At 37.4% G+C, this 144,179-nt stretch overlaps 1 non-coding gene across 1 annotated transcript; it reads right to left on the minus strand.

Annotated features, from left to right (window-relative positions):
• Window positions 1-24,057: 24,057 nt before the first annotated feature.
• Window positions 24,058-24,115, minus strand: LOC128627912 (U7 small nuclear RNA). The gene has a single exon (XR_008392208.1). It is a non-coding gene; the product is annotated as a U7 small nuclear RNA (small nuclear RNA).
• Window positions 24,116-144,179: the final 120,064 nt, after the last annotated feature.

Below are 144,179 nucleotides of genomic sequence, written 5' to 3' on the forward strand. Positions count from 1 at the left end.
CAAACAGTTCATATAAAAAGCTGCAACACAAACTTAGTAACAATACCAAAATTTTTAAAAAGCCACAAACAACCCACAAATGGTAAACAGGATTCTTTGTCTATTTTTAACATTTGTTTTAATATCAATAGCAACACATTTTTTAAACAAATACTATTCATTTTTTCCAAAGTTATTTTCAAATGCAAATCTCTAAAAACACTGTGAGACAAGCCTTTGGAATCTTTTAATCAACTCCAGGACCTTTAAAAAAGTGATTTAATCTTACACTACTTGCCTGAACCTCCTCACAATTTAGATGTAATTGAATTGATCCAGAGTTACATTACAAAAGAGAAGCTCTAAGATTTTTGAAACAGTGAGATGTTACATATTTTTTAGTGAAGACAGCCAGGTAGACTTTGAAACTCTGAACAAGTAATCTCAGAGAATATTTTCAAACTTGAAAAAAATTCCTACTATAATCCATGTTCAGTTTTGGAAGAAACAGTAAAGAAATACATTCATTCCCTGGCTGGTGTAGCTCTGGATTGAGTACCTGCCCAAAAGGGTCGCTGGTTCAATTCCCCATCAGGGCACTTGCCTGGGTCATAGGCCAGGTCCTGGGTTGGGGGCGTGTAAGAGGCAACCTCACACTGATATTTCTCTCCTTTTCTTTCTCCCTCCCTTCCCCTCTGTCTAAAAATAAATAAATAAAAGTATTTTTAAAAACTTTTTAAAAATATGCTTCTTGATCATTTATCCACAAAACTATTTTTAAAATACCTTAACTAAAGATAACAAATATTGTATTCTTATATGCTCTGTGCCAAGATCTTATCTCTTATAGTAAAGAATATGCTAAGTATCTAAATAGAGAAATTTTAACCAGCACTTGATTAGATAGAAATATATTATTCACTGATTGATTACAAGGCCCTTTTGTCATCTTTCTTGAACATATTGCATTTTTCAAACCTTTTTATTTAAAAATAATTTTAGTATTACACAAACGTTGCCAACATACCAAGAGAAGATCCTGTATAACTCTTAACCTTCTTCACCTAATTTAATTTCTTATATAACCATAGTACTATTATCAAGAAAAGGAAATTAACATTTATAAAGCATTATTAACTAAATTGCAAATCTTATTTAAATTTCACCATTTTTCTACTAATGTCCTTTTACTGTCCCAGTATCCCATGTTCTATTTAGTTGTAAACATCATTAGCAGTATAGGTAGGCATCTTTTAGCCCTTGGTATGGTATACTGTGAAAGGCATGATACTATTTTTGTGCTAATTTTGGCAAAAATGTACAAACTCTATGCAATCATAAGAAAACACCCATCTAACCCAAACTGAGGAACATGTAATAAAAATAATTCCTCAGTACTTTCCACAGCACCAGCATCATGAAACACTGAGCCATTGCCAGTACTAAAGAAGTAGAGATCAGCATTAGCACAACAAAGCCATGGAGAGAAACAAGGATGGGAGCTCCTCATAGCAGCAGCACTGAGGTCTCCAAGAATTTGTGCATGGTTTGCAGAAGTTGTGCCTTTTCTAGAACCCAGAAAAGGATGCTCTTCAGAGATGACATAGGCCTCCTAACACTCATTTCACCATTCAGAGCTGGGCCAATCATGTCAGTTGAGTGCCTGCATGAGGTTGAAGGACATAGATTCCATGGGTGGCAGTGGTCTGTGAAGGAAAATTAAATGGCCATGTAGTTTTTGTGTGGGAATTCTGAAAAGGGAGAAGGAAGCTTGACAGTGAGCTTTAGAATCTGGTATTTAGTTTGTTTAAAAGGATGTTAGTGAAATACTCTGGATCTTGTCAGAATAAAAGCCAAAATCAGAGATTCTGGAGAGACAAAGGCAGAATCCATAGGCATCAGTGGTCTGGGTGGGTTAGAGACCAGGATACCAGAGAAAACTTCACCCACTTGCATGCAATTTAATTGGTGATATGTGTTCTTGTCTGGCCCTTGTGGTGTCTAACACAGAATCTCCCAGGATTCTTCCTAAATCTATGACACCATCCTCAGAACACACTGAGATAGAAGGCCCTAAAACTAAGAGTTTATGGGTATATTTGGGAGTGGGTTTTGAAATATCAGGTACTTTATACACAATTTTGTATCTGAGAATATGTCCATGTTTCTGGATTTTGAATTATAGAATCCCCAGATTTTCAGTGAACCAGAAAAAAGAAAAACAAATGAAGAGCCATGTGAACCATCCCTTTATTTGAAAAGGAACAAAACTTGTTGGAATCGTCTCATATATTTTGTCACTAATAGCAATGACTCACAGTTAATTCCTCCACAACCATGGGCCAGATAATGCTTTATGACATTATCTCACCCAACTCTCACAGTAGCCTATGAGTTATTACTATCTTTCTGTTATAGTTTGAAAACATGAGTTTGAAAGAGGTTTATTTCCTTCTGGGATTACAAAACTAAAAAGAGATAAAGCTAGAATTAGCATTCAGTTCTACAGCATTTCTAAGCCATTGACTATTAAATTATATCAAGCTATTCTTTGAGGTTTAATATTTTATTGCAAATCTACTTAAATTAAAACAAAAAACACACTCAAGTTAATACTATAAAAGTTTTATTTTTTCAGCTATCCCACTAACTTTGGGGAAGTTGTCTATTTGTTTGGTAGCCATGAATAAAACAAATCAATTTCAGCAGCCAGTTTTTCAAAAAGATTTTATTTATTTATTTTTAGTGAAAGGGGAAGGGAGGAAGAAAGAGAGGGAGAGAAATATCAAAGTATGGTTGCCTCTTGCATGTACCCTACTGGGGACCTGGCCCACAACCCAGGTATGTGCCCTGACTGAGAATCTAACCAGCGACCCTTTGGTTTGCAGCCCACACTCAATTCACTGAACTATACCAGCCCTGGCTCAGCAGCCAGTTTTGAAGGAAATTTACCAGTGTTTATGATCATAAAATTTCCAGCTTCCTCATCTCCAATGATGATACAATCCTTTGCTACACAAATCTTTCTGTTGTACAACTTCCACAAAGTTAAGTAACTAATTGAGATTGGCTGTCAATACTGTTTGGGGCCAGGTGGATAATTGCCAATGCTACCAAAACTCCAGACAGTCTTTTGCCTAAAAAAGTGTTGTGAATTAAAATAAATCATCTCACTGCATCATTAAAAAGTCTTATTTAAAGTAAACTCACTTAAAATTTACATATGAATTTTAAAAATCAGTGAGATGGTAGGTGCAAGAAGAAACTAGAAACTAGAGTATTTTACAATCAGTTCTTTTTCTTACATGAAACCACAATTTATTTACCCAAATCCAGTGTTAGACCATGATCATATGAGTTTTGATTAATAAACTTTATTTCTTAGAGTAGTTTAAAGTTTATGGCAAAACTGAGTGGAAAGCATAGTGATTACTTACAATCTCTCTACCCCCACATGTGCTCAGCCTGCCCCACTGTTGACACGTGGCACCACGGGGGTACATTTGTTATAGTCGGCTAGCCTATGGCAGCATGTCACTGTCACCCAAAGTCAGCAGTTGACATCTTGGTGTTGCACATTCTATGAGTTTGGACAGATATGTAATGGAATGTACCCACCACTGTAGTAGAGAACAGAATAGCTTCGCTACCCTAAAAATCATCTTTGCTATGTCTACTTAACCACTAATCTTCTTACTGTCTCCATAGTTTTGCCTTTTTCATAATATCATCATCATACAGTATGTAGTCTTCTCAGATTGACTTCTTTCACTTACTAATATGCATTTAAAGTCCCTCCATTAGTTCCACGGCTGAACAGTTCATTTATTTTAGCATTGAATAATAACATTCCATTATCTGGGTATAACACAGTTTATTCATTCACCTACTAAAGGGCATCTTGATTGCATCCTAGTTCTGGCAGTTATAAATAAAGCTGCTCTAAACATTCATGTGTGGGTTTTTATGTGGATATAAGTTTTCAGTTCATTTGGGTAAACACCAAGGAGCACTATTCCTGGATCATATGGTAACAATATATTTAGTTGTGTAAGAAACTGCCAAACTGTCTTCCAAAGTGGCTGAACCACCCATGATCATATTTTAAAAGATCTAAGAGCTCTCTATATATTCTCATTCTTAAAATGATCTAAAAACTCACCATACTTTTACAGGTGCTTTTCATTTAAAATCTGTGAGTTCAAAACATATGAATACACAGATCTTTTCAAAATCAACTGGATCAGAATCTGCAAAGGGTGACATCTGGAGGTCTCTGATTCTCTTAGGCAGCTGGAACTGAGAATTCTTGATCACAGTGATTTGGGCTGATCTGGGCAGCCATCTAATAATACCAATAATACCGCACCAGGAGAGGAATGCAGTGTGCCGTTGCATTTGTATTCATACTTATATTTGTGAAAATAATCTACTAACATGATGGTACTTAACTTTTCATGTGTCCGTAAGTGCAACTGGCTGTCATTGAGCTTCCTTGTTCTATTAGCAAAAGGACAATTTTACAAAGGCAGCCATTTATTCACACTGAATTACTTTTCTGGTTGTAAAAACAAATCTGTGCTGGTCTTTTGAAACTAAAATATGTTTTCATAGCAACAACACTGTAGTTTAACAAATGACTTTTTTAAAAAATAGACTTTTGTAATCACAAGAACAGCATAAAGTAAAAATATATTGCTCTTTGATTGTTTTTGGCAACTGAGAGAGGAACAGAGAAAGATTTAATGTGAAAATGAAGAAATTTTGGCAAGGGAAGGCCAAATGACTTTTGAACGTGTTGTATCGGTCATATTTCACAATGCATGAAAGTGGTGGAAGAATTGAATCATCAAACATCACATGGTCGCCATTTCCATTTCAAAAGATCCCGTTTGTTAGGGCTTAGTACAAACTTGAACATGTCCTGTCTGTGTACTAATTTGTAATAATGTTACTGGTAAGTGCAATAGTATATAAGATACTAGCTGGGATACTAAAGCAGGTTCATTCCTGAGATATCAGGAATTCTCTGGTGACAGACTTTAGCTCAACAGCTCTCTGATGGACAAAACTTCCTTAGGCAGCCCACCAGCCCAGAAGACTTGCAGCCAATCTTTGTTCTGCCTTCCCTCTCAAGAGATGTAACTTCTATTAGACTTCCTACCTCCCTTACTGTTCTTTCTCACAGGTGTTTGTCTTAATGAAATTCTCGCATGTCCATCTTGGCATCTGCTTTTCAGAGGATCCAGAATAACACGTGGGTCAGTGAAACATTACATTTGGTGGTTGAAAATGAGATACTTCTTTTGTCCTTTAGCAGACACCATTTACATTAAATTGATAAGTTTAATGTTGTATGGCTGATAAATAGCATTTTTAAAACTATATTATGCCACTACTGAGAATAATGAAAACTTTGGTTTTTCCTTTAAAACTGGAGTATATGTCATTGAAGTTGGAAAAGGTACCCTAAGTAAACATTTACCTGCTACAATTCTCTGTAACTGAAGGAACCTGGGGAAAATTATTTCTATGATTTATAATCAATACACTCTGAGTAAATTGTTTTTCAGTTTAGCTACATAACCACCAGAGATGAAGCCACGTATTTTTATGTAGAATTCCCTCTCAAGCTTTACTCTCAGTTGTGCACGCCCACCCCTACTATGAAACAAAACCATCATCAACTGCTAACAGTGTGTTTTACTAAATGCATTAACTCCACCCAGCCTTGCTCATTCACCACAACCCAGCTTTTAAACACAGCTCAGATTCCTGCTTCAACCACTTGTGCCCTTTTGGATTGGCTTCTCCAATAATTTAGGGAAGCCTAGAGGCCAATAAACAAGTAAACTTGGACAGCCACAAACCACAGTGCCCCAAGTCTAAACTACTGAGTTTGCTTAGTTGGCATACCTCAAGCTGGGGCAAATCCATTGCTAGTCTTGGCAGGGGGCCTCCGGTGAACCTCCTGAGAAGGCTGGCTATGTCTCACAATAACATATGAAAAATCATTGTTTGCCCTGTTCAGGGATCCTGCCGTGAACATAAGGCAAAGATTCTTCTATTGCTTCATAGCTATATTATCATTGCTATCATACTTAAAAGTGCCTCAGCACCTTTGGGATCTAACCCACTTTTTATTTTTTAGGACAACTGAGTGTGGGGAGACAGATAGCAGGAAACACTCAAGATTCTTGGCATTGGTCTCTTTGTTACTTACTTTTAAAGTGAGAACTTCAACTAATAAGGGAACAGAAGCAGAAATGCAGAAACTATTCAGTCTTTTTCCATCACTGAGTAACTCTGCAAAGCATGGAATGTGCCATTTGGGCACCAGGGTCTTTCAACCTTTACGCACTAGGGAATCACCTGGGAAACAAGAGGGTGACATCTTTCCTAATAAAGTGCAGTATTACAACCAGAAGTTGGCATTAGTCAACCCACATGCCAGGCCAATTAAATGAGGCTCTCCGGGGGTAATACCCAAGCATTCATCACCCCAGGCAACTCCAATTTTCAGCCACATTTAAGAACCATTACTGTAGGTCTAAGACATTAGTTCTCAAACTTTATTGTACATCAGAATCATTTATTAATATGAAGATTGTTGGGTCTTAACCCCAGTTTCCAGTTAAGTAGTCTTTGTAAAGGGCTTGCATGTCTAACAAGGACCCAGAATACATTGATGTTGCTAGTCCAGGGAGTTTGAGACCCAACATTCCAGGAAACTCTGGTTTCCCAGAAGGTGCACCTGAGCAACTTCTGCTTACATTTGATTGGCAGTGATTGTATCACTTGAACATCACTATCCACAGAGAACTAGAATATTAAATATTTTCACTGAGCACAGTACTGCCTCCCTCCAACAATCGGAATTTTCTTAAGGAAAAAAAGGGAGAATATGTATGTGGAAAGTCAATACTTCCTAAAAGTTTTAATGTCCTGTGGACAGAAAAATGGTATGGGGAGCCCGGATGGCAGTAGTGTCTGCTGACCTGGACCATCCAGCCACCCAGGCTCTGTCCATCCATGAGCAGGTCTGAGCTCTGACCAGGAATGGTCAGAACAGGAGTGGCTCTGAATTGCCAGCTGAGAGTATCTGCTTGGCAGATACTTGTATCTGCTACCAAATACACCTAAGAGGCCTCCTATTAACATACTTGTTTGATTATTCTGTTCTTTAAAGAAAAGAAAAAGCTCACAGGCTCACAAGCTCACAAGGCAACTTTGGCAAGTGTCAGTTATATGGACGTAGGTCTGATGAAAAGTTAACTCCTAAAGGCAGGACTCCATCCTCCCTCAGCAAACGTCATTCAGAGGGGCACTAGTGAACTGCCGTACCACTAGGAGTATATGGGACATGTTAGCATTTTCCCATGATCTGGCTTCTATCATTTGTCCACAAATACCACTTTTTTCTATGAAGATATCCCACACAATTCTTGGCTTACACAATGTACCTTCGGAGCTTTGGAATCACTGTCAGTAGATTAGCTGAGTGAGTGAGAGAGCACAGACCAGAAAGTGCTCTAATACCCCTAATTCTGCTCTTACCTTCTACACACCATGCCCGTTTCACATGATTGCAATGCTTCCATTTTCGTAATGGTTGAATCTGAAAGAGAAGTGGTCCCTGAAATGCCTTCGTGCAGAGCAATTTTTAAAGATTTGAAAGCTTTTTCCTTCAAGTCACAAAATGTTCTGAAAGCTTCTGATCGTTGACTCTATTCTATCTCACACAAATCTGACTAAGCCCCTATTCCATCAGCCCCCCTACACACTGGAAAATATTGGTCTTTAATCATTAAGATGTCCCTAATGCTTAAAATGACTCTATTGCTCCTATAAAAGCTAAAATTATTTTCACTTGAGAAGGTTCAGGCCTATAATTTCCTTTGCCGAAAGAACAGGGCTCATCAGTAAAAATTACATAAAAATAGTGGTTTGCATCAAAATGTCTTGTTGTATATAAATAAAATGTAAATGCCTCCAATGTGTATTGGTCACCTTTGTTTGGGGAAAAAAAGAGCTATAGGAGTTGCTACAATGTTGATGGTGTTATTGCCGTTTCTCTCTGGGTGACAGAAGAAAGCTTATTGCTGGGACGATGGACAGCCACACACACACACACACACACACACACACACACACACCCTTTGGTCTTTGGCTCCCACTGCGGTTTCCGAGGCCTGTCACTGGGTAAAGTGCTGGCTCTTTGTTTCTCAGGCTACTTACATTTTTGGTCAGAATTGGCCTGGCTCTTACTGCTGTCCTCTGAGAGGGCTCCCCCCGGCTACTCTGAGCTTTTATAGGGTAGCAGGGGCTTTTGCAGAAATGTAGTCACACACAGGTTTTAGCAGATTCTTTATTAAATTGGATTGTTGGAACTCCATGGACACACAAAGTGCTTACTTCTTTCTTCTCCAACTACTAATTTTTAGTATTAAAATTCCTTATAAGTATGCACTCAGCTCACCATTTTCTTCCTAATTTCATGAGGGTGAAATGGTAATGTTCTGTTGTTCATCAATCAGCCTAATTCCTTTGCTACTCTATTAAAATGTATAAAGAAAACATCACGCCCCTTCAATTAGAATTAAATTAACCCATCCAGTTTATTGAGTGTCCACTACATGGATACTCTGTGCTAATTGGAGGGATGCAGCAGGGAACACACAGTTAGAGTTCCAGTACTCAAGGAGCTCACATTTATCCCACAAATTAATTTATAAAGTACGTACTTAACCATCTACATTTCTTAGTTAGGCAATGATGGGGTGAATTTCTTTTGGGTAGTTTTCCATCTGTGGTGAGGAAAAATAAACAACTAAAAAGAATCTTCCCCCTGCATCCCAAGTGCTCTCTCCTTTGAGTCTCCTCCACCATAGCTTCGCTACACTCCTTCACTTTCTGATCCTTGGCCCCAAATCCACAAAGCAAATTAGTAAATTAATCATTTGCGTCTGTTCCTTTACAAGACAGTGAGCTTAACTCCTGGGCACAAAAAAACTGTCCTTGACATTCCTCCCTTCTCAGAGAGCCAGTACAGGAGCCCCCATGACTGTAAATGCTCAAACCATGTTGCACTAGTAGTTGGGTAGATGGGTGGATGGGTGGATGGGTGGATGGGTGGTTGCTCATTACACCCAGAGAGAGGGTATAATTTAAACTAGTAATTTACTTTAGTCACTACCACAGCTTATTTAGTCCACATGGCTTTCTTATAAGTTCAAAGTTACTCCTTCAAATTTTATAAAATTCTGGCAAAGCACAGGACTTAGGTCCTGCATCATTGCAAAGGGAAGGGAGATTACATTTTGCCTCATGAAAAATCTCTTCACAGAATCTGGAAAGCATCTCAGATAATATTCAGTCAGTTCCATGATTGGCAAATGGGAAAAGGAGCCATCAAGGATGAAATGTTCTACCCGAATTTACACTGCTGGTTAGACAAAAGAATGCATAGAACCCAGTTTTCTCTATTTCCAGCCCTGGACTCTTTTCAGTGCAATATATTCACCACATTAGCAAACAAGACAAAACAAGGCAACATCATGGATGTCTTCAACAATTCAGTATAAACGTGAATGGACAGATGGTTTGCCAGGCATCCTGGATCCCAGCCAGAGGTCCGGACAGAAGCACAGGGCACCTTGAATTTATATTTGTTTAAGAGGCTACAGAATGTTTACCCAGAATGTGTAGCAGATGCTGCATCTTTCCATCTGCCTTGGTTATGCAGCTGAGACTAAAATTCTGTGTGGCCATGTTCTATGCAGCAATTCAGTTGCGTCCAGATTCTACAAAAAAGAAAAAATTAGAGAGAAAACAAAATAACAATGCTGACAAAAACTTGAAGTTTGGGAGCATGAAAGTTTTGCTGAAACTTCATTAAATGTTCCTTAATTATAAAATAAACACAAGTTTTAATATTAGAGTGCTTGGGAAAAAAGAGGAATGGTACAGAAGAGAATTAAAAATTGTGGCATAAATTAAAGAAATAGTATTCTCTTTTTTATTCAAATTCATAGTAAGGCCATATTATTTTTCTTCACTCAACCTGTATCACACACAAATGAAATGGTTTTTATAATTTGAGAGACAAATAGAAACTCCAATGGCCCCCAAACTAACTTAATACAAATTGCAGCAGAAGAAAATCTCTCCCTCAGGTTTAAAAAGCTGGCCTTAAAACGTGAAAATGATTTGGAAGAGTTATATTGTCATATTACATAATTATACAGTCAGTAGTTTATTACTTAGCACACACACCTTTAATGAGGTGGCATAAAACAAAATTCTTCTACTGTTATACTGGGCTTCCTGTTGACTTGGACCAACATCCTCAGTAAGTTTCACGTTGCCTAGTACATTGTAACTCCGTGATTTGTCCCAGTTAACTCCTAAGATGCTTTCAGTTACAAGTAAAAAGTTAACTAACTCAAACTAGCTTCTTTCCTCTATCTTCAGCTCAGATTTTGGCCTTTGTAACTGAAAGGCAAGGAGGACAAGCAAGTTTCAGGTGTGATTTGATCACTGCGTTGTTCGTACATGACTCTCACATCTTCCCTGTTTGCTGAGTTAGCTGCATTTTTCAGAATGGCTTCTTTTATCAGAACAGAATGTCTTCCTCCTCAGAACAGAATGGCCTGGAAAAATCCAGGTCTCATATCTCCATATCACACCCTTCACAGCAACAGACATCATCTTGTCCCCTGCTCTTTATCTGAATAGAGTCATGAGATTCACTTTTATTGGACCCAATTCCTGCACTTGCCCTTCCCTAAACCAGTCATTGTGGCTAGTAGGATGGACCGTTCTGCTTGGCTAGGTCTCACTGTACCCGGCCCCTAGCACTGAGGAATTATAACTGGGAGGAGGCCTAGATGACAGTGGCAGGTGTGACCACCACGGAATGCACTGCACTAGATATTGTAGAGACATAGGAATCGTCATGATGACAGGGAAAGAGGAGAAAAGATAACAGCCAGAATTTTGCACAGTGCCTGAAGAGGATAGCTATAACTGGATTCTAAGATGGGACTTCTCTAATGCGGATAATACATCTTCCTGTGGCAGAAGAAGGGGTAAATGGTGGCTTTTAGTTGAGGGCATTTCAGAAAGACCAGGGCGTGCATTCTTTTAATCACACAAATGCAATAATTTATAGATGCTTTCTGCAAATATCTTAATTAAAACTATCAGGAGTGGATAGCAAGTACCAAAACATCAACATAATTGATGTTTCCTACTTACTTCTATCTTTCTTCATGAACACAGCTCAAATTGGACAAGAGTTGAAACTTACTTGTTATGCATAGCATTCTGGATGGGGAAAGGGTAAAGGGAAAGAATTATAACTTCTTTCCAACTACTGACATTACCCTGACCCTTATTTTACTCTTCAAGTATGATTATTTGAAACCATAATTATAATTTTCTTTAAAATTAGTGGTTTATTTTCTTGTTCTCTGTCTAAAATCTTTAGCGTGTAATGATTGAGCCTGAATATGCACTGTTCTTTTTTTTATTTAGTTCTACAAGTTCTTCAAGCGCCCTCCCTCCTAGATTCCCACTAGAGTGGGCCTCTAACTACACCGGGACAAAACAGCATTTTATGAAGTTGGCTCACTGTAGTGACCGCTGCAGGTGAACATTAGGAGTACAGTATAGTAACGAGTACAGTGCATTTAGAAGATGTGAAACCCAGAATTTCACCCCTTACTATCGGTAAACTTTGGTCACATCATTCAAAGTGGTTTCTTTCTAAGATGAGAATATTAACACCTTGCCTGCCTGTCTAAGAGCAGAGAACTGGACCAGACGATCTCTTGGTTGCCCCTTAGGAGGAAGTATCTATGATTCTTGGGAAGAAGTCAGCAAATGACACCTGCAGATGACATGGTAATAATCCTATGATATTTTGAAATGTTAGTATTAACATAAATGGGCAACTGGTGTAATCATTGAAGGTAAACAAATTACTACCGCAATGTAAGTTAGCAAAAGGGCAGCTTTAATTCTGAGATTTTGTATCCTGTCTCTCAGTCAATCATTCAATTTTGAGAACAGCTTTAGTTTTAAGTCTTTTTGTGCTATGTCAGTATAGAAAGTAAAAAATGCAGCAGTTACCAGGGCCAAAATATAACACCAAACTGATGGCTTTTCTACCACTCTATAATTGCACTGAATATTTAAAATTAATATATTAAAAAGCATTGTTATTATCTTGATTGATCCTTCTAGAAAACTACTTTTGTACTTAGCTGTTTCCTTCATTACCCTAAAATAGCATTGGTGAGCATCAGTGATATCTGGGGACAGCTTCCACAAAGTGGCTATTTTATCGAGTGCTATTCTGGGCAGATCTCTGACAAAGAGGCCACATTAAGTCACCAAAACATTTGCAAAAATTGCAGTGCTCAGTCTTTCCTTTCCACCAGTTGATCCTGTCGGCCTTTCTGTGTCACTGGCAGCTTGCACTATGTAGTAAAACAATATCTATAATACATGGTATCTTTCTTTTGGCCTCTCAAATCAACTCTTTGTTTTCCTTAGGAAGTATGGAGGGACACTCACATGCTATACAAGGCCTGCCTGAGAGTCTTCTCATCTTCTACAGAAAGGAAACAGATAGTACCAATCTACCTATTTATTTCATGATAGGCTTGTGGTCGGTAACTTGTAATCTTCCTTCTCTGGTTTTCACCAGTCTGTAAGAAGACAATTAAAAATATTGGTCACAATGATAACAAAGATAGTTTTGTTCCTCATCTGCTAAGGAGAATCGCTAGCACCCCACATCTATTTATAAGAAACTGAGACTGGGCTGGAGGACAATTTAGTGTGACAACAGTACCCAGGTACTGGTTTGAGCATCTCAGATCTCTTTTGCCTACCAATTCAGCCTCTCCTTGACCCCTAATGATCTTTCTCCTTCATTTTTAAATAGGAGTCTTCATCTTGGGTCCTAGGTTTGACATTTGTTTCTGAGTTTATTTTCTCCTCTGAAACCAATCAAGTCTTCAGAAAAATAGGAGGCATTCTATTTTGCCTCCATGAAATTTTCATGACCCGTGTTGTTCTAATTTTAATGAAACTATATTAATTAAAATTGAGATTATTCCTAACTATATTATGAAAGGTTTTATTGGAACCAACTTTAGATTCTCCAATAAGTATGCATCATGTAATTTGTCCTATTAAAACGTGAAATATAAACCAATGATATTATTTTCTGACAGTTCCTTTCCTCTCTTGTCTTATACTTCTATTTTGATAGCAAGGTTTTTCTGGGTTTATTGTGTTAGGAAAGGTTTGTGTAATGATGAAAGAGAGGAAAAAGAAAGAAAGACATTTTTCCCTGATTGAATTTCAAAATACCCAGCTCATAGGATAATTAAAAAGACTCATGGCCTAAACATACATTTGGGGCAACAAAAGGAGTCAGGTTTCTCTTCTTCCAGTGTAGCCTTCCAAGAATAGAAAATAATTTCTTGGACTAAGAAGAGGAAAAACACTCAGAATAGAAAAAAGTAGGAGAGAGAGAAAGAGAGATTGAAGAAGTTGGTGGGTACCCAAGAAAGGGAACTGGTGTTTTATCACTTCCCATGCTGAGAAAGGGGGAGGCACCCCAATTCTAACAGAGGATTTGGTGCATGAGGGTGGAAAAAAGCAAGGTCTTGCTTCCTGGGTAGAGGTCTAAAAGGCAGTAAATGCCCAGTGAGACAAAATGTTCTCCATATGCCTATGTGAAATGGTTCTTACACAGCATTGCTGGGATTTCCAGTGTTTCATGTATGTAAGGATGACATAGACAGGATGTCAAAAATCACACCTGCATAGACAGTTGACAGAAGGCCAGATGCAAGAATGGATGGCTCAGTGGATGCCACATGAAGGCTATGCATGGAATAAAGCTGACAAGAGGCACTCAGTACTGCCCCCTCAATCAGCCTGGGAAGATTAATCCCAAAGCCACAAAGAGCACAAAAGGGCTGGGATGTGTGGTCCCCAGCTGGGAAGTTATGTGCCAGCTACAATTCAATTCTATCACTAGGTAAGAAGAGGGGAAAAGATGAGGTGTTTGTTTGTTTGTTTGTTTGTTTTGATAATAGATAGCAGTCATCACCACAGGCTCATGTTGTCACCAAATCTGTATACAAAATCCTTCTCATACATAAAACACTATCGACCTCAATCAAGGGAAATAAATAAAAATTCCACCTGGTTACTTTATCTTACCTGAATTTTATATTCCTGGAATGATTTTCTATCCTCTCTTAGGTTTGGACGTGAATCCCAGTGTACAAAAATTAATTCATTGAACACTGTTATTCTGATAATTGAAGTATGGAATAAACACAGTAGACTAGTAATACATTCCTAATCCCAAGGAGCAGGTATTACAAAAAAAGAATCTTTGGCCTGAAGAAATGGCTTACTTTCTTGGAGAAAGATTTTGAATAATAATAGTTGTATCCAGTTGTTTAGTAAGATAAACAACTGGTGGGATCCCTGATTTTTACATGGTCTCTGGTGGTTTTTTTAGATTTTTTTTTCTTGCAAACCAGCTAATTATTACCTGAGTTTATGATTCTTATAATTCATTAATGCAATCAACAAGGAATATATAACACACACTTATAATATGAATCACTTTACTTAAAGCCAAGGGTATTTATGCACATTGTTTATTTTCCAAGTTATTAAATTTACTGGGGTTACATTGCCTAATAAGATTATATAGGTCTCATGTATACAATTCCATAATGCATCATCTGATATTGCATTCTGGTCTTACTGGAGAAACATGCAAGATTAATGAGTAATTATAAATAGTCTGTTAAGGGCTATGGCAGCTGTAAACACAGCATGATGTTAAGAACAAAATAATGATTCTAACCTTTAGGCACATATAAAAGAAGTCCCAAAGCTTGAATAGTAATTTCTCTAATTGGGGGAAGGAATGGGATGGGGTCAAGGGTCTAAATAAAAAACTCAGCCTTCATGACTGTTTGTAATCAAAGCAGGGTACGACACTATGGGAAAACCACAGAATACCACATGACCGATACGTGAAATTGTATTTTAAAAAAAATTGTTGGACTATAGAGCAAATGGAGAAAGTGGTATGAAATGAGATCGAGGAGGTAGATTTGAGGGATCTTTTAATATCCATAATATTACCACCATGCAGTCAAGATTTAACTCAAAGGCTGCGGGGAGACATGTAGAAACCAGACAGCTCTTCATCCCAGAAGGAAACACAGTTTTCTTCCCTTGCCCCCAGACTACAATATGTTCTTCCAGTGTCCTAGCCCTCATTAGCCTCAGGTCATACGCCACACAGGGAAATCGTCTTACTCTCACGTGGCCTATGCGAGGGGAAATCTGCATATTTTCTCATGTGCAGCTAGCGCTATACTGTACCTGTTGAAGAAGAGCCTGTATAGTTGTATTCCAGGTGGAGGCAGGATTAAATCCAGTGCCATTGGAGCTCTACTTTAAATGTAATAATTCTATAATATCTCAGTACAGTTTTGTTACATAAATGTAAAGTTAATGTTCATAATCAGACCAATGGTGGCCTGTATAAACGCCCTTACTTCCAGTTGCGCTCTCATAAAACCCATTTCATTGCATCTCCTCAGGGCTATAGGCAAATAATACAGCCACTACTTCTGATAAGACATTTAAAGTGGAAATCAATTTATGCTGTATGAAAACAGAGGACAAAGTGAAAAGAAGTAGAATTAAAATAAACACTAGTCACATAACCATCGAGGTGTTTTCATTTTGTTGTGCTATGTCTTAACCTTTTACTTGTCTATTTAGAGAAGAGATCGGCTATATTACCTTGGTTTATTTTCTCTTAATATTTTTGTTAAAGCAAAATATAATTTTTATTCTTCTTTGCATGTACCATCACAGAGAAAGTCAAATGTAAGCTTGAATTTCTGTGGCGGTTTTGTGAGGGAGAATAACACAGTTCACTTGGCTGCCTGGTCAGTCTTAACCAATCTATGTTCACAATGCTGAATCTCACTAGACCTAACTCCCACAAGCCTCTACCACATCTCCACACTCAGAACACGCCTCATTCCCCTCTGCCTGCCAGTGGGTTTACTTCCTTCATAACGGCCAGGAACCTCGTGAGTTGTAAGTCACCCCTTTGAGCTTCCTGACCTTGTGTTATTCTTACTCATACCTGAACTTATTTTGGGTCCAGAGTGAGGTTTTATACTTTGGTCTCCCAGGTTCCCTAAACTCAACATCTGCAGAGCTGAGCACATCCTTCCACAAACTTCTCCCAGCACAAAACCAGTTCTGCTCCTCACCCACTAGCATATTTCATCAGGTCTAAGATATGAAATATTCTCATTTTAAAATCTCTGAAATCAGAATCTGACTTACAATGGACAGCATCTTTGAACTGATGCTGCCTGGCAGAGTTCCTAATAAAATTGACATTTGAATAAAGAATGTAGCCTGAACTGTCCGTATTGTTGCAGAGTCTTCACTGGCATAATAACTCTGTAGAGGAAGTAGATATATTTCTCAGAAACTGAGTGTAAACTTTACATAATACACCTATTCCTGTTCATTTACTTGAAAAACTAAAGTCACATTCAATAATATGTCAAAGTCATTCTAAGTATATTTCTAATGCAAAACCAATTTTTAAATTAAATCTTAACATATAAAAAGTCAGACGATAAAAATACTAAAACTAAAAATAAGACGACCAACAGATGAGGAAGTATAAGTAAATCATCCTAAGCTTTCATGATTTTCTTTAGTCTTTCACCTGCTACAAACCACATTTACACTTCCAGTTTTAGCAATTATTTTACATTCTTATTTTGTACCGTCTGCTATCATTGGCATTTGGTTTTCCTCAGACTATTTTGATCCTAGTCAGTCAATCAATCAATCAATTAGTAAATGTCTTAAAAGTGAGATGACTCAATCAGTAAATATCTTCAAAAATCATCTGAACAGGGCATTATTTAAGAGGTCCAGATAGGTTCTATCATCTCCTACACTCAAGATGTATTTTAGGTTCTTTAAGAGAGAATTTATAAACACATCTACATCTAGTCTCCTAGCCTGCACATTCCAGATACTCAATAAATGTCTCTTACATAATAAAAGTTTTACTGACAGATGACAGCAATAAATTAATACTAACAATAAAATGCATTATATGAGGATGTCTCATGTGCAATGTGGGTCTTAAAAACAGTAGTCTTTTCTAGGAGGGAGAGATGTGGATAGTCTGACCTCTTCTGAGGTTACCTGGGCTGGAAGGTGGAGTGCTGCAGATACACAATACAGTGTCTTGGTGCTCATTGGCAAATGACATCTCTTCTCTAGGGAGATGCAGCCCTGTACTGTGTATTTTGCCATACAAACCATGGACTGGATTGCAGCTCCTTTTCCGTACACTTGTCCAGATCCTCTTGTTCAGTAAGCATTTTGAACAACTATATACAAGAGAACTATATAGAAGGAAAGAAGAAAGCTTATACCTAAAATGTCACTTAATGCTTCTTCTTAGGTATAATTTGTTCTTCCAAATTATCCTTCCCTCCCCACAAGGGGCATGACCTTTATTTACCTATGAATTTTAGTCTTTTCATTAGTAAATCTTTCTCACTTGTTATCTAACAATATGTTTTAAGTGTTATTCTCACTTTTAAGTTATTTTTTTGCCCTCATTTTTGCCTCAATTTAAAAGTCATTGTTGTTTCTTAAATGCACTTGGTACCTAATAACTCACTATCTGCTCTTTATATTCATTATTAGCTTTTTTAACCTTACTGCCACCTGTGAGGTAGGTATGACTCAGAGTCCATTTTACAAATGAAGTTGAGGACCTGAGAGAGTCTGTGATCTATTCCAGCTCTTGCAGGAGGTAATGAAGTCTGGATTTTAATCCTAAATTTCTGAATACAAATTTTTAAAGGTAAAGTCCCTGAGAATAAACCCTTTGTCTATCTCCAAAGATAGACAAAGCCAAAGATAATTCCTAACCTTCATGCAGCTTTTATTCTAATAGAGATGATAATAAATCAACAAGACAATAATATAGTATGTTAGATATTGACAATATTATGGACATAGAGGAAGGAAGAGAAAAGAGAGTGCATAATGGGATAGGAGACTTGCTATTTAAATAAAGTGGTCAAGAAGTGATGCGATCATTACTGATACTTGAATGAAGACCTGAAGGAGGACAGGGGTGAGCCACATTGGGACGAAGCTTGCCAAGCAGAGGAGAGTACAGACAGCGCTGAAGTCTTGATGGAGATTCCTCATTAAAGATTGCAATTTGCATGTTCGAATAACAGCAAGGGAATTAATTGTGCTGGAAAGAAGTGGGCAGCAAGAAGGAGAGACAGGACACAAGGTCAAGAAGCTCAAAGCAGTGGGCAATATGTACCTTAGACTATTGTTGAGACTTTGCCTTCTACTCCAAGTGCATTGAGAAGCCACTGGAGGTTTTACACAAAGCAGTGACAGAATCTCATGTCCAGTGAAACATGATGAATCTGAATGCATGTTTAGAATGGGCTTTGAAGAGAAAGAATGAAAGCAGAAAGATCATTAATAGAAAGGTAATAATGAAAATGACGACACAATTGAAGCTAGAGCTGGTAGAGTTTGCTGATGAATTAGATGGGGAAAAAGAAAGAGAGAAAGAGGTTGAGGATGACTGTTGAATGAATGTTTGAATAAATGAACATACTCTTTACAATAGTTTGACTCCAAATAATTACATTTCAGTAGTGTTGTGTTAACACAGTAATGTGCTGCACATTATTTTATTGAACAATGGACCGGCATTGTCAGTATGTGTCATCTCCTTTTTTTAAAAAACGCTACTCTTTTTTTTAACATTTTATTTATTTATTTATTTTTTAGAAAGGGAGAAAGAGAGGGAGAGAAACATCAATGTGTGGTTGCCCCTCACACGCCCCCTACTGGGGACCTGGCCTGCAACCCAGGCATGTGCCCTGAATGGAAACTGAACTGGTGACCCTTTGGTTCACAGGCCAGTGCTCAATCCACTGAGCCACACAAGCCAGGCCTCATCTCCTCCTAAGTGAGATTTATAACTTTGTTATATTGGGTAGTTTGGTTTCCTTACTAATACATTTTAAGTAAACAAAAGAATAAAAAATATTATAGCAAAATCTGAGGGGTTTGATTATAATTCAGTTTATTCAGATATTTGAATTATATTATTATAATTCAACATATAATTCAAATATTTTCCAAAGTTGAACTGAAGAATCAAAATTTTAGATACAAAATTGCCTAATGTTTTATTAATTAGTTTCCTGCTTTAAATGTTTCCAAAAGTTGTTTTTAATAATAAAGAATGTACTTTAAATATATTTTAATTTTCTTTCTACAGAAGGACTGAGGAGTGTTTTTTGAGGATTGTGATCAAATACACTCTTATTTATTCAACAAGTTGGCATGGTTGAGTTTGACATCTTAGAGTTTTTAGCTTACATTTATTTTTTATACTGTTTACTTAGCTTATTTATTTCAATCAATACTTATCAGGAAGATCTATTGCATTTTTACATTACTACTGAATTTATGTCCATGAAATTTTGAAAATAGAATGGTTGACTTAGAACATTAATGAGTACTTCATATTGTGTGTCAGCTATTTCTAAATTATTTTTAATCTACAATATTTAACCTTATGATAATCTTTAATATCACAAGATTGCTTGAGTCATAATCATATGACCTTGTATATCCAGAATTTTTAGGAGGATGCCTAATAAGAATATATTTTAAAAGTCTGGAAAACTGGAAAAGAGTTGCTATAAAAATTAAATGCATTGGTAAAGTATTTGCTATCGTTACAGTGATAATCTGTATATTTCCTTTAATCAAAAAGATTTCTTTGATCACTATTTTCTAAGATTCATATAATGCAAACGATATGTTTCTGAATCAGCTTTTTGTAACCATACAGGCTCCTTCTTTGTACTGAACATCTTCCCATAGTACTTTAAAGGAGTGATCCACTCATACCTGTTTTCCTGAGTTTTTTCCCAGTTCTAGTATTGAAAGTTCCAGTCCTGGGAACCCCTTCAGTGCCAAGCAAACTAGGACACTTGGTCACCCTGTTTCTTGGTCTCTTCCCACCACTACCACAATCCCTGATTTAATTAAACTTTTTTGCTTTTCTCAGAGTCACAGAGTTTGAGCCAGATGCCATACTAGATCCTGGATCTTATTTGTATATTCAAAACCACCACAGACTATCAGAGTTAGAGGCAAGGAACATTCATTGAATAAACACTGTGTGTTATGAACCCCTGTTCTTACACTGTGGACCTATGTGTGGTTTGTATGCTCATGAGCATGTACAGAGAATTTCTATCAAATGTATGCTCACAAATAAAATAAACTTAAATTGTCGTATATCACAGTTCATAATGTAAGGAAAAAGTGCTTAAAAATTCTGAAAGAACACTCAGACTGTTACATGTGTATCTATTTTGTATAGCTGTACATTCATGTTTCCAGATAAACATATATGAGTAAACTCCTGAAAATTATAACAAACTATAGTATATCCACACACTGGAATAATACTCAGCAATACAAAGGAGCTATTAATTATGCAGTAACCTGAATGAATCTCAAAGGCATCATGCTGAGTGGAAGAAGCCATTGCCAAAAGGTTACCTGTCTGATAGAAACAGGTATAATTTTGATCCATTCACACTACTTAGCTACCGTTGTGCTGGCTGTTGTCATTTTTTTATTTGACAATTCAAGGGAAAAGAGGTCAGTGCCCCTGACTAGATAGTCAGGTATCGATTGCATGTGTTAAAAATTCTTGCAGAACACCAGTTGAAAATTGCTGCTCTGTGCCAATTAAATATAAAATCAAAAACAAGCTTAATATGTAAAAATGTGACTGAAAGTTCAGAACAAGTTCAGATTTTTTTAAATGAAGAAAAGAACGATGCTATTAGACTTTCAGAGAAAGAAGTTCTGACCTTTCCCTCCTAAATGGAGTATTATGAAAAGTTACCCATGACTGTGTATTTTCAATGACATCTTAATGGTGACGTCAAAGGATGTGCTTATGGAATATCCACATGCTCTTCTACATTTTGATGTCCCTGAACATTTATGTAGGCTCTTGTAGTTCACTATTTTCAATGGTGACTGAGTCAAAATTATAAATGGCTTCGGGCCCAAGGCAGTTAGGGGATGAATTAGGGAATATTCTATCTTTCTTTCTCTCTTGTGTCTCTGCATCTGTCTCCTTCCGAGTCTCCATTTGTCTTTTAACCTGTGTCTCTCTGTCTGTTTTTCTCCTCTCCCTTACTCTCTCTCTCTCCCTCCCCCCTGTCCTTGCCCCTCGCTCCCCTCTCTCTGAAGCTGAAAGTTAGCAAGCAAATTTTGGATGTTTCCAGCTATAGGCACTTGTATCATAGAACTGCTACAAACAGTGTGTATAGTTTTTGGTGCCAGCATAAGTTTTCATTTCTCTAAGGTTCCAGTTCATTTCCGAAAGTGGAACTGATGGATTGTACAGCAATATATGTTTAAGCTTATAAGAAACTGCCAAACCATTTTCCAGAATGTCTGTACCATTTGCATTTCCACAGGAACGTATGAGAGTCCCAGTTTCTCTGTATCCTCTATAGAATTCATATTTTCTGTATTCATTTTATTTTTAATTTGGTTACCAGTAGATATGTAGTGTCATCTCATCTTGACTTTATTTTGAATTTCTCTACTGGTTAATGATGTTGAAAATCTTTCCCAAGTGCATATTTGTCATTTATTCCCTTACAAGTTTTTTGCCCATTTATATTTATGTTGTGCGTGTGTGTGTGGAAAATATTTTATTATCCATTTTTAATTGGATTGTTTATTTTTATATTACCATATATTGAGAGTTACTTATATATTCTGAATATTAGTCCTCTCTCAGAAATATAATTTGCAAGTATTTTCTCCTCACAAGTGGCTTGTTTTTTAAAAATTCTCTTAAGAGGGTCTTTCGCAAATAATTTTTCAAATTTTAATAAAGTCCAATTTATCACATTTTATGGATCATTGTTTTGTTGCCTCATCCCAGGTCAAAAAGCTTTTCTTCTATGTTTTTACCTAGGAGCAGTATAGTGTTACAGTTTACATTTAGATCTATGAATAATTTTCTTCTTTTAATAAAGTATAATGTCAATTCGAGGTAATTTTGTATATGAATCTCCAATTATTCCAATATCATTTGTTAAAATAACTATCTTCCTCTATTTGAATTCTTCTGCATTCTCCAAAAAAAGCCCTATTTGTGCAGGTTTATTTCCGGATTCCAGTCTTTGACATTGATCTGTGTTTATCCTTCGATGATATCATACTGTCTTCACTACGATAGTCCCATAGTCAGTGTTAAAATTGGGTGATATGATTCCACCAACTAGATTCTCTTTTTTCATATTATTTACCTTTTTCTATGAATATTAGAGTGAGATTATCTATAACTATGCAAAACCTTTCTGTATTTAACTTGCTATTTTTTCTCTTGTTTCTTAAGTTGGAAGCTTAGGGTGTTGACTAAAGGCCTCTCTTCTTTTGTAATATAAACATTTAATGCTCTAAGTCACCTCTTTGGCACTGCTTTAGCTGCATCCTATAATTTTACTACTTTTATTTTAATTGTTTGCAACATTTTGTAATTTCCCTTGATACTTACTCTCAGACTACTCATAAGCATATTATTTAATTTTCATGTTTCTGGAGATTTCCCTCTTACCTTGATGTTATTGCTTTTCTCATTGTAATTCCATTGAGTCTGGGAACAGAGTTGGTATGATTTAAACATCTTAAGTATTATTTTATGACCTGAGCTGTGGTCTACGTTGGTATATGCTGTGTATATGAGTTTAAAATTTTGTATTCTATTATTTTTTAAAGTTTCTCCGAATTGCAATTAGATCCACTGGGTTAATGGTGTTGTTTGGTTCTCTGTCCCCGTGGGTTTTCTGTCTCCCAGTTCTGTTACCAGGAAAGGAATGGAAGTCTCCAGCTGAAATTGTGGATTTGTCTATTTCTCCTTTCAGTTGTGTCAGTTTTGCTGCACACATTTTGAATGTCTCTTAGGTACATATACATTTAGAATTGCATGTCTTCTTAGCGAGTTGACTCTAATTGTTATGTAACCTCTCCCTTTCTCTCTAGTAACAAGGAACAGAGTGAGACCAGTGACCACATTACCCTCTTAAAACCACAACTTTACCGAAGAAAGAGGAAGGGTCACTTTCCTTGGGGTTTTGACTCCTGGTGTTTCCCAGAACTGTCACAGCCATTTCTGCACACACAGTGGAGAAAGGGAAAAAAGGAAGCAGATTTCTACACACTCTTGAAATGAATCTTCTCTCCCATTTCTTAAGCCACAGTGAGAGGGATTCTCCCTGCGTTCTGTCTGCACCAGCATTAACTTCTGGTTGTCTAGTATATAGCTCACCTTTAGGCCAGAGGGCGACAACTTGGTGAACTCACCAGTTTTGTGGTCCTTCAAATTCTGGTGTTCTTCCCAATCTGCCTACTGCTATTTACTTTTCACGGTCCTTAAATTGCTTTTCCATGCATTTTGTCCAAGTGTTACAGTTGTACTCTGTGGTTAGACAAGAAAAACTATGCTTTCTCCACCTTACCTGTCAGGGGAGCCCTGCATTCTGGCTTTTATACAATGTGTAGCTGCTATCTGGAACAGCACCTTGAGTTGCATAGAGTTCCCTGTAATATTTATTGAATAAAAACATATAACATTTTATAAATGGCATAGGATCTATCCCATATCAAGCAAATACCAACTCAAATTAAATTTTCATAACATTATGATTTATTTGAAATGTCCTCAAACTAGATTATATATACCTTTATTTATTCAAAATGTAAAAATAACTCCTGCTACCTAATAAGAAAAAAAGTGCAGACCTCATAGTCTTAGAAGGTTACATATAATTCTAAATATGGAAAGTTCAATCTAGGAACTAACATGACAAAATTCATAGAGCAATGGTTTTTTCGGAAAGAAAAAACATACTAGACAAAAAAAGAAAGAGATATACCACTAGTTATAACAGGAAAGTCATGTTAAACCATGTTGCCATAAAGTCAAACATCTGTTCTGGCAAAGTGTTATAAAAGAGTGTATCGTTCTAAATGTGGGTTAACTATTGCCTAGTTAATTCAATGAAGTTGGAACATTTTTATAGCCTAAGAAGTAACATCATGAACAGATGACCAATCCTCTATGACTATTTTTATTAAGGTATAGCCCTGAAAGTTTTTAGATTGGACCATTTAGAAGTCAACTAAAGTTTACTCAGTATGATAGTCATATATGACATACACAGAGATGGGCAAAAGTAGTTTACCATTGTGAGTATACAAGACAGAGTTTATTCTTGTATTCTTATTAATTAATCATTGCCTTGTTTTCTATATGAACATTTGTAAACTACTTTTACACACCTTTGTATTTTAAAATGTCTAAAACTAAACTCCCGACAGACCTCATTGATTCCTATTTAGATGGTACACAATATTATTGTGTATCAGTGATGACATTTTTATTTATCTGAATATAAATACTGAGCTTACAGAATAATTCAGAATTTTTTAATTAAAAATAAAACTCAACGATTATTCATTGCATGCTACTTGGAAGTTCCAGATTGCACTATGAAAAATTGTTAATAATTAAATAAGTTAGACTACGCCTGAAATCATCTCTTCATTTATTCACATATTCAAAAAATCTAAGTATTACACATTTACCAAGAGAAGCATGAAGTATATTCCTCCCTTGGGATAAAAATAAATGAAAACAAAATATACATTCTCAAACTCATGGTTGAAAGTGTATCACCTCCGCGCACACGCAGAACGCAGAACAGCCCCCACCGCTCTCCTTAAGGGCGACCACCTTGTAAGGAAGGCAAGAACAACATCCACAGCAGCACATTAAACAGGGCTTCTGCTCTTCACTCTTCCTCAGACTAAATAAAAAAAGAAGATCTATTGATGTACGCATGTGTGTATGTGTCTACACATACTCATATGTGCACTATTCAACTCTTCAGTTTAGTAATAGGTGCCATTTTAGAGATCTCATTACCAGGCAGTTCCTTTTCTTCTTATTTATTATTTATTTATTTTTGTCAAGACAAAAATCAAGGATGATTGTATGAGAGGAAAATTAGATTAGGTTTGGTGGTTTTGGAAAACAGGTTTTTTTTAATTTTTTCATGCTTGCTGGGTCAGAGAATTGAATATGATTTCAAGTTCAAATTTCAAGTAAAATGAAATAAATTATATAACAGAGGTTTGGTATGTTAAATGAAACACAAAGAGGAAGATATTGTTATTGCTCAAACTCCTTAATTATTTTATGTGACAAAAATAATAATAAAACAACTCATTGAGAGATTAAGAGATCATCCCCTTAGGATAACCTAACGAAATTATATTTAGGAGAAAAAAGTGCCGAATCTAAATGGATTCACTGAAAATAGAAGAGCAAAACAGGTTGAATTTAAATTTCTACTTTGCTACTTCCCTAGCATATTTTCAGTTTCTTCATAGATAAATTGAGAAAAATTATAATTTCATCAGCTGTCCTTCAGTCACTACAGGGTTTAAATTAGTCAGATAAAGATATTTTAATAGCACATGTCTCATAAATTCATTCACAATGCTAATTGCCATGACAGTCTCTAAGGAAAGATAGAAAGGGGAGGAAAGAAAGATACTAGCAAAAAAAAAACAGAATTAAAGCATCCCCACTTACAAGAGGGTGGAACATTAGCCATGCCCACCTCTGACAAGGTTTGGGCTTGGGTTTCTATAAAGAGAAATTCCTTTCTCTTTATAGATAAATGTGGGTTTGGGCTTTATGAAATGCGCTGAAAAGCCAAAAGAACAAAAGTCCTGACCTCACAAATATTTTTCCCCTTAAAGTTAGGGAAATAGGTGAGCAGGCACATAAACATTTTTTAAATTCCGCTTTAAATTTTAGGTGTAGGATTAGCCTTCCTTTTTGGTGACAAATTCATATAAGAAAATAATAGCACAAATCTTTGTAGTTGGGATGAGTGACAGTGATAGTCCCATTTTTCAATCTATAAACAGAAGTATGAAATACTTCTAAATTATTCCACTTTAAAGGACCAATTTTAGTGTTCAAGTCATCAAACTAAAATTTGAAATAGATTCATACACACCTCAAGACAGAGATTTCCATTTCAAAAGGACTGTCTCTATAACCCGATGCCCTGGGAAGCTTCCTTTCCCCGAAATGTCTACGCTCATCTTTCACAACCACAAATTACTAGGCAAGTTGACAATTTATTCTCTGCAAGATTTTTGGAAGAGTTTTCTCGCGCATTGTGTCCTTCTTGAGGTTTTCAGGAGGGAGAGGACAGTCTGACACAGGCATGTCAGGGAAATGCTGTTCCACCCACAAGCCAAAGGTCAGGCTGTGATTTAAGCAGCGGTTGGTCTGTCAAGGGTAGGGACTCTGTCTGGTTTCATCTTGCAAGCAGAGAGCACACCAATCAATCCCTTAGCAATCTTCAAATGGAAAGTTTAAGTCAAGGACTAAAAAAAGTAAACTTGTTTTGCCTTTTTATTTTCTGATTGGTCAGCAGACAGGTTTGTAATCGTCCTCTTGATAGCACAAGTATTTTTTAAATGTCAGAGGGGGGTTTTTTGGTAGTGACATTAGACATTTCATGCTTTTTTGATGTTCTTTTTTCTCTCCCTGATATCAAAATATGTGGGAAACTGGGACATGGAGTGTGCACTTGGACCCTAGGAGATGCACTAGCCAGAAGCTGATTTTAAGGACTCCAAAGTTTAATCACCCCAAATGATTTGCATGCAAAAACAAAGCCTGCAACTGTGTGCATAAAAATAACTTTATAGCTAACCAGTTGATTTGAATAAGAATCCATGTTTCTTAATGTAGGCACTTTGGAAATCACAGCCGTGATTTCAATGTGACACTTTGCAAGAGTTAGGGGAAAAGGGCTCAGTTCTTTGAGACTCACCTCTGGTCCCTGGAATTGGAATCAACTTAACTTTCAACTTTAACCTCTCTGCAGAAAGTTGTATTTTTGCCTATCATTTTATTATTAAAATGCTGTTTTGGTTTCCATGATTTTGTTGTTGTGGCTGCTGTTATTTTAATATGTTATTAATCTGACTTTGCTGATCATCTTGGTATTTAAATAGCAATGCTGTAATACTGCTGAAGGTGTTTGACCCAAATTATAAAAATAATTCCCACTGCAAAGAAAATAATCTAACCATAAAGAAAAGTCAAATCCCAGTCAGTAAGTCTAGTTATGTTGAATTCCATTTCATGTTAACCTTTCCACCACTAGGCTTTTCACCTCCCCTTGACCTGCAGCCTCCTACCCCTCTCCCTGGCTCCGCTACCACCCCGGGCTTTCTATTCTTCACACAGCAGCCAGACTGATCCTGTTCGAATCTGTGTCAGGTCGTGCCACTGTCATGTTCAAAACACTCCCATGGCTTCCTGCTGCTGCATGGAGATGGAATCTACAGCTCTTCCTACTACCAACTAATCTTTCTGCAAACAGCTCCCCGCCCTTTTCTCTCCTTTCCCACTCCAGCCACACTCACGTCCTGCATTTTCCTGAGTGCATTTCCCTGAGCTCAAACCCCCTCCCCACCCACCTCCGCTGCTGCAGCCCCCACCCAGTCTTGGCCCAGACTCTGCTCTGGCTCACTCAGCCCTTGTGTGAAAGATGTTCCCCCAGATATTTGCTTGCCCTCTCACTGAATTCAGGCCCCTGCTCAAAGAGGCCTGCTTCTCTGAAATACCAGCCCCTGTCACTCCTTCTTTTGTCACCTTGCTTTGTGTTTTTGTTACGGCATTCATTAGGGATACTGCATTTTATACCTGTTTGTTATTTTGCCTCCTTCCTAGAACTTGAATCCTTCAAGGGCCAGGACTTGTCTGTAATCACAGTTGACACTTGAACAGCATGACTTAGAACTGCACTGTCCACTTATACACAGATTTTTTTCAGTAAGTACATGTACTCTTTAGATCCACAGTTAGTAGTCCTCAGATGCAGAGAGCTGACTATTTTGTCATCTGTGGGCTATCTGAACATCCATGGATTTTGGTATCTAGGGTGGGCAGGAGCGGGATCCAGGAATCAATCCCCTGTGGATACTGAGGAACAACTTGAACATCCGGGAAGTCAAAGTGTGCCTACAAGGATTTTAGACTGTGCAGGGTGGGCTCCCTTACCTCCGAATTGCTCAAAAGTCAACTGCATATTCCCAGCACTTGATGAGACAGCATCTGACAAGAGAGGTATTGAAGATTTTACAGAATGAAATTCATTCTACAAAACTAACTTGTATTAACTATTTAGTGTATATCCTTCAAGAATATCCTTCAGATATTATCTATATACACACAAACTATTTTTCAGAAGCAAATACTTTTCAGTGATACTGCTTTCACCATCTCACATGTATGTAAGTGCAGTGTCAACCACTGTCTTCACCTAAAAGCCTTGGAGCAGATGTCTTCAGGTATCATTATGACCACCTCAGACTAAGCCTGCCATCTCCACCCATGATCCTACCTCCCCCCACCCACCTTGGACATGCTCCATGTCCTTTAATACTCAATTTCATCAGCATCCCTTGTTTCTCTTCTATGTTCCTGTTAATATGCTTAGATCTTTTTTTTTCTTAAGAATTTTTTTCCTGTCAAATCACCTCTTCTATCTTCTATTTTATCACTTTTATTCCTGTAAGTACAAGAACTTGAAAGAGTGCAGCTTACATTTTAGGTCCCCTCTTTCCTGCAGCTCCACTGCTTCATATGCTTCCCTAAAGTCAGTTTTCTGCCCATTGGATTTCTGATAAAACTATCGTCCAAGCTCACCAATTAGTTTCTAAGTGCTAACCCCAAAAGCCTGTCCCAGTACCATTTTCCATATGCCTGATGAGCACCGGAAACAGTTACCGTGAAGATCCTTCTCCGGCCACACGGCGCTGTCCTGTGGGACTGCCACGATGACCACAGCCCACTGCTTTGAAATGAACGTTCAGTTACTGCCAGGTCCTCTAACCTTTTCCTGGAAGAGTAGGAGAATCGTGCTATCATCAAAACTATTGTCCCACCATTTCTTGTAATTGGAAATAGTTCTCTTTTGTATACTTAAAAACAAAACATGTATCAGGAACTGGCATGAAACTAAATAAACAGTACCTTTCCCACTTCTAATTAAATAGCCCTGTTCCCTCCAGTCACTCTTTATGGTCCTGGGAGTTTTTCTCCCCATCCTGTATACATCACTGTCTAGTCGTAAGCCCTGTCTCATATCCTAGCCACGGGCTCTGCTTTCTGCTTTGTTCCTATTAGCTGCATTCACTGTGGAAATGGGTTCTACTCGGCCTCCTGCTTTTTCATTTTAAGTGGGTTCTACCATTACATGCAGCGCACGACTGATTGGTACACTGAATCTGAATCTATGTACACTAAGTGTTTCCGCAGATTGGGTCCCTTTGATCTTAGGTGACCGTACACATCCGAATCTCCAGCTGCACGTTTCTCAAGTTCATGGAACTTATCCATCTGATTTAGTGCTGTATCCCATGTGCATCCCCACTGTCTGACTTTCAGTAGATACTAAAAATGTAGTTCTAAATGCACAAATAAAGGAATGAATCGACTAAAGAGAAACTGCAGTATTTTTTTTTTGAGTTTTGTTACTGTTTTTCGGCCTGCTCCTAAGAAACAGCACAGCATTCTCCTTTTTACTAAGCTTCTGTTAGTTTCTGGCTTATTTTCTTTCCCTTGTTCTATTTCTACTTTTGTTCCCAATGTTCGGCATGGAGAGCTTCACCCTACAAAGTCCTTTAATCCATTTTAAATGCTGCTCCTCTGTCAATAAGACTGGAAACAACTAGAATAGCACCTATTGCTACTGGGGACGTTAGGAAAGGGAGGTTTTCTGGCATTGCTGGTGGAAGTATGCAGTGCTACAGCCATGGAGAACAATCTGACCACATCAGTTAAAATGATACACATACTCTCAGACCAGAGGTTCAAATGTGGGAAATCTCTGCCACAGAAATAAAAGTGACAATATAAGAAGTCTATATAAAAGGATGTTTATTGCATCATTGTTTATATAGCTTAGAAAACTGGTAATGCATGTTTGTCAGAGAATAAATGATTTAATAAATTATTGTCTATCTGCATCATGGTATAACTATGAATTCATGCTACACCAGATTCCCTGATGGAATTTTTTAAAATATTTTATTTATTTATTTTTAGAGAAAGAGGAAGAGAGAGAGAAAGAGAGGGAGAGAAACATTAATGTGTGGTTTCTTCTCAAACCCCTACTGGGGGCCTGGCCTGCAACCCAGGCATATGCCTTGACTGTGAATCGAACTGGCAACCCTTTGGTTTGCAGGCCCACATTCAATCCACTGAGCCACACCAGCCAGGGCCTTTGATGGGATTCTTGAATAAAAGAAGCAAGCTGTAAAAGAAAGCTTTCATATGATGATGTAACATCTGTAAACTCAAACAATGACCAACATACATATTGTATAGAGAATTATATAAGTACAGAGAAAAATACAGGCAAACTCTTAACAGACATGAACATCAAAACTCATGGGTTACCTGAGGTGTGAATGGGATTAAGAATGGTGGCATTGTTGCGAGTGGAGGAGGAAAGAGAGAGGAAAAAGGAAAACCCAATCCCCCCAGAGAACTGCCTTCTAAAAACCGCATAAATATACAAATTCATTCATTACTATAAAAATAATAACAACCTTGGCTGGTGTGGCTTAGTGGATTGAGTGCCAGCCTGTGAACCAAAAGGTCAATCCCCAGTTCAATCCCCAGTCAGAGCACAGACATGCCTGGGTTGCAGGCCAGGTCCCCAGTTTGGTGCATGCAAGAGCCAGCTGACAGATGTTTGTCTTGCACATTGGTGTTTCTCTCCCTCCCTCCCCCTATCTCTAAAAATAATATATAAATTATTTTTAAAATAATAATAATAATAACTTAGACGGTTGTTATTCTATACCAGGTGTGAGGGAGGAACAAAGTTTCTTCTATCCTCAAAGTTTTTCTGGCTGGCATAATAATCAAATATACATGAGACAGACTAGCAAGACAAAACAAGCCAACACATATGGATGGGAACCCCACATACGTGAGAGAGTCAGAGCACTCACTGCAGGGAAGATTCAGATACAGAAAGGGGGGTTGAAGTACATGAGACATCCTAAGCTAGGCATGAGGTAATGTTCCTTGGAAGATTTAAAGGGTCATTATAACATGATAAAAACAGACATATAGTAAACAGAAGTTGGCCCTGCCCTGTGGATAGTAGTTAAAGGGAGAGGCAGAAGTTTGTCTTGAGCCTGAAGCTAAAATTGCCTTTAGCTCAAAGAAATCTGCAGACCCCAGAGGCCCATCTTGGGGTGGCTCGTTCTGAACATCTACACAGGTATCATTTTACTGATGACTATATTAAAGTGTTTAATCTCCCACCAACTCCATGAGCTCAATTCTGCTATAAATCCCATTTTCACAGATGATAAAACAGAGGTACATGGTACTTCAGGGAAAACCTAAAGTCACACAACTGGAAAGTGATGGTTTGAGTTGAAATCCAGCCATTCTGGCCCCAGAGACTATGTTCTTAACCATGTGCAATGATGCCTCTTAGGGTGTGTGCAGTCTATTAAAAAGGAAATAAAAAGTAATTCTCAAAGTGGTAATTAAAATAATAAAAGTCCTGTTACATCATGCATTTTACTGCCCTGGCCAGGTATCTCAGTTGGTTAGAGCATAGACTCAATATGCCAAGGTTTCAGGTTTGATCTGCAGTCTGTGCATATACAGGAATCAACCAATGAACACACAGTGGGTGGAGCAACCAATCAATGTTTCTCTCTCTCTCGCTCTCTCTCTAAACTCAATAAATAAAGTTGTTTTTTAAAATTGTGCATTTTACTAAACCAGACAAGTCTTTTTCTTTATTTGGAACAATTACATTTTTTTAAAGTTTCAGATCTAACTATGTTTAATATGATGTAATATTACCTTTCAGCTCAGGACTGCTGTTCTGAAAGGAATAACACTTCCTGGATTTATTAGTTACACCTCAAATGATCTAAGTCCCAATGTAATAGGGTGCAGAGCAGGGGCAGGGGTTCCCAAAAATATTCCCTTACAGACCACAGTTAGGGAAATGGAGCCAGGGGATAATATGGCTTAAGGTAATTTGCATAACAAAAAGCAAATGAATACCTGTGCTACCACCACAGGCAAAAAAAAGTACATGGCTTTTAAGAGCGTTCAGGGACTTCTGACATAGCTGAGGAACTTATATAGCACCTGTGTAACAGGCAGGAAGATGGAGACCCCTGTGTCACAAATCACTGTCATCCTGACTAAAGATGGCAGCTGAAAGAAGGTAGAAGATACAGGGAAACTGAGAAAAGTGGCACATTGTAGACGAAGACAGATATGAGGTCACATAGGAAGCTCCAGGTCAGCATTTAAATAAGGGTGGGCAGCCATGAGGAAGTGAGCCATGGAATAGCAGCCATGAGGTCTGAATGGATATAAAAGTCTGGTACACAATAAGCAGAGAGGAGTCATCAGCCATGCGGGGAGTAGCCATGAGGAAGGAGGCATGAGTCAGGTCTGGCATAAGGTCTGAGAGAGAAGAAGGCAGCCATGAGAAAGGATCTACATCTGCTCCTCTGAGAGGTTTTGACCATGAGGTCCAAGAGAAGAAGCAGTAAGTAGTTATGTAGTTTGTAGTCATGATTCTGCCAAGTGGTCTGTAGTGAGTAAGAAGCTGAAAGAGACCTGCTGGGAAACCTGCCTGGAGAACATGGCAACAGAGCTTATGGAGCTGGAAATTGTAGGAATCTGCCTAACTAATCACAGAACCATGAGAAGTGCTTGGAGCTGAACTGAACTGTGACCAGGAATGCTGACTTCTGCTACTCTGAAAGACATATGGAGAAGCCACTTTTCTTGGGATGTGTGCCTTCCTGGACTTCACCATGATCCAGTGTAACACAGCACATGCTTCCCTGAATCACTTCACAGAGGCTAAGGACAATGTACCCCAGATTCTTAAGGAGAGAGCTGCTGCAAGAGCATGGCCACTTTGCAACCCACAAGTGTGCTTTCCAGAGGGGATGGAGAACTGCTGGTGTAGCCAGCTTAACAACAATAGGATCTGTGGAACACCAGGTAAGGATATGGGGAACTTTGGTGGTTTTGGCCTATAGGCTGGTGGGGAGCAAGGGAAGTGCTGGGTCTCGTGGGAGAACAGGGCTCTGAGCAGGAGTGCTCCTAGTCCCCCAAGGCTGGAACCCTGTAAGTAAAAACCTGTTTCCCTCCACACTAATTGCTGGGTCATGAATCAGGGCGCCACATGTATGAGCTCTTAGTTTGCTTGGTTACACTAATCATCATCAAAGAACTTTCAAGAATCTCATTTTAAAAGTTGTTGATAGGAGAGATTAACTACTGGTTGCAGGTGCATTTTAGATATGAGTCTCTTCCTCAGTGATATAGAAGTTATCTAAAAGTTATTTTGGGGCAGTATGAAAGAAATGTCCTGTGATTAGTGAAAGTGTCTACAATGTGTTACCCTCTATTTGATGGGGAAGGATCAAGGTGAAGGAAATATTACTCTTTGAAATCAAAACTAGTAAAAAACAACATAAATGACCATCTGAAGAAATGACTGACTTAGTACAAGAAAAGAGTCGAAACCCCCCTTGGGGGTTGACATGTGGGTTCACACACGACTCCAGTTTCCTAGGCAGAGCCTGAATGACTCTGAGAGGACCCACACATTGAGCAATGTTCCCCAGGTTCTCATTCACTAAAGCAACCTTCAGAGATCTATTTTTTCTCCTGAACTTACATGAGCAGCAGTTTCCTTTTGACCAGAGTAAATAACTAACTCATCTCATCTCATGAGCCCCATCTTCCACTCTAAATTCATATTCTGACATTCTGGTTTCTGAATCACCCTTTTGTGGGTTTGTTTGGCCTAAATTTGTAATCCAAAGTGAAATCACCTCTGAGTAAGCTGATAAATGGAGATTCTGGACTTACAGAGAAGGAGAAACCTCATTCCTGTGTCACCTCCTGGGCCTTGTTCTGTATCCGGCCTTCCTCCCACAGTTTGACATCTGTGAGCTTCAATGCCTCTCTGCCAAAGGCCTCTGACCATGGAACTGTCTGTCTTTAAGGATGCGTCTTGATCTTGACATGCATCAAAATACATATTCAAGCTTTAGAAGAGTGATGCCTAAGGTGATTCTAAATGAGGAAATGAAAGAGGGACAAAATGAAAGATTCTTTCATTCTTAAATAGATTGAGTATGCATTTGAATGCCTGGAGGGGAACTCTGATTGACAGAGAAGATATATATTGGGACAGAGGTTAAAGGTGGACAGCGAGGTTTCAGAATTGTCAATGTAGTCATTGTCACTAAAGCATTCAGCCAAAAGAGGCCACTAAGAGATGTGAAGAAAGAGAAGGAAGCTAACGGGTCAAGGACAGACTCTTCTGAAAGAAGAAAGATTTGGGAGGAGAAAGAAAGATGAATAGGAAAAAGTAGTGTCTGTAATGAATGCTCTTGCTAAATAAGAATGAGAGGAATTTGCAGGGTAATTGAAAGAATGAGTGGATTGACATTAAATGAAAATCAATGGCTCTCAATTAATACCACCCCAAAGAATAAAGAGAATGGGGACAGAGAATTGAATGACTTATAAAAAATATGGTCAATCCTGGTTAGAAAAATTATACTTCATATAAATGGTCAGGAATAGTCAAGAATACTATGCTATTTTTTAAATTTCTAACCTCTGAGTTTTTGAGTAGGGCAACATATGAGCAGGGAACAGGAGCTATTTACATCAGTTCAATAGCCTGCCTTCATAAATAAGCTAAGCTGCCATTACTACACACGGAACAATGGAGAGGTGGCCCTTATGCATGTGATCCAAAGGTCAGCTCACTGAAAGGCTCCTCAGATCACAGACCTGTCCTGTAGTCTGGTCCTTTTTCATCTGTGATGATTTCATCCTGCACATTGGGTTTTCTCCTACCACTGGAAATGACAAACCTGAATACCTCAGTTTAGAAATCCATGAACAAAAACATATTAAACTCTAAATTTTAAAACAAGAAAGGTTAGCCTACTTAAAAAAAATAACCATTATAGATGTAGGATGCTAAAAATATAACTTCACTAATGTAATGGGAAGAACATAAATTAGCTCTTTACAAAGGGGCAGAATAGTAAGGGATACAAGAAATAAAAAAGAAAAATGAGTTTGAACACAAACAACTTCAAGCTTGCAAGTTAAGCACTCAGAGAACAGCATGGAGATGGGAGGCTGAGGCTATCTGACGGACCAGAACAAAGAACAGAGTAAAAGCACACTCACTGTCTCCTGTACGTACCACATTTTCCTCTCGGATCATCAGAAAGGAAAAAGAGATGCTAAACGTTGAACTCCCTAGGAAAGACACTATCAGGTAGAAAAGACACAATCTCAGTGTATTCAGTGGCTGTTCAGTGTTACACTAGTTTCAAGGAAAAGTGTTGAAGACACCGAGAAAAGTTAAACTTTAAAATCACGGAGCTACTAAACTAATGTATTGAACTGTCCTCATTCTTAAAGCTTAGAAACCACTTAAGCATGAAAAATTAAGTCCAGGATTAGATGAATTCAAATAATAATTGATGACAAGGGAAATGGTATTTATTTTGTGCCTTCTATAATTTTATAGTTCATTCTTCAGTAGCAATGAGCTAATCAGCATTTTCTTCACTGCATTAAACAACCTGAAGAAGTGTTCTAATATTCCTATTAGCATTTTGGCAGCATAATATTGGGTTAAAAAGTATGGAAAGGAGTTGGTTGTCTTTTCATAATTTTTCATGGTTTGTAATTTGCTGTTTTTTTAACCTCGTTATTTAAGATTGAATCCCCCTTTGCTCAATCCCTCTGTTCCCACACCACTCCTAACCACCAATACTACCTGATGACAGTTTCTAAATTTTAGGCACAGATTTTGAGGAGGAAGTAGCCATGTAACAAGAACTATACTTAAGATTCTTATTTTTAAGAGTTACACACTGGCACATAACCAAACACTATAATTCTAATTAATATTAAAAAATTTTACTAGGGAAAAAAACACAACTATTTGTTACCCATTCAGAGTAAATTATTATTGCAAGAAAATCACAGCAAGATAAAATGGGCAAGGAGAAAAAAATAAAATCTCAGTGTCTAGTGAAGGTCCAGCATTCACTTTAAATTGATTTCCTCAAGAAGTAGACTTAGAGATGCCATAATATATGTATCAGAACATACAATCAGGAAATAACACATATAAGGGAGTAGAAAAGAAGGATTAGGTTTAAAAAATAGAAGGATTAGGTAGAAGGAAAAGATAACTATGATGTAGTTGAATCAGAATCCTCACTTGATTCCCACCGGAACATTAATCCTGAAATAGCCCTTTAGAGATGCATCAAATTGAGGGGGTGGGGACTTGAATGCCCTGCATTAAGCATATTGATGTGAGGTGTTTGCAGGGGCAAGGCAGCTAGCTGCCTTTGGATCTAAGACAATAGGGACTCAGATACGAACAATCTGCAGACAACACTGCCAGCAGCTAAGGAAATGTGTGCCTCAGTTGTATTCTAAGGGCAAACAGCCACATTCCCTCAGGCCACCCCCCTGCCTCTTGCACCAACTTACTTTACATAAAGTTGGACATATCTTGAAATCACTCCTCCAGGCTTTAATATTAGTCTCTTTTCCTGGAGATTCTTATAAGAGGAAGTCTGGTAGAATTAAATAAATTTCCTGCTGCTATATCTGATCTCGGGACCAAAACTAATATGCATAATCTCCCTCTTCTACCACCAAGATTCTCCTTCACCTTGATTAATACCTTTGCTAGTCCAAGATTGTTTACCTTGGGCAGTAAACAATCCCAGTGATCCAAACTATGATTTCTGGGAGGTCATGACCCTCATCACCATGTCCTTCTCAGTGTGGTTGCTGCACTGTCCACTTACTTTAAAAATTGGTCAGGGGGATAGCGTGGGATGCTCCTGTAGATTACTTTGATGCCAAAGTTATTCCTTCTACCCAGTTGTGTAGTAGCAGCCCTATCTATTCCGAATGATCAGGGTCAAGTACTATTGCCCAGGTGATAACTCATTCTCTCACCTGCTGGCGTCTCAGCACAAGAACCCTGAGTGACAGGATGCAGCCTAGCTTAGAGTCTAATGGAACTGTTGATGCATTTTCTGGTAGAGGTTCCCTCTCTCTGGGAACCAGGATATTACCCTCAGGGCATTTTTATAGCTTTCTGTGGGTCAAGTTCCATGGCTGCCACTCCAACCTCATAGCTCTTTATGGTAATTCCTTTATAATATTGGGCTGGCCACGAAGTCCACTTATTTCTTTCTGTATAATGGCTCTAGTAGTGCTTAGTTGTCTTTTACGTCATTCAAAATAATTTTGTTAGATTGTACTGTGGCAACTATCATATCAGCATGCATTTAAAAATAAACTTTAAAAACTTGGTGAATTTTGTGCAGCCATTTTAATATCGAAGATGGAAGAAGACATGCAACATTCATTATTGGCAATATTTATTATTTTAAGAAAGGCAAAAATGCAACTGAAATGCTAGAACAAAAGTCTTGTGCAGTTTATGGAGAAGGTGCTGTGACTGATTGAATGTATTAAAAGTGGTTTGCAAAGTTTCTTGGTACTGTTGACATTTGGCCAAATAATTCTTTGCTGTGGGGCTGTCTTATGCATTGGAACATGTTTAGCAGCACCCCTGGCCTTTACCCACTAGAAGCCAATAGCAAGAGATAGCCAACATACTCAAAATATACAAATCGATAAAGTTATTGGTGAAAACAAAAAATGTGTCTTTTATGTTACCTTACAGACTTTTGGGCCAATCCAGTTGTTAAGCCCTGCTACCTGGCCTTTTGTTTCAAGATTCTATTATCTCCATTGTAAAAGGAGCCAAATTTCTTAACAGCATCTCCTATCTATACCATCCCTATGGACAGCTACCACTGAGCTTCTCAAAGGTGTTGAATCTTCTCTCAGAAGCTGATTCTTTGTTGCCTCAGAGAATGGAGTACACAGCAGGCCTTTCTATGGAACGTAGTCAGTTGATGGATTTTCTGTATGACTTTTGATCCCTTCTTCTACCATCTTCAATAGCGATAATGGAAACTTTATTTTACTTCCTTGGATCATCACTTTCTTAAAACTTCCAAAAGTCATTCTAGCAGCATGTCAGCACTGTGTCTTGGAACCCCTGTCGTAAGGGGAAGTGTTTACTTTGATCAAGTACTCTCAGAATACAATTCCATACACATTCTCCTGGTTCATCCTGGCACATGCAAGCTCCATTTGGCCATTTCTTCAGTATATACCAGCAGATCAACAATTCTCCAGTCAGGTAATGTTTGATTTAACCCTAGTTAAATGCTAATGTTCTAGTCCATGTTTTGAGTGCCTAGGGGGACTGTGCGGGCAGATCCTAAGGGGGCATACCTTGTCTTGAAAGGCAGGATTCTCTGCACTGTCTTCAAACAAAGAAGAGGCACCAGCCTTGAATAAACATATGGGCCACTGCTGCAGGCCCAGAGAATTCAGAACTATCGAACAACTCAGGAGTTTGAGTGTTGTGACTGTATATTTCCATCCCAAGTGTTATGTTGCCACTCCTTACTAGTCGGGCCCTTGGCTTGGTATAACAGACTTCTCAAGATTTATAATTTAACTTTCTCTAGAACATGGTTACTTGTATAAGAGCATCCTGAGTCTGATCTTTAGTTGTCTTATGTCTTTCTGCAGAAGATGAGAATCTTCTCATATGCCGTCAAGGGGGTCCTCTAGCGATCACCCTTTACTTTAAAATGATTACTCTCCCGCATCCTTATGTCTGCAGTGCAGACAGCCCCAAGTTACAGCCATTCAGCCATGTAATCTTACAATTCCTACTTCCCTGGTATCTCTCAAATGCCTGGGATTATATGTATGTTTCACTTCCACAGTATCCTATCCTTGTTCATTATTTCACCACTGGTGATAGTTTTTCAAATATACCCCTACATCCCAGGAGTTGTCAGTATTCTATTTTTCTGGATTAACTGAGACCTCGTTGTCAGAAGGCTGGCAGATGACCCAATTCTGAAATATTTCTCAGAGTCTGTGTCCCAGGACCACTCCTGGCACTGTGTCTTGAGTTGGTTTCCTGGGAAACAAACACTGAGATGGAAATTGGTATTTAGATGATTAATTGGGGCATACTCTCAGAAACACCTGTAACGGGATGAAGGAAGCAGGATCGCCCAGAGAAAGAAGTTGCAATTAGATGTAATTGCATCACAGGCCTCAGGTGATCTCCTAGGAAGGGCTGAAGCAGAGATGGTCTAGCAGACCAGGTGTTTCTAAAAGAGTCAAGGGAAACCAGAATTATAGTTCTACATTGACCACTTATTGAATGTGGCCTGCCTCTTGAGTGGGGGTGTAATATTAGGCAAAACTACTTCTTTTGGCTGAAGCCAATTACTGGGATATGAGTCAGCTGTGAACTATCAGCAGACACCATTCTTCAGCCACTGGAGAAATGAGGGCCTTGTAACTCGGGTGAACCTTGGCAGCACAGCAGGGCATTCACTATGACAACAAAGCAACAGGTGACAGCCTGCGATAAAGAAAACCAGGTACTCTGTACTAACTGTGCCTCCGATTGACGCCTGGGCCCAGAAGAACTCCCACACTCAAGTCCTGTCTGAGACCCTCACCGTCAATCAATCAGACAGAGCTGCCTTCATCTTCCTCTTCAAAGAAGAAAGTTTCCACTCACTTTCTGGAGTAGGGTCTATTTTCTTCTGCAGCAAGTTTCTTAGTAATTAGAGTCAGAATGCCTTAACTCTGCTTGAAATAATGGTTCTGAGCACACCGTTATATGCTATGAGTAGCTACACATTATGTTGCAGTCCTAGTTAACATCCATGCTTCCTATGATCTGGGAGTCTTAATAAATTCCAGGGGTTCTGCTACAGTTGTAAGCCTGTAGCAAGCCAACTGCTCCACATAATTAAATGTAGATTGGGGAGAGTTCTGCCTGAAAATCAAAGTGAAACAGCATGACATATGGTTAGGCTGTCAAATTTAAAAGGATATTTGTAGGAAGAAGTGTGCCTATCTGGAGTCAATTGGCCATAAAGCCCATGAAAAGAAAATCCTGGAAGGGTTTCAAGGTTAAAACTCATATGCTGCAGATGATCCAGAGTATTAATGCTGAAAATTCTCTCTTCCTCTCCTATCACCTTTTATTCCCCCTTTGCAAATCTACATAAGCCTCACATGTCTATTCTGTGAGTTGAAAGTTTGAAATTTGGAATGAATACCCCATAATGAAAGGGGAAGAAGAGCCAAGTTTCCAACTTGAGTTTGAGTATGTGCTTATTTGCAATAAAAAATGACCGATAATAAGACAGAGAAGTGAAGAGAAAAACAGAAGTATCCCACTTACACTTTTCACTCACATCAGATTGTGCTTATTATGCTTCTTTAACCAAAACACAAAAAAAATTGCAAAACTTTAAGTAAAACTCTTAAGGGCAAATGGATTTTTCTCATTCATTGCAATCAGGTTTAACCCTCATCTACAATGTAAAACGGAAGGCCACTGTCTCCCCACTCATGAAGCCTTTGAATCCTTTACTTCCTTACTCAGTCTCGGTACTTTTACAGCACTTTTAAGGAAAGAAGTGAAGCCACCAACTAGAATTCCCTCAACTTTTTGTCATTGATTCTCTTTACTGCCAGTTATAATGAAAGAGAATCCCTCCAGCTATATATTTTCAATAGATGGTCTGTATCCCAACCCCTACCAAATTCTCAAAAACTTTGTACTAGTGATTATGCCTTCTCTTTTGGTGGTCTTGTGTTCTCTCTCATCACTGCAAACTTGCAATCAGTAAGTTAGCATGTGTTACTTCTACTGTGCTAGCTAGTTCTATATTTTTACCTTATATCGACTCTCCTGTTTACATTCATATATACACTCTCACCCTGAAATGACTCTTGCTAATGTCCCCAATAATTTCCATGCTGCTAGATCATCCTTTCTGAACTTAGTGGATTTCTTCATTGTTGACTCACCCCTGTCCCTGTGACTTTGATGGCATTTTGAGCTCTTGATTTTTCCCTTTCTTATCTGGCCACTCCTCTCCCCAAAGCATTGAATGTTGACATTCCTCAAGATGTGTTCTAGTCGGTCCCTTTCCCCACCTTCTCCTATCTCTTTAAGTAAGCTCACAGCCATGTCTTAGCTAGCTATTGCTGCATAAAATATAAATAAAATACCAGTAGCATACATCTTGCCAATGCATCTGCTGATTAGTTAAACTCCAGCTAATCTAGACTGAATTAGACTTGGTTTGTCTTCAAGCTGCACATTGGGTCCAGGCCTGCTCATGGCTTTCATATTCCTTGGACCGGGCTACAGAACAACAGGGGAAGCCCAACTGCCTAAGTACATTTATTAACATGCCATGGGCCAGAGCAAATCACGTGGAAAGCCCTACATCTTGGAACAGGGGACTGAATTCCTTTTGTGGCAGTGGGGAGGAAAGGAAGTAGATGTTTTGTGAATAGTGATATAATCTCCTATATTAGTCACATGTTATGACTAACGTCTCTCAATATTTAAATCTTCAGCCCAGAGTTTCCTCTTAACATTTAACTTATATATGCAATTGCCTACTTGATGTCTCCAATTGGTTTTTCACAGATACATCAACATTTATGTGTTCACAATTTATCATCTTCTTTGTCAGATTTCATTTTCCTTCATTATTCCCTATTTCAATGAATAGCATCATTATTCACCAAGGTGTGTGATCCAGATAACTAGGAGTATGTATACTTGATACCTCCTTTTTTAACAGCTTCCAAGAAAATATAATTAGTCAAAAATGTGCATTCAATTTTAACCCAAATTATCTTTTTGTAATCTTCAAACCCATATAAAACTTCAAGCTACCATCATCTCATGCCTAGACCATAGTGAGAGCCTCTTCAATGTTCAACCCGCATCAGCTTTGTCTCACCAAACTCAAATCCATTCGCAACTGTCCCCTTTTATTTTTCCTAAAGGGAATTGTTTCTCTTGATCCTGCCCACTGATAATACACATACACACTCTCAAATCTTTTGAATAATTCCAACACTCTTTTCTTGTGCCTCTTTGTTTTATTTTGTGTTCCAGCTATACTAATCTCTTTTTTGTTTGTTTGTTTCTCTAAAAGTTCATGTTTCTTCCTGCTCATGGCCTTTACCCATGGTATTTCATCTTTTAGAGTGTCTGTTTTTCTCTTTTTCAACTGGCTATTTATTTATCCTTCACAAATCATCTCCTATAACTTAATATATAACTTACTATGTAACCTTAGAGCATTCTGCACTTCTTCAAGACTCTTAGAAAAATTGTGACTAAATTAACAGATGTATTGTTTATTTATATCCTCCCCCATTTGCACTCGCCTTCCAGAAATAGAATGTATGGCGCATGTGGGCAAAGACCATGTCTGTCTGTCTCATTTCTCCATCTCTAGCATACAGTGCTTAGAGCAGTTCCTGGTGCTTAATACTGAATAAGTATTTATTGACTTATTGAAGAAGTGAGTAAACCCTGGATTATCACAGAACATTAGTGTTAGAATGATTGTTAGATGGACTTTAGAATGATTTCTTTTAACCCTTAATCTTTAGCCTGAATTCTCTCTGTATCCTCCCTCCATGAAACTCCAAAAAGATTAAAGAAATATTCCAATGTCATTAAATCAGTTAGTTTTTGACCATAGAGTCCATAACTCTTGACTTTTTTGTCTGTGCTACCTATGAAAAATAAAAACCCATGCTTCCTTAGAACTAAAAGGTTAAAATTAATATTATAAGCGTGTTCCTACATCCACAATAGTCTTACAGTAAGTAGTGTTGTATACATTTTTTTAAAGTGATATCGTTTGGAGAGAAATATTTGTAAAACATATAATTGACAAAAGACAGGTATTCATGATATGCAAAATACCTTTAAAACTCAATAATAAGAAAATTAACAACCCAATTTAAAAATGGGCAAAAGTTCTGGTTAGAGACTTCTACCAAAAAAGACAGACAGATGAAAAATAAGCATTTAACAAGACGCTTAACATCAGACGTCACCAGGGGACGGCAGAGTAGAACCACAGTGATACTCCGCTGCACACCTACCGGAGCAGCCAAAATGCGGAACACTGACAGTAGCAAATGCGGGTGAGAACGTGGAGCAGCGGGGACTTTCATTCATTGCTGTTGGGAATGCAAACTGGTACAGCAACATTGGAAGACAGTTTGGCAATTTTTTTTATGAAACTAAACATGTTTATCATACAATCCAGCAATTGTGCTACTTGGTATTTACCCACAAGAGTTGAAAACTTATGTCCACACAAAAACACAAATGTTTACAGCAGCTTTACTCATAATTGCCAAAACTTGGAAGCTTTCAGTCGGTAAACAGATAAACAACCTGAGGTATAGCTATCAAATAAAATGTTATTCAATAATACAAAGAAATGAGCTATCAAGGCAGCAAATGAAACAGAGGAAATGTTAATGTGTATCAACAAAGCTACATACTGGGTAATTCCAACAATACAAAATTCTAAGAAATACAAAACTGTAGAAATAGAAAGGAGACCAGTGGTTACCAGGGGTTCTCAGGAAGAGGGAGAGGGTTGAAGAAATGAAGCATGTAGGGGATGTTAGAGTGGTAAAATTATCCTGTACCATACTGTAACAGTGGCTATATGCCTTTTCATATTTGTCAAAACCCACAGAATGTACAACGTATTGGGTGAAACCTAATAAATTATGAACACTAGTTAACTTTGTAATAATGTAAAAGTACTGGATCATTAGTTGTAACAAATATACCACATCAGGTGTTAACCATAGGAAAACTCTCTGTGGGAGCGGTGGTAGGAAAGTATATGGGAACTCTCTGTACTTTTGGCTCAACTGTTCTGTAAACCTAAAACCGCTCTTCAAAATAAAGTCTATGAATAAAAAAAGATCCAGGAAACTTTTGTATTTAAATAGACTGTATGCAACATAGAAAAAAAAACCTTTAGTATCTGGTGCTGAAGTTGTTGGGCTCCAAATGCACTACCCAAATTAGTCATGTATGAGCTAGAATCGTGAACAGTGGGAGTGAAAGTAGCCTGGAGAAAACAGTGTCAATAAAAAGCTGGTTGAAAATCAAGGAATAGAACATTTCTTCTCTACTCTTGTTGGAGAATAAATTAAAGATGGAATACTGAGAATTTTGTCATTAATGTACTTCTCAGATGAGCATTTGGTTTCCTAGTAGCAGTCCTTAACCAACTTTTCCTTGCTGCCTTCGAATTCTTTCATAGGATAGTGGACAGATGCTTAGCAGCTGTTACTGTTTGTCAGGAAGCAGCTTTATAACTCTGTCTCCCAATGAAATAAATACAAACTATAGGTTATAGAAGTTTCACTCCTCACATCAGTGGTATGTACTGGGAATGCTATAATAGCTACCACCTGATATATGCACAGGGAAACAAGTATGAAAAATGTTCCATGCACCTCATGCCTTTCTGAAAAATGATAGCTTTCCCCCTAGACATATGGAAACAACTGCTTTCCTGAATGTGTAATGTCTCAGGGTGCAGACGAAGCTGGTCAGCTTGACAGATAACAGCAAGGAGAGAAATATATGAACATTTCTCTTTGGGCCAAGAAGCAATAATGTGTCTTACTAGAGTTACTGCCTCTATTAAAACTAGATACAGGATATTAATTGTAATACTATAGGAGACAGAAACAAGGGCTCGAGCACAGGTCCAAAATAGCATGGAGACTGTCACTTCCCGGTCCAGCCTTCCCTAATTAGGTCCCAGTGGGGTCTCCTGTTCATTTCAGTAACATGCACTTCTCAGGGCAAATGATATTTAAACAGAGAGAAAAATCCCTGCATCCAAATTGGCTACCAATTCAAATTCTTGCTAGATGACAGAGACTGCAAATTGTTACATACTCCTTCCCTATCTGTTTATTCACCACAGAACAGCGGTGAGTTAATAGGCTCCCTCTGCCTTGTCAGGTCAGACCATCGCTGCAGTTAAGAATCAGGTCATTGGAGGGCAAGATGGAACCAAACTCTAGCAACATGGAGCAATGGAAAGTTCGCTGTGGAAGGAACTAACACCAGAACCAAAGTGATAGTAGTTTGTTTGCCATTGCTGCAGTTTCCAGTTTAGCTGTTCTGGTCTGGGGATGGGGGACAGCGAAGAGGAGATAGCTCTGTCTCGAAAACCTGCAACCAAGTCCAATACCTTTAATGTGAAGGCTCATGGAGCAGCAGGAGGGAATCACATGTGCACATTGCATTGTCTCCCTGGAACACTGTGCCCACGCTGGTGTGTTTGCTTTCTCTACCTGCTTCCAATAAATCTTGATCTTCACAGTCTTCTTCCTCAAACCCAGCACACGGGCACCTGTTTGTACTCATTTTTCTTTTCCTGGACTTTCTCTGACCTTACTAGATTTCCAAAAACAGAACACAAGCAAAACCGTATCTCAAGTTAAAAACCACAAAAACTGAGAAAATATATCATAATGGATACTTATTTTGTAGCATTGCTTTCAAACCCTGAGTTCTTAAAGGAGAGAAATAACATTTCTTTCCCAATGACAAAACATGAAATTAAAATGAACTAACTTGATGATATAGAAAGGCTGCCAGTTTTAGCACAAAACAAATCTGTGAGGGTCAACTTAACTGTGATAAACAGTTGGGGCTAGATCTGACCTAAGCCGGAAGTGAATTGATGTAGAAGGAAAAGCCTCATATCCCATTCACCTGGGCATTTTCATTCCCCGGAGCCTTGCATACTTTGCTGCTGCACTATTAATAAAACAATGGAGTCCTGGGAGAACATCTATTTTATATGCTATTATTCCATAGGGTGGCGTCCTGGGTTAATAAAGCCTCATTAACAATTGCTAGCAGAGCCCCTCAAGCTCTCCAAGAATTCATTTTACAATAATGGAAAGAACATCACAATTTCCCCCCATATCCAATTTCAAATGCCCTAAAGCAAAGAATAAAAAGTTGGAAACACAAAAAAGGTATATGCTATCTTTTCCAATGTGAAAACCACAGTCATTCTGGGGGTTTCTGGTAGTTACTGCACAACCAATGGAAGATTACAAGTGCTGCCTTTTAAAAAGTGCCTGTTACTGTCATCTCGGTTCTGTGCAGCATGACGTTCCATCTCATGGCCCATGGGAAGAACCCCTGCTCTCTCCCTGGGTTTTCTAAATTTCCCACAAAGGTAGCAATTTTTTTTCCTGAAGCCTCCTAACATAAGCACAATATGGTTGTTGTCCAGCATTTTTGTGGCCATTTTTAAATGCCATATTTGTTAGGGTGAATTAAATGCATATTCACTTGGCACATATTTGAAACATTCATTTGGAGAGGCTGCTGATTATTGTCTGCACATGTTGTCTCAATAATTAAGAGGTAACTAGGTCATTAAGACCTCATTAATCTTTAAAAAATTATCCCACAGGATCATGAGAGAAGGTAGAACAGGGAAAAAATACACTTTGCTTTTTCATTGGAAATGAAATAAAAGTCACTATGATAACGGGACTGCAATATGGACCTCTCTTTCATTCAATTCATATTTTAACAAAAGAACTAATACTTTCCTTAAAGTATGTTCTTTAACTTGGCTTAAAAAGTTGTATTTCCTAACAAAGGTCCAGATAAAAGTGTTTCTATTACCGATGTAAAGCTCTTATCTGAAGATAAGTCACTGTTCCAAGACACCCACTAGATGTCTAAATTATGGCTAGTGCAGAGCCCTGTAGATACTACCTTTGTCCCTCTATATGAATTCCCATGATAAGATAAGATAAGGCACAATAAGATATGAGCAACAATAACCATTAACAAAATAGAAAAATTATAACAATATACTCTAGCAAAAGTTATGTGAATGTGGTCATTCTGTTAGCCAGTCTGATAACTGAGATGGCTCCCAGGTAAGTAATGGGCAAGGAGCATCTCCAGTGTGGAGATGCTGGCCAAAGGGATAATTCACGACCCAGTGGGACGGAGGGGAACATGTGACAGTTCATCACAATACTCAGAACAGCATACAATTTAAAACCTATGAATTGTGCATTTCTGAAATTTTCCATTTAGTATTTCCAGACTGCAGGTAACTGGAGCTGCGTAGTAGGCAGTTAGATACGCACGAGCAGAACAGGAACAATGAGCCAGTTGCAGAAGGTCACCAGGGGGCCTAGAGCCCTGGGTCTCTAGCAACAGGCAAAACTAGAAGCCCTTGCACAGTCAATCTCTTGAGCATGAACCCCTGGAGATGGCACCCAGGCCTCAGCTGTGTTTCTGCTCCAGGCCCAGAGAAGTAGCCAAACCAGGCAAAGCAACACCATGGCTGATGCCAGGATCAGCTGCCATGACTAATGACCCTGTACCCTGGTGCTGGCCAGTCACTGGGGACCACAAACCTGAGGAGACACACTTGGCAGGCTGATGAATATTCTATGGAGATCCTCCCCTGAGACCTGAGATAAAAGCCGTAGGGATGGAGAACCCAGTGTGGCTCCCTGTAGGAGCACTCCCATTCCTTCCCCAACCCCTGCTTTCCCAGGGCAGTGCTCTCTCTTCCCGCCTCCTCAGCACAGCCAGGCCTCTCTTCCCTCTCATTTCTCAAGGCATGTCTCGCTCTCACTCTTTCTCTCTCTTTCTCTCCATCTCAATCTCTTAAGCTCCAAAAGCCCTACTTTCACCTCTGTAACTTGTTTCCTGAGCCCATTTCTTCTACAGCTCAGTTCTCCTACCTCTGGGACTTTCTAAATAAACTTTCTCTTATAATTTTAGTCTCAGCTAATGAATTCTTCTCTTTGCCAGAACTCAAGAACCGAGAGTGCTGAACCAAGGCTAACAACTAGTGCCAGTGTTCATCCCCTAAAAAAGCTCACGGAAAGTGAAAACCCAGATTAAGGTGGACTACTGTATTGGAACCAGCAAAAAAAGTTATCATTTTCCACCTTAGTTTCATCTGTACTTGAGTAATAAAAACATTCTGTATTCCTTGTCAACTCCTCCTCATCCTCCAAATGTTCCTCACCCTTGCATGAATTTTGGGGTTTTCTTGAAATTCTTTTCCTTCTATTAATCTCTCTCTTTCTCTCCCTCTTTCTCTCTCTTTTTCCTAACTCTAACTTCTCCACCAAGATGTAAGGTTATCGCACTACTTTAAAGTGTAAAATCTTATTTCTAGACACTGTAAGTCAAAGATTACTTAACATAAAACACAAAAACTTTCATTGGTGAAATATCTAATCCTGAGTAGTCCTCTTTCTTACCAAGTTCAGAATTTCAGCATCTTGCTGCAGAATCAGTCAGTACATTAGGAAAAAAATAGAACAAAACCTCACAATATCTTCCTGTATGGTGTTTTTTATGAAATAATGATCTTGCAAAATGTGAACCTAACAGCTCAGAGGCAGAGATATTCTGATCAGCCAAAGGGCAACCAAAGCTTTAGTCACTGGCCTCTGCTTCTGGCTTGGGGCAAATTGGTCACATGAAAAAAATAGTCTCTCTCCAGCCTGTCTACCGAGCCCAGGTAGCACAGCCCTGAGTAGTACCAGCCGTGAAGGCCAGGGTTCTGGGGGAGGCACGCTGCAGCTAAAGCCATGCTGACTGCCCAGCCTGCTGCTGCCAAGGCTGCTAGGCTGTAAAGTCTCTGTGCTCCCACCACGCTGGTCACACCTAAGCAGAGATACACCGGGCAGCACATTACCCACTTCTCTTTGTCCAACATCAGTAATGAAACCACAAATCAAGCTTGTCTAGTGTGCTTATTTTGACCAAGCGAACAAAACAGAATAAAACACCACAAAAACAACAACAAAACACCTTGTCTTTCTACTTCATTGTTCAAATTTGATTTTTGAAGGAAGACAGTTTCCTCTAATGAGCAGACACAATTTTAAAAACTTTATTAAGAAATCAGTGCCTGGTGGTTTCTTAGCTCACACATTAGGCAGTAGTCTGTGAAAAATAATAAACTTTTACAGAAATTTTATTAAAAGTCCCTATATCTCATACTTCTATCTCTGAACTTCCATAGAAAGCTAATGAAAAGACACATAATGAAAGTCAAATAAGGATCATGATCCACAAGGTGGATCTCACCACCCACAAAAGCATACAGATCAGCGGCAGCTGCCTTTCCAAAACAAGGCTACAGTTAGTATCACCATTGTTTCCTTAGGGTAAAAAGTATTGGTGTTAGTATTAAATAAATAATGAGCATGTCTCAGCTGGAAGAAAACCTGAGTTTTTATGAGGATGGCTAGCTAACTTCAATGTACATAAAAGTAATTACAGAATGCATGAATATATTTTCATAAATTCATCATGAACATATTTCTAAATTGACTCCTCCTTAGCTCCACCCCCCAAAATGCTCACACAATCACCCAACCATCCACCAACATGAGGGGAAATGTGATGGAAGGGCATTCAGAATGGAAATATCATACTTTTTCAAATTTTATGTGAATATGTGATCATACTAACAAATTTTAGGGCCCTTTTTGAGACCATGGAAAGGTCTTCTTATATATAAGAAAGCCTTGAAGCTTAAGCTTCTCGATTTTACATTAGATTTGCTTCTGATTTGATAATATTTTTGGAAGCTCTGTACTCAGCTTTACAATCCAGATGTGACAGAACCACTGACTTCAACTGTGCCAAGCAGTCTTACTGATAAGGACTTATTTATCATCTAAAATTGAATCTGTGGAGGCACTGAAGCAAAGACTCAAAAAAATTGACTTCTCAGGCCACGTCTCCGATCCCTTCAAGTGGAACTGGGGAAGCCCAGTATAAGCATGTGGACAAAGCCAGGCCGACCTGTCACCTTGAGAACTGGGTAGATATCACGGGGCATCGTCCTGTGAGAAGGTCATAGGAGATTGTATATAGAAGGAGGCAGGCCTGCTACTCGACACTCCTCAGTGTCTACAGCCCGCAGTGGGCAGGAGTCCCAAAAGAGGGCCTGGCAGATGGAGGTCCCAGAGCTTGTGGCGAGTGGTCGGTGTCTGGGCCACACAACGGAGCAGGGAGGAAGGTGGGTCTGTTTGGAGAACAAAAAACCGGTGGAAGCATAAAGTTGGAACTAGAAAACCAGTGCAACCTCTAGTCCTCAAAGATTTTTCTTCCCAAGACAAGAAGTCAGTTACAGAGAATTAGATGGAACTCTTTTACTTTATTTTTATTTTTTTAAGATTTTATTTATTTTATCTTTAGAGGGGAAGGGAAGGAGAGAGGGAGAGACACATCAATGTATGGTTGCCTTTCGTGCGTCCCCTGCTGGGAATTGGCCCGCAGGGAACCTGCCTGCAACCCGAGCATATGCCCTGACTGGGAATCGAACCGCGATTGTCTGGTTCGCAGGCCCGTGCTCAATCCACTGAGCTACACCAGCCAGGTGACGGAACTCTTTTAAATTAACCAAAATTCCAGTATAAATGTAAGATTTCATTTTAGTCCAAGTGCAGTCTCTGGCTCCCTGTTTGAGTCTCCTGTGCCTAAATCTCTGCTTTTTGGGCCCACATAGTACCCATACAGCTCCACTGGACAGGGGCTCTGACTTTTTCCTGTTAATTCATTTATTAAGCAAAACAAAGGTGCATTTAAATGTCATGCCAAGCTCAGTTCTAGTTACAAAATCTCTAACATTTGGAGTTTGTAATCTACTGAGGTGTAAAGTATGAATAAACAGAATGAGTCATTTCAGTGATAAGTGCTATGAAGAAAATAACAGGAACAACATAAGACTTCCACAGTGGGAATACTCTCTCCAGGGTGATGATCGGGAAAGATGTCTGTGAGGAGGGGAAACAAGCCAAGACCCAGGTGACGAGAGAGTCAGCCATACAAAGGTCTAGGGGAAGAGTGTTTCAGGCAGGAGAAACAGCACATGTCAAACCTCTGGCTCTCGGCATGTTTCAGGGACAGAAACAAGACTAAATGTACAGCGATTAACCCATAAAATACTAGGAGAAAAGTGGAGAGAGAGAGGCATGAAACCAAATTACCTGGAACTTCAGAGACAGGTTAAGAAATGTGCACTTTGTTTTATTACCTAAGAATGTACTGAAACTTTTAAAGCAGGAAAGTGATGGAAACCTCTATGTTCTTCAAAATGATTGCACTGACTTCTGCAATCATCACCGTCCTTCTTTCTATATCCTGTATCTGCTGCTTCCCCTTGATTTCTGTTATAATCTTTCCAGATAACCTCCTTCAGCCTGATGAGTCCACACAACCCCTGCTGTCCAGTATTCTCTGGTTTTAATTTTGTTCTATTGCAAACCAAGTCTTGTTCTGACACTACAGAGAAATTTCAGTAGGTGAAGAACACTGGAGGGTACGATGCTGGTGGGCATCTCTTCTCCACTGATAATTTTGGCAAACCCTATTTAGTTTGAAGGGGAAAAGCAGCAATGTCTTGTTTAGAGTTTCAGACACATGTAACATACCCAGAAATCCTTATCTTGTGCTAGAATGGGGAATCAATGGGGCGATACACATACTTCCTACTGAAATAAACAAAAATGTCACAAAAAATTCACAGAATGGTGCAACTAGATTGCACATCACTTAATACCCTTCATTCCAAAAGGTGTCTCAGAACCTTGCAATAACCTATAGTTATAATTGTGAACAACATAGTCAGCTAAAATAAAGCTGTGTTTATAGAAATGCATGGTTGTAGAGTTTAAAATCTCAGAGGAAACAATAATGATGACAAACCAAGTGACTCCTGGATATTTGTATAAATAAAATGGGCTTTTCTGAACTATTTCTCCCAGGATTTGTAGGATATCCAAAGCTTTGCCGATAACAACAGGAAGGAAAATGAAACTTTTTAATATGCACATTTCATATGGAAATAAAATAGATTCTGAAATTTTTTAATTCCCAGATATTTTTAGATGGTGGTGGTGGGACATGATTTAATGTTAACAAGTTGCAAACAATAATACAAAAGAAAAGATTGCAATGAACATATATTAACAAAGTATAACATTTGTTCAAAGATAATATTCAGTTTCAGTGAACAAAAACCCAAAGCCAGATTAGAGTTTGAAGGCCGAACAGGCAAAAGGCAGATTCCCTAAAGCCAGAGTGAAGTATTGGGTTGAACACAGGTATAAAAAATTGATGTTTTATTCTCCCTATGCAGCAAGTTAATCCTATCAGGAAAGAGTATTGATTTACATTTCACATCTAACTTTCTTAGCTCTGTCAAATTTAATGAATGTTGATGCAGATATTGATTTCTCCAACAAAAGGAAATTAACAGGACATTGTCCAATTTTGACCTTTACTTAATGAGGCATGTATACATCAAAAGCTTTTTAGAACATGTTTTTGATCAGCCACAGAGCTTCAAAAGCAGTCTTATGTACCAAAAAAAATCAACTTTTAATGATCCCCCAAACTCATAATTACTGTAGAGACAGGGCTCAACAAATACAAAAGGGGGCAGTTCCCTTGCCACGATCTAGGCAATGAGAAATCTTCAGTGGCTTGCAGAATGTGGAAAATGGGGTATGTCTACTCATAATTCAAATACTCTCTTTTTACAAGGCCCTGAGGGGAATTTATTTAACAGCAATCCTGAACGAAACCTCTGGCTGGGCACCTTTGTGTCTGAAAATACGTGCCAGCACATCTTTGTTTAAATCACTGCTACTTAAAAAAACTTGACTTTAGTTTTGATGTCCTTTTGGGCAAAAATTCAGTTCTAAATCACTGAAAAGAAATGACATATGATGCATTTCTGTTGATCTGCTGCTTCTAATTATTTCAGTTCATTTCCTCTCCATTGTGTGCTTTGTCTAGGGGCTTTGGGAGCATGTAAATAATCAAATAAACATCTCAATCCTTTACATTAACATCCTCATATTCAAACTAACCACAGCAGGTAAAGAATTGGGACCAAATGTTCCATTTAAGGTCAACTTTTTAAAACATAAACTCTGAGAAACTTCTTTATTTGTAAAGATGTAGTATTGTAGTTCTTACATCAAACTGTCCAAAAGCAATAGCTTTATTAAACAATACAGTTTGTTACGTAAAAATGTATGACAGTGCTATTTTTTGTAAAAAGATTCTGACAGCCCAAAGTTGAAGTTATAGGCATAGGATTATAAGAAAGTCTATTAATTTGTATTGAATTAATAGATTTTGAAGTTGCTTTCAGTTGTTGGCTTGTTATCTCCCCTTGTTTAAACTATAAATTTCTCAAACTCAACGGGTTCAAAGTCAGATGGAGTTCAGAGGTATTATGAAACCGGCAAAGAAAAGAGTAATAGAAAGTGGCAGACAAGAGACCAGGTCCAAGCAAAGTGGTCATTCGCAGGGCAGCTACGCAGCAAGCCTCAGATAAATGGAGGAGAATCATTATCCATTTTGCAAACATGTACAAAGAGTTCCTTAACCATTGAACAACTCAAGTTTTTTATTTATAAAAATAATATCTGGTTTCTCTCCAAATTGTACATGTTTTTCAAAATGTATATGACTTGAGATTATGTAAACCTGTAAGTTAAACTGTGCAAGAACATGCCCTTTTCTTAAATAAATTCATTTGGTCAGGGCATGTAGTGTTCTGAATCCTAAGTTATAGTAGAAAGTGGACTAGTGAGCCTTTTATAAATATTCCTGAATATTGGTTCTTTCAAGTCTTTTTCCTCACTTAAAAAATGGCTTCATTTATTTATTTTTAGACAGAGGGCAAGGGAGGGAGAAAGAGAAAGAGAAAAACATCAATGTATGGTTGCCTCTTGAACGCCCCCTACTGGAGACCTGGCCTGCAACCTTGACATGTACCCTTACCAGAGATTGAAAAGGCAGCCCTTTGGTTCATGGACCTGTGCTCAATCCACTGAGCCACAGTAAACAGGGCTTTTTCCTCATTTTTTAGTTTAATTGCAATCATGACTTCTTTTCAAATTCTGATTTTTAGTCTCTGATCCATATAACAAATATAGATGCAATTGAAAACAGGATAGAGAAAATTGACATCTTTTACAACTTTGTATAGCAAATAAATTTTTTAATTTTATAAGAGAATAATTTTAAATAAAAAATGTGTAATCAAGACATCAACAGTATTTCAGGGTTAAATCCCATCTTTGTTCTCTCCCTTACATTTAGTTACTTTAGCTGCCTAAAAATACTTGAGGTCAGCATTTCTTGACTAAAAAATTCCAGTCTATAACAATTACCATTATATTTTCTAAAAAGTAGATTTAAATAATATTTTTGTGGGGGAGAAATATAAGCAGTAGAAACAAATTATCAAATCAAGTTTGGAATGTTTGTCTTTAGAAGTCTTAAAAAAAAGTTAAGAAATCAAATGGAATGATTAAACTGTGGTCTCTCCTGAAGCAGGGAATGGACCACATAACTTCTTAAGATTCTCTCAAGTTCAGTGAGGCTATAATTTTACTTCTTAAACATATGAGCAAAATATAAAAACCCTTTAAGAGTAATGGGATTGAGAATGATTTTATTTTTATTATAATGATACAGTGTAGTCACATGATGTTCTTCCCTCTAAGGATCTTAGAGAGCTTTCTTGACATTTGCTAATTGCCTCTTCTTGTATCTCTCAGAAGCATGCATAAGGCAAAAGCTATTTTTTCCACATTGTAGGCATAGCAAAGTTGAGTGCCTAGGGATTAAGAAAAATGTGAATCTATACTTATATCACCTGAGTATTCAAATTAACAAAAGATTTGCTGTACTTCTACTAAGGAAGAATTTACAGCAAATGTAGCCGCATATAGTCTTTGAGAGGAAAGAAGAAGAACTTGCATTTCTGGAGATGGTAATCCAGAGGTGTGTGCGTGTTACTGGTTGATTTTATGTACCACAAGGACCCAAGGGTGATTCTGAAAGCAGCTTTCCGGAAAAAACCCCAAATCAAAACCAATGGATTGGTCCTAGTTGTATGTAGTATAGATTTCATCAATCTCAGCTAGTTATTTTGTTGTAGGTATAAAATGGTGATTTTGTTAGTCCCATCAAAATGCATCAAGGGAAAGTAAAAGCATGGAAAAACTAGGAATGACAACACAAGGCCAGATTCAGGTGGACAAGATCTATTTTTGCTTGGGTGTGCCACACACTATAACTCAAATGATGTATTTTATCCTCACCATAACTTTTATGCAGATATAGAAATTGAGGTTTAGTCAAATAATTCTATGAAAATCATGAGTATTTATCAACAAAGACTGTTTTTGCTTAGGGTTTTTTTTTTGTCTGTCTTCCAAATTATGTTTGATTTAAAGCTTGAAGTTATTGGAGGGGGCATTGTAGTCACTGAGAAATATGTTTTTCGTTTTATATTCCATTCTCATTTTTAAGACTTGGGGTAAAAATACAACAAAAATATAAGACAAATAAGAAAGTGTCCTACATTTTCTATTATATTTTTGTCAACTTTTTATATTTTTTTCTTTAAAGAATGAAACAAATGTAATGGAGAAGGAAGTATGTGATGAGCAGCTGAAATATCTGACCTCAGATCCAATGGAATAACAATATTCTACCTAAAATCACAAGGGCATAAATTTTGCACTTGTGTGGTGGTGAGAGAGGGAAAGAGACACATACAGAGCAACTTAGACAGAAAGATCATAGATTGATATGTAGACAGATAGATAGATAGATACATACATACATAGATACATAGATATAGCTGTGAAATAAGAAAGTTCCATTTCATGTACAGCCCAATAGCTCCTATAAAACCAAATTTGTTAGAGAAAATAAATATAAATCCTAGAGAAAAAAATAACTGCTTAAGATACCAGAAAGTGCACCAAAAAAGACAATAAATTGAGGAGAAACATTTGGAGGGAAGGAATTCTAGCTGGTACAAGTGTGTCTCCCAAATGATACATTCAAGTTCTCATCTCCAGTACCTGAGAATGTGACCTTATTTGGAAATAGGGTCTTTGCAGATATAATCAAGTTAAGATGAAATCATCCCTAGCTGGTATGGCCTTCAAATCAAAGGGTCATCAGTTCGATTCCCAGTCTAGAGCACATGCCAGGGTTGCAGGCCAGGTCCTTGGTCGGGGATGCACAAGAGGCAACCACATATTGATGTTCCTCTCCCTCTCTTTCTCCCTCCCTTCCTCTCTCTAAAATAAATAAATAAAACCTTTTTTTAAAAAGTTAAGATGAAGTCATACTGCAATTACCGATTTCCTTGAAAGAAGAGGCAATTTTTTGACAAAAAGATACACACGGTAAACAGCATGTGATGATGGAGGCAGAGATTGGAGTGATACTTCTACAAGTTTAGAAACGTCAGGGATTACTGGCAGCCACCAGAGGTGGGAAAAGGCATGGAAGGATCCTTCCCCAGAACATTCAGAGAAAGGAAGTTCCTAATGACCCTTACATCTTGGACTTCTAGCCTCCAGACTATGAGAGAGTAAGTATATTTAAGGTAATTTATACAGCAATATTAGGAAACAAACAGAAATGATACTGAGTTTCCTATACTACAGCTGTTGTCCTGAGAGTAGTCCCTCCTGTCCAATATAGGACAGCTGTAATTCCAGTAGAAAAACCTCAACATTACCAGATTGATGAGTCAGAACAGAGTTTAGGGCAACCACATCCCTTGGAAAGTGAAAGCATAAATTCCAGAAAGGAAAGACTCAGAGACAGGGAAGCTCAGATTCCATATGCATTCTTCCCAAGTCACTGGCTGACCTTTGTATGACACATATAGGAATCAAATACATGCAGTGTGCAAACAACAAACAAGCCTAGCAAGACTAAAATGAATGAACAGCTAGGGAAACAAAACAGAGGTTTCAGTTTGAATTAAGCCTAGTTAGCAACCTGCAAAACCAAACATAAAACTCTTAAAACTATAGGTGGCAAACACAAGGCCCATGGGCCCTCCACCTTATTTTGTCTGGCTATCACCTTGTTTCCACCTGGCAGCTGCAGTGCTGAGCTCTCGCTTAACTGTTAAGGAGTAGTTACATTTATACAGTCCTAAAACTACATTCAGCCCTTTGAAGGCAACTGCTGGGCTGATGTAGCCCCTGGTGAAAATGAGTTTGACACCCCTGCTTTAGAGGAACATAAGGTACAGAGTTTCTATGAGATTTCATTCCCAATGTCCATGATACAGTCCAAAAGAACTCAATATAAGAAGAAATAAGATAACATAAGCCATTGTATACAGAAAAGATGATGAATAGAGACCAATTTTATTAACAGATGTTGGAATTAGTATATAAGCAGCTATTATTTGTATGCTTAAGACTATAAAAGAAAACTCATTGACAGACATAAAAACTATAGAGATCTAATGGAAATTATAGAATTAAGAAATACAATGTTTAAAATAAAAAAGTTACTGGATGCAATTAACGGCAGAATAGAAATGACATAGGAATGATTCCATGAATCTGAAGATCACTCAAGAGAAATAAAGAATATGAAAAAAGACAAAAAATGAGCAGCACTTTCAAGGACTGGTAAGATGATTCAAAAGATGTATCGAATATGTAATTACAGTGTCAAAAGAGGGGAGAGAAATAGTAGATCAAAAATATGTTAGGGAAAATAGTGGCTGAAAGTTTACTGAATTCAATAAAATACATAAAATTACAGATTCAAAAAGCCCTGCAAACTCCAAGTAGAAGTAACACAAAGAAAATGTCACTTCGGCATATCATGGACAAACTATTGTATTTATTTTCATGTAAAATTTTAAATGTTTGTCAATTTCTAAAAAAAATCTGAATTTTAATTGGGGTTAGTTTGAGTTTTTAGATTAAGTTGAGAAGTAATTATAACAATTTTTTAGACTTTCAACATGTGAACAAAGTGACCATCTTCTTTATTTATATTTTATTTAATTTCTATTAGCAATATTTTCAAGTTTTCAGTATATATGTCTTCATATGTTTTGTTAAATTTAGTCTTAAAAACTTTATGTTCTAATATATTTATATGTCTTCATTTTCTTTTCAATTTTCAATGAGACATAGCTAGCATAGAGGTATATGGTTGATTTTTAAAAGATTTTCTTTTTCTTTTTCTTAATATATTATGTTGATTATGTTATTACAGTTGTCCCATTCCCCCCTTTATTCTCTCCACCCTATACACTCTCTCCTATCCCATTTTCCCTCCCCTAGTTAATGTCCGTGGGTCGTACATGTAAGTTCTTTGGCTTCTACATGTCCTATACTATTCTTAACCTCCCCCTGTCTATTTTCTACGTACCATTTATGCTTCTTGTTCCTTGTACCTTTTCCCTCACTCTTTCTCCTCCACCTCCCCACTGATAACCATCCATGTGATCTCCATTTCTGTGATTCTGTTCCTGTTCTAGTTGTTTATTTAGTTTGTTTTTGTTTTCTTTTTTTTTAGGTTCGGTTGTTGATAGTTGTGAGTTTGTTGTCATTTTACTATTCATACTTTTATCTTCTTTTTCTTAGCTAAGTCCCTTTAACATTTCATATAATAAGGGCTTGGTGAGGATGAACTCCTTTAACTTAACCTTATCTGGTAAGTACTTAATCTGCCCTTCCATTCTAAGTGATAGCTTTGCTAGATAGCAAGTGTAATCTTGGATGTGGGTCCTTGCCTTTTATGACTTCAAATACTTCTTTCCAGCCCCTTCTCGCCTATAAGGTTTCTTTTGAGAAATCAACTGATAGTCTTATGGGCACTCCTTTGTAGGTAACTGTCTCCTTTTCTCTTGTTGCTTTTTAAGATTCTCTCCTTCTCTTTAATCTTAGGTAATTATAATGTGTCTTGGTGTGTGCTTCCCTGAGTCCACCTTCTTTGGAACTCTCTGAGCTTCCTGGACTTCCTGGACTTCTTGCAATTTTCTTTGTAAAATTGGGGACGTTGTCCTTCATTATTTTTTCAAATAAGTTTTCAATTTCTTACTCTTACTCTTCTCCTTCTGGCACCCCTATGATTCAGATGTTGGAATGTTTAAAGTTTTCCAGACGGTTCCTAAGCCTTTCCTCATTGTTTTGATTTCTTGTGTCTCCATTCTGTTGTGGTTGAATGTTTATTTCTTCCTTCTGCTCCAAACCATTGATTTGAGTCCTGGTTTCCTTCCTGTCACTCTTGGTTCCCTGTACATTTTCTTTTATTTCACTTTTAATAGCCTCCACCTTTTCCTCCATTTTACAACCATACTCAACCAGTTGTGTGAGCATCCTGACTACCAGTGTTTCAAACTCTGCATCTGAAAGATTAACTCTCTCTTCATCACTAGGTTGCGTTTTTTCTGAAGCTTGATCTGTTCTTTCATTTAGTACATTTTTTTTTTGTCTCAGCACACCTGTTATGTAGTAAGAGGCAGAGCTTTAGGTATTGGCCAGGGTGAGGCAAACCACAATTGCTGGGTTGTGGTGCTGTATGTGGGGGAGGGGCCTGAGAGGTGCTGTATGTGGGGGAGGGGCCTGAGAGGGAACAATGCTGCTTACTCAGCTCCCTGCAGGCATTCAGTCACTTCCCCCTGCTACCCACAAGTAAATTAGGCACTACTGGTGCTGATTCCCCGGTGGACGGCTTTGTGTACATTCTAGGACCCTGTGGGTCTCTCCAAGGAACTGTCCTGTGAGGCTGGGAGCTTCTCCTGCCACCTCAACACGCACAGAATTTTTCAGTCAGAGGTTTTGGTGCTTTTTCCCCCATGGTGGTACCCTGGGTTGTGCAACCTGTCTCACTCCTCAGTTGTTCTTCCTGGTTTATACCCATGAAAATACGGGACTGCCACTGTCAGCTACTGGCTTGCCAGGCGTCCTCTCTGCCCCAGCTGCCCATCTCCACGCCTTCCACCAGCCTGAATGAATGTTTCTTCTTTAACTTCTTGGTTGTCAGACCTCTATACAGTTTGACTTTCTGGAAGTGCTGGCGTTTTTATGTTGTTGTTTTTAAATTTGTTGTTGTACTTTTGGTTGTGCAAGGAGGCACAGTGTATCTATCTATGCTTCCATCTTGGCCAGAAGTTTAATTTCTATTTTTAAAGCCATCTAGTTTTTGTTAATTTGCCATAGCAACCATGAGAAGCAGTCATATGGCATATATATGTGTGGTTTTTTTGTATTTCACTTGTAATCTCTGTCTTTCCCATTCTTTTTATCTTTTCCTTTTCAAGTCTGTGAGTTTGTTCACTTTCTTTCAATTCTTGAAAGCCCTGCTCTATTTTTTTCTTATTGCTTTTCTTCCTTTTTTAATCCTTACCTGAGGACATGCTTAATTTTAGAGAGAGAGAGAAAGGGAGGCAGATAAGAGAGTGAGAGGAAAATAACCATGTGAGAGAGAAACATTAATCCATTACTTTCCATGTGCACCCCAACAGGGTTTGAACCAGCAACGTAGGTACACACCCTGACTGAGAATTGAACACACAACCTTTTGGTGTTTGGAACAATGTTCCAAACAACTGAGCCACCCTACCAGGGCTTTTATTGTTTTTTCTTTCTGTTGCAATTGTTATAATTCCTATTTAACCATCTTCAAGTTTACTAATTTGTTTTACTGTGCTGGGTCCAGTCTACTTTTAAGCTAACTGATGAAATTATCTATGTCTGATATTTTGTTTCTCATTTCTAGCATTTTTATTTAACTCCTTTGTGTATTGTAATCACTTTGCTAAAATTCCCCATCTGTTCATGTATGCTACTTATCTTTTCTAGTATATCATTTAACATTTTAGAGTTATATTTTAAAAACTGTTTCAAAAACTGGGTCATTTATGACTGTTTTTGTTGGTTGCTTTTTGCCTCTTGACAATCAATTGGTTCTTTTCTTGCATTTTATTTTTGTCGAGTTTCTCATATATTTTTATTGGGTGCTGGGCATGGTATATAAAGCAGTAGCAGAGACTGAAGGAAATAATATTTATTCTAATAAATGGGCATGCCTTTTCTTCTGTTAAGCCATTAGTGTACTTGGTTTAATCATTCTAGTCTGTATTTACACTGTATTTGATTTTATTGTTGCTCTAGTTACTATCCACCTACCACAGGCCTCAAATTTATCCATTGGTAGACTGCTGCTACTTTTGTTTACTCTGAGGCTTGGAGTGCTAAAAAGTTTTCTTTGTATTTCTGCTTCACTCCTAGATTTCAGCAAGGTCTCTCACTACATTTTTGTTTTTTCCTCAGGGTATATTTCTGCTGATTTGTATTTAATGCAGGGCTTGTGGCAGGGATGGGATATTTGCCAGCATTTTTGTTTCTTTGCTACTGGCAAATAGCCTCTGCCTTCTATTCAAGTGTAGGGTCTAGGCACAGGGGGTGTCCAACCTGCAGCCCCTAGGCCACATGTGGCTCAGGATGGCTATGAACGCAGCCCAACAAAATATCGTAAATGCACTTAAAACATTATGATTTTTTTTGTGATTATGTGCCACAATGTATTTAATGTGTGGCCCAAGACAATTCTTCCAGTGTGGCCCAGTGATGCCAAAATCTCCCCCTGGGAGAGTGTGCACTTCACACCCATCTCAGGTCAGCATGTCAGTGAAACTCTGCCCTGTATTGGTGGGAACCTTTGATGAGAGTGATTTTTTCTGCCCTTCTTTTAAGAACAGAAGACTTTCACCTTGTACCAGTGAAGAATCCTAGGTACCAGCTGTTTTCCTGTCTTGCAATGGCGGGTGCTTTGCATCATGACAGTGCACTGTGAAGGTTGGTTTTACAACTTTCTCTCAATTATACCATGTCTATACCTCAATCAAAGTAGGGACAAGGAAGGTGAGAGAGTATTTTCTCTTCCTCCAACAGCAGATAGCTTTTTTCCTCATGTCCAAGTGGGGTCTATGGCTGGGTATCAGCAGCTGATGATAATCTTGTAGTCAGGTAAGGCTTAGAGCATAGACAAGCTTCTTCCATGTAGAACTTCCCCATCATCATACTGAGACAGAACCTGCATACCTGTGCCACAAAGGATATTTGTCTCAGGCCACTTGACTTTATCCCAATTTTTTATATGAACACCCAGTACAAGCCAGTGGATAACGGCTGGCTAGCGGGTGCAGACTGCCCTTTGAGTGGTACTTCTGGAGAGTTTAAACTAGCATTTTAATGCCTACTCAGTCCTAATAATTAGTTAATATTTTATTCATAGTTTCCTCGCCCATTTTTATGGCAACTGCCTTATCTTCCCATACTTGCCAGAGATAAAATATTAATGTGACCTAGACCTATCTCTCCTTCAAGGGTCTTATCACCATTTAGAATTTAGTTTGCCTAGTTGCCTTGTGATTTGAGTTCTGTGATGAACTAAAAACTGTGAATGTTTAAGATTATACAGTTCTTCTTCTTATCACTAGGATAAGCGTGATGTTCTCTTGTAGCTTTCTACATCCTTAGTATAAGTGGAAATCTGTGTAAAATTTTAATATACACATTTAAGCATATATGTCTTTCCTCTTCACATCAGAAGTAATACATATCTGTGTCAGTAATAATAAATTATAGTCTTCAAATTTCACTGCCTTTTTAACACTCACACTACAGGTATATTTTAGAAGGGCAACAGATACTCTCAAATTTATTTTCACACTAGGACCCAGTCTCATCTGGAATTTCTTGATTCATTGTGACAGAGAAAGTTGAACTGAATGTAACAAAGTGAACATAACTTTCATTACTAGAGAATGGACTCAATCATTTTTTCATAAATCCTGTTCAGTTTTTTAAAGTATTATCTGAAGGGGTACTAGCTCATGTGATTTCTTCCTATTTAAATATTTCATTCTCTTACTGGAAAAAGTAGTACATAGCTTGTTTTTAATAATACTTTAAGCTTTTTTCAAAATGATTAACATTGATGCTCTGATTTGACCCTTACCATCTGTATATGAGGGGTATACAAGATATCCCTTCTCCCCTTTACAGTGTAAGGAAGCGTAAACCCAGAGACGGCACAAGTCAGCAGCACAGATGGGACTAGACTGTGCTCCCTTTGAACAACCCTGACTCAGTTCTTTTCTGTAGTATTTTTATAGTTTGATGTTAAATTTTGGAAACTAAAAAAATATATATATCTAATGAAGAAATCTAGTAATGTGTATATGTGTTTCAAACAAAAGGAATGTTGTTTAGTAGATAGAATTTATACCCCCAATGAATGTGGACCTACAAAGTGTTATCCCGACACCCTCCTTCCCATCTCGGGGGCTCTGCTAGGGAACGGGTCTTAGATTTCATGTTGAAGAACCTTCCATTCCAACCTTATAGATTTCATCACTGGTATGTGAATACGAGACAAGAGCTTAAATTTGGAAGTGGACACTTCCATTACTAATATTTTTTCCTTGAGACTTAATTAGATAATTTTTTAGATCAGAGAGGCCCTGAAAGTTCACCAACTCTTAAATATCTCAGTCTTTTACTTTAAACCTATCAGTTATTCATATATTTGCAACCTCCTAAACCCAAATATTTCTGAATTAAACCACAGGAGATTAATATATACAGTATTCTGCCAAAGGCATTTTTAAGTTTTTTCCATTTTTTTCCACAGGTTTTACAACATTTAAAATAACAATGACCCTCCTTTTTTTTACCTATAAACAGAAACTTACAGCAAAGAGCTTGAATGTGAGGCTTTGTGTCCTAGCAGTGACTGAGTGTGGCTGGACTAGAAATAGTGCCTGTGCTATTATGGTGTTTGTGTATTGAACTCCTGGAGGCACAGTCCTGGCATTAGAAAAAAAGAATTCCATCTATAGAGTTTTTTTTTCAGGAATTATCAGTGCCAGGCATGGTTTTAAGTTACATTTTAACAGTGAGGTGGGGAGACATTGCCCCAGATGGTGGATGTAAAAAGTGCAATAAATTTTAATGAAGCAAATAAGTCACTAATAACCCCACTGCTAACACTGCTATGTTTGGGGACAACCTTAATAAAGGAAAATTAAAAAGGCACATGCAGCCCTTAAACAAGTGCCTAAGAAGCCTCGTATGATTTACTAATTCAGCTATTCACACTCTGATTACACAGCCCCTGGTCATCTGCTCAAGTACAGCTGCTCCATGTAAAATAAATAAATAAATAAGTTTATGGACCACCAGATGTCCCAGCCTGAAATGCGTGCTGGCAGATTTCAGGTCACTCGAAGTTCAGGAAGATTTCCTAAATATATATAGGTTTTTGGTAGCAACACTACTTTGGAAACCATACATGTAGAATTTTAGGTTTTTTTTAGCCCAAAGATAATTTCATGTTTCCTTTAAGGTGTAAGATCTCAACTAATGGGTATCTTTTGTGCGAAGCAGAATCTAACAGATAGGCTATTAGTCCAGAATTCTGGTAAAGGACAAATGGGACTTTTCCACTTTTCATTAAATCCCTGGCAGAAGATTCCTGAGGTTAGGTATCATTCAGTTTTCACCAACCAAACAACTAAGTTGGATGTGGTAACTGAGTAATATTTTCTAGTTGAGGTAATTGATGCCCAGGGAGGTTATATGACTCAGGGACAGTACACAGAGCATAGAACAGAACTAAGAATCAAATGCAAGCTTCTTAGACTAGGTAATGTCATAATGTGCATATGTAGTATATAGATCTAATAAGGCACTAATACAGTATTATATGCACACAAAAATAGAAAAAAATGAGATGAAATGAGATGAAAGATATTTTAAATGTCTTATTAAATGTGATAGTGGAACTGTTCTTTGTTAAAATCTCATAAAAGAATATATAGTTAAAGCAAGTCTCATTATTAACCTTAGTGGATACCTATCTCTATTACAAATAATCTGCCCCATAATACTAATTCTAGGGTACCAATTTCTCATCAAATATGATTATATCATTGTTTATGCCTCCTGAAACAGTGGAAAAAGAGCTCCATCTCTTATTGTGTGCTATAACTACATGATTTGTATTATTTTTAAAAGATTTTATTTATATATTCTTAAGGAGATGGGAAGGGAGAGAGAAAGAAAGAGAAACATCGATCGGTCACTTCTCACAGACCCTCATTTGGGGACCTAGCGAACAACCCAGGCATGTGCCCTGACTAAGAATCAAACCAGTAACCTCTCAAGTTTGCAGAATGATGTCCAACCCACTGAGCCACACACCAGTCAGGGCTGATTTATATTATTTTTGACACAAACTTACTCCTGAGAACTCTTTTTAAGCCACTTGCCATTTCATAAGGATTTAGTTTAGTTAAAGGAGGATAATATCATTTAAAATTCTAGTTAACTAGGAACATGCAATTTTTAATATATCACACAAATTTTAAAGCCAACAACTGTGTATAGATCCCTCTGGCCATCCCTCTGTGGGCCGGACACTTTCTTATTGATACTTCACCTGCTCTATAATACCTGGGGCAAGCAGCAGATGAATGGTTCATATATTGTGTACATTTACCTATTGAAACTTATTCCTTTCTTGTACTTTATGATAAATGTGAATAGAGGTTCTATGTTTTTTCTCACACTCAACTGCAAAGATTATCACCTTGGCACATAAACTGTCTAAAGGCAGAGTCAGCACCATTAAGAAATCCAGTCCTTAATACAATGCCTCATAGCTAATACTCTACTTCTTCCAATAAAATACTCTTGCCAACATATTCCAGTTATTCTCTAGTGAAAATCCAAAATTGCATGTGATATTTAATTACATATTTCTGAACTACTGGATACAGATTAGAGACAATATGCATCAAGGAAAAACATAAGCAACATGGCAGATTTAGGTAGAGTTTGGTCATTATGTAATTTAATGTAGACTTTAAGGTTTTAGCCAAAGCTGATGAAGGGGAAAGCTTAAATTCATATGGCTTGCATGTTTTTTTCAATCTATGCTTGAACTCAAAATATTACATGACACCTATTGGCTATACATCAGAGTACTTTGATAGCATGGTTGTTTTTTAAGCAGGGTTGTTTTAGTTCATATGATTTTTCATTTTGACTGTAAACTTATCTTTATATTTAGATTGTTCTTCCTTTACCTTTGTTGCTGAACAAAACTATGTCACTACATTCACTCAAGACAATGATCCAAACAGATGCTCGGCTCTTCCTGCATCTCTCCACAAATTCAGAGTCTAGAGAAAGCCTGTTTTTAGCAGTTACCAGTGAGACTTCTCATACAAACGGGAACCGTGTCCCATGAAACTTAAAGTGTCCTGCTTCAGACTACTGCATGGTCTCATCTATTACATTAACCCTCAAGGTAGAAAAAGAAAGGAAGTTGCTATTTTTCTCAATTTTTTATATATTAAGACATTCTCGATATTCTTTTAAATTATTTATAATCTATTTGCTTTCCCCAATCAGTCTCTCCAAACTTTTCCCCCTAAACCTTTGAATTAGATTTCACCAATGCACATATGCCACGGGATCCTTTCATTTCAAAACTGTTTAAAGATTTAACACACACACACACACACACACACATTTGCTTCTGTATAGCATGCTGATAAAAATTCAGAACAAACCACACAGTCTTCTTAAGTGTTTTATCTCAAACACAGATATTTGGAAAGATGAGAGCCTAAGAAGTCTGCGATATTGTAATTTAAAAACAATGTGTAATGTAAAACTAATTCTACCATACTTTTAATAAAATTGATTTTAAATCTAGGTGATGAAGAAGGATCAGAAGAAATTTTATATCTCTCCTATTTTGAGGTATAAAACTTTCAAGTTAATATTTCAAAAACAAATGATCTAGTCTGGCATTCACTTGTATTATCCACAGTCAAGAAGCTTTTCCAATAAAACTGCACTGAAAATCCAAATTACAGGAGATCTAAGCAGAGTTGTTATGAGAAGTGTCAGGGATGGAAGGTTTTCAATATGGTAAGGATTTTTCTGAATTTGGAGCCAGGTGAAGATGACCTCACAGAATGAGAGGGTACACAATCAGAATCTTATTCATGGGGGTTTCTCACACCTTCCCCCTAGACATGTTTAATTAGCTGTAGCTTGTTGTGTTTATTTGGTACATTTGGTTACAAATAGGAAAAAAAAGGTCTTTTCATCTCTTTTTACCAGTAGTCCCCCAAAGCCAAGGCAGGTGTCTGTGGGATTAAACATAATTGCAAAGGGAGAGAGAAGAAGGCAGCTAGATAATAATTCCCACCAGAGCTGGAGTTTGAGAATGGGAGCAGGTGTTGCAAGAGGCCCCATGTATCTGACTAATTTAAGCTGAGATGTTGTGCAAAGGCCTACATATTCATCCTTTCAACGGGGAGGGCACCGGTCGTCTGTGAGTACAAAGACAGCCCGTCGGAGTGATGCCAGGATGGCCGGCTTCAGCACCATGGCTACCAGAGTAACTAGACCCTGCTTCTCACTGCTGCTTTTGTTGGGTGGCAGCCACGGGAAACAAAGTGCCACTTCTTACCATTGTACAGGCACATGCATAATCATCCTCCGTTTGGCTTATCATCATGAATTAGCAATTACTCTATTATTAGATGGAAGAGCAGCAGCAGGTGACAAAAGCACCACAACTTCAAGTTTATATTTCTGAACCGCTTCATTTAGTTTTTCAGTTCTGGATTGACTTCTTCAGCTAGTGTATTCCTATTGTGCAGAAAATTCTATGATCCCATAGAAAAGCAGTTTTCTTTCTCAGTTTGGAGGATCTGACCCATGGTTGGGCTGGAGGGGAAAGAAAGCACTAAAGAAATATGGACAAAAAGGTCCTTCTTCAATCAGGGAACACCTGGACTGCATAAAGGAGACACAAACCTTAAAGCTCTCACCCACCCACTGAGCCAAAGCAGCTTCCCGTCACAGGCTGCCTCTTCTCAGCCGCTATGACTCTGTCTGGATTCTTCATTGAAGAGACATTATTTACGGAAACTTTTATAATGCCACTTTTTATTTAGTTGAGCCCACCATTCTGTAGCATTTAGAGAATGAGAGAAGAACTGGGAGATTTTAGTTCTTTTGATTCCGGGCTTTCTAAACTCAATGAATGGAAAGGGTTTTAATAGTAACTGATAAGAAATTATTTCAATGAATCTTAAAACAAGGAGGGTTTTTTGTATAGATCTCAGAAAGAAGAAGAAAGTCCTATTTTTAAATCTGGGTTAATTTTTTCAGACCTTGGAGGAAAATTGTACACACCAACACACACACACATTTAGAATGACAGGAGGGTGTATTCATTCAGAACCATTATTAGCACTTTGGCATTTAGGATATGTCATGGCATGTTAGGGAAAATGAAAATAAATTTTTGAAGAATTAAAGAGCCATTTCTGAGGGTACTAAATAAAGACAGACCCATTTGGACAGATGGTTCTGAGAACACAGAGTAAATTAAGGGATATCTCTGCATTTGTAAAACAGCAAACTGAATGGAGAAAAATTCACTGTAAGGAAACTGTTAGAATCTACTGGTTCTATTCAAAGATACTAATTATGTATCAGTAATAAGAGATAGGGACAGAGATGAGATTATCAAGAAGAAACTTGTCTTGCAAATTAGCCTATGGGGGATTTTGAACCAAGATTCTGAGAAGGACTCTATGCAATGTAATTAAAATTAGTGAAATGATAAGGTTCATCAACCACTTGGAGCTCTATACAAAATAGAGTAAAAACCATCTCTGTTTATGACCTGGTAAAACGTTGCAATAACTGTGGCGAGAGGTCTCTTCTGCTCTGTTAGTAAAGACCTGATTGGGACTGGGCCAGGCCACCTGCGGTAAGACTAACAGCAGCAATAAAGAGAAGGTGAAGTAAGTCATAAGGCGGTATAACAGGAGCACCATCCACAATGGTGAAAAGCCAATTAACACAAAGCCTGGAGAAGCTCCGTGGAAAACTCAGAGAAGAAACGGAGAAGAAAAGATCAGAAACCTGCTACAAGGGGACTAGCCATATTGGCATTCTTTCAAGAAGGGTAGGCTGAAAGTTACAGCAATTATTTTAGAGGGGTTTGAAAGCAGGACGATTTTCATCATGCATTCTACCCTACTTGGACCTACAAGTTAGTCAAATATGAGAAAGTCAAGTTACCTATATTTGCCATACATACGGCCTGCGTATTTTTACGTAAAATGTGAAATAGTTATGAATGCTTTTAAAAGGAAGAGGATACTTTTTCAGAATGAGCTCTGCCTTCTTCTAGTAGAAATAATCTTATGTGCTTAATATTTCAGTATCAGAAACCATGATCATCTTATTCAGCATTTCCACCTAGTCAGTGAGGTGAACTGGCATCTGGGAGTGAATCTCAGATTGGAAATGGCTGTCAGGCAGCTGAAGCAAAGTTTGAACTTTGAAACAAGGGGGATACAGACTTTTTTAGATATTTGCCAACCCTCAAATCACCCACTTAAATCAGAAACTTGAATTCCACAATAATTGCAGGTATCTTGGCAGTGTGGCTACATACCCAGGCCTGGACATGGAGTGCATGACAATGACAAGAAATAGAAAGAATTACCAGGTGCCAATCCTTGCAGGTCACAGCTCCAGGCACATCCTAAACCAACTGTGTTCGTCTGAAGCACCTCAGTGGTGGGGGATCTGGTTATAAATGTCTACATTCATGAGGCAAGATGGGGCCTGCAGGGACAGCAGGGGAGTCAAGAATCAGCTTTAGTCACCAAATGGGATCATGAAAGATTTCCTGGAGTGGGCTATGTAAAGCTTTTGGCACTGAGCAGTTCTTCCTGTATGGGTCTGTAGCCAGGTATCCAGTGGCGGGCCTGGGGCTGTTATTACACAGCAGAGCCAAGGGGCAGGGAGACGATCTAGATGTGAAGCAGAGGACACAGAAAACACCTGGGATCTGCTGGCTACGCCAGTTTGCTCATCACTGTTTCTCAATGAAATACTCTCGCTAGAGTAATAGCTGCTTCCAAGTCTTGTGTAGCATTTTCTTTTTACTTCTAAGTTAGAACCATGCAGGGAAAAGGTATCCAGGAAAATGTAATTCACAGCCTAACCACATTGACATAACACAATTTGGAAGCGTCTCCCATCAACCTGACACCTTTACACACCTCTTTTAATCACATTTAACTCACAAATAGAGAATAGCAAAATTTATCTAACATGCTAAGTCAGTCTTAGTACAACCAAAACACATCTACTTTCTAGCCCCCAAAAAGGATAAGGTCAGTTTATCTATCTTTGGATAATATTCATTTTTCTTTTAGTTGAGTCACACATCAGTTTTCATATCTTATAAATTAAATATTGAAATATACTATATTAATTGCTAACATGCCTTAGAATAGATAGTCATCATTTCTGCAATTGGTCATGTGGTCATTTGACATTTGGTATTTATAGTGTTCTTCCAGTGCCTATTTATTATTCTCTTTGCCCTAAGAAACTAACTTAGTATGCTTTTGTTGCTGTGTGGGGTGATCGAAACTCTCACTGACTGAAGTATCTAGTCATTTCCAGTGCTGCCTGCATTGGCTGCTGCATTGTAGTTTGCAATTAACTCATCACAAAACATGGTAGTTGAAAGAGGTGGGCCAGACATACCACTCTGGCACATCTGGCACATACTCCTCCCTATGTTTACTGTGCAGTAGCAATGAATTTTCCATAATAAGGTCAATTTTCCCTGCCTCATGCCTCACGGTTTAGTAGTATGAGAAGTACGCAATAACCAGGTGGCAGATTTAACTCCCAGTTTAATGGAAACAGCATGTGCCCTCTGGTGAAAGCATCTCTTCTATGAAAACAAAGATGTCTAAACCAGCAGAACCTAATATTGTGGGAACAGGGGGCAAAATTTTTGCTAGTAGAAGATTAACCACAATAGTGGGAGAATCAGTCATATCCTATTTCTTGATTCCCAGACCCATGCCCACTGGCTATGGGAGAAACAGCACCATCATTAGGTTGCTGGTTCCAACCATGCCCTGCAGCCTGGAAGACGTTACACAGAATAGCTGGCACTGTAAATGAGCCTTTAAAAAAGACCGTTTCATAATTCTAACTGTTCACTGATCCTGATGATAGAGGACATGGTAAAATCAATGTGTTCCATCAGCATAAACCCATTGCAATGCCTTAGTATAGCAGCTGGTCAGATTCAATTCATGTGTAATATCATGACAGCAAAGAGGTTTTCTGTAAATCCATAGATAGTTGCCTTGGAAGCAATATTTTGAGCAGGAAAGGCAAGCCCATATTTAGAATAAGGATCTATTCTAGTGAGAATGAACACTATCCCTTCTGTGATGGAAATCATCCAATAGAACCAACCTGCGAACAGATGGCTGGCTCATACTCTGTGTGCCATATTGGGGGCTTTTTGCTGCTGGCAGTTTGGGGACTCACCACTGCCTGTCACCAGAACAACATTGTTGAATAGATGTCCATGTTGCTGAGTTCACACATCATGTCCATCCCGGATTCCATGGTGACTTTTTCACGAGCCTGTGGTGTACAGATCGAGGTGACCGGCGAAAGGGGCTGACTGACATTCACGAAATGAGTCCTCTTGCCCAAGGTGTCCAGATATCTTCTGATGTATGTTTATGAGCATGTATAATGGACACAGATATCTTTTATACTCTGTTCCCATTTGAAGAGATCTATTTATGTACTTTTCCCATAGACCTCTTTCTTACCAAGTTTCAATCATGTTCTTTTCAAGGTTTTTTGTTGTTGTTTTTTACCCTTTGCCAAATTGTTAGCTACTGCCCATGAATTCATGTAAAACTGTATATCTGGACATAACCCTTACCAAGTAAAGTGAGAAACCATGTTCAATGCTAAACAATTTGACCATTGGAATGATTTACCTTTTTACTATACCATAGCCCCCACCCAGGATGTGTTCTTATTACTCCAAACACCTATGTTTAAAGGCATTCAGTATGTTATGTTCAGTCACCTGTCAATCAGGACCCAGTTTTCTCCTCTTCAGTCAGGTTCTCCCTTGGGAACTGTCCGTGAGGCTATCGTTGAGACATAACACAATGTACCAACGGTAAGACCCGTGGGAACATGAGCCACTTCCCTATGCAACTTACCTGTACCTTCCGTGCCTGCTCAAGCCCCATTTCACACGTGCTCCTTCCATCTGACGACAGAACTTAGCTGTGTACATTCAACTCGGCTGTTTGGCAGATCACCCCATGCAGTTCACTGTGGCATCTAGATCACAGAGAAACTTAGCAGGCACTGACATGTGTTCCTTTTCTATCAGTTCCCAGTGTACAAGCCAGAGGCTGTTTCTCAAAAGGAGGGCTCTCTGAAGATGACATCGTTTTGTCCTGAAATCCTAAGCCCATATAGTGATTCACTATAGGAGCTTTACAAAAGTTTCATGTAGCCCTGGCTGGTGTGGCTCAGTGGATTGAGTGAGGGTGGTAAACCAAAGGGTCACCAGTTTAATTCCCAGTCAGGGCACATGCCTGGGTTGTGGGCCAGGTCCCCAGTAAGCAACCACACATTGATATTTCTCTCCCTATCTTTCTCCTTTCCTTTCCCTCTCTCTAAAAATAAATACATAAAAATTTTTTAAAAAAAGAAAAAATCTAAAAAATAAACTTGTTTTAAAAAAGTTTCATGTAGCACACCTGTCAGCCACAGACACTTGGGGAACCACTGAGCCAGCTGGGTGACACAGCCTGAGTGACGAGGCCACTCTAGACCCATGGCAATGCCCTCACTTGCTTTTAGTCACATTCAAAACTGCCATTCTTAAATATAACCCCCAAAATGGGTATATGTGGCTTTCAAAATCCAAAGAGGTTCACTAGGCAATATGCTTCTTTCTTAGTCATGAGGAGGATCAAAGGTAGTAACTTGTCCTTCATCGTGGAAAGAATCTCAATGCCCTGCACATGTCACCAAGCTGCCAGGCCCATGAAGTTTACCCTCTTTAGTACTTCTTGGCCTCTGGCGCACATACTCTTTCTCTCCAAGATATCCAAGACAGTTGCTACTTCTGGTCCCTGATTCCTATCACCCTAATATCAGTGGAGTGTCTGGTAGAAAGTCTTGTTGGAAGGAGAGGTGATCCAGCCTCCTGTAGGTGAAATTATAACAGACATCTAGAGTATCAATACAGCTCCAAGGTAGAACAATAAAAGTGTATTTCTGGTTTTGTAAGCTGAAAGATATATGTATGTGTGTATATATGTATTTTATATATAAGTAAAGAACATACACACACACATATATATGTAAGTTCTTTACTTATATATAAAAACCCAACAAAATAATGAGCTACCAATTATGGGGTAAGTTTCTTTGCTCTAGTAAAGAAACTTTACTAGAAGTGCTAGAATCGGAGTCTCAGCTCGAGTACGTTTAAAACAATCCACTCTAATTCTCTAAGATCTGTCTGGGTTTTGCTCAGCACAAGCACATGACATCCAGTGGGGTGTGGTAGGATTCACAGCCCCCGCATTCTTCAAATCTTCAATGGTGGCAACTTTGGGGAAAACATCTCCCAGTTCTATTCGTAAACTGAAATTCTGTATCTTCCTTTATAGCCTCCATTGCTGCTTCTCTCGTGTATACTCATTCTAACACAGCTCTTTCATTCTAAATATGCCATTGACTTCCTTAACCACCAAACCAGCTGCCCGAGTATGACCTTCTGCACATGTCAGGTACTCAGTCTCCTGTGACACTTAGGGAACAAAGGACCTATTATTACCTTCCAGGTTCACCACCATCTACTGTGTATGTAACCTGCTTGAATTTGTTTCAGTTGTGTGAGCTTCTTTAAAATAAAAAGTGTTCCTTCTATGCCGCCAGGTCTCTTCGGTGTTGCCCCTGCAATGTAATAAATTCTCAGCACATATTTGTTAAATTAACTTAGACTTTTGTGAAGGAGAAGGATAAAGTGTGTCTGTATTGTATTATATTTATATTGTAAATCAAAATACACTGATGGTTGCTCACTTATTAAAACGTGAGACGAAGTCAGCTCCAAAGCCAGGTAGGGCTGATGGCAGAGGAGCCAAGGAGTGACTAAATTACTCAGGTTTTACAGGCTCAAGTCCTTTTCTTACCTGGACCATTCCTTCCAGAAGGTACATGGAAGTTTCAAAAGCATGTGAAACCCAAGGAGATCAAGTAGTAAGATAAAACAATATTTTCAGGAATATCTTTCCAGGGGTGTCAAATTCATTTTCTGTAGGGGCCACATCAGCCTCTCAATTGCCTTCAAAGGGCCGAATGTGATTTTTGGACTCTGTAAATGTAACTACCCCTTACCTGTTGAGTGACAGCTCGGTGCTGCCATCAGGTAGAAACAAGGGGTATGGCCAAGTTCAGCTCGAGGGCCTTGTGTTTGCCACCTGTGCTTTTAATGGTTCCACTTGTTTCCTCTGTACATACACACACACACACAGATGCACTAAACAATGTAAAAAGTAATGAAGCATGCACGGATTAATCATATCATTTACTATCAAGACACTTTTAAGAGTGACAGGGCATGCTCTTAATAATCATGTTAGGACAGCACGCATGAACGCAGGCTGCTCTGGCAACCAGGACATACAATCATGTGGTAACCATCACCTGTGACACACCTGGTATTCTCAGAACTTGTCAGCTTGTATTTGCAAACTGGGCCCTCAGAGCTCAGATCCAGGAAATAACCTATTCCATGCGATCCACATATTTACCCACATCACGTACAACACATGGAGTTGGCCAAAAAGTTCATTTTGGTTTTTTCCACATGATGGCTCTAGCAGGGCTTAATTGCCTTTAACTTCATTTGAAACAATTTTGTTAGATTGTATTGTGACAGCTGTCATATTGGTGTACATTTTTTTTTAAAAAACTTAGCAAAACTGGTGAATTTTTGTGCAGCCATTTTAATATCGATGAAGAAAGAAGAAATGCCACATTTTCAGTGTATTATGCTTTATTATTTCAAGAAAGGTAAAAACGCAACTGAAACGCATAAACACGAAAGATCTATGCAGTGCATGGAGAAGGTGCTGTGACTAATCAAACACATCAGAGTGGTTTGCAAAGTTTCTTGGTACTATTGACAATTTGGCCAAATATTTCCTTGCTGTGGGGCTGTCTGATGCACTGGAAAATGTTTAGCAGCAGCCCTGGCCCCTACCCACTAGAATCCAATAGGGGGAGAAAGCCAACATACTCAAAATATCCAAATAAATAAAGTTGTTGGTGAAAATAAAAAATGTATTTTTTTATTTTATGGAAAAAATGTAATGGACTTTTTGGCCAACGCAATACTTGCTTGGATTGTATTTGAGAACAGCACCTCTTTTCCCCTTACTTCTAACTATCACTTTCATTTGTATCTCCTTAATTTACTTCTTATTAATTTTCTTTCATTATTGTTTCAGTTCGCTTCTTTCACTCTTATACATCCACAAACTCAATTTACTACTCCATCCCTCAAGTACTCTTTAGAGCTGGAGCTGAGACACCACAGATAGAGCTTCTTACCATATAAAATATAAATGTGCTTCTTAAAAAGCAGACATAAATGCAGGATTTTTTTATTTCCCAGGTAATAATGCTGTGAAGAAGTGGTATAAGTCATCCAAATAAATAAAATAAAAATATTAAAATTACCAGACTTTCTGATATTTTGAGCAAGTTGGATTTATTAACAAGAATTACTTTTGAAACTCAAATGAACCTTAAAAATCACCTTGGGCAGCGTTTTTTTCTTCTTTTTAATTTCACCCACTCCTGTAATCTTACCTTATGAAAGTCATGTGGAAAGGAACCGCACCTAAAAAGAACAGCTTTTAACTGACATGGCGTATTTGGAGGACTTGCTCTTCCTGGGCACTGTAAGGTGGACTGTTTGCTCAGGGGTTGCCATGTTTCATTACCAGGGGACTGAGATTCAGATCACACTTGGAGCGCAGAAAATAACAGCACTGCACCATGATGCGGCATCAACCAATCACTTAAGAGAATGTGCAGAGGTAAAATTTAGTTCAGGGATTCTCTGCATATCAATTACATCCAGCTGTCATTCTGTTGTGTAGCCAAGACTGATTGCTTAATCTTCAAATTGCAAGCTGAGAGTGACGTGGCATTGCCGAGCTAAAAGGTGAACTGTAGGCACGTGAGTGTTTAAAGCCTCAGAAAATGCATCGTTCCATCTCTATTATTGAAACTTTTTTTGCAGAGTGCCAGTATTTTAACAACCTATGATATGTGATTAGCAGTGTCTGAAAGATGCCTGTTTAATTAAAGTCTTAATTAAGCTCCGTAGACTTAATTAAGCTCCAGTTAGTAAAATTACCTTTTAAAGTAAAGAATAGTATAGTTTTTTTTCTTAAGTCTTTGTGGATGCTTTTTGTATTTTTTTTAAATGAATTTATTTTATCTATTATTCTTAAAGAGTTCAATGAATAGGCAGACTTTTAACATCCACCACCTTTTTCCTGATCACACTGAGAACTATGATCACATTTGATCATTATCTACAAATGTAACATTCAAAATGGCTTCTGTTTTTCTTGACATATTAGATTTTTTTTACATTTACAGTAATGAAACCACAGATTCTTGTGAAACTCCAGAGCATTTGAAATGGGTTTGATTATCTAAGAGGTCAATAAATCTCTTCCCATTACTTATTGATCTCCACTGAAAACCCTGGAAAATAATCTCATTTGTATGCACCACTGTTTCCTGGCTAAAAGAAATATAGATGATGTAGTTCGAACTTATCCTAGACACTGAAAAATCAATTTATAATACTTATCATGCTAACATAGCATTGTATTATTAGCATTTTATTTTATGAAGAACAGAATAATTTCTTATATATACATGCATTTTTCCATATCTGAAGAAAATTTCTGCAAACCAACAACTACATATAAGATATTAAAAGTATAGTCAACACTTTTGTTCTCTATTTTGTTCTCTATTGTTCTCTGTCTTGGTCTCAAAAATTTCCCACCAAAAGGCAAAACCTTAATCTGAAAGCTATTTTAAAAACAATATTAATTGGTTACAATTTGAGAGCTAAATCAAGTCAACCCTTTGAATGTTTATTTCTGTGAGAGCATGCTTTAAAGAATGTTTTATTGCTGAAAATTGCAAACATATACCAATGTAAATAGAATGGTATCAAGAACTTTCTGACATACTAAATATCCCGTGGTCACATGGTCCCTGCCTAAGCCCTGGAATAAGCCCTTTCTCCAAGGAGCACCAGTACCTTTTATTTCTTTTATTGTACAATATAACTTAGAAACTAAGATACTACATTTCATGTGCAAATGGAACTATATCTAGATTTTCTATCTTGATCCAATTGTTTTTCAGTCTAGTCCTACACAAATACCAAATGGCTAACTATACATTTATTGTATGTACTAATTTCTGGTAGGTCTAGATGCTATACCCCCCCATTAGCTCTTCTTCTTAAAGTTTTCCCCAGATATTCTTGCTGCTTTGCCTCTCTAAGTGAATTTCACAATTGTCTATCTTTACAAAATAAGAGTGGCATTTTTATTGGTGTTACATTAAATCAACTCATTGATTTAGGGAGAAAGCTAAGCATCAATATAGTGCTGGGTCTTCAAATATTCCATATATTTGTATGGAATATATGCCATTATTACCACTATATTCCATTCCTACACTGCCATTCACACAGCAGGAGTCATGCAGTGTCTACAATTCCTGTTTCAACCATAAATTGTATGCTTTTTCTTAATTAGATTCTTACCTATTTATAAGTGTTCCTCACCACCAAGAAATAATCAGTGTCTGGCTTAACTTGTTGGTAATTTCACCTTGTTAAATGCATCATCATTTTTCTAACCATGTGTTTTGTCTCTATTGCTAGAAATACAGTAGTCTTTCCATATTTTAAACTATTAATGGAACAAGGTGTTGATATTATTTGTGCTTTTATTATACAAATTAGGTATTATTCCTTATTTCCTGGCAGCCCAGCCATTTTATCTTATGTAAGTTGGACAGTTAGTTCCTCTTTCACAAGAAAAATGCATTTTGGTAAAACAATGGCAAGTTGTATCAAAAGGAAACAAAAAATAAAAAGAAATTGGCTTTCTTTTTATTAAAATCTAAAAATGAATCAACTTTTATTTTCCCTTTTTCACTTTATAATAAATACTATTAAAGAATTCTTTCAATTGGCTACATCAACTATGTCATTTTTCTTAATTATTACCATAAATACAAAGTTTTGCTATCATTGTTGTTGTTTACTTGATTTATTTCCACAAAATCACCATGCCCATCTCTACTCCACTGCACCACACATTACTTTGCTACAAGTAAAATCGATAAGGTCACTACATACTTTTGTAGTTGATGATATGTGCGTCCCTATGTACAGAATAAGGCAAGGTGGCCTACAATATTCTTACAATTTAAATTGTCAGTACTTTTCCATATGAATTTACTATTAGACATTTTTACCAACAACATGCACAATTCATAGTATTTAGGCCAACACACAGGTAGATAATAGATGGACAGGTAGATAAATAACAGACACATCATAACGATAAGTAGATAAATGTGTGGTTAGTAGATGACAGATAGGCAGGAGTTTATACAAGGGAAACAGAAAGTCATATGAAAGAGAAGGAAGATAACTGTCCTAGGAATAAAAATTAAGTTAATTATTGAAATAGAGCACCTATTTAGCCGTGAGCTAAAAAATCAAATAAAAAAAAAGATGAGTCCACAAAAAAAAAAAAAAGCCCTTTGAACTACACATCTTTCAGGTGCCCTTTGCATAATGTACAGTAAAAAATTTTATCTTGTTTAACCTATTTTAACAGAGGGGTAAAAGAGATAAAAATAGTGTTACATATTATTATTGAAAATATGTCTAAACCACTTTACTTATTTGACCTAAAATTAATTACATGCTTCAAAAACTATATCTTTGACAAATTACTGATGGTCCTATACAAACACCAATTCTCTTTGCAGACTAATGATTTTTTGGAAAGACATGTCAAGACAATTTTTCATCTCTATTATTTAAAAAGTAATCGCTATTTGTAGATATGCTACTATAAAATTGCACTTCTAATTGCATTTTTGGACCTGTTCTAGGGAAACAAAATGTCACCTGGGTCTAGAACATGCATATCAGCACAGCTATCTGGCTTAAAAGTCGGATCTGCTGCACCTACAGCAACCTCTTCCAGGAGAACCCACATAATCGGTTTCATGTACATTTTCTTCCAAATCTCAAAATATGTCCATAATGGAGGCTTCTGATTTATTTATTTTGGTTATATGATGTCTTAGAAATTATTTTATTAAGATAAGAAAATGAATCGTAGGCCCAGCTGCTGTGCCTCAGTGGATTGAGCACCGGCCTGTGAACAAAAGAGTCCTTGGTTCAATTCTCAGTCAGGGCACATGCCTGGGTTGTGGGCCAGGTCCCCAGTAGGGGGTGCGTGAGAGACAACTACACACTGATGTTTCTCTCCCTCTCTTTCCCCTTCTCTGCCCTTCTCTCTAATAATAAATAAGTAAAATCTTTAAAAAAAAGAAAAAAATGAATTGTCTCATAAGTATGTTTTTGCAGTAATTCTTGGAAAATTTATAGTAATAATAGAACATTCATGTTCATTCCCCATACATAAAAAAAATCAGATTAATTTTTAACTTATGCCAAATACATTTAACTTTTATTTATATGTGTTTGCTGCACAATGAGAACACACTAATGAGAAGGCTGCAGTTTCTGCCAAAAATGAACTCTTCTACTGGGACAAACAGTAACATAAACACTAGTCACATTGCCAAGTGCTTGATATTATAATGAAAACAATAATAACCTTGCCCCCAGGGTAAAGAAAACTTTCCAGGGTAAGGAATATTTGAGCTGTTCTTGCAGGATTATTAGAAATTTATCAGGTTAAAAAAACATAGGAAGAACACTTGAACTCAAAGTCATGAAAAATAAAAGGAAATGGCAGTAACAAGAGGGTATGAGTTAGCATGAACTGCAAGCAGTACGGTGAACTTCAGCCATGAAGTTTAGAGCACAGTGAAAAAGGAGTCTCAAAGCATCGTGGCTGCATGTGGTGCTTTTGTACTGTGTCAGCGAACTAGGCTGGAACAGCATTTGCTAGAATTCCCCTCTCTGATGGTTGTGGGTTAGGGCAACCACAAGAAATGTACTAAAGATTTGGAAAGCAGACATGAAAAGGACATTGGGCTCTGGCATTGGGTTAGGGCGAGAGCTGCTGCTACAGCTCAAGTACAAATCTGGTGACTTGTTTGAGCATCTAATTGCCATGAGACAGCACTCATGTCCCCGGCTCCTGCAGCTTCCACCACACCTTCTCCTTCAAGTTCTAAGCTCTATATCACACATGTGTGCAGAGTGCATTGGCTTCCTTCTGGAAGCCTCCTTTACTGTAGGGATTGCATGTAGTGAGAAACACTTGCAAATTCCAGTTTCTCCTTGTGAATTCCAGTTCATCCTTTATCTACCCTAGCTTTTCTTCTACTACTGGCTCTATTGACCTACAGCAACTTCAGCCCCACCACCAGAGAGATGATGCAGATGCAACAGCTTTTGAAAAACTACCTTACCAGCTTCCAATATTATATAAGGTTTAAAATATATCTTCTATACCACATCACTCAAAGTAATTTTGCTTCCCTGGGTGAATCCTTAAGTGATACACAAAATTTTCTTATTACTTAAGATTTACAAATAAGGTCTCAAAACATTACTTTTTCTTCTTCTGAAGTAACATAAATCAGAGTAAATTTTGTGTTATGTTTACCAATCTGTGGAGGAAGCAATGGAAAAAGCTCAGAGTTTATTCCAATTAGGAGAGTAAAGTATTAATACTTGACTGTAACTAGAAGAACATCTCTATGAAAAGCCATTCTTCCTTGAAAAGAAAGCAAAGGGGACTGGCTTGGATTCAGATTTGTGCACATGGGCTAAGATTGGCAATGCTATCCTAGTTCTGGGGTTAATGTGAAACTGAGGTTTTTTTGAAGTTAGGACTGATTCTCTCTTCACATATATAAAAAATAAATAATGCCATGATTGATGTTGTTAGTTCGTCTCTTGGTCTAATCTGCTGTGATATCCCACAATATCCTGCCGTATTTGTTGCCTCGTTCAATATAACTAGCAAATTACTGTGCAAATGTTTAGTAAATTTGATAAATGAGTTTATTTAATATAACAGTCAAGTACTGAGAAATGGATACTATTGATATTGAATCAAAACATCTGCCTTTCTGGTATATAACCTGCTAATAGTTAACTTCAAACTCTACCTTTCCATTTCTTTAGGTTGTTTAGCCAAAGGGTAAAAAAGACAAGAGACACTACTTTAAGACATCTGTTTCAAATCAAGAACAATATTTACCCACAGTTGGTTTTTTATGCCCTGAAAAATAAATAACTATTTGAACGAGGAAAAGACAGAAAATTGGCCAACAAGTCCTGATAAGGCCTTATGATCATGTGTATGTGTGAGTGTGTGTGTGAGTGTGTGTGGGTGTGTGTGAAGGAGTGGGACAGGGGAGGGTCACCCCAGGGGGTTGAATTTCTTGTTCTTGTCCTACAAACTGGAAAGAAAGAAAGTGCTTGTATTGATAATAAACATACGGATAACCTAGCTGTAATGATTCCAATCAAATCTGCTGCCCAATTTTTCTAAGACAGAATCAAGAGCACACTTAAGAAATCAATGATGATTATTGTATGACAAAACACAGCATCCGGCAGGAAAAAATCTCTGAGAAAAGAAAAACTCAATTTAGACATGACCATACCTCCCCTAAAGCTAAATAACATAACAAAATATAATTTTATGGCATCTCTTACAAATAACCAGTCAATTTCACTCATTTCTAGTAGAATAATGACTGTAGATAACAATGTCTAATTCTTTTAAACGTAAACATGTCCAAGAAGAACACAGGGAATTTTGAAACTAAATAATATGTTCAAGACTTTCTTCATTCGCATTCCACATGTTACCCCAAATGCACGGGACCCACAACACTCAAGGTGCTGACTCCCTCTGTGAGTGCAGCATGGAACTGCCATGGAACAAAGGAAACAGGTAGATGTACATGTGGAATACATGAGTGTATTCCAACATAAGCACATGAAACCATGTTCCTATCTGTACTCTTTTCTGCACAGGAGCTTAAATTAAGGCTAGGTTTATGAAGTTGCATTAGAACTAATAAGATGTAAGAAGAACTAATAAGATGTAAGAAGAACTAATAAGATATGTGGCTCATTTAAGGGAGTCTCTATAAAGGAGATTGTTGGTGTGTTTTTCAAAAAATATGTATGCATGAAATAATTTCCTTGGAGCACAATAAAAATCAAAATATTTTTAAATATACATGGTCTTTTCATTACAAATTTCACTTCTAGTTATTTGTCATAAAATTACTAATGTAGCTTCAATCATTTTCATTGCAAGGTTATTTAGGATATTTAAAACATTTTGACATCCTAAAACATCAAATATAGGGGATTATTTAAGTAAATTATAATATATCAACACAAAATTCTAACCACATATTAATATTTGTTACTAATAAAATATTCCTATAACTAACACATTATTATAGAAAAATACATCATTTACCAAATAAGCTACTTTGTGGTGTATGTGCTTGTGAGACAGAGGGAGAGAGAGGAATCTTGCATTATACACCTAAATTGTGGTTTTGTCATTTTTTCCTTTGTAGTCTTTTAAAATATTTTTACAATAAATGTATTGCCTTCTTAATTATAAATAAATTATTCTATTTTTCTTTAAAGAAATGAATGACAAGAACAAAAATAGAAGATGACCCATGGATCCCTGGCTAGTGGAGTACAGTGAATTGAGTGTGGGCTGCGAGCCAAAGGGTCACCAGTTTCATTCCCACTCAGGGCACATGCCTGCATGTTCCACCCTGCACATGCCAGGTCCACAGTGGGGGGCATGAGAGAGGCAGCCACACACTGATGTTTTTCTACATCTCTTTCTCCTTCCCTTCCTCTCTCTCTAAAAATAAATAAATGAAAATCTTCTTTAAAATGACCCATGCAGAATTTAAGATTTGGGAGAAATTTCCTTTCAAGAAGTTACCAAGAGGCCATCTTAGTGCCCTCTCTTTTACGGTAGTGCTTTTCAGCAATACCTCCTCAATTTATTTTCCCCTCTCTCCTCTCCAAAGCATTCTTTAATCTGTTTATACCCAGGTATTTTGTTTCACATGCTTCTTAATGCACCCTGCAATAGAAGGCCTCTGGAATAGATATCTAACTGAATCAAGCCGGGTTCACACAAGTGACATCTTTGTCAAAGGTAGCATGGCCTGACAAGGTGGGAAAAGCAGCTATGTTAGGTAAGGGGCCTGGGGGGAGGAGTTTAAGAGCAAACACTTGGAGGCTAAGTGAGAAGCAAAACAAGGCTACATCTAAAATTTTTAAGGAGTGAAGAATAAAGGAAAACATTTAAAACCATATTCTCGCTTAGCTCAGCCTAATGGGTCCTGGTATTCTGGGTGGCATTCTCGTGCATCCACCACAAGGGGACTGGGGTTCAAGGAGCAATCAGATTTAAGACAATTGGCATTCAGCCTTGGCAGGGAGCAGGGACAGAAGGCCCTTTGTTGAATCAGGCAGCCAGAGAGTACCTTGTGCTGAGCAAGATCTGGATTAAGGGCGTGCATGCTTGCTTGTCACAAATGTTTTATTGTGTGTCTGGGCAAGTCATTCTCACTTGTTAAGGAACAGCAAGGGTTTTGTTCTGCATGAGCTTAAAATAAACCAGAAAAATCAGAGGGGCTTAGGGAAGAGGGGAGCAGCAGGAGGAAGAGTTCATGTTTATAGTTTATTTTTGTTTGGTTAGCATTTTAGCTTTTTGAATAGGCAACTTCCTGGGGATTTTAAATCTTAGACTTCATAAGCCCTGATTTTAAAATACTTTTTATGCTGATAATTTTAAATACTGTATTGAAATAAGATATTTACTTGTTATCTCAGTATAAATGTCATTTTGGTAGAGTGCATTAAATACAATCAACGTGTCTTAACCCTGCCATACTATATGAGCTGAATGAAGACAATGGGACTAGTGAAGGGGAGTATTTTGAGTGGATTTTTCTTAGTTTTTTTTCCTCTGTCTTCTTTTGAAACATATAAAAACTCATAAACTCCTTTATTTGAAATGCCATGAATGCAATGAAAAGCAAATCAAAATATTGGAAAACTATGCTTTTTTCCCCCAAGCTTTATATTTTCCTTCTTCCATTCCATCATTTTGTCCACATCTACCACCCCCTCCTTGGGCTGTGTGGTCCCTATTGAAAACCACTCATTGTTTCAACATAATCAGAAAACCTAGCCCCAGACCCACTGTAATTTATCTGCCAACTATACTGGCACAAGTTACTTATTCTCTGGGCCTCAGTTTTCTCATCACTCAAATGTAGATGCTGTAATGTGCCTTCCTATCTAATACAATTAATGACATTCAAAGCAATAACACACTATTAGACACTCTGTGAGTAAATAATAAGAAATAGTAGCTATTTTGCAAGGTCTTTGACTTTTGCATAGAACCATAGGGAACATACTAAAAAAGTACATACAGTTGACCCTTGAACCACACAGGTTTCAACTGTGCGGGTCCATTTATACATACAGTTTTTTCAATAAATATGTAGTTGACTCTCCATATCCCTGGGTTTTGCATCTGTATATTCCACCAACCATGGATGAAAACCAATATTTTTCATCCTTTGTTGGGTATTGTGAAGATGTGAAGGGCCAACTTATACATATTATTCTATTCTTTGTTTTATATGAAGAACTTGAACATCTTCGGACATTTGTATCAGCAGGGGCACTGGAATGAGTCTGCCAAAGATAACAAGGGAGGGCAGAGTTTTAGGGAAAGTCAAAATTATACTCAAATTTTTTTCTAATTATTTTTTGGTTTTGTTCAAATACAGTTGTCTTCATTTCCCTACCACCACTTTGTCCCACCCCGCCCACCTCCAACTCCCACCCTCAATCCTTTCACCCTTTGACTTTGTCCACGGTCCTTTACACATGTTCCTTGATGACCCTTCCCTTTCTCTCTCCCATTATCTCTACCCACCTGTTCTCTGGTTACTGTCAATTAGTTCTTTATTTCAATGTCTCTGGTTATATTTTGATTATATGGGGATCAGTGCCCCTAACCCTGACATTGTTCTTGAGTCAACCATACATTGTAAAGAGATGTCAAAAATCAAATATTTGTGAAGATAATTATTTCAGGAGGAAGTATTTAGTTTGCTGTGGGCCCACCTCCCACCCCAGGAGAAGCAGTGGGGTTTATACTCTCCTCTACCTCTGGGCTGGTAAGAAGAGCATCCAGGAGACAACTCAGAACAACTTAATGAGTTCATTTACTTTCAGAGAATCACAAAATCTGGTGACTGGCATACGCCTAAGAAAACTAAAGCAGGTTGTAGAAGAGCATAGAGGACTACACTGGATTTAGCAAAAGATGGGCAGGTATTTGCAATGAACAGGTGTAGACCAACTATGAAGGGAAGAAAGAGTAGGCTGCATGCCATTCCCTAAGTGGTATGTTAAAGCCACTTAGGGAATGGCATGCAGGAAATGTATGCTATACCACTGGAATTATATGTTAAGTTTCCAGGAGCTGCTAAAACAATCAAAGGAACCACTGAAAGAGAGATGCACTCTCCAAACAAGGTTCTCCTTGACTGCAAGGCTCCCAACAATGACCATTGCCAACAACCAGTAAAAGAACCCCAAGAGGAAGAGATTTAGTTTTAAGCATCCCCAAGACCCAGAGGGGGAAAATATCTAACCAAGATTACCCTGTCCCCATTCCAATCCTCCCCTCCCAGATTTGACACTGTCTGCTAGCCAGTGTGGGAGGAGGTGAGTTGGAGAAGGAGCAAAGGCAGAAACCCGCCCTCATGCATTTTCTGAGGTCAGGAAAACACCAAGCTAAAGTTGACAAAGGGGAAGAGATATTTTCTAATATAGACTAAAACATTTATTTATATTTTGGCCTGGGCACATTCCACCTACTGTATTATACTGTATTTAGTGACCCAATGCGACTATAGATCAGTTTGCATAGAGAGAGTAAAGAAGTCTCAGGCTGTACCCAAGTTTCCATGAAGTGAAAACTATCTTTCTGCCTATCTATCTTTAATTAAATTTTAAATGGAGGGACAAGGAAGACAAAATACAATTTTGTCTTGATTACATTTCTAATTATTTCAACATATGTGAAATAATTATATGTGAAGTAATTATATGTATTGAATTATATTCAACACATTGGTTATATGTAATTGGTTATAATGTTATCTTCTGATATATCAACTACTAGCATTGTTTTTTAATAAACTGTGAACTCAAGAAACTTAGTCTGGGTCAGATACCAAGCTTTTGAATTCAAAACTATCAGTAAGCAGCCACTGAGCACCTGTATTATAGAAAAGACTGTATTAAATATTGTCAAGAAGGAAGAAAAAAACAAATGCAAGGACAGAAAGAAGACAAATTCACTGTCTTTGGATTAGCTCACAACACAGTTGGGCTTTTAGGACTTAGAACAGTATTGCAAGTTGTTAACAAATGCACAGTGACCTATTAGTTCTTCAGAATAATAGAGCTCAGTGAATCCGTTGTAAGATCAATCAGCGAAATGAACTTGATGTTCCACGGAATGCTCATGGGTGACTTTTCTTCGCTCCCTAGATAAGAGAATCTGGACTCTGGAGCAGCAGCACGTACTCATTTTTCACTTGACCCTTTCATTCCCAGTGCACTTAAGTGCTCATCCTAAGCCACTGCTTCCCAGGAGTCACCTCATGCAGGTGCTTCAGTTCCCACCGATGCTTCAGGAACTGAAGATGGTCATCCTGAGAGTCACTTAGAGCTAAACAGGTGAAAGGCAGGAAAATAGAAAATACAGACCCTCTCTATACTTACAGACCTTTTCTAGAATGGGCCTCACCACGTGTCTGTTAAAATGCTAGTTAGACATCTCATACAGAAGGATGACATGAAATGTTGGGCCCACTGAAGGCAATGTTGAAGCAATTCAAAGAAGAATTCTCTAGAGGAACAAAATATTTTCAGAATATCAGAGAAGAAATGATACTCTTGTTAGGAGCTGAATTGTGTCCCCTTAAATATTAATAGGATGAAATCGTAATCCCCAGCATCTCAAAATGTGACCTCATTTGGAAATAGGGTCATTGCAGATGTAATTAGTTAAGTTAAAATGAGGTAATACTAGAATAGGGTATCTAAGCCAATATGACTGGTGTCTTCATTAAAAGGAGAGATCTGAACACAGAAACACACAGTCGAGGAGAATGCCATATGAAGACTGAAGTTATGCTGACACATGCCAAGGACTTACCAGAAGCTCAAAAAGAGGCCTGGAAAAGACTCTGTCCTGGAACCTGCAGAGACAGCATGGCCTTCCTGATGCTCTGGTCTTGGACTGCGAGCCTTCGGAAGGGTCATACAATAAATGTCTGTTGTTTAAACCACGCAATGTATGATGCAGCAGCCCAAGCAAATTAAGATGCCCTTTCTTAGAACCAACTTATAAAAATAATGAAAGCATTTCAACAGATGCTCTATAAAGGTATAAAATAATACTTTAAAATAATACATAATAATATCTATTCTCTAAGAGAAAGGCAATGAATTTAAAGTATATGAGTACTTGAAACTCAAGTGTCCAAGACACTAAAATAGAAAGGCAAGTGGTCATCTCTGAAACCTTATTTATGTGTTTATGGTGTCGCATTTAAATGTCCCATTCACATATCTGTCTTATCCACTTAGTCTGAATGTTCCTTAATAGAGCCCCTGCCTTATTTATCTTTGTAATCCTTTCACAGAACCCAAAATAGCTCCCTGAGAATTGAACAAAAGAGAGTAATTATTATCAGGAACCTGACCACCACCAACAAGCAAGCATTATTTTAGTTAATCTGTGACCCTAAATCATGCCTGTGTATGTGTTTCCCTGTTGTTGGCATTTAAATTCTAAACACTTGCAATGGGTATGAATTTTAATCTACCACACTCAAGTGCAAAAAAATATCACATTACTTTATTTTCTAAGTAAACTTATTTCTGACTCCAAAATCCTGTCTCAATGATGGAGAGAAATGCAATCACATTCATGCTGAAAGAATGCGCCCTCTGTTCCAGTAGCAGCACAGAGACGGGGCTGGATACTGCCCCACAATAAGCAAGAGCCCCTGGCAGCTGTCATTATGGTGGCTTTGTGCTGCTCACTGCCTAGTCCCCAAGGTGTCCCTGGACGAGAGCAACTCTGCATCTGTGTCAGTGTTCAACACCAGAGACCTTTGTCAGGCTTGAAGCCCAAGGCTTGGGATTCAGCGCCAGGAATGCACCCCAAACATTCCCTGTCCTGGGGACCTGGGCAGGAACAGGGTAACGGGCTTCCCTATTTGTCCCCGTCAGAAAACCCCTTCCAGCCTCACACTCTCTCCCTTTCTCCCGGGCCAGCCAGCTGCATCTGCTGTCTCTTGCAGCACTGCCCCATCTCTGCCCTAGAGATGCAGTTCTGCAGAGAGCCTTTCTCTCAGGCTTTCACAGGGGCTAAGTCAAGGTCAGTCTTGCCTTCTCTGACAGGGAAGTCAGAATCTCACCAATTAGTTTTTTTATTAGTTTTCCCCCGTTACATACTTTATATTTAATGTGCAGCACAACTCAACATTTTCACGAACAATAATTTGAATATCAGTAAGGGAGACTCTCTTATAAACCCTTGATTTATAGACTTCCCTCTCCCCTTCCAAAAAAAAAGAAAGAAGTCAAGCTTTTCTGAGGATAAGAAAAGCCACGATGGTGGCGAAACAAAAAAAAGCCCACAGACCAATGACACTGTCAGGACCATTGCACGGGACTATGAAATGGACTCACCTTAACAAATAGCAGAGATGTGATGCTCCTCAACCATCCGAGTCCCCAGTGTCCATGAGCCTCACCTGTGTGTTTGCTTGCTATTGTCATGCTCCTGTGGAGGACAGTTAGTGCTCAGGGGGTGGGGACACACTGGGGACATTTCTCTTGGTCCAGACCAGAAGCTGCCCACCAGATAGGCACAGCTCTTCCTGCCTCACATCCATGAACACCCCCAATACACGGCAGCCAGAGTTCATGTGAAGCAGGAACATTTGTTAGAGCACAGCCAGAGCCTAAGGTAGGAAAACCCCTACAGTCTCCATTCACTGTTTCTGCACTTTTCCTTTTCCTTTCATCAAACTTTGAAAAATCCAGCTAACTTGTCCATACTACTTACAGTCCCTGCTCATTTGATCAACCCAGGGAGAAAGAAAAGCAGAAAACTCCTTAGTTATTTCACTTCTCAAATGAAGTCCAGTATTCCAGCATTGTTAACTGCACCTAGACAAAGTGGCCTCAATGCATCTGTGACCTATTAGAAATAGAGAGTTTTCAAAAATAATCTCTGGACTTTTCTTGAAATCTGTGAAAGTGTGTGTGTGTGTGTGTGTGTGTGTGTGTGTGTGTGTGAACACACAAGCATTCATACATGCACACAAACACTGTCTCTCAGGAATGGTGTGCAAAAAAGTCAGCCCCCACTGACCATTTTATGACTGTTTGCACATTTGGTGCAGAGCAGCAGTGAAGGCCCCGGAGTCTGCAGCAGCTCCAGCAATTAGCTCCAAATGAAAGAGTCATAAATAGTAATTAGCCATTCCCTCAGTCATATCCCAAAGCCTTTAAAAAATCCACAGAGAAATCAATGCATTCTTTTCTAAAGACCTATTATAGACGCACCACCCGCCCCACCATCGCTGCACAGGAGCCTAGCGCAGAAGCAGCATGCCGGCCGCTCCCTCTCGCCTGTGGGTGAGCTCCTGGCGCAGACCATGAGAGGAGGGGAGCAGAAAGTGGAGAGCAGAGATGGGGCTGCACAATCAAAGGTCAGGAGAACACTTTGCAAAGTAGCAAGATGCAGCTCTCGAGGAACCAAGACTATTCTGCAGGGGAAGACCTGGGAACACGATCCTAACTAATGCAGAGTCACCTCCTGCATGGCTCTGCCTCTGCTTCGGCTGTGATGGGAGAGCCCCATGAACTCCCACTTCACTCCCAAGTGACCTCTTTCAGCCCGAAGATGAAGCCACGTCACTCCTTTAGTGGGGACACCAGAGGGATCTCCACAGAAGGTCTCATGTTAACAAAGATTCATCCTCTGCCTTAAAAGGTGGATTCAGAGGCCCTCACAGGCATATCTGGGTGTTGTTAGGGAGTTTGCAATAGTGACAATTAAACTCAGTCATCCAGTAAGTAGATACAGTCCATTCTGTGATATGTTGAGTGGCCTTGATGTGATTATTCCAATTTTCACCATTGGACTTCTGGAATGGGCCTCAGAAGTGCATCTGGCTTATTCCCTTGCCTTCAGTGATGTCTCTTCTCTTCCCTTTTCAAACAGATTTATGTATGGTGAAGCCCTGAGCTCAGCCTTTTGATATCAACCATCTAGACCCTAGACAACCACTGGCAGCATGTTTCATCAGGGATCTCAGAATGTGGTCCAGGCACACTGGTGGCCTGAACAAGGACTGGCAGGGCTGCTTCCGTTCCCAAGGGGCCCAGACTGTGCATTCTGAAGAGCAGACCTAAGCATCCTTTCAGACTCTGTCTTCCACCTCCCACTGCCTGTTCTCCAGTGAGCCAGGCTGGAGCACTCAGCAGCCCCCTAACACGTCTCTGTGTTCCCAGTCAGGCACACACGCCCCTATTACCAGTGCTCTGCCACAGAGTGGCCCTGTCCTTCTTATGTGTAATGGCAAAGCCTGACGTAATGACAAGGTTCAAATCAGACCCCTGTGCTTGAAACCTGACCTTGCCACTTATTAGAAGAATGAACTTGGAATTGTTTCCTGGTCCCTCTAAGCCACAGATTCTCAGCCCTGTTTGCGTATTAATGCCACCTGGGAAGTTTAAACAACCATGACCATGACAACTGCTCCTCCAATCTTCGATGCTCTGCGGACTGCGAGAGCAGAAGCTGTGCCATGGGTTCTGCTGTACGTACTTTATAAAAAGTGCCTCTCGTGATTCCCGTCCTATGTGCATTCACAACTGAAACCTCAGCTTTTCTTCACCTGCAAATCAGTGATAATAATGACCTACTTCCAAGGGTTATTGTGAATTTTTAATTCTGTGACATGGGTAAGATGCCTGAAAAATATTAACTATATAATCAATTCACTGTAGCTATGTTACTGTTTTCTATTTTGCTTCCGAGACGTTTGCGCCGGGCCCTCCGAGCTGTGCTGCAGTGCAGCGTGCACGCAGTCCCAGGCTCCGGCAGAGCGCGTTGGCCGCACAGGGAGCACCAAGCCAGCAGCCACCCGGGACGGCAAGGGTCACGTGAGTGCACTCTTCTGCCCCTGCATACGCTCCCTACCTTCGCTCCACACACCCAAAGCAATACCTGCTTCAAGGTCTGTGGCAAATGCCCATGTCTCCCCTCAACAAACCTTTTTTCATCAGAACTCGGAGTTCTACAGTTTAGATCGTTCACCTGGCGACTAGTTATCACTACCCTTCCTTCGTGATCTTACATTATTTTAACTTGTTTGGCTCTTTTTGTTTATATTTTTTCGCCACATAAACATTACCTTTTTCTCTTTTTATACCCCTCACAGAGCCTTACGTAGTATGTGATATGCAACACATTAAGAAAACAAATAAATCCTCTGATAAAGGGTGGAAAAAATCCTACTTTATTTTGGTAAAAACTGAAATGAGATAGAAATGGCAATGTTTAAAAAATAACCTGCGCAAACATTTTAACTTCATGATAATGAACTGCACTCCCTTTGTTGGTAAACACACTATGGGTGCCAAAAAGCCAGTGAAATCTGACAGCAAACACCGTGGAGTTTGCAGGCATGAATTCTAGTCCCAGCGCTATGAATACCTAAGTTGAGACCTTGAGCAAGTCAAGTCACTGTCACGGTTTTCAGAGCCTGTGAGAGGCAAGGGTTAGACGCTGCTCTGGAAGGCAGTTTTCACCTTTACTTTCTATGTGCGTGATTCTAAGATTTGCAAACACAAGTGTTTAAAGTTACAGACATAGAGGCCCTCCCAAAGATAACACCGTTCCCCTGAGAATGGAGAACACAAATATGCAAAAGCAAGAATTCAGAGAAAGAAAGAAAACTGAGCTTGAATAATGAGAGGGGAACAAAGAGCGGAATGAAACCTGATTTGTGGGCCTCTACTGCCCCCCTCAGAGAAGAGGGCGGCAGCGGGGCTGCAGGCGCACTTGGGGAGAAAGAGGCCTTTCCCGCAGTCAAGACTCACAGGCCTTTCCTAGGAAAACAGCCTTCCGTGTGGATTATTAAGCTAATTATTTTTGAAATAACAGTAGCTACTGAGAGTCAGATGTACTCATTTGAAAACTAATCAAATCTTCTTGATAATTATTCAAACTAACATTGATGAAGCAATTGCTATGTATCAATCAAAAGTAAAAGAGAATCTATTTAGGGACCTGAGAAAGCCTCATTGTCACCCTCAGATAAGCTGTCCCTTTCCCACCTGGTGTTAAATTTTGACACAGGCCACCATCAGCTGCCCACATTTCCCTGGTGGGATGCTGTCCACAGGTACCTCGTTATCTCCCTGAGTTTCCTTCTCCTCCACACGGTGAGGAGGGGAAGACAGGACCTCTCCTCCACCCACTTTCTGTGTCTGTTCTACCCTTTGAGTGGGGTTCCTTTTCAGCCCGCCACTCTGTGCAAGTACAAGTCATTACCGAGGCGCAGCTGGAGAGTCACCGCTTTATGAGGTCTTCTCCGCACTCCCCGTCCAACTCAACTTGAGATATTCAATTCAACCATTAAATAAAGAAGACTGAATACAAATATTCACCTCCTTTCTAACACTATTGCCAAACCACACTAAAGTAACAGTAAAAGACACAAAATCAAAAGCCAAAACCAGAAAGAACAGGACAGAAAATAGTGTCATTGGAGAGGTTTAATCTTCGAGTAAAAAAAGGTACAGATCTGAAAGAAAGTTCAGTGGAAGAAGATAAGGAAAGCATGAAAAAAGGAAGGGCTGTTCTCTACAAGAATATATATATATAATCAAATATATTAAGTGGTACTAATATGTAAGAAGATAAAAGTAATAAATCCTAATATGTCATAATAGGTGGCTTAACATTTAAAATTAAGTCAAGAAATAGCTGTGCACATACATTTTTAGAGCTACGAAATAAATGCAGAAAAATAAATAGCTAATAAAACTAAAGTGATTGATTGCCTTTGGGGAGGCAAAAATTGATGCTGTTGTTTTTTTACATGGTTTTACATGAGAGTGTATTAAACTAGCTGCCTATACTACCTAAGTAAAGAACAAAACCTTCCTCTTGAAAAGCAAGTAGAATATCGACTCATCACTTCTTTGTACCCTATTACACCCTGCCAGACCTCTGCCTGTACCTTCCTTTTCCTATTATATTTTGTATTATAACTGTGCACTTTGTCTCACTGAGTGATTCTAAGCTCCTTAAAGGAACTGTCTTGCCTTCTGTTTTTATGTTTCTCCCTTGCTTCCTCCCAAGGGCTATTGGAAATGTGAGCATACGTATTGAGGAGTTGTCATATTGGGAGTGTGCCTGTTACTGAAGGTGTGGCTATCTCCTATAGCCTGCGCTTTGTCTGGTATTCCTACATAACAAATAAATATCCTGCTAAAAACACTTTGAGAGATAGCAAGTACTGTGCCGTTAGACTTAGTGTCCAGTCAAAATACCAATGATGCTGAAAGGATTGAGATTTGTAAGCCAATAGCTGTCATTTACAACTTAGTATGAATGAGTTGAGTAGGTCTATTAGTTAAGCTGATACATGTATTTTGTTGGAACTCAGCCAAAAAGTCATGAAAATACTGTGTAATCCTTTTACTCCCATCTCCAATAGATTCTGAGTCAGTAGTTCTGAGTTACAGATGCAGAATTTGTACGCATGTAAAGTTTATCAGAATATTCTAATGCTGTCAGGTTTGCAAATTACAAGTTTAGAATTCACCACAAAAGGAGAGTGAAAATAAAAAAGGGGATAAAGTAGAGAATTGAGAGTTTCTAAAAGAAACTTTTCAGTCTATTCCATTTGTCTAGAGGCAACAATAATCACCATCACCTGAATCCCAACAGCATTGTTTTTCACTTTGGAATTTCACTGACTTGGAGAAGGACCATAGCAGGTTTCACGGTTGATATGAACACATCCAAACGATCAAGACAAAAAATTACTTTAAAATTCCTGAGAAAACAAGGTTTTTGCCAGTAGTCTACAGATGTCACAGACATCTTGGGACATGAACACTAAAATTTCCTTCTTAATCTATGAATTAATCTATGTCTTTCTTTTAAACAATCTGTTTCTGAAAGTTGTATAATAAAACCTGTTAACTCCCAGCCCTGAAGTAATTACCCACAGGTAATGGTTAAGTGTCGCTCTAAAGGCGCCCAGACTCAGACGTGAGGACTTCCACGATTATCACACAGCATGTGGTCCATCACCAAGCACTGACTGCAGGGCCCCCGTCAGGAATGGAGTAACTGCTCCGTGACTCCATCTATCAAACGACCAAAAGTTAGAAAAGCAACATAGTATTTTTATCTCCCAAATTAGCAAATGTTATTAAACTATATAATACATTGTGTCAATTACATGCACAACAATTTCTACAACAGGATTTTTGTTATTAGCAAACAATGTAAATATCCCATAGTATGAGGATGATTAAATCAATGGGCAATTATTTATTCATTAAAACCATGTTTTCAAAGACTATATAAAGACATGGGGAAACAGTCCTCATAAAATAATTTTATAAGGCAAGGTATAATAATCTATATACAGTATCATCAGTTTTATAAAACATACAAAAACATTCATATGTAAATATCCATATACATATATTACATTGTAGCTGAGTGTTATTTCTGGATGGTGAAATTATGGGCAATTTTTATTTTCTTTATATTTTATAGTTTTTCAAAATTTTCACCATAAAAATATGATATATATGTATATACATATACATATATATTTTTTTAAGTAGAAAAAATAAACGTATCAGCATTGCCTGCTCAGCAACACTTACAACCTCGCAGACAACCCAGACCAGTGAGGAAAAACATTCGCTCAGGGCAATTGCTACAATTCCAGAGAGACTTGGAAGGTCTGATTCAATTAGGGAAAAAAATCATTACTTTTTTTTTCCTTCCTCTGAGATGTTTTTTATACATTTGCAGAGTAAGGGGTAGAGTAAAATAGACCGTGTAGGACACTAAATCAAGAAGAAACAGATCAATTCTAAAAGGCTGTGTTTTGAAATTATTATAAGTGAACTTATTCACAGTGCGTTGGGCTTTAGTAATAAAGCAACACCCTCTCTCCTTCTATCTCATCATTTCCCTGCTCTGCCTCCACACTTCTGAACAGTAAAATAAATCAAATTACTCCAACAAAAGCATAGTATTCTCCAAAGAGAAGCCCTGTGTCCATTCCTGTATTCTACATTGTGCCTGAATAAAGCAACGAGACCCTCTCATTGAGTCATTCTAAATATAAAGACTTTGGAAACACTAAGCATTATGTGCCCTTTCCAAATTCACAATTTCCATTCATGTTAATAAGAGTTGCAAGGAAGGGTGAGGAAAAACCAGTCCCATTATGTTTTATTACATCTTTATGTTATGAACTGGTCTCTTGAAGGATAAATCAGTGCTACTGCTAAACCATATGTCTTTGGGGAAAACCCTCTTTGAAATTTCCCTTCTTGTGCTATTTTGATGTGGTCAAAAAGAAAAGTCAAAAGACCAAACACAAACAGAATGTTTTTGACCTGTAGCGACATTATAACTGTGGATGACACCCCCAAAAATGTTGACTACAGCTTTCATAATTATCAGCAAGTGCAGTTCTGTTAAAAAGAAAAGGGAAAATGGCCCAAGGTACTTACTGTATTTTACCAATACCCACTTAGCCGCTGGCAGTTGGCAAACCCAGAATTAAATTATGATCACCGTGAGATAAGTCTACAAACAGCCAAGTGCTTTGGAATCAGATGGCAGAAGTCCAATGACCATGTCATGGCTCAGCCCTGTGGCTGGCCACCCTGGAATAGCCTCATCTGTGTTTGCTCCAAGAGGGCGGTGATCAGGGCTTCAGGCCTCCATTCTCTAATCTTTACCATTTCCACATGGCAGATATTCCACTGCGCATGTGTTCTTTTCTGTATATTTCTTTGTATTTCATGTCCATCCTTATTGCTACTTCTCTGCTCAAGTAGCCCCTAAACTTAAAATATCTCCTTTCCTTTCTCTCTTACCCTGCACCTTTTTTGTTAAGAATACTTTCATCCCAATTTTTGATCTTCATTGTTCTCTTCCCTAAAAAAAAACAACTTTATAAAAATCCAAACATTAAAAATGGTACGTACAGATTTATTTTATTCATAAACAGACAGTATCTTTGTGCAAATTGATTACTTTAAAGATAGAGGACTTCTTTAAAAAAATTTTCACAGCATCAGACTACCTCAGCTCTTCGCCATCACTCACCTGAGACGAGTGGAATCCAAATCTTGTTTTGCCACTTACTAGTGATAGGGACCAATGGTGTTGAGGGGAAGTAACCAGCAGTTAATTTAATCTCTCTGATGCTCAGTTTCTTCATGAATAAAACTCTGAATATATGGACCATGTGTGGTGTTTATAAAAATTAAATGTGGGGATACAGGTAGAGTAGTTAATACAATCCCTAGAAGATTATAGGTGCTGCAACAATACCGGTTTTCTACATTTTTCTCATATATTCCACTTTGCATCCATTTTTAAGAAAATAAATTATCTCTATGGATGAATGTGTACATTCTCTGTTGACAGAAAACAAAAACTCTATAATTAACTATAATTTTCATCTCTGCTTTAGCTGTCAATAAATTTTGAGCCAAATATATTGCTCAAGGATTCTAATCAACTGAATTCTTATTTCTGCAAGACTCTGCTTTCTTCTGCATCTTTTATGTGAATAAGGGCCAGTTTTCAATTAAATAATTTCATTCATATCAAAATGTTAAATACATAAGTGCACATATAAATTTAGGTACAAATCATGCGTAGTGGGAAAAGCATTGCATTAAAGTGTAAGACTGAAATTTACTTCCAGCTCTAACACTAACTAGCTTATATGCTTAAGCATGTAATTTCATATTAATAGGCCTCAGTAAAATTAAATGATTTGTGAGGCCATTTTAAATTATGCAATTATTCTGATCTTTAAATAGAGACACACTCAGAATGGAAACTATGCTCTATATAATTTTCTCACAGTCAAATTTTGTCAAATTTTGAAGACAGAAACATAATGAACATCTCAGGAAAATGTCTACTAATATTCCTCTCAAGCATGTTTTTAGAAAGCTGAAACTAAGGTAGAAAAGACATTTAAGTCTCCATAGCTAAAAAGACTTTATATTCTAATAAAGAGAAACCACTCTTAAAAGTCCCTTGAGAAGATTTGAACTTCCATTCTCTCCACCTAGAATCTGTGGTTTTGCAAAAACATTGTCCAGTGGAGGGAACATTGGATTAAGGGGCAAATAAGAAAGCACACTGGATAAATGCTTGTAACTAGAAGAAAAAGAGCTACATAAAAGTAAAGTATTATTTATATAAGGTTCATAAATAAACAGCCAGATAAATTTACATTCTTATATAATTTAATATTTTAAAAACTAAACTATTTAACTCTTAAATTATAGTAGTGTTTTAAATTACTTTGTGCAAATAAGTGTCATACGAATAATAGTAAAATGAATCTACTTTCACATCAGTTGATGACATTTATCCACATTACCTTTATAATAATGTAAAATATGTATTCATATATTAACATAGTTTACTCAGACACTTAATGTCCCATCTTGTTAATATATGTTCGTTTGACTTGATGTTAAGTGTTGTAGTTCTTTTCTTTTCTTTTTGTTTTTGATTATATAATAAGAACCACACAAACATACCAAGGGCAAAGTGTATTTATTTATTCAATCCCCTGTGTCTGTGTCAGCTCCCATAACTAACTTACTAAAATGCAAGCATTTCCTAGTATTGCACCTTAAACTGAAATTTTTTTTTGTAATCTAAGCATCTTCTCTGAGTCAGTGTAATGCTAAATGTCCACACATTTGTTCTTAGCTTTAAACTGAGACCAATCCTTTAAACAACACCCCCCACCTGACCGTCTTACTCTTGTGACCCCTTTAATGTACAATCTCCTGGCTAGAGAAGCAGAGGTATCCACCCAGGCCTACAATATCCTTTATCTTCCTGCAACCTATTTATTCAGTAGGTGGCTACTTGCAGGAAAGGAAATACATCAATAAACACAAAGTCTTCATAATTACTTAAGAATAACAGATTTGCTACTATGACATTCTTAACCACTCTTAATTTTATCCTTTTTCAATCATAGTACTTATTTTATTTTTCTCAAAATGACTTCTAATACCTCTAAAACAGACCTGTAATAAGAACTAGAGTTAAAAACACAGAAAACATTAAACTGTACATCATGTGTTACCAGAACAGGCTAATTTCAAATGTGCTTTTCTCAGAGAAAACATATATATTAAAAATATATTTTAAATGGTCCTTTTTTCAAATGCATGTTATTCTAAAATATATCGAGATACATAAAATGTTTCAAATATACATGAAACACCAGCAATATATAAAACTATGTAAATTAAGGAAAAGAAAACCGGGGGTTAATTCATAATCTACCTCAATTATGTATTCAGGGATCCATATGCTATGCTACTTCCTATGTTAAATGTTTTTTTCCACATATGCTAATATCCTGTGCTAATTGCAGGTTATCAAATGCAAAAAGTGAATTTACCCTTGTTCTCTATCATTTGATATATTAGGATGTTAGGAAGAGCAGTTTGGAAACTTCTGGCTTAGAGAGCCAGAAACTCTGATCTACCCTTCAACCTGGCTGGCTTTATAATGGTACATTGTATCACTCCATGTAACATGTCACTCCATGTTTCTGTCCAATTATAATTTACTCAATGTTCAGTGTTTGTAAAACAATTGTTGCTTGAAAGAAATTAAGAAAAATTGACAGTTTTTTCCAGATAAGGAAGAGAGGCTCTAATAAAAAAAATACTTCAGTTACATAATTTTGGGAAAGCCAAAGGTCCCCAACAATGAGGAAAGAAAATCCGAACAGAATTCTCAGCACAGACAGCAAACCACAAGAACCAGAACCTAGTCTGACATGGACCTTGCATGAGAACTTTAGATCTGAGTGTTTCCCTCAAACTGATGTTCCCACACCAAAATTTATGACTGAATAGTCTTTGGGTTTTTGTTTGTGTGTTTGTTTGTTTTTTACAAAATCAGGGAACTTTAAAAACTGGAAGTTATTGGGAAATTACAGAAAAGTGGGTTATGAGAAGGATGAACATTGTCTCTGTTTGCCTAGTGACTTTCCTGGCTTTTTAACTGAAAGACCTAGATGTCAGAAAGAACTGACTACCTGTTGGTTTTTGTATTTTGCTATGTAACCCAGGGGAGTAAGGACCCAGATCATTTAGTTGATATTAATTTGCATATCAATATTCATTCCTGTATGGTTTATGGTCATGTGGCTCCTATCAGGCCCAGTGCCTGATGTTCTGCCATTAACCACCTCCTGCCCGTGCTGTGCACACAGGCCACCCCCACACACACACACATACAACACCACCCTGCCTTCACATTCCTGGTTTGGAAGGGTATACAAACTGACTAGGAGTCTCTATAGAGGAGGGAAATAGCACAAAGACTAAATTTGCAGGACCTAATTGTTAGTTTTAGATAATAGACAATTATATAATACTGGAGTTAGAGACAAAAACATTGCGGAGGTTGTATTCATTATTTTAACTTTGTGAAGCTTATCCCAGTCCATTTTAAACTTTTAAGACATTACACCTGAAAACAGAGTAGAATAGGTATCTCCACATAATGAAAAGGAGAAATGAAGGTATTGTCAATTTTTACTACTACAAGTGTGAGTTTTCTTATAGTGCCTTTCATATCTTATTAGAGAAAAGCAAACTGAAAGAACTGCTACCAAATGAGGGGGCCCAGGAAGAACCATTGATGAGGTAGATTAAATGATGACTACCCCCACCCCCAAATATCTTGCTCCTAAATGCTGAAGACTGTAAATGTTACTTTATGTGCAAAAAAGGACTTTGCATATGTGAATAAACTAAGGACCTTGAGATGGGAGATTATCCTGGATTATCCAGGTGGTCCCTGCGCAGAATACCAAGTGTCTTTTTAAAAAGATGGCAAAGGGAGATTGGACACAAAGGAAGGTAAAGCTACAGCACTTATGGCTTTGAAGAAGGACAAAAGGCGCAGGACCAAAGAATACAAAGAATGCAGCTCAAGAAGGTCGAAAAGTCAAGACAAAAGAATCTTTCCTAAAACCTCCAAGGGAGCTTCTTGATTTCAGCTCAAGGAAACTGACTTCAGACACCTTTCCTCCAGAACTGTAGGAAAATAAATGGGTGTTGCCTTAAGCAACCGAGTTGGTGGAAGTTTGTTACAGTAACAATAAAAAACTTACACAGAACGTTTAATAAAAGAAGCTTATAATATGTTAGGACCAGGAGAAGACAAGCGAAAAAGGTCAAAAGTTTTCAGACTAATAAAAGTAAGACACCAAAATTCATTTTCTGGGAATGCTAGAGTGATAACGAACACAACAGTGAAGTGAGTAAACCTCTTACAGCTAATACCTTTGGGGAAAGAAATTAAAAACAGAAAAGCAATGGCTGTTGACATAAAGATATAAGCAGTTAAATTTTTTTAAATATCTGAAATTTTGAGATCTTTAAGTTATAAGGTTACATACCTGTTATAGAAAATATACACCACAATTGAAATAAATAATTCTGTAGAAAATTATTAAAACCCAGGAAAAACTAACATCTTATAGATTCTAGGCAAAATCTTTACAAAAACCAATAAACAAACAAATAACAGAGCTCTTTTTCACTGAAATACCAAAAACAAAACACATGCACAAAATATTAACAATTATAAAAGCAATAAACATTATGGCAATAGAATTATCTCAATTAGTGATAATATACTATATTGACTGAAATTCTTGCCTCTTCCCAAAAGGTTTGTGATCTCATTTGACAGAAAGTCAAAGGCAAACATGAGAAAAAAATGCAAGTAAACTTTGGCTATATATGCGCTTAAGAGGAAGAAATAGGTTCTGATTAAGAAATTTAGGAAAAGTCTCCGATATTATTGGCTAACATTGATGAAGGACACATTCTGTCTAGGACTACTTCTGTGCAAATGAAAATATTTCAATACTCAATTATCTAAGATAATGTGGGATTAAGAAGGCAGCAGGCCTGGCTGAAAATCCCCAATGATCCTAGAAATGCAGATTTTTTAATTTGTGGGGTGATAATTTTTATCCTCCACCACCTTCTTTCTCAGTCTTACCTAATATTAAAATTGACTGGTAAAGACAATGAAAATCCCAGATTAGACAAAACATTTAATTTGTTTCAAAGCTTTAAAGTGCTATCAAAATAAGAAGTTACTGATACAATATAGTATAAACAAAGCTGGAAATTCAAGGAACTAAGCAGATTTCTGAAGTCAGGTGGAGTCTAAAAGCTTTCTAATCTAGATAATTTTAGTTCTTGTTTTCGTAGTTCTTTGAGGCACTCGGGAGAGAAGACAGTTTTGTGCTCTCTGAATGGTGGTTCCCACAGGGGAGCCTTTGATGTAAGCTGAGGTCCCAAAGGGTCATGCCCTCCGGGTAAATACAAAGCAGAAGAAAACCAAATGGCATTCCATTTCCAGGAAGCAACAAAGATAATATCTTGGTGCAAGAACATGGTGCATGGTCTGGGAGACCGTTTACAACCTGAAAAGCTACGACTACAGGCTGGACCTCGGAAAGATTTACAGTTCCAAATCATCTTACCTGTGCCATTCAAGATTATCTCAAGTAATTAAGTAAAAAGGATTCTGTAATATTTGCAGCCCAAAGTACCATCCAGAAACAAGTGCAATATTATCTGCAAAAATATATATCTTCTTAGGTATCATAAAGACTTAAAAATATTTTTCCAAGACAAATGAGTGCCTCTTAATTAAAAAATCAGAAAGCAAAAAAAAAAAAAAAAAACTTGCTTTGACTGACAACCAACAGAAACAAAGACAAAAGGAGGCCCTGAGAATATTTGAATAATGGAATAATCAATGATAAAATACAAAGTTATTTTACCTGACAATCCTTAAAGGAGTAACAAGCAAACTTAAAATAATGTGTAGAGAATTTTAAAAATTAAAATATAACCAAATGGTTTCTCTAGAAATAAGTATAATAAAATTTAAAATTAAATGGATAAATTTATAGTTGAGTAGATACAGCTGATGAGAGAATTAATAAATTGGAAGGTGGGTTTATTAAAAACTTATCCAATAAGCAACATTAGGAAAAGAAAAAGATTAAAAAAAAAGATAATAGAGATTAGGCACAAAGGTTAAAGTTTAAAGGAATAGCACATATTTACTTGAAGTTTAGATGAAAATAAATAGCAGAATAAATATCTGAAAAAATATTGGGTACTAATTTATGAAAGATGTTACCCATAGATTGAGAGAAACCAATAAATCTCAAGTAGGATATTTTAAAACGAATCTACATCAAGACTTATTATCGTGAAAATGAGGACCACCCAGAGCCATTGAGAAAATCTGAAAAGTTCACAAGTGAGCAAACATATTATCATAAAAAAATAGTGACAGATATACAACTATCTTTCCAGCAGTCATGCTATAATTTAATGACAGTGCATCTTTCCTACCTCCGAGGTTCCTGTGTCTCCAACCACACAGTGCTGTCCCAGCCTCCCTCCATCTGTCTTCCATTATGTGTGTGAATCTTGTTCCTGATTCCTTCAGAGCACTGCCATAAATGCTGTCAGCTAATTCCTATCAAGATTAATCCATTAACTCCCTATTATGCATATGACTTCTCCATTCTGGGAGCTTTGAAATTAAGCAAGATGTGGTTTCTGTGTAATCTCTAATCTATGCTCAATAAATTCTCTAGAGGTTCAGTATCCATGGACAAAATATAGGTCATTATTATATCTCTGGTCTTCAGTCAAGTGAGTCAGCATAAATCTTGTTTTCTCAGACCAAATTTTATGGTTAATAGAAGAGCTAAAACAATATTACTTCACAGGTAGATGGTGATTTTGATGTGTTCTGTGAGGGACGACAGGTATCTAGGTAGACACAAGTTACAAGCTTGGTTCATTCTGAGTACGTACTCCGATTATGCGTACACACTCTAGGACTCTTTCCTTCATGACAGCACCCATTGCTTGTGGTACAGATCTTTCCCCAAAACCAACGTGTCCCTCTGCTCAGGTGGATTTCAGGAAACCTTTCCATACTTCACCTCTAATTAATGTTTGCATATGACTTTTCCTCACTTCCACATCACCACAAGGACCATTCCTGTTGCTCCAGAGACAGTCCTGTGAATTCTGCCAGGTGTAGTCACTACAGAAAACTTCACGTCACTAAACTTATTACTGTCACTTATTTGTGTTTTTAAATTTATAAAACATGTGATCAAAAGTACAGAAATATTCCAACCTTGGTACCTACTTTCTTTCTTTCTTTGGTTGTTGTTGTTAATGTTGTATGTTTTTGTTATTGTTGTTATTTAATTCTTTTCTACTCTCTCTTTTTTCTAAGTTGAGGCTTAACTATATACTTTCCTTGGATTTAGTATTGACCTTTTAACCTTTATATATCCACAAGCCAATCTTTATGTCTTTCACTCCACCTACAAAATATATTTGTCTTCTGAATTTCACTTCCAATCAATTCTCCCAGTTCAACATGCCTTAATCTTGGAAACTGTCTTTTGTTTCCTTATTGTGTCTTCATACAGAGAGTGTATTGTGGTTTTTATTTCCATGTCTTTGCTTCATACTTCTTTACAATGCTATTTTGTTATATTAGTCCAATGCTTTCCTACATTATAGAAAAAATATACACTATTAGTCTAATCTCTTTATTAAACTATATAAAATATAAACTCCCCAATTCATCCTTCCAAAGTACAGTAGACTTTTAACAAGCCCCTTGTATTTCACTGGGAGGCAATCCTTTCTAAACCCCATAGATTTGACCTACTGCTCTGTTTCTTGTTTCTAAATGTCATGCTTCTTTCCCTGTTTCCCAATGTATTTTTTATTGCTGTATCAGAATAAATTCAAGCTTTCTTGCTATTTGGCAGCTTTAATGCAATTTCTATTTTTGGAATATTCTATGAGTAGGAATAAAAATATCCTGCAGGTTAAACTCTTTGGCTTCTCTAATTAGCATTTCACTTGGTTTTTATATACATATTAGAATCTTTAGGACTCCAAATAAACAGCAGTCTTTTTTGCCTATCCAAGATCTCAGAACAAATTGTGAAATAAGACAAAGAAATGGTAGATGAATAAAACAAAATACTATATTTCAAAAAAATCTAATACTTCATGCATTATAAGGCATTTTGCAGTTTCAGAAATGATGAACAGGAGGAATACATAACAGGTGTTGAAATGTGCCAGCACCTATATTCCTGATAAAGACTAGGCTGCAGAATGTGACTTCTATCTTTGGGAAGGTGTCCTTACTAATAATAAAATCACAGAATCAGACTCCCACACAGTCACTGGCAGCTCTGGCCTGGAGCAGTCCTCTCCCTTGTAGAAGGAGAGTTGGTACAGCTCAGGTAAGACTTCTGCATTAAGGAGTAGAAAAGACCCACACCTTAGTAGCAATCTGCTCCTAATGCTAGAATGCAAGAGAAGGAGGCTGGGCTATATAAGCCCGTTTCTCCTTCAGATCTCAGGTATCTAGCTTGTCCCTGCCCCACTGCCCCAGGCAAAGAAGGATTGAAGTTCAAGGCTCTGCGATGAATATGCCAGCAAGAGTTGCTCCTTCCACAAGGAAGAAAATATCAGGCATAAGGAATGAACATTCCCTCCCTATCCCACCACACTCCTCCCCCTCCAAAAAAAATTCCTATAATTTTCCATATGAACTGCTGCCAAAGAATCTCAGCTACAAGGCATACATAAACCCAACAAGCCCTGAAAAGAAGTCTTGAGGTTGCAGTGAGCTGAGATTGTTATTTAGGGGCTGGACTCCAACTCCCCACAGTATTAAAGGCAGTTACTCTTCCCACTTAGAAGGGGCAGAAATTACAACCACCTTCCCTGATTATTATGCTTTGCCACAACACAATTTCGGTCCCAGTTCTCTCTATAAACTTTCGTTCCCAGACAGCCACATGGCATTTCACAATACTATTAAACGCTGTCTCATAAGAGGACTATCACAGTTTTACAGGCTTAATAACCAAAGTATAAGTTACCATACTAGTCCACAAATGGAGCCACGATTTTGTTACAGAAAAAACAGGGAGTGCTAAACACCACATCCAAAATTTCTCCATAGTTTACATGTTTTTCTGCATCTCCATTTTCTATTTTGCCCATATGCAACAGTGTGGTGATTGAAGCTGGGAGGGGGTGGGTGGAGGTGGAAGAGAATATGGGGGAATAAATGGTGATAGAAAAATGAAAAATTAAAAAATGGAAAAAGGCACTCAAACTAAAATAAAAAATAATAAAAATGGATTTCTGTGTTTTGTAATCTTTTGACTGGCTAAAACTACAGTGTAGGATACACGCCATTTGATTACACAATAAATAGCCTCTTCTATGACATTAGAAACTCAAGTATATTACAAATACTTTTTATCATTTTGTGTTAGTTTGCTTATTTTGGTGTAATTATAGCAATACAGCCTCTTTAATGTATTCATCTGTTCCCATTGGTTATAATTTTTTTTCTGATTCTCGAATTTTCACACCTTGGGTCCTAACAGTCTTCTCTTCATGCTGGTTACTTTGCCCATTTCAACACAACCACAGATATCTTGGGGAAAAAATCTTTGTTTTCCTGAAGTAATATATTTCATGTCCATATTTATTTGTTCTGCCTCAAGATATGGTTTAGCTATTCTCTTGGAAGTTCTGGTTGCCTTACTACATGATATTAGTGCTCAAAAACTAGGGGTAAAGAGTAACATAATTTTTATTGCCTACTTATTGCAGACAGAGTGACTTCCAAAAATGATAGGAGAAATATTTCCTTTAGGTTATGAGCTGACATTGGCATTTCAAATTAAGTCTGTCATCAGTTTTCTTTCTTACTTCTCTTTCTCTAAAATGAAAAGGCCTGATCATCCTATTCCACCCCTTTGACTACAACTTTCTCCCCATTTGCCCACTATTCCTAATGTGCCATTCAGTACAGTGTGTCACACCAAGCCTCTTCTCACTAAAAAAGTACACCATTTCCCATGTTGAAATTGACTCTCAGTCAACGCATTCTGAAATTGAGTCCAAAGTATACACGTGAAGATGATTCTCACTTTCAGCAGCATCTGAAAACATTTCTCCAGATTGAACAAGGAGATGAAAATGGCACCTAACCCAGGGGAGACTAGATAATTTGAAAACAAAGGCGTCTAATACTTTGCATGGAATTGCTCTATTCACTTCATGAAAGACAGTACTGAGATATCAAACCTAGTGCAGTTACCCCCTCTCAAGGTTTTCATCTTGGAGCTTCAGCGACTTGCCCTTCTTCTTTTTTCCTTTTTGTATTACTTTGTCACTGGCATCTTTATTACCAAGATCAGCCCAAGTATAACTCCAAATTTTCTTTTTATGTAGATATCTGCCATTTCCATTACAAGTAATTTCAGATATTTTAATGCATTCCTGAAGTTTTCTTTCTACATGTGTACAAGCAAAAAGAATTCAGAATGTTAGGGAAATAAAAATTTATGGTATAAACCAATAAAACTTTTAATGTATTAAAATATGCCAAATCTTGGGTTATTAAGTATTTGTTGAACAAACAAAACACATAGTCATCTCAGAAAAGTTAAAACTATTGAAATATAACCTAATTTATCAGGAAAGGCATCCATACATTCTGAATTGCAGCATCAGATAAAGTGTGATGTTCCCTCTTCTGAAAACACTGCCATCTCTGAAAGCTAATCAATTTTACACCAAGTAGCATGAATATATATTTGGAAAAATTATAGCTCCTCAAGGTCAAAATATAACAATTTGGCATGCGTATTTCAAAACAGAGATACTGGGGCCCAAGCCTGCCCTTGCAGTGGAAATGGGCCAGCGTTATCCATCGGGGCTAAATAAAGGGTGCCTCATGTCAGGCACATTTTCTCAGATGTGCAGATTGCTCAGCAGCCTCTGCCCTTGGGACCCAGTGTCAATTCAGTTCAGCGTGCATTCAGATGTTATTTCAGGTCACGTAATGACAGATGTGATGACCAGGGCATATTCCAGAGTCATGCATATTGAGTATTTGTGGTGAGTTAGCACTTAACTCTTTCTTTTCAGATTCTGTTTATCAGCTGTGCAAAGTTGATGGGCTCCTGTGATCTCTCTTCTCTGTGACATTGGCAGCCTTCTGTTTGCGGGGTGACCTGCCCTTTCCTCACTTGGCTCCAACACTCCTAACATGGTATCTATGTAGGAAGGCTCTATAGGAGCTACTCTAAACCTCTAAACTTTACTCAAAGTTAAGCACCTTGACTAAACTTCTGCCACCTAATTTTGGTGATACATGTTTGCTGCATGTTTAGGCATGTGTCTGTCCAGCCTTGTATTTCAGAGCAGCATCTGCTTAAATGGGTTTATGGGGTAGAAGTCAGCATATCAGGCAACAACTGGGTATAATCAGAAGGATCCTTCGAGAATTCTCAACAGCATTCTTAAATCTTCAGGATACAACCCTTGAACTCTTAAAAGAGCAAGATTGACAGTGCTTCTCTCGGCATTTTGGATTACTCCTTCTTTTCCTATGGAAAGTGGAGACCAAGAGGTGTAGTTTGAAAAAGAGAAAAGCAAAGAAATAAGAAAAAAGTTTTTCCTCCTACTTGGCTGAATGCAATTAGATTAAACCGACATCCAATGCTATTCAAACTATAGTCCATTTATTTGGTAGATATTTACTGGTCACTTTTTAGGTTTAGGAGATGTACTTCTAAACTAAACCAGTGAAAATCTCTCTCCTTATGAAGAGTGTATTCTGTAATGGCAGCTATAGTTCATGGATTTCTAGCTTTATAGAAGAAGAGCTGGGTTTTTTCCCATGATTTATTTAAGCTTGCTTCAGAAAGGAAATGAGAAAGAAATATTATTCTGCCTTCTTTAGTAAGTCTCTTGTGTGATGTAGGGGTTTCTTGTTCTATTTTAGTGCAACGCCATGCTGAGTGCATTATAAGGCAGCTCGTTTATCTGGGTTATGCTAGCAAACCTTGTTCACTGCACGTTGCAGGGATCTGTACCCATGAGTGCTCCCCAACTTGTCTGTACTCAGCCACCAACTCTTCACATGTACACACCTCTACACACATACACACTATACCTAGGACCTGTCTGGCAAGTATTAGGAGTTTAATGTAAATTCTAGACTTGATACAATTAGTATATTGTCTCTTGTTTAAATTTTTGTATTACCTACACCCTTTATCTCTAATATCTAATGTCTATCCAAGTTGCCAAGTCATAGAAAAAAATAATTACCAGAATTTTGATTATAGAGTACCGTCCTCATGATATCACTCTTCTAATGCAAAAGAACAAAACAGGATATTATATTTTTACTGTCAGAATCCCTCTAACTCATCCACTTCTAAAACTCCTCTTAGACTTGCTTTCTGGGCAGAGGTGCCCGCAGCCCACCATGAACAGCACAGAGGCTATCTTTTATTATGTGTTCTGAGGGTCGCTGTCTGCGGCCCTTCTTTATCAGGACAGTCGTCGTTTCTACGATAAGATTCTTTTTTTTCCTACTGTAAGATTCTTATGGTCCTTGTCCTTTTCTGCCCCAATAGTTTTTGACAGCAATGAGCTCTGCTTTGCAACAATCTCTTAAAACTGGACTGCACCCAAGCTTGAATGACCATACAGAACAAGGACAAGCCTGCATTTCTTCCCTAACAGCCTTTTATTCAGAGAGCTGTGGGCTGGGTGAGACCACCATCACCTATAAAGAATATCTAGGACTCCTACTGAGATGAGCATTTCTGATAGGAACATGTTTCATATTATCTCCCATTAGACCATGAATTACTGCTGAATACACTCTGTTACTACAGTAATTGATTGACAAAATAGCTCTTATGTAGCACTTACAAATTCACTCTTTTGCCAAATGTGAAAGAAATTTTCGAATGCAACAGTTTGGGGGAGCAGGCAGCCTTCTGAGCTGAAAAGCAAATACAGCTATCTGATTAATTGATTCTGACCTCATAAATATTATACTTTGGGGGCTCTAATGGAAATTCCTGAGGGTAAATTCTATGGTTCACCTCATTCATTTATATCTCCGGATGACAGATGTACATTATAAAATGTCACTGAATATACTGGCAATAAATGAGGTATAACATTAGCATCTTGATTCTGTGGTGGGATTTTTATGGAACACTTTTGTTAAATGATTCCAAAGGTAATAAAATTATCACAAAATTATTCACTATACATTGTCCTTTTTATTTCAATCCATCTCTCAGCAATTCGCCTTGATGTTCTTTAGTTAAAAGTAAAATTTCTGCATTTATAAAGCAGTTTCTTTATGGTGTAATCCACCACCTAATTAATTAACAATTGTCGACTATTGGTAGCAAGAAGTCTTGGGCATTCTGTTGTTGTGTAATTAATGTATTTTATTTACCCAAATAAAAAATATTTACCCAAATAAAGAATAAAAATGTAAAATTTCAAACTTCAATGCGAGGCACAACTCAAGAAATATATCACAAATTGATAGTCTTTCTTGGAATCCATAATTTCAGTCTCATGATAATTTTTGTATTTCATTTCAAGAAACACTTGCAAATTTTAAAAAATCTAGATAACAAAAGATAAAACAAGCAATTTTACATGTTAATAAGACATATTTTAACAAAAGAGTATATTTTAGTGTACTAACATTTTTCTGATTAAAATGTATTTCACATGCTCTGTGAGCCTACAAAGTTGCAAATTTCAGTGAACATTAATCTTCTGATGAAAGAATTATTATTTTAAAGACAACTTAGCTTTAGGAAAAGGCTAAAAAGGGAACTAGTGTATCTGCCAAATGAAGCAATTTAATAATGTGTTCGAAGTGCCATTATTCTTTTTTGTTTGGGTTCCTGGAACTTGGGGAAATACAAGAAAATCTATTTTCCAAAAGTTAAATTAGAAAAAACATGTTTTTCTTTTCATGAGTTGAATATTTGTGGATTTGAATATTAAAGACAAAATTTTCCAGTGACAACATGGTTATTTGTATGAAGACTTGATTTTATTTTGCTATGGTTACCTATCTATTGAATTGTATTATATTTACAAATTGGAAGGTAAACATATTCAATCCTATTCTTTAAGTGAGAGGCGGTAATGCAGGAAAGCTGTGAAACTTGAATGTGGTTTAAAGAAACTAGCGGTCAAGCTGGTTATTATCAAACTTCGAATCTAATTCACTCAAATGGGTGTGTTCAATCTGCTTTTTCAAATCTACTAGTTGCCATTTATTTACATGAAATACGTCGTTGCCTAATTTTCTTTTTTCATTGTTTAGTATATTACAGTTGTCCTATTTATTTTTTTGCCCCCCTCCACCCAACCCACTCCTCTAGCCCACAGTCAACCCCCATTTTCCATGTCCATGGGTCATTCCTACATGTTCTTTAACTGCTCCTCTCCCCTTCCTTCCACCGTTCCCTCTCTCCCTCCTCCCCTCCCACAGCTGTCAGTCTGTTCCACATTTCCATGTCTCTGGTTCTATTTTTCTCAATAGTTTATTTCATTCGTTAGATTCCCATTATAAGTAATGAGGTCATGTGGTATTTGTCTTTCACTGACTGGGTTATTTCACTTGTCATAATAATTTCCAGCTCCATCCATGCTGTTGCAAAAGGTGGACTTCTTTCTTTCTGTATAGTATTCTATTGTGTAAATGTACCACAGTTTTCAAATACAATCATCTACTGACGGTCGCTTGGGCTGTTTCCAACATTTAGCTATTGTAAATAGAGCTGCTATGAATACAGGGGTAAGTTCTTTTGAATTGATTTTTCAGGATTCTTAGGGTATATTACCATCAGTGTAATCAATGGGTAATAGTGAAGTTCAGTTTTTCATTTTATGAGGAAATCCCATACTGTTTTCCACAGTGGCTGCACCAATCTGTATTCCCACCAAGAGTGCACTAGGGTTCCCTTTTGTCCACATCCTTGCAAGCACTTGTTACATGTTGATTTACTAGTAATGGCCATTCTGACAGGTATAAGGTGATATCTCATTGTGCTTTTAATTTGCATCTCTCTGATAGCTAGTGATATTGAGCATCTTTCCATATGTCTATCGGCCATCCTTATGTCCTCCTTGGAGAAGTGTCTATTCAGGTCCTTTGCCCATTTTTTAATTTGGTTGTTTGTCTTCCTGTTGAAACATATGAGTTGTTTATATATTTTGGAGATCAAACCCTCATCTGATGTATCATTGGAAAATATATTATCCCATATAATTTGTTCCTTTTTCGTTTTGATGATATTTCTTTAGGCATGCAGAAACTTTAATTTGGTATAGTCCCATTTGTTTAATTTTTCCTTCATTTTTTGCCTTAGGAGATATATTGGCAAAAATATTGTTATGTGCAAGGTCTGAAATTTGACTGCCTATGTTTTCAATTAGGACTTTTAAGGTATCACAATATATTTAAGTCCTTTATCCATTTTGAGTTTATTCTGGCATATAGTGTAAGTTGGTGGTCTAGTTTCTTTTTGTTTTGCATGTACCAGTCCAGTTCTCTCATCATTTATTAAAAGGATTGTTTTTACTCCATTGTATGCTCATGTCCCCTTTGTCAAATATTAATTGACCATAGGGCATGGGTTTATTTCTGGGTTCTCTATTCTGTTTCATTGTTCTATGTGTCTATTTTTGTGCCAGTACCATATTTTCTTGAATACAGCAGCCTAGTAAAGTTTAATATCAGGTATTGTGATCCCTTCAACTTTGTTCTTCTTTCTTGTGATTGCTGAGGCTATTCAGGGTCTTTTGGGGGTTACATATAAATTTTTGGAATATATGTTCTAGATATGTGAAGTATGCCATTGGTGTTTTAATAGGAATTGTTTTGAATCTATACATTGCTTTGTGTAGTATGGATATCATAATGATGTTGATTCTTCCAATCCATGAACACAGTATATGCTTCCATTTATTTGTACCTTTCTCAGTTTCTTTCTTCCATGTTCTCAACTTTTCTGAGTACAGGTGTTTTATCTCCTTGATTAGATTTATTCTTGGGAACTTTATTTTTCTTATTGTTATAGTAAATGGGATTTTTTTCTTAGTTTCTCTTTCTGATAATTCATTGTTAGTATACAACAATGCCATTGATTTCTGAATATTGACTTTGAATCCTGCTACTTTGCCAGATTCACTTATTAGGCTGAGTAGTTTTTTGGTGGAGACTATAGGGTTTTCTATGTACACTATCATGTTGTCTGCAAATAGTGACAGTTTTACTTCTTTCTTTCCAGTGGATATATTTTATTTATTTTTCTTGTCTAATTGCTATGACTACAACTTCCAGTACTAGGTTAAATAGTAGTGGTGAAAACAGACACCCTTGTCTTATTCCTGATCTTAAGGAAAATGCTTTTAGTTTTTGCCCATTAAATATTATGCTGGCAGCAGGTTTCTCATGTGTCGAGGTATACTTTCTCTGTTCCCACTTTGCTGAGTGTTTTTCTCATAAATGGGTGCTGGATTTTGTCAAATGTCTTTTCAGTATCTATTGACATGATTATGTGATTTTTGTCTTTCATTTTGTTTATGTGATGTATTACATTTATTGATTTGCAACTGTTATACCATCCTTGCATCCTTGGGACAAATCCCATTTGATCGTGGTGTAGGATCTATTTAATGTATTGCTGGATCTGCAATGCCAATATTTTGTTGAGAATTTTAGCATCTATGTTCATCAGAGATGTTGGCCTGTAATTTTCTTTCTAATTTGTGTCTTTACCTGGATTTGGAATTAGGATAACACTGGCCTCATAAAACGAGTTTGAGAGACTTCCCTCCTCTTGAATTTTTTGGAATAGTTTGAAAAGTATAGGTCTTAGTTCTTTGAATGTTAGTTAAATGTTAGGTAAAATTCACCTGTGAAGCCATACAGTCCAGGGTTTTTGTGTGCTGGGAGCTCTTTGATTACTGCTTCAATTTCACTAGTTGTTGCCAAACTGTTCAGGCTTTCTACTTTCTTGATTCAGTTTTGAGAGATGTATATTGTCAGAAATGTGTCCATTTCCCTTTACTTGTCCAGTTTCTTGGCATACAGTTGTTTATAGTAATTTTTTTCAATACTTTGTATCTCTATAGTATTAGTTGTTACTTCTTTCATTTCCGATTTTATTTATTTGAGTCCTCTCTCTTTTTTCTCCTGATGAGTCTGCATAAAGATTTGTCCATTTTGTTTATCCTTTCAAAGAAACAGCTCCTGAATTCATTGATTCTTTGATTTTTTTAGTCTCTATGTCATTTAATTATGCTCTGATCATGATTATTTTGTTCCTTATACTCACTATGGGCTTTGTTTGTTGTTGTCCCTCTAGCTCTTGTAGCTGTAGGGTTAGGTTGTTTATTTGAAATTTTTCTATTTTCTTTAGGTAGGACTGTATTGCTATGATCTTCCTGCTATGTACCATAAGTTTTAGTTTGTTGTATGTTCATTGCTATTTATTTCGAGATACTTCTTTTTATTTCTTTTTTCATCTCATTGTTAACCCATTCATTACTAAATAACATGTCATTTCATCTCCATGTATTGAAACACTGTAGTATTTTTCCTTGAAGTTGGTTTCTAGTTTCAAGCCATTTTGATCTGGGAAGATTCTTGATATGATTTCAATTTTCTTAAAATTGTAAAGGCTTGTTTTGTGTCTTACCACATGATCTACCTTTGAAAATGATCCATGTGCATTTAAAAAGAAAGTATACTTTGCTTCTTTGGTGCGAAATGTTTTGTAAATATTAACTAAGTACGTTTGATCTGGAGTGCTGTTCAGAGCCACAATACCCTTGTTGACTCTTTGTTTGGAAGATCTGTCCATTGTTGACAGTGGGGTGTTAAAATCCCCTATGATGACTATATTGCTGTTGATATCTTTCTTAAAGTCCTCCTTGTTTTTTCTTGTGTGTTTAGGCGCTCATGTGTTAGGTGCATTTATGTTTAAAAGGGTTATATCCTCTTGTTGAACCCCTCCTTTAAGTATTATGTAGCAACTTTCTTTGTCTCTTGTTATGACCTTTGTTTTGAACTCTATTTTGTCTGATGTAAGTATAGCTACTCTAGCTTTTTTTTTCTTTTCATTTACTTGGAATCATTTTTCCCATTCCTTCACTTTCATCCTGTGTGGATCTTCTATTCTGAGGCAGGTTTCTTGTAGACAGTATACATGTGGATCATGTTTTCTTCACTCAGCTACCTATGCCTTTTGATTGGAGCATTTAATCCATTTACATTTAAGGTTATTATCAATAGGTACCTGTTCATTGCCATTTTTTTCTCTTTGTACCTGTGTTTCTCTTTCTTTGTTTTCTTTATTTCTTCTTCTTCTTTTTAGAGCAGTCCCTTTAACATCTCTTGCAGTGATGGCTTGGTGGAGATGTATTTGTTAGCCTTCTTTTGTCTGGGAAGCTCTTTATTTTGCCTTCCATTTTAAATGAGAGCCTTGCTGGATATAGCAGTCTTGGTTGCAGGCCTTTGATTGTCATTACTTGGAATATTTCATGCCAATCCCTTCTGGCTTGCAGTGTTTCTTTTGAGAAATCAGCTGATAACCTTATCGGAGCTCCCTTGTATGCTGGTAGCTGTTTCTCCCTTGCTTCCTTTAAAATTTCCCTTTTGTCTTCAAACTTTGCCATTTTAATTATGATGTATCTGATAGAGATCCTTTTCGAATTCATCTTGATGGGGACCTTCTATGCTTCCTGAACTTGCATGACTTTTTCCCTCACCAAGTTAAGGAAGTTTTCTGCCATTCTTTTTTCAAATAGGTTTTTTGTCCCTTGCTCCTTTTCTTCTCCTTCTGGTGTTCCTATGATGCTAACGTTGTTACCTTTCATGTTGTCCTGAAACTCTCTTAAACTATCCTTGTTCTTTTGTAGTCTTTTTTTCATTTTGTTCCTCTTCCTGGGTATTTTTTTCTCTACTTTGTCTTTCATGTTACTGATTCAGTCCTCTGTTTCACCATCTTGCTTTTAACTCCTTCTAATGTGTTCTTCATGTCAGATATTGTATCCTTCATTTCCTCCTGGTTCTTATTCATAGTTTCTATGTCTTTTCCATGCTGCTGTAGTCCCCACAAATTTCCTCATAGCTTCCATAAAGTTCCCTGTATTTCTCACTGAGTTCCTTGAGCATCAATATAACCCTTATTTTGAACTCTATGTGTGATAGATTGCTTGCCTGAATTTCATTCATTTAGCTCTTTTTCTGGGAATTCCTTTTTTCCTTTCAGTTGGGGTTGTTTCTTTGTCACCTCATTTTAGGTGACACATTTTGTTTGTTTCTGCATCTCAGGATGCTTTCCTATATTTGTAGTGTGAACTCCTGTGGTCGGGCATCTTTGGGACTTAGTGGTGTAATCTCTTTGATCTCCTGATCTGAAATAATGTGTCCCAATTCCCTGATAAGAGGTAGACATCACTGATGGCTTTATGACACAATGACTAGAACATGGTCAATTTAGTCCATTTCATCCCCAATTTGCAGGTGAAAACAAAGTTTAGTGAGTTTAAGTTGCTGGTCCACAGTTGAACAGCTAGTAACTGTTGGAACTGGGATGTAGCCTGAGGGTATGTGGTTTAGTTTGGCAGGCTGTGTGCTCCCTTACTGTTGGGGAAAGGCAGCTGGTAGCCTCCCCATAAATTCTCTCCTCTTAAAAAATAAAGCAAAATAATTTCTCAACCATTCAGTCACATGTAACTTATCTCAACATACATTCAAATTATTCTTTTCTACTCATTGCTATTCATAAAAGGTAAAATTTGTTCTTCTTTTTAATACAATACAAAGCAATATACTCTGAAATCAAATGTCGGCTACAAAACGGACTCATGATTTATGACAGCTAGAGTTCTTCCCAACCCTATGTTTTGATTTCCAATGTGAGTGAGGAGGCAGCATGGAAGAAAGGAGAACACCTTCACGCCCAATGGCAAGACTGTTCTACTGCCATTCCCCCACCCTCCCAAAGTTCCCAGTTGCTGAGGCCACTGTACAGCTTTCTGAGGCTCCACACCTAACTACTGAAGTCCCCTAACACTCGGACCATTTTCTGCTAGTTCAATTCTACTCATTAGCTCAGTGCCCTTGGGCTTCTGGTTCCTCACATATTAAATGAGAAGAATGATATTACATAATTTGTAGGACTGTTGTAAAAATAAATGTAATGAGACAATAATGAGTGACATTTAGAAACAATAAAAGCTATTAATACTAATAGTATTATTATTTTCACTATGAATAACCTATTATAGTCAATCAAATGAAGGACAGAGAGCAGATGGAATTGAGGAAAATATGAAACCAAATGAAAGAAAGAAAAGGAAATATGTTTTGTAAATAAATAAGAGCCAGAAGGTAAGACAATACTTCATTTGCTAGGTATTGCCCCTCTCCAGTCTCACTGTCCACTTTTCTCTGCTTTGTTGTCTACACTCCAGCCACACTGAACAACCTGACCTTTCCAAGTACATGGTGCTTTTTAAAACAACTAATGCTTTCCACATTCCATTCCCCTGCTTTAAACAATGTGATTGTTCAACTTATTAAACATGGAATGATTGTTGACTGGCTTCACAAAGTTTAGACAGATGTGCAGTTATTTACAGACACATTGTATCTGCTCTGTTGGGTTTTAAGTTCCTTAAAGAAAGAGAGTTACATTGTTTTTTGTTTCCTCTATGGCACCTACAAATTTTTATTGAACTAGAACAAATTTTTAATCTTGTTTTATTTATGTGGGGGGGAAGCAGCTAAATAAGATGTCATTAATTACCAAAACTTTCTCTGGAATTAAAAATCAAATACAATCTTTTTGCATTCTTTTACCCCATTTTTATTTCTCAATAGAGTTGCTTTGGAATAAGACAGGGCACTAACTGCTGTGATGGATGGAAAACTCTCTTTTCAACTGTTGATGCATTTTTAGAATCATATAAAAACTTTAAAAAACACGGTAAATATCAGAATAAATGAATTAGAATTTGTTTTGGTGCATGTTTGGAGGGGTGGGGGATGGGATCACTGGGTATTTTTTTGTTTTCTTTTACAGATTTTTTTAATGTTAAGCCAGAGTTGAAACACTGATTTGAGGCCATAAACTTGTAATTTGGGGAGAAACAGGTAACTAAGAATTTCCTTTCTGTGTTTCAGATCACCTAAACGCCAACCTCTTCAAGCTCACCCATAGCAGAACTCGGAGCCTGCCCCATCAGAGGAGGGCAAAGTGGTAAAGCCAGTCCATTGAAAACAGATGTGATTAATCATTTGTAGACTTTGTGCTCAATGGCACATTTCCCCCAGCCATGAAGATTACCATTGAAACCAGAGTAAGTGACTTGAGGGACAAATCTCTTTTAGCCAAATGATGATTAACAGTGTGGTATAAAGAATCTGGCTTTGAAGTCAAACAAAATGGAAATTGAATTCCAGTCCTATCACTTTTTTACTACAGACAAGTCTTTTTGCCTACTTGAACTTTAATATTATCACACATAAAATGAGAACAATAATGGTAACGCTATTATATAGTGTTACTATTATTTAGTGGTATTTTAGTAACACTAAAAAATGGCTCTGACAATTAAGAAAGTACATAAATTTGGCTGTCCAAGTCCTAGCACATTAATTCCCTGAAATTCTGGCCATGACCTCTAATAATTATCTTCCTTCAATTCTTAAAAACATACTAGATGATTTTTATGAAATACATTAGCTCAGGGCCATAATGAAGTCATGCTGACCTTATTCTATAAAAGCAACAAATCATGGTTTGCTGTTTGTGAGTTGCATCCTTGAATGTTAGCTGTATCTGTTAGCCAGAAACCTGTATGTTTATAGGTTGCCCTTTAAAAGACAAAGAATTACTCATGTCCTTAAAAATCCTGGACTTGTACCAGCCAGAAACTTTGAGATTCACTCCTTCCCACCCACACACCATCTTCATTCCCAGTCTTCATCCCTTATACATGACACTTCTGGCAGGGTGCCTGAGAAGAAACTCATGACCCATAAAGTGAACTTACCTCAGGAGTAATAGAGAAAGAGGCTTAATTTAACCCAGAAGGCACCCAGAAATATTGACTCAGAAATGGAGACCAGGCTGAGCTAATATATAGACAAGCTAGAGAACTATAATTTATAGTAGGGTGTGCAGCATTTGAGCACAGATTAGCTCACTCAGAAGGCAGTGAGCCAGGAGCCAGGTTTCTGTGTTAATTATAAGATAACTAACTGCTAAGTCTCTGTTCTACATATTCCAAGGAATCTGGTCAGCCGAGCGATTGTACATCCATCTTGCTCCCAGGCAAACCCCCATGAGCAAATGTGTGACTCGGACAAAGGAAATGTGATTTGTTCAGCTATACTTTCAATCTTTCCCTACTCGCTCCCTCCAAAAGAGAAAATTTAAAACTTGATCACCTTTATGTAAGTTTGATTCTTTAATTACCTCTCATCTAGAACAATTATTTTGGTGTGTGCAAATACATGTGAATGTATCTTTAACAAAGTAAGGAGGAAGTTGAGGTACTCTCTCATACATTCTCCAGTGACTTAGTCCTGCTGCAAATTTAACAAAGTCCTGAAACAAAAATGAGAAAAATTAAAAATGTGAGCAAAGTGACATCTAAAAGAAAAGAAAGCACAGGATCTGGTGTTACTTTCAGGCTGTCTTTTACAAATCTTTTCATGTCACAAATTGGCATTCACTCCCGAGCTGGAAGGGATTTACTGGACAGGGATGGGAAGAAGACAGTGCAATTTTCACTTTCTATCATTAACCACAGTTAACTATTGTTTTTCAGAAACAATGGTTCCCTGAACTGAAGATGAAGAACATCCCATAAATATATGACAGTTTTCAATTGAAAGTTGTCATTGTAACAACAGGTACAGCAGACTCTATTCATTTGCTTATTTAGCAAATACGTATTCAGTCCCTGGTATGCCCTGGAGATTCTGCTAAATGCAAACAATTTGAAGATAAAGAATATGCAGTCTCCCAAAGAGCTTATGGTTCTGAACGATACATAGACATGCATACAAATGACTTCAACACCATCTTTATAGTGTCGTGGCTTTATGTACAATTTCATCAGGGCCACAGCAAAGTAGAAGAGAATGTAAGTCTAGCTGCAGTCATGAGTGACATCAAATATAAAAGTTACATATATTAAGCACTTGAACTGAGATTTGAAACAGAGTGTGAGTTTGCCAGATAGAGCAAAGAGAAAGCACTGTAGTCCAGTGGAGGACATGTAAATGAACAGATGGGCAGATCTGTAGTTGCAGCAAGAGAAAACTCGATGCTGAAAAAATGAGGCTAACAGCAAAGACAGGAGCCAAGATTTGGATTTTCTCCTTTAGGTGATGGACAGTCAACAGAATTTGGAGCAGGAAATAAAAGGCAGTTTCAAAGTTGGAAAATTTCCTGAGCTGGAAGCAGGGAAGTGTGTTGAGCGGAGAAGAGCGAGGTGGAAGCAGGGGCGTGGCCGCCGTGGGCCAGGAGGGAGGATGGCTGCAGTGCCAGTGCAGACGGGGAAGAGAGTAGGACTACGACAGAATGCAGCGACACAGGTGCCTCCAGTACTGGGGGCAGCGTTTCTTGACTTGGACAAACCTAAGAGAAATACGTTAATATGAACAAAATTCACAAATTCATTAAGTAGTTTCCAGGAGCTTGTGGTTTGACTAATGACCAGTACTAAGTTAAACAGGACAAGGTAGACTATATTTGCCATTATGGTATTATGATTGACAGATATACCATATAATACACACATATTCATATCTCCAAACATACTAATATAAATTCACACATTGAATATTGAATTCCCTCATCACTTAAATTCCAAATGATCAGAGAATTCTAAAGAGCATTTAGGTTGAGGGGAATGAAATACGGGGAGTTGCAAAAAAAAGTAGGAATAATTTAAATCTCTTCTTTTCTCCCGTATATCTTTGGATATCTTACTATAGAAAGTTTTTGTGGATGAAAAAGTAAAATCAGAAAACCTGAGCCAAAGGCATCAGTTTGTACAAATTAGTTCTCTTCTTCCTATACATACTTTATAAAATTTATGATCAAGTGAACGAGTCTCCCTTTCAAGAAAAAACTGTCAGCAAACTGTCCAACATTGTAAATTATAATATATTTAAAATTTACCCATGTATTTATCGAACACCTACAGCATGCCACTAATCTTCTAGGCCCTATGGAAAGAAAGATAAACAAGATATCATGATTAGTATTGGAAAAATGAAAGTAAAGACACTGGAATTCAAAGTAAAGTATAGTGTATCCATAGGACATGTTTCTGTTTCCAAAATATTCATCATTCTTCCTGGAACCTAAAATAATCTCAATTTCTACATGTTTATTCCTCCTGCCTGTGATGGTTAATTTAATGTGTCAACTTACTTGGAGGGTGTTTTTGGATGAGATTTACGTTGAATTGGCAAACTTTGAGTAGAGCAGATTGCCCTCCATAAGTGGGGTGGGGAGTATCTAATTAGTTGAAGGCTTGAAAAGAACAAGAAAACCAGCGTCCCTGAGCAAGGGGAAATTCTCCTGGAGAATGCCTTCAGATTTTTTTCCATGCCATTGGCTCTCCTGAGTGTCCAGGTGTCTGGTCTTCCAACAGGAGCTGCTCCATTGGATCTGCTGGATCTGAGTCAAACATCCCACATTGCAGATTTTGTACTTACCAGCCTCCATAATTGCATGGTATGATTTCTTATAAAAAAATCTCTTTCTACACATAGATATATTCTGTCTGTTCTGTTCCTCTAGAAAAGCCCAACTTATCTACCACCCCAAATGCATTATTTGTCTCAAAAGCTCCATTTTCTTTTCTTTAAGACATGGTCAACGAGATCTACCTATGATATGCAATGGTAAACAACAGGTAACAAAAGTTATCATGAACATACACATACATACACACACATCTATGCAAGAAAAATACCTGAATATCTGATCATTCTAATTTATAATCATATTACTAATCTTATATATAAGAAGCCAGGTGATACCTAGTCAAACCACTATACAAAGTTTTTCCCTTTCTTTTCATTTTTCTACTCCAACCTGTCTCTCAGTTACCCACAGATGCACCTCCCTTTAAGCTCCTGATACTGCCTGACTGTGAAACTTCAGCCAGTTCTCCCTATAATAAGGACTCTCCCTCACCCTTCCTCCTTATAACCTGAGTCACCTTTGCCTCCTCACTGTTCATCTGATGAGCCATCCAGGCCACTTGATCCTCCCCCACTCCTCTGTGTGTCCCTTCTCTGTATAGCGCTGGCAGTCCAGCAACATTTGACCCCAGGCTCCAACCCTCCACCAAGGATGACACTAGTTTTACAAAACCGAAGACACCTTTAGGCCTGTGTTTGGTTCAATTGAGTAGGGTGTACATAGGAACATGTATATGAATACATATCTGTATATGTGATATGGTACATGCAGAGTGGACTTGAATTTCATACCATGACTGGGAGAGGAAAGAGGATTATAACGTGGCTTGTTCAGATGAAGCAAATATGAAAACATTCAACCAACTCCATTAGCAGCTATTCATACAGAAGAATAAACTCTTGAAGGACTGGCACACAGTGAGAACAACTTTGGTTTGGACCCTGGGCATCCTTTCAAAGGTTGTAATTATGACTGGGAAGAGAACACTTTTGATCCTGGGGGACTTTCTCAGGGTAACACAGAACCACTCTACAAAAGGTCCCCTGGTGTCTTGTCATAATACAGAAATGGCAGCAGATGAGCCCCATGCGTTGCTTTAGGCATCACCATAAATCAATGTCAAGTTTAGGAAAAGAAAACCAAAGAAGCCTCTTGCCTTCCTGTCCCTAGCCTGCTTTCTTAACAGTGCCACCTGCTCCACTCCCTTAACTAGAGCTGACCTCTGGGATCCAAGCTGCACAGAACGAAATTACACAACGTGGCGCAAATCCCAGGAAAACAAAGCTGCACTGGTGTTTGTGCTGTGAAATGCAGCGCGCTACTTTTCTCAGGGACCATTGGGGTCCTGCTTGCATTCCGGGGGAAGGGAAATGGGAGGGCTGAGGGGAGCCCAGGCCCTTCACCCCAATCCAACCACAGCAGCTCTACTCTTTCTGTTATTAAATAAGGGCCCACTTAATTTTTATCTTTGGAGAAGGATCTCAACTGATTTTTAAATAGAATATATTGTTATAGAATAATAAGTACTCCATTAAGAGTCAGAACAACCGATTTCCAGTATCGTCATGGGGATTTCTTCTTTCTGCACTTGCTTGTCAGCAGTGGTATATGGAGCTAACATTAGGTTCCTTGCCCTCCACAAGATCCAATGAGTTGATGCTCATTACAGGTCTTAGCAAAAGTGGAAAATACTAGACCAGCGTAAATCCAGCACTTGTCCCCTATTTAACAAACACTGTTCTACAGTGAAGCCAAAGGCTAACACCTCACTTACCCCACAGCACCAGGGATGTTGTAGAATATGCAGACTCCTGGGCTAGGATGTTATTCCTTTGTTCTGTAGTTTTGGGCAAATTCTTTTGTTAGGGTTCTTATGCATTTGTTTTAGCATCAGAACTGTTTTTATTAAGTGAAATTTATGTGGACTATAATACATAAAAATAAAATCAAGTGAAGCAGTTGACATAGAAACAGAAGTCAAAAGCTTAGGCCCTCTGCCCCCACCCCCTGCCCTGGCCACTGTTGGGGTACATCAGAGGGATCTCAGGGTTCTGTAGGTCATTGGTGAATGACTCTCCTGGGTCATATTTGTGACGTTAATGCCACCTTTCACTCTCTATTTTGATACTAAAACTTTATGTGATCCCTAAATAATTTTGTTCAATGATTCCCCAATTTGTACAAGAGTCAAGGCAGTCACTTAGAAATTCATAGTGACATTTTAATTTTAAATCATTAAATTGTATATTAACATTTAATTGTCATTTTAATTAACTAATTCAATTTTTGCCTTTCTTTACAACTTGACCTTCAGAAAGAGGAATTACTTTTTCCTCTTGCAAGTAATACTGACAGGGCCAGAAGCTGGGGCACCGCCTGCCCCAGAACAAAGATGGTCGGTGACTCAAGCTAAACCAACCAGGCTTGTTCTCTTGAGTCTCCAGATTTTGAGCTGAGTCACGTGGGATAGGAAAAATGGCATCAAGTGAATTAATCTCGGAGTTGCAACCATGTAACGTCTCAAGTTCTTGTGGCCAGAAATATTGAGCCAAATTGGCTCCTGTTGAGTCTGACTTCTTTCCCCTCAGACCTGTGCCTCCAGCACTCTTATCTGTTCTCTAGGCTACTTTCTGTCCTTCTGAGTGAACCTCTTCTGTTTAACATAACTGGATTCTTTGGGCTTGTAAAACAAACAAACAAAACCAAAATGATTCTAGCTGAGTCCATATCCTTAGTAATCCTGAAATTATACTAAATTACACTGAACCAGATAAACTCTAAAAAAGCTAAACATTGCCTACAATATTCTGCCATGTGCCTATTATAGGCAGATGTTGTACAGGGCATTTTGTCTATATTTTATATTTGAGTTGTCACACAATAAAAATAAAATGTTACTTGCCCAGTTTTACCGATAAACAGGTTCAGATAAGTCATATAACTTCTTTAAGTTTAGATGGCTAGAGAGTAGCCTACTAGTTCAAAAACAGATCTGACTGATATCTAAACCCTGGTTCTTTCAAGTTGGCCACATTACTGTAAGTTGAGTTATTTTCCTAAAGGAGTGCTTTACTTACTGTCTTGATTCTAATTCTAGGGTTTGTTGTATTCACTCTAGTTACTGAAATAATAAAATATTAACAAAAGATATGTTTATTTGTGTTTTTATTTTGTTTTTTAGAAGGATGCATTAATAGAAACATTTCTTTAAAATGTTAGCATTGTTCACAGGGTATTAGAATGTGTCACATTTTACATTACTTCCTATAGACATTCTTTGGTCAGCTCAGCATTTACTGATTAAATGCTGTTCCCCTCCTGGAGGTCAGGAAGAACCTTGTTTTGTTAATACTTCTGCTGATATGGATGAGATTGTATTTGGTTCCAGCCTCCAAACAGAAATATTTCATCAATTTCCTGGAGGTTTTGGCCAATATCTGGCATTTCACATACTTTAATCTTAACTCCTGAACTTTAAAAAAATTATTGTTATTTAGGAAATGTAATGCTATGGGCAAAAAGCAGTAGTCAAAATTTTAAAGCATGTATCTTTCCTTTGACCTTTGAGAGTGGCATAACATGTATTAAAATCTGATCTGAAACTTCTCTAACATACTGTCTCACCTCATAGATAAAGCTTGTCATGCATCACTCATCTTTCCAACATAATCCAAATTTTGTGAAAAATTTATCTGAATGTAAGACAGTTTTAAATTAAGTTTATTAGAATTAACTTCATACACATAAAACATAACATAGGAAACGTATCTGTGTGTGTCTTAGAAACTCACAGTTTCAGGAATCTCAGTTCTTTCAAAATATTCCTATTCTCTGTTAATAAAAAATATTTTTTCACTCGCTAATTTATTTTTCCAATCAATATTGATTTGAATTTCACCTACTATGTGGCAAGAATTTTACTAGGTACTCGGTAATGAGTAAAGGAAATACTACCCCTAAATTCTAGGGTCTGTGGTCTGGGGGCAGAATAGACTTGTATAAACAGACGAGTAAAACAGTGCACGTGTTCTGTGAGGGGGAAACAGTAGCAGAGCCTATGTGGGAAGGAGGCTAGTTCAGCTAAGTTCGCTCATTTTAAATTGCTTACTTCTTAATACAGTTATTCCACATATCGTTCCCTGGTATATAAAGAACATGATGTGTGGAGAGAGGACTGTACTGAAATGAACTAGCAAAAAAGAGCCTTCCAGGAAAGACAGAAAAGAGCTTGGCATTTTCAAAACCGCCATCAGTCACTGTGGCTGGCATGGTGAGCAAACGGAAAGAGCAGCCTGAGAGGAGGAGGCCTGCACAGGCCACCAGCCAGGGCCTTGGTCAGGTGCTGGATTTTGTTCTGAGTGCAGGGGCAGACTAATTAGGACAGTGAGAAGGAGTGATCTACGTTGTTAGATTTATTCCAGCCGCTGGGTTGACAATGGATTGAAAAAGACAGCAGTGCAGTGGCACCGACAGGAATAGTGCTGCTGGCTTGGATGAGTGGGAGTGACAGGGATGGAGAAAAGTAGGGGGACGGTTGGGAGAGGGGAGAGAGGTCTCTCTTGGTTTTCAGTTTATGTGATTAATTCATTTGGGTGCACTTAAGATGAGAGGATAGGTATAAATGTACCCCAAATTCTAGCAGCTTGAATCACATACCTTCCCCATATTCAAACATTCATGAGTACACACAAAGGCACACAAGATAGTATCAGACACACCTTTTTCCACCTGCTTTGTTCATTGAGGGAATGCCTCCAAAGTACACTATGCAGGTCTCACTCGTTTTTAACTGGATATGTGATAGTTGTATATGATTGTGTTGCAATTGATTCATTTCTTCCCTGAAAATGGGTTTCAACTTTATTGACAGTTTTTGCCAGTTTTTCCACTGTAAACAAGGCTGTTTTAAATATCTTTATTTTAGATTAGAGTCTTTAATTCCATGTTAGAGATTATCAGGAATGGAACTGATGGGTAAATAGCTCCATCTTGTTTTCAAAAAAAGCTATTAAAACTTGCATTGTTGTTAGCAACATATGATAATAAACTTTCCACATTCCCAATGACCATTACTATTAATTGTTTTCTTTTTGGTTATCTACATTTCATATGTGGAAAACCTTCATGTAACGATGTCTGCACACCAAATGCCACCAAAGCCAGACTTTCACTGAGACAGCAGTAACATAAAGACTAGCTAGTGTAAAGAATTCATTCTGGCAGGAATGGGAAGAGTTCTATATAATTTTTCCAGGAAGTGATGGCAATAAAATCTAGTGAAACCAGAACCTGTTTTTGGACATGTTAATTTTAAGATGCCTTCCTCATGTCCAAGTTCAGTTGGGCAGATGTGTACAGGTCAGAGGAAACCTGGGGACCAGGCGTGAGAAAGCCATCATACAGATGACATCTAAAACTACGGCAAGGGAGGGTGTCATTGACTGAGAGACCCTCTCATTTAATGCTCTCTCTCTCTCTTTGAGAGAGAGAACAGAGAGAAGGAAGAGGCAATCTCAGGCCTGAACCTTGAGGAATTCCAAATTTAAAACTCAGTCTGAAGTCTGTCCAGCAAACTCTGGAAGAGCCAGCAAGAAGGTGAATCAGGCCATTTTGAAGTTAGGAGAAATAACCACTTCAAATTCTCTTTTTTCCCATTTATTTATTTATCTGTATTGTTCAAGTACAGTAGTTTCCATTTTCCTGCCACCACTTCCCCTTCCCCCACTAACCCCTACCACCCACCCTCAATCCTACTACACTTTGGCTTTGCCCAGGGGTCCTTCATACATCTTTTAACAGATCCTATCAATCAGCGACATAGAAAAGTTCACTGCCTGTGTTAAAAAGGAGATCTTGTAGACATTAGCAAGAGAAGTTTGGGTTAATGTTGGAGTAAAAAAATAGGTCGACACATATTGAGCAGGGAATGGGGAAGGGAAGAAAGTGAAACATCAAAGAAAGGACACACCAAAAGCACGTGCCTTTATATCCTCATCCTGTGTCTTGCAAGTCCAGGGGAGAGAATGCCCATAGAGTAAGTATAAAGGAAGACTCGGGGGAGGGACTTTCATGTGGCCCTTCCTGGGTTTTGGGGGACGGTTACTGTGACAGAGGATGCTGCACCATCTACCTGGGTGTGATAATGGGGTTGTGACACAGAGAGGGTCTAGTTGCCTCCTGGGACTTTTTCTGCCCTATCATGTTGTACAGACTGAGTTGAGGGCCTGCAGACCTGTGGTGGGGCAGGTGAGGTTGGAAGGGAACAGAAAAGTGTGAACGGCCCTGTAAGGTCACATGTCTAGAACAGGATTCAGACAAAAGGTCAGGTGGAAGCTACAGGTGATCCGTATCCTCAATGAGCACTAAAAGGAAGTGTGTCACAAGGGAAAGTCTGCTGGTCCAGTCTAAACGGTTTATATAGTAGGCTCTACTGCAAGAGACGTGCGGGTTTCTATCCATCACCATTGCTAGGCAAAACAGTGTGGTAAAACCCTCAGGGCTCACTGGAAAAATGAGGTTTGGAAATGATACTTGAAATTTTTTGAGTGTCACATTAACAAAATACTGGAACTTAATAAAAATAGAACCACAGTTTAATCATGTTGTTTAGTTAAGAACAACATAAATACTCCAATAAATATGGCAATATACCTCAAAAAAGACCTAAAACTTGCAGGTGGAAGCAGGCATTGGAAGGGCAGTTCAGGAGTTATGTGGAGGTCAAGGGCAGAAAGTGGCAACACCAGGTGACATGGGAGGGGCCCATAACGCCTGCTATAACCTGAACCAGCTGGGAGATGCCCATGTGTGTACATCTGTGGGTTTGTGTGTTCCTACCATGGCTCATTCTGCTGGTGCAGTTTTCAGCATTTCCTTAGTGTTCTTGCCCAAGAAATGAGCCTAAGCAAGTAGAATCAGGATTTATGCTCAAAATGTTCCCTAATGTATCAATTCTGTCTTCAGAATAACATTAGAGCAGAGCTGACTGTGCCTTGAATTCATCAGCAGCTGCACAGAGGCAGGGGCCATTCCCCCAGCACCATACGGACTTGTTTGTTTGTTTGTTCTAAGGGATAAGATGTATTTCTACATTTCCCAGTTTTTTACAATGATTCCACTACATAAAAATATTTTTATTTATTCCTTCCAGCTTTACTGAGATATAATTGATACATAAGATTGCCTGAGTTTAAGGCATACAATGTAGTTATATGTATATCAAAATGATTACTACAATTAGGTGAGCTACCACACTCATCAAATCATAGAACTACAATTTTGTGTTTATGTCTGTTGACCACTTTTAAATCTACTCTCTTAACAACTTTCAAATATGCAGTACAATACTATTACTATACTCACTATGCTACACATTACATCTCCAAAACTGACTTGTTTGGCAATGCAAAGTTTGAGCCCTTGACCATGTATCTTCCTTATATTCCCTCCAACCAACTCTGCCCCTAGCAACCATCATCTGCCTTCAGTTTCGGAGAGTTAATTGTTTTAGATTCCACACATCAGTGAGATCATACAGCATTTCCGTCCCGAGGCACGTAGACTAGTAACATCCTTCATGTGACTGTGCTATGCTAGGAGCAGCATGAGGGAGGAATTCAAAGTTTCAGCAATTATGCTAAGGGACTGAGGAAAAACTGGAGTGATTGTAGCAGAATTTATTAAAGCATTTTAATCCAGCCACCCTATTCAGTGGCTGTCAGGGGCATGAATAAGACTGAGAAATAAAGGAACCACAATATTGCTGTGATCTTCCCATCTATCAAAAAATATGAGTGTGGTAATTCAGTGAAGAGGTGAATGCACAGCCATTTTGGTAAGTTTGCTATAGAGAGGAATTGAGAAATAGGCAAATGATTACAATTAAATTGAGTTCTACAGTAGCTTTTGTGGGTAAGTATTTGCATTTTTAAGAACAGCCTACAAATCATATTTATTGAATATTTTCTTCAGATAAAAGTTTTGTGTAAATGATTTGTTATAATCAAGAATGCTATACACTAGAGGGGGAAAAAAAGAAAAACCTATCTACTTGAATGTTATTGCGTTTTTTTCTCTCTTATTCAGCAACTCCTGCACAGGCATGGGAATGACTTCCTAGTAGCAATAGATTTTGAAACAGAATCCAAACCCACTCCCTGGTTCTGATGGTTATGGGATGTGGAAAAATAATCACTCTTTAAGAGGACTCAGACAATGGCAAAGAGAATGGGATTGTTTCAAGAAGCAAATGATCATAAAGGGGACTCCCCTGGTCACTGATGATCCAGCAAGGGGCCTGGGGAGAATGGTGAAGCAATGCAGGTGACTGGCCAGAAAGTGCACCATGTTCTGTCACGCAGAGCTGTAGGAGAGAGTCGATGCAGGACACAGCTGATGATCTGGAAGCCTGGCACTTCCTGTGGTGATTATGGTGAACACAGACCCAAAACTTCATGGTGGGTGCTGTGCTGAGGTGCTGCAGTCTCAAACTCTCGGCTTAGTGGTATGGCAGCTGCCATCGTGGAAGGGAAAGAGCTGACATCAGTGGAATACTTCTGTACTCCAGGCCATGCCCCCGGCTTTCCGTACACTTCTCTGATTCCAACAATTTTATGAAGGTAGGATTATCTCCAATGTACCAAATGGGACAACTGAGGCTTAGAAAATTAAAATGATTTGTCTTGATGCACACAATCAATAAATAGAAAAGCCAATATTCAATTTCAACCCCAATAACAAAGTTCATGTTATTTTTTAATACTCATCATGCCCTTTGTCCTTCCAATATCATATAACCTCTAGTAACAATGACCTTGTTAAATTTGCAAACTGTTGCAAATTCACAAAGGAAAAAAATCAGATGAAATATATTTCTTGCTTTGATACAGTATTGTATACATAGAAAGCAGTTTGTTTCGTTTTGATGAATGAAAAATTGAATAATATAAAAAATGAATGTTATTCATTCATTTAGCCATTGGAGTTTGGAAGATCGTTGGGGGCAGATCATGATCCATTTGAGGAACATGGTGCAATGAAAAGTTTTACAATCACTGGAACATAAGCTACCACACCCTAAAATGTAGCTGATATATTTGATTCTTAAATATTATTTATTGAGTTTATGAACTAATAAATAAACATGCTTGAATACAGTCATCCCTTATTAGAAGATATTAGATCTTGAACAAATTAAATTTTTGGCTCTCTAAACTTTTTATTTTCTTAAATTTGTAAAATAAAGATAACTAATGGCCTACCTATCTCTCTAGTGAATTCTAAAAATCAGATAAAGAAGCAAAGGATAGAAACTAGCATTTAGTGAATTGATATTACAGACTGTTTGATAGGCAACTTCCCCTACATTATACTAATAAGGTCAGAATGTGAGTGAATATGAGTGCTTCAAAGCTTCTGCAAGCAATCATTTATTAAACGCTTTGCACATGAGTTTCTATTAAATAGTTATTTGTCTGAATGAATGAGAAAATGCTCTTAGAACTTGAGTGAAATATCTAGGATGAGTAAAATAATATATAAAAATAAACTTTGGAACATTTTGTAGCAAGAAGTGGAATAGGCAGGCCATATCACTGCATTAAAAAGTGTGAGAACAAATTACTAATGATGGAATCATAAAATGACTGCCATGAGTAGCAACAGAATCCTGGGTTGAACAACCAAGGATCTGAGCCAGTGTGGAACTGCCACACAGAATACAAGTCATTTTTTCCAAGGTTGTATAGAAAGTCAAGGATTAAACAAGAAATGTACTTTAGCCCTCCTTAGCTACAATCTAATTATATATCCTTCAATATAAATTACCAAGTTTATCTTCCTCCTGGAGTTTTCTGGGTTATTTCTATCTTGCATTGCTCTTTCTAACATTTAGTTTTCTGGACTTCTACAAGCAGTTCACGCAAGTAGGACACACTGCCAAAACAAGGAACAGCTCTTGTTTTAAGGGATGCACCACCTGAAGCACAAATAATGCAGGGCAATAAAATTGAAAATGCTATGTAGTAGCAGGTAGTATAAATGCATTTATTTGTAGATTGATTACTTGAAACATAATTTTTCAGGAAAGAAAGTCAATGATTGATTAGCAAAGACTAACTAGAGACTTGTGTTATGTCTAAAGGTTGTACTCACGTGTATAGGGCAAACCCTTGGCATAGAGAAGGATGATTGTAACAGAAGAGAATCACAGTTCCTTTTCTCTCTCCCTTGTTGCACAGAAAAGTCATCAGCCTGGCTTTTGTTTCTACCACTTCTGGGTACTGATATTAATTGCCAGTCCAAGAGCATTTAAACTCTACTCCCTATTAACAGTTCTGCACTTGTTGATAGGGGACTAAACATTAGGAATCTTCAATATTCAATGACATCATCATTATTGGTACATCTGCCAGTGACAATGATGATAACCTTCAATATTTGCATCAACCTTTACACTTTCAAGATTTTCTTCCCTCCATTTTCACACTTTCGCAAGAACATTATAAGTTAAATAAGTTATCATGTTAAGTTATATCACATATCTTACCCAAAAAGACATTGAGACTTACCTCTGGCTACTGAACTCTGAGTTCCAAAGCTGGAGCTTACATCTACAAGCCCTCACCAATACCTTGCACCTTCCAAACCACACAACTCACTATGACTCTGCATGAAGCTTATTTTGCATAGTCACCTGCTCAGCTCCATTTGAATTTATGAACCTTCCACCCTACACAACCATTACCTTTTGTTTGGCCTTCTAATATAGTTCTGTATTTCATATAGTTGAAATTTCATAGTATATAGCTGTTGTGTTCTTTTTCTATTTAATATATAGTATGCATTTTCCATGTTTTATATAGCATTTGTAGTTATCTCTCTAATGTCTCAATAATATTGGAGCTAGACCATTTTATTTCATACTTCTCTATTGTTAGGAATTATAGCTACTTCTATTTATTGTGGACTTTTAAATTTTTCAATAGCTTTTTGTAAAAAGTTTCATAAAGAGTACTCTTTTCTTCTTTTTTCTTACTTTCTTCAGATAGATAGCTATGAGTTGGATTTAGTACCTCAAAACAGCATATGCAATTTCACATCTTTTTTATATATTGCCAAATATCTTTCTTTATAAAACTATTGAACCAATTTACATCATGAACATAAATATATGAAAATAGCAAATGTTTTGTTCATGGGTATGATTTTCTTCCTTAACCCAATAGACAAAAATAAACTTCATTTAGTTAATCAAAACTTTATTCAAAATTACCTATTTGCCAAATATTTTGTTTGGCTCTGGAAAGACAACGGTGAATAAAAAAGGTGCACAGTGTACTCTCCACTCCATGACTCAGGAGGCGGGAGTTATGTGCAACCAGAGCACATATGTGTTCAGTGAACAAATCATTTCAATAGCATTTGAGTGGTGAAGTATCTTCCAGTTTTGTGTGATTCCACCCTGAGTGTGTCATTTTCAGTTGTCAGCACTCTCGAGAACAGGCCGTAATCATCTGTTTATGTTTCACACCACTCCCTCCTCCAGAAAAATGATGCATTGGCTCATCTTTTTGTATTTCCCAGATAAATCCACTGATTTGGAGTCCAGGCAATATTTATTTTCAATGTTTCAGGTAAGATATGTCAGAACTCTTTTATTAAAAGTGTAGTTTGCATTCAACATTATTTTGTATTAGATTCAAGTATATAGTACAGTGTATAGACAGACATTCATACAGGTTACGAAGTATTTCCTTCAATAATTTCAGTGCTCACCCATCACCATAAATATGTATTACAATATTGTTAACTATATTCTCTATGTTGTACCTTGCATCCCCATGCCTATTTTGTAACTACCAATTAGTACTTCTTAGTCCCATCATTCCATTTCACCCTCCCCCCAAGAGCCCCTCCCTCTGGACTCCATCAGCTTGTTTTCTGTATCTGTGAGTCTTTTTCAATTCTGTTTGTTCCCATATCTTGTTCATAATTATTTTATGGCTCTTCCTTAACACCAGAAAGAAGAAGTGTATCTATAAAGAACAAAAACTAGAGAAGAATCAGAAAACTTTGCTTAGCAGAATCAGAAAACTATATCTGCCACCTATGTGACCTATAGCAAGATGTCTACTTAGTTTGTGTCTCATAGGTAAAATTGATAAAAATACTCTGCCTGTCTTTCCATGACTACCCTAATTGACTAACTCTCACCACAAACAAGCTTTCTGCTGGAAGCAGACCCATGTTCTCAGATGCCTTTACTACCCATTTTTATCCAGCCTTAATCCCAGGTATAGAGCCTCACTCCAGATCCATTTTAGTTTAGCACCATCTCCAAAAAGTCTACCTGTTATAATCTCAGCCAGTCCTGACTGGTGTTCCCTTCTATCACAGGTTCTCACAGGTTCTGATAGTGTTACATTAAGCATTTTACTGCAAGCTACTTTAAATCATTCTTGAATTGTTTACTACCTTTGTGTCTTACCACCCTTGTACTTGTCTACTAACTTTACCCCAAAGATCCAAGCAACAGGTACAATTTTATTTAATACTAAGGAACTGCCATGGTACTGAAAACCTAGTAGGTACTCAAACAATGATTTTATAAAAGTGACTGAAAGCAACCAAAAAAAATCAAACTTAAAAGAATTTGATGCTGGAGAAGAAGGAACTGCAAAAAAAGGGAGGCTAACATTCTGCCTACTATCTCCAATCTTGGCGTTCTGTGATTCTCAAACTGTGCCTACAGGAAGGAATCAGACAATCAAGCAGAAAGCACCACAGGGAGAATACAGGCTGGATGGCAAACTTGGCAGAGAGAGAGGTTGGAATTGTGAACCAATCAAGGTGAAGGCTAAACACGTAGAGATACAAATTAAAGCATCCCAAAAGGACAATAAAATAGACAGAATTAAGGGCTATGCCTCAAGACTAGGAAAAATAGCCACGACAGCTCCCAAAACTCAGCCCTGGCTGGATTAAAGGGATCTTGCACTACACCTAGAGTACCAGCAGAGACAATGGAAAGAATATAGTACCTCTTGAGGGACAACATGATCCACAACCACTACCAACTATTTTTATTTTAATACCCAATCATTTAGTATTAAATGATTACATTAAGTTTAAGCTAATAATTTAAGTTCAACTTATATAAAATATATGGTATAAATTATGACATTTTATGAGTTTTTATAAATGCATATTTTTGCATAAGCATCTTGAAAATCATAAAATAGAACATTCTTATTTCCTCATACAGTTTTTTTCTGATGCCTTGTAGAAAACCCTACCCACTTTCACTTGTAGGCAACCACTGAAATGTTTTCTGCCACTACAGATTAGTTTGACCTGTTCTAAAATTTCATAACATAGAATAATAAGGTATGCACTGTTTTCTGTGCTTTGTTATTATTTTTATTTTTATTAGGGACTAGTATGATTATCTGAGTATCTCAAAAGTTGTTTTTCCATTCAGTTGCTATTGGACACTTTGGCTGTCTCCATTTTAGAGATATTATAAGTAAAGCTGCTATGGATATTTGAATACAAGTCTCTCATGGGTATATATTTTTTTATTTCTCTTGGGTAAATACCTGGAAGGTGAATTACTGTCATGTGGTAAGAATATGTTTAACTATAGGAGAAAGCAGTAAAATGTTTTCCAGGATAGTTTGTTCAACCAAATAACAACAGATGATAAATCCAGCTGTTCCATATTCTTGCCAAAACTTAGTATTTCAATCGTTTTTGTATTTTATTTCAGTAATTGCAGTGAGTGGACTCATGTCTCATTGTGGTCTTTGCATTTCCCCAATGAATAATGAGACTGAGCATTCTGTCGCAGACTTATTGGCCATTTGCAAAACTTCTTTTCTGAAGGGCTTCCTTTCCTACTTTTATTAGATTGTTTGGCTCCTTGTTACTGAGTTGTGAGGGTTTCTTGTCAGCTATATGCATTGGGAATGTCTTGCCCAATACGTTGATTATATTTTTTCATTTTCTTAATGTTGTTTTCCAGAAAGCAGAAGCTTATAATTTCAATATAGCTTAATTTATCAATATTTTTGGAACTAGTACTTATGGTTTCTAAGAAATCTTTGTCTATAATATAGTCAAATTTTTCTCCTATATTTTCTTGAAAATGTCTTATATTTTAGCTTTTAGTTAAGGCCTATAATCCATTTCAACTTAATTCTGTGTATGATGTAAGTTAAGCATCTAGATTCTTTTCAGGAGAAGATTTTTTTGTTTCTTCATCATTGCTGAATTCACCACACATGGGTAGATCAATTTCTAGACTCACTGCTCTGTCCCACTAATCCATATATCTGTCCCTGTACAATACTCTGCACTGTCTTGATCAAACGACAGTCTTTAAGTCATGAAAACATATACTTTGTGTCTTTCAACCTTGTTTCTTTTTATTTTTACAAAATTATTTTGGCTAGTCTAGATCCTTTACATTGCCACATAAATTTTAGAATCAGAATGTCAATTTCTATTTTCAAAAACCTTTAAAAATTTTTATTGGGATAGCATAGAACTTATAGATTAATTTGAGAACAGATAATATTGAATCACACAATTCATGATCATGATATACCCTTTACTTAATTAGAGTCTATAATTTCTCTCATCATTTCTTATAGATTTATAATGAAGAGTTATCAAACAGATTCTTAAATGTATCCCTACAAATGTAATGTATTTTAGATGGTATTATACACAGAAATATTTACAAATATTTTAATTTCCATTTTTTCAAGTATATATTTGTATATTTGTTAATATACAAATATATAATTTATTTTTGATATTTCCTTTTACCCTGAGAATTTCAAAATGTATGTATAAGGTTAATAACTTCTTGCACATTCAATAAAATTTTATACACACACAATCATTGCTTCAGTGAATTTGAAGTTTTATTTAGTTTTTATTTTCAGTATGTGTTTTATTTTTCTGAATTATTATAATATCTTTCAGAAAAATATTAAATGGAATTGAAGAATGCAGGCATCTTTGCTTTATTTTCAATCTTAGGTAGAAAAATTTTAATTTGTCACCATTAAATATTAGTTGCAGTTTTCTCAAAGATATATTTTATCAAATTAGGCAAGTTCCCTCCCAATTCTAATTCTTGTAAGTTTTTACTATAAATAGGTATAAATTTTGTAAAATACCTTTTATACTTTAATAAAATTACTATAAGATTTTTTCTCTTTTTTCTTATCATAATGAATAACATCAATTGATTTACAAATGTTATACCAACTTTGCATTCTTGGAATGAACACAATTTTTTACAATGCATTGTCATATTTATATTTTTCTGCATTTGATTTGCCAAAGTTTTCTTAGGGATTTTTTATATCTGTGTTTCTGAGTGCTATTGGCCTGTAGTTTTCATGTAAAATTTTCCTTTAGTTTTAAATAAAGGTAATGCTATACACATAAAATAACTTCAAAAATGCTTTAATAAAGTGATGTCACTTTCATTGCTATGTCTTCTATTTATTTTGAATTGACTAGTATAGTTTATTAATTTTGTTGAACTTTCATTAACCTTTACTCCTTCCCATTTTCTGTATTTACTAACATTAGATTTAATTATCTCTTCTTTATGAAGGAACATAGATCATTGAAATACAGAGCTTTTCTTTTCTTTGCTGATATAAAAATTTAAACTATAAATATACCTCTAAATACTGCTTTAGATGCATCCCACAAATTTGAACTTGTTATTAATTTGTGTTCAATTCGACATATTTTCTAGTTGCCCTTATCATTTCTTTTTTGACCTATAGGTTATTTTTTAAAGATTGGTTATTTTTCAAATGTAGGTGGACTTTCCATATTCATTGTGGTCAAATAACATAATTTTTATTAATTCAATCTTTTAAAAAATATTTCTTGTACATTTAAAGGGTTATTTTGCTTCTGTTTGCTGCAGTGTTCTATAGATACTAACTAGATCAAAGTGACAAATAATGTTCCCAATTAATACAGACTTTTAAATGTTCTCTTTGTTATTTTTTTCTTCTTTTTTAAAATTCTTTATTGTTGTTCAATTACAGTTGTCCCCATTGCTCTCCCCAGCCATGTCCATCCTCCTCTCCCACATTCAATCCCCCCTTTGCCTTTGTCCATGGGTCCTTTATGTACTTGTTCCTCAATTTGACCCTCAACTACTGAAAGAGGAATACTGACATTTCCAACTATGATTGTTGTTTTCTCTATTTTTTCTTTCATTTCATCAATTTTTCATGCATGTAGAAGCTCTGTTAACAGTGCATACACATGTAATACTGATCTGTCACTTTAATGAATTCATTTGCAGTAGTTATGAAGTGATCTCCCTTTCATCTGGCAATATTCTTTCTTCTGAAATTCACTATGTTTGAAATTAATATATAACTTTCAGCTTTCTTATAATTCATGTTTGTATGATAATACTCTTTATTATTTTACATTAATTTATCCAAGTCTTTATATATAAAATGCTGTTCCTGCAGAGAATACAAAACTGGTCCTTGAAATTTTATCCAACTGGAAATTCTCTACACTTTACTCAGATGCTTTAGAACATATATAATTAATATATGTATTAACATAATCAGTTTCCAGTGTGTTATATTGCTATTGGTTTTTCATTTGTTCTATCAGTTCTCTCTTTTTTCCTGCCTTTGTTGGGTTAATTGAGTACCTTTAGTCCTGTCCTTCATCTCCTTCCTTGGCTTCAGAGTTATTTCCCTTTTTTAGATGTTGTTTTAGGATTTACAATATGCATCATTAAATCCACCTGCCTACAAATAATTTTATAGCACTTCATGGCTAACTTAAGAAATTTACACATTTATACTTTAATTTCCTTTCATCTCTGTTTTGTGGTATTTTATCACAAAGCGTGCTTCTGCAAATATGATTAATGCCATGATCATTTGTTTTTATTTTAATTAAAAATTAATAATATTGCTAGAAAACATAAGAAACACATTATAAATATATTTTCACATGTACTTAACATTTCCAGAGCTCTTCATTCATTTGTCAGTTCTAAGTTTCTTTGTGATATAATTTGCCTTGGCAGCCTGAAGAAGTTTCTCCAACATTTCACATTATGTAGTTCTGCTACTTATGAATATTCTCACTTGTATTTGTTGTTGTTTTCACTTCAAAATGTCTTTATATCCTCTTAATTTAAAAATAGTTTTGCTAGACACAGAATTTTGCATAGTTTTGTTCACAGCACTTTAAAGATATTCCACTTTCCTCTAACTTGAATTATTTCTGAAAAAATCATCAATAATTATTATGTTTGTAATTGTTCTTGTAATATGTTTTTCTTTTTCTCTGCTTTTACAATTTTTAATGTATCATTTATTTTTAATAAGTTTATTTTAGTATAATCTGTTGTACTTTTCCTATGTTTTTCTGCCCTGGGTATATTGAACTTCTTGGTTTATAGTGTTTAGTCTCATCCAGGTTGTTTTCACATAAAGGATTTATGAATTGGACCACATTAAAAGGAAGACTTCTGTTCATCACAATATGCTACTTATAAGTAAAATACAGGACACAGAATAAAAGTTATTTTCAACACATTTACTCAACTAACATTTATATTCAAAGTATATAAAACTCCCCAAATCAGCAAAAAAGCAGAGGATTTGAATAGGTACTTCATCTAAGAGAATGCAGTGTCATTTAATAAGTATAAGAATATATTCTTACCTTTAGTCATTGATAAAAAGCAAGTGAAAATATTGTGTGATACTATTACATAAATTCCTCAGAATTCACGAATAGATTTTTTATCCTCCCAAGCATCAACTATGTAAATTTTCTGAAACTAATATTAATATATTGAATGCTTAGTAGTGTATATCAGACTCTATGATAAATATTTTAAGGCATTACCCCAACTTGTAATCTCAACAACCCATGAAGTTATGGAGGTATTATTATTTCATGCCATTTTACACATAAGGAAATTGAAGTCCTAAATAGTTTTGTAACTTGAGCAAAGTCATACAACAGTATGTGGCGGAACTAGGTGCTTAGGGCAGTACTTGTCATTGAATGTATTGAAAGCACTCAACCAATAGTTTCTGAACATATAAAAAAGTTTCTAACTCTTCATCTATGCTCTGTATGTATTTTAAAAAATCTCATCTCTCAAAGGGAATCCTTAAAAACCTAATGCATAGCTGGGCTGAACTTGAAGTTAGGGATGATTATTGGGAAGATCATTATATATTATTATGGTACGTTAGCATACTAATCTTGGTAATCATTTTCATTTTACTATCTGTTGACTCATTCATTCAGCAACTATTTTTGAGCAACTACCAAAGTAAGGACTATGATGGCAAACAGCAGAGACAAAATTCCTTCTCTCAAGGAGCTAATAATCTTGGGGAGAAGACATATAAGTGAGTAAGGAAAGAAAGGGGGGAAAGAAAGAGAAGGAAGGAAGGAAGGAAGGAAGGAAGGAAGGAAGGAAGGAAGGAAGGAAGGAAGGAAGGAAGGAAGGAAGGAAGGAAGGAAGGAAGGAAGGAAGGAAGGAAGGGGAAAACTGTAAAGTGATAAATGCCATTTAGTAGGATCAAGAAACTGAGATTACAGGCCTATTTTAATGAGAGTGCCTAAGAAAAACCTTTCCAAAGAGGTGTCTTATATAACAAGACAGAGCCAGCCAACCATGAACCTGAAAGCAGTGTGTTCCATGAAGAGGGAGCAAATGCAAAGGTCCCCAGGCTCACTGGGTGAGTTTGAAGAACTCTGACAAGATCTGTACTGCTAATGCATAGTGAGCAAAGGTGCCCTTTAATACCCACATTTTTAAATGTTTCTTTTGGATTCTATGTGAATATTGTCTGTGCTCATTCTGATTTGAAAGTCAAGTTGCTAGTATTATTAGTAATACTCAGCCTCTGCTATACTATGAGCAATTTAGTTCTAGCCTTAAACGCCTATACTTTGCTTGGCTAAGTTAAAGCCCAGAAATTTGCTAGACTCACCAGCCCAAAGAGTCAGTATAGTGAACAACAATGAGCATGTCTCATGGGATATAACGCCCCTTAAGTAGTTTATAAAAGTGGTAACTCTAACCACACACTAACCCTGACATTGGTTTCAAACTTCACTGTAGTCCTTGGTATCTTGTGAATATGCAAATAAATCCTGGTTAAGGAAATCTGCATTTCTGACAAACTACCAGCTGATGCTGTTGTTGCTGGCTCTTAAACCATTTGAGAATTAGACCTTAGAAGACTCCTAGTAAATAAAAAATGCTTTGTCTTCCAGTGATATATTTCAGTGCTCACAGATTTTATTTCCTATCGGAATGGTGCTCTGGGCAATGGCACAGATGGTCTGCTGCTTAATCTGGCACTGGTTGTGATAATTAAGTTAATAACAGCTGTGAAAACACCGTACACATAATAAGTGCACAATTAATGTTATTTTTATCTAGTGAAAACTTAACTGACTCAAGTGAAAACTGAATTACTGATGATGGAACTATTGATATTATGTCTTAGTAAAATACATTCTTAAACACAATGGACTTCTCCAGTGTGTGGCTTGGTTAACATACGGTATAATTTCTTTGTGTTCAGCACTGTGTTAAACACTGAGATAACAGAAAGAGTTCTGTAAAATAGTCTTTGCCCTCAAGGATCTCCAATACAGTTGAAAGAGCAAAAAAATAATTAAAGAGAGAATATAATTAGCTGTTAATTTGAGTGAGAGCACATTAATTACTATAGGGGATCAGAGGCAAGTAAGATCAATGAGGTCTGGTGTTGAATTCCTGTTCTACAGGCCACTGTGGGCAGTCCTGACAAGGGCAAGGAGACCAAGCTAAGTCATCAGCTACCTTGATTTCTCTATTTCCAGGACAACTCAGAAAGCAAACACTATGAGCTTCCATCTTTTCTCAGTGTACTGTTTCCTGCTTGCAGCAATGGCTAGGAAATTAGGCCATGTAGATATAAAACTACTCGATTTATTGACTATATAGACCTGTCAGTAGGAATGAAAGAAGCTATGAGGCTGCGATTCTCCAGAGGTTCTTAAATATGCAGGAAAGAGAGAGAGAGAAAGAAATTTTTTTTTCTCTTTAGAATCTTCGTTATTCTTTTGTTCCCTTCCTGGCTCCACTCAGGTTACCATGCAGGATTGATTTTGATCTTGGGCATTTTTACTGCATCATATTCCCAGCTTTTCTTTTTTACAAAAAGGAGATTTGATAGCAGAGTCTACATTTTTCAGTATCTCTACAGTACTACTTTGATGACAATAAAATACCAATTGACTTCCTTCTAAATGTGAACAAACTGTAATACTGTCAAAAGCATGCCAAAAGTCCGATATTTATTTTTTCACCTAACGGCTGGTTTAAAATGCCTTTCTAATGTTTTTTTTTCACTTTTATGTGTGTATGTGTGTGAACATGAGAGTGTGCACGCATTTTTCCCAATGAATTTTTAGAAGCGGAGCTACCTATTTGTAGAATACTATCTGAATATAATCATACATTTTATAAATAGTGTTATTGCTCATAATTTTATTTTCCAATCTGGCATGGATAAGACAGGCTGTATGAAAGAGACAGACCTTAGACTAAGCCTTACAAAATAGATAAGGCTTCGGCAACCAGATCGGAAAAGGCAGGGTATAACAAGATTCCAGGTAAGTGGACAGGAAGGCTCAGGTAGAAAAGGGCATCTAACTAAAATAAATAGTACACATTAAGATGAGAGAAATGAATACATGTGGGAGAAGATTTTAATTGCTGACAACATTTTGGACATAACTCAGGAAAAATATCCTGAGTTTAATTTCAAGGAATAATATGACATAAATGTTTATGCAAAATTAAAACAAATTATGAAAAAATGTATTGAGATAATTTAGGCATAACATAACTTGGACAGGGAGTAGGGTTTAAAATTAGATAAGGGTGTGATAAAGAGGAAGGAAGTGAGTTACTATACATCCTTATTGATTTCATACAGCTAGTATGCAATGTTGTTATATAGAAAACAGATGCCACTAGAGATATCCAGCAACATTATCAGTACTTCTATGATACTTTATTTTCCATAATTCTACAATTATGGAAATAAGGTGGAATAAGATAAACATAGGAGTTGCTCAACTCAACAGACTACCTTTGGGTAGGCGAATGCCTTTGGAACTGGAATGTAAAAAACACCTCAGTTTTAGAGAATCCAAGACAAATCTATAGATTGAAATGGATGGATTGACAGATTATTTGAGACATTAGATGAAGAATTTATCATTAATGGAGTTTCGGCAACTTCTAACTATATACCCTTCTATCTCTCATGGCTAGAAGATCTTCTGTAAGAATCTTGATTTTTTTGCACTATGATTAAATATATTTGTGCTTTAATAAGTCTTAGACATGTCTTTGCAATTCACTATTTACCTGCCAAAAGCAAATAGTGAATCTAAACTTTCGACATGTTCTCCCTTAAATTTTCATATAACATCACCACACTACTAGCAAATCAATACTCTTACACTCTCTCGTCTGTATATTCTATCCTGCTCACCCATTTGCCTAGAATTTCCTTCCCTGTTGACTTTATTTAGGTCTCTAGTTCCTGTTGAATAACTCATCCTTCCTAAGATAAAAGATGTGCTTATTTTTATCTTTTTTTTATTTCCCTCTCTAACTCCTATTGATTAATTCATTCTTGAACATTCATCTCAACCTTGACATCCTCTGACCTCCCTTACTGTATTCCAAACTGCAACTGGATGTTGCTCTAATGACTGTATTCATTGATATCACTGAAATTGTCATGATTGTAATTATGAGTAGCAGCTCCTTGAGTCAAGCTCCCTGAGTCAAACTTTGAAATGAAAATCTCATAGTGAAATTTCTTCAGTTCTTAATACTCTTTGGTATACAAACCAAAGTTCCAGCTGAAGCCCCATCTTCAGGGATTTGAGAAACAACTATGTAAGAGGGGGTGATCAAAGCATGAATTTTTCCCCAGGAAAATTTCCAATAATCTATGAACAGAATCTATCTCCAAGAATAATTTCAGAAAATAGCTAGCAACTCTAGGTAGATGTACAATATAGCATCACACATTTCCAAAGATAGCTGAAAGGCAGCACAGTATAGTCCTTAAGATTCAGACTGTCTTACATGCAGACTATCTCAATTACAATTCTTATTCTAGCAATCACTAGTTGAATATAACCAACAAGTAATTTACCTTTCCCATGCCTCAGTTTTCCCCTGTCTAAAATAGAAATAATAATAATACCTAACTCCTGGGATTGTTTTAATTCAATGTGTCAATTCTAAAGCATTTAGAACTTCATAGCACCAGGAGTAACAATTCCGGGAGCGTTCCTGGGAGAGACAGTGGCGGTCCTAGCAGCGCTGCTACTCTTCATGTGGAAAAAAGCATACCGAAACCCAGCAATCTGGCAAAGTGCAGTGTGTCTGGGGATGGAGGGTTAAAAA

This window comes from Artibeus jamaicensis, unplaced genomic scaffold (assembly GCF_021234435.1).
Source record: "Artibeus jamaicensis isolate MK-2021 breed Jamaican fruit bat unplaced genomic scaffold, CSHL_Jam_final contig_482, whole genome shotgun sequence".
Lineage (NCBI taxonomy): Eukaryota > Metazoa > Chordata > Mammalia > Chiroptera > Phyllostomidae > Artibeus > Artibeus jamaicensis.